This window comes from Spermophilus citellus, assembly GCF_964194105.1.
Source record: "Spermophilus citellus genome assembly, chromosome: 15".
Taxonomy (NCBI): domain Eukaryota; kingdom Metazoa; phylum Chordata; class Mammalia; order Rodentia; family Sciuridae; genus Spermophilus; species Spermophilus citellus.
The window spans coordinates 45,028,459-45,157,129 of record NC_138195.1 but is presented as its reverse complement, the minus strand read 5'-3'; the positions used below and the strand labels follow the sequence as shown (position 1 = coordinate 45,157,129).

At 56.1% G+C, this 128,671-nt stretch overlaps 1 protein-coding gene across 3 annotated transcripts; it reads right to left on the bottom strand.

The window, feature by feature from the left end:
• Positions 1 to 7,514: 7,514 nt before the first annotated feature.
• UNC5B (unc-5 netrin receptor B) lies at positions 7,515 to 80,424 on the bottom strand. Of its 3 annotated transcripts, XM_081267116.1 has the most exons (17): positions 79,915 to 80,424; positions 23,617 to 23,841; positions 20,784 to 20,927; positions 20,320 to 20,423; positions 19,045 to 19,225; positions 18,203 to 18,370; positions 17,463 to 17,627; positions 17,257 to 17,289; positions 15,042 to 15,236; positions 14,404 to 14,796; positions 13,752 to 13,839; positions 12,653 to 12,821; positions 12,334 to 12,567; positions 11,233 to 11,382; positions 10,620 to 10,784; positions 9,706 to 9,887; positions 7,515 to 8,289 (listed from the first exon to the last, which is right to left on the bottom strand). In XM_081267116.1, the coding sequence occupies exons 1-17, from the start codon at positions 79,991 to 79,993 to the stop codon at positions 8,124 to 8,126; spliced, it is 2,841 nt and encodes a 946-aa protein (XP_081123242.1). In that variant the 5' UTR covers positions 79,994 to 80,424; the 3' UTR covers positions 7,515 to 8,123. The 3 variants fall into 3 exon arrangements, with proteins under 3 accessions (XP_081123242.1, XP_081123243.1, XP_081123244.1); XM_081267117.1 differs by lacking the exons at positions 20,320 to 20,423; positions 79,915 to 80,424 and having other exon boundaries at positions 23,617 to 23,823; XM_081267118.1 differs by lacking the exons at positions 20,320 to 20,423; positions 20,784 to 20,927; positions 79,915 to 80,424 and having other exon boundaries at positions 23,617 to 23,823.
• Positions 80,425 to 128,671: the final 48,247 nt, after the last annotated feature.

Here is a 128,671-nt window from a genome sequence, read left to right as displayed (position 1 = left end):
CTTCTGCTGTACCCTGTGGGTCAAGGAGTCACAAAGGTCCTCCTGAGTTCCAAGGAAAGGAACAGACTTCCCCTCTTGATGAAAAAGTGTCAAGATCAGTGGGAAGAAGAGCATATCAGATAGGTGATATTGTTGCAATTGTATTGGAAAATGTAACCTGCCCTGATGGGCACGTGACCTATTTTATTCCTTATTCTGCTGATGTCATATATTTATACATTTCCCCCCCTAGTGTTTATTTTTCTAATTGCAGTTTAGTTACACTAGCATTACTTTGGATAGTGTTACTTTGATGTATCTTTTTTAGACCCTTTTAATTTTATCAGATGTCCTTGTATGTAAGCTGTGTTTCTTATAAGTGGCACTTTTTTTTTAAAGTCCATTCTGACTTCTTTACGTTGTACTTGGAGTCTTTTGTCCATTTACATTTAATATAATTATTGGTAGACAGATAAACATTGGAGTTTAACTCCAGTGGTTTTTTTTTTATTATTATTATTAGCCCAAATGGTCTAGGCTCCTTTTTCTCCTCTTCCTCCTCCTCCTCCTCCTCCTCCTCCTCCTCCTCCTCCTCCTCCTCCTTCTTCCATTGGGGCTTGAGTAATTGAAAAAATTATTCATTTTTCACATTTTTGTGTTTAATATTCAGTGGAGATTATGTTCATCCATACATGATCTCAAGTTCAATATCAATGAACAAGTTTCCCACTTTCCCAGGTAATGGGAGTGCCTTAGAACACTTTAATTCCACTTACTGCACCCCAACTTTTGTGTTGCTATCTCAAATAATTATTCGGCATTATTTAATACTCACGGGCACTGCGTTTTCCCTTTCCACAGCCCCCATTAATTTCTGTGTACTGGAAGATGCCTTCCCCTCCTCATTTCTTTCTGCACTTACTTCCTCTGGGAATCCTTTGTCTGAGGACTCCTGTGGGTATTTCTTTAATGTCAGCCTTTTAGAAACAAATGATTTCAGCTTATTGGTCTGGAAATGCCCCATGCAGGAAAAGGTCCCGGTGGAGGTGCAGGTGGAGTTGGAGGTGGAGGTGGAGGGGGAGGGGGAGGTGGACATGAAGATGGAGGTGGAGGTGGAGGTAGAGGTGGAGGTGGAGGTGCGGGTGGGGGTGGAGTTGGAGGTGGAGGTGTGGGTGGGGGTGGAGGTTGAGGTGGAGGTGTGGGTGGATTTGGAGGTGAGGAGGAGGTGAGGTGGGAGTGAAGGTGGAGGTGGATGTGGAGGTAAAGGTGGAGATGGAGGTGGTTGTGGAGGCTCAGGTGGAGGTGGAGTTGCAGATGGAGGTGGAGGTGGAGGTGGAAATGAAAGTGCAGGCGAAGGTAAGTTGAAAGTGCAGGCAAAGGTAAGTTGGAAGTGGAGGTGGAGGTGGAGGTACAGGTGGGGGTTCAGGTGGAGGTGGAGGTGAAGGTGGAGGTGGAGGTAGAGGTGCAAGTGAAGGTAGAGGTGAAGGTGGAGGTGGAGGTGGACATGAAGGTGGAGGTGGAGTTGGAGGTGCAGTGGAGGTGGAGGTGGAGGTGAAGGTACAGGCGAAGTTAAGCTGAGAGTGAAGGCGAAGGTGAGGTTGAAGTGGAGGTGGAGGTGGAGGTGCAGGTCGGGGTGCAGGTAGAGGTGGAGGTGGAGGTGGAGGTGCAGGTGGAGGTGGAGGTGGAGGTGCAGGTGGAGGTGGAGGTGGAGGTGCAGGTGGAGGTGGAGGTACAGGTGGAGGTGGAGGTGGAGGTTGAGGTGCGGGTGCAGGTGGAGGTGGAGGTACAGGTCAAGGTGGAGGTGGAGTTGTGGGTGGAAGTGGAGGTGGAGGTGGAGTTGGAGGTACAGGTGAAGGTAATGTGGAAGTGGAGGTGGAGGTACAGGTTGAGGTGCAGATGTAGGTGTAGGTGGAGTTGCAGGTGTAGGTGCAGGTGTAGGTGTAGGTGCAGGTGTAGGTGTAAGTGCAGGTGTAGGTACAGGTGTAGGTGTAGGTGGAGTTGGAGGTGTAAGTGTAGGTGTAGGTGCAGGTGTAGGTGGAGGTGCAGGTGGAGTTGCAGGTGTAGGTGTAGGTGGAGGTGGTGGTGTAGGTGTAGGTGTAGGTGTAGGTGTAGGTGGAGGTGCAGCTGGAGGTGAAGGCAGTGCTCTCTGAGGCACAGTGGACAGGGCTGAGAAGAGAGGTGCAGGGCCCCTTGTCTTGAAACCAATGTCTTATGTGCCTAGCTGCAGGGCACTGCTCTTCCTATGTGGACCTAATGGAAGACCTTGCCATTGTCCCCACTGGTTACAATGGTGAGAATTTTGAATACTGCCCACTTTACCCCATGGGTCATTTTTATTTTTTTTATTTTTTTATTTTTTATTTTTTAAAGAGAGAGTGAGAGAGGGGGGGGGAGAGAGAGAGAGAGAGAGAGAGAGAGAGAGAGAGAGAGAGAGAGAGAGAATTTTTTTTTTTTAATATTTATTTTTTAGTTTTCGGCGGACACAACATCTTTGTTTGTATGTGGTGCTGAGGATCGAACCCCGGCCGCACGCATGCCAGGTGAGCGCGCTACCGCTTGAGCCACATCCCCAGCCCTATGGGTCATTTTTAAATGCTGAACCCGTGGCGGAGTCATCGTGGTGATAATCCTCAGTGGTGGGAACTGTCATGGCAATGGGACATCATAATCAGGGACGTGACCAGTATCCTCTCTCGTCCTCCAACAGCGACCTTCTTATACTCTGCCATCGTCTTGGTGTCCTGAAGTCCTACGGAACACCCACACACCCCAAGTGCTGTGCCTGCCTGTGACAGAGTTTCCAGGAATCACCGACCTTGCCTTGGGGAGGCCTCTTCGGTTAAGGAAACAGGTGGAGCATGTTCCGTCCCCAGTGACTGGGCTGGGCCACTCCATAGGGCTGCTGGGATGGCACCGACTCTGGTGCACCTGTTGACACCGTCCCCCAATCCTGGTTAGTGTTGCCAAGTTCTCTCTCTCTCTCTCTCTCTCACTCACACACACACACACACACACAGTCTCAGCACCCTGGCAGACAGCAGCCTTCACATAGAGTCTGTCACAAAAGGACATCAGCATCTTCTCTTAGTAAGAAATTTCATAAAAGCAAGTGGCTGAGTCTCACGGGATGGCCCACACCACCTTGACATTGGGGTCGGCCACAGAAACCAGGCCTCAGAACTTTGTCCATAGACCCAGGATCAATCATAGTCAGTCAGGAGGCTGAGGCAGGAGGCTGGCCTCAGCAACTTAGTGAGATCCTCTCTCAAAATAAACAGGCCTGGGATGCAGCTCAGTGGTAAGGCACCCTGGGATCAGTGCCTAGTACTGGGCGGGGACAGGTGGCTGTGACCTTTGCCTCCGTGTCTCCACACATTGTACAACCGAGAATCCACGTCTCAGAGAAGCCATCCAATGTGTAAGACCTGGCGCTTTCCAGAAAGCCGGGCCCAGTCGGGGCCTCGCTGAGCCTCCACAGCCCCTTGCCCACCTGCCTGCCCACCTCCAGGTGTGGCTCCGGAGTCCTGGGACCTAGGAGGGGCTGATGGATTTTGGAACGACTCCTTGACAAGGAAGCATGGACCTCCACCCCACCCCCTCCCCAGCTTAGACCTTGGAAAGCCAGCACCTGGGGTCCCCCTTTTCCAGCTCTCCGTCCATGCAGGGCAGGGATACGGGAGACGCAGTGTCCTGCCAGGAATGGGGACTCCTGATTCCTGGGCCAGTTCTAGGAAGGCTGGGCTTTCCCCGTGCAGGGACTGGACAGGAGCTTCCCACCACAGCGGGAGGGGGCTCGGCTTGCTGCTGGGTGGGGGCTCGGCTTGCTGCTGGGTGGGGGGCAGCGCGAGGCTGGGCACCGACAGCCCTGGGCCCGGGGCCTGCCTGACAGGGGTCTCAGAGTGGGGGAGTTCCAAGATGGACGGTGGACTCTCAGCAACCACAATGAGACCGACCTTCCTTCCTCTTTCTTTCTTTCTCTCCTTCTTTTTAATGGACGACTGACCTATGTCCCCAACTCTTTCTACTTTTTACTCTGAACAGGGTCTCACTAAGTTGCTCAGCTGGCCTTGAAGTTGCCACCCTCCTGCCTCAGCCTCCTGAGTTACGGGGATTACAGGTGTGTGTCACTGTGCCCAGCAGGTACAGTGTCTGAGCCCCCCTGGGCGAGGGGTGTCCCCCCCTCCTTCTCCCTTGTGCGTGTTCTCTCTCTCTCTCTCTCTCTCTCTCACACACACACACACACACACTGTCCAGGGCTCTGCCTCCCTACAAGGCCATTTGCTTCCTCAGACAGCAGGTCCCCCTGTCCTGTGTCCTGGTAACGTCCCGTCTGAGACCCGCCCACAGGCACATGCTCCCTGCACAGAGGGATGGCTGGGTGACCCTGGCACAGGCTCCAGGAGGTCAGGGCTGGCAGGGACTGTGGGCACCACGCACTCCTGGGCACGAGCAGGTTGAGTTCCAGGGACACGGGTGGTCACAGGAGAGCAGCTTCTTCAGGGGACTTTGGCCCTCCACATGCTGATGGGCATGGGGACTCTCCATGAAGGGACCAGAGGGGCACTCACCCCAGACTTTAGGAGACCACAGGCTCTCCTCAGAGACACAGTGCATGCTGGGAAACGTGGGTCCAGCTCCAACTCACACCAGGAAACCTGAGGACCATGTTGCAAAGGGGACCAGATTAAATGGCCTGTCACGGCTAGAAAAGGGGACTCCCTCATCCCCAGTCACCTCCGTCTCGGGGAGACTTGACAGCACTGTACTGATTTTATTAGAACCAGACTCTGCTGCTGTCTGCTGGAAACCGTCAATGCACAGCTCTCTGCTGCCTGTGGGTGGTGCCTCGCCCGCTCGGTGGGCTGCTGTTGTCCAGTGCGTAACCAGCCCAACCATGCATGGCAGCCCGGGGACCAAAGTCACAGGAGCCCAGTCTGCCCTTCAGCCCTGTCTCCCTGCATACTCTTCTCCTGGCCCAGGTGAGGGCTCTGGACTGACCCCTCCGCCTCAGCCCCCGGAGGTGTCTCCTGCACGGGGAGGCAGGGATGCTGGGGCCTCTCTCAACCCATGACCCAGCCAGCCCCTGGCAGACTCAAACGAGCCTTGAACAGATCCATGATCCTGCAGGCGGGCAGCACGACAGCACAGGGCCCAGGTGCAGAGCCATGGGACTCATTGAGGGTCGCAGGGAAGTCTTTTTCCCTCTCTGCGTCAGTTCTCTGTTCTGCACAGTGGGTGTGATCACGTGCAGGGCTCAGAGCTGAAGACCCACAGTGCCACCCCTGGCCTCACAGGATTTTGAGAGGAACAGGACAGTCCTTCCCGATCGCTGATGACAGATGTCAGGAAGACAGCACACGACGACTTGGACTTTTTTATTAGACTAGGAAATATAATTTATTTCATAAAAATCAATTTTGTTACAATAGGAATGCTAAACGCTATGTACAGGTTAGAGTTTACAGAAGAAACACAGGTGGGATCGGGGGCCAGCCCTGGGTCCTGTGCCCCTCTGGACATAGAATGGTGCCCATGGCCCAGGCAGGGGGTCCAGCCCTTTGTCCCCAGGACAGCGGCCCCCTTCCCAGGCTCCCGGTCACCTGTCCTCAGAGGCCTGCTAAGGGACCCGGCTCAGTGGCCTGGGAGCTGGGGAAGGGGACTGGGGGGCCTGGCTGGTCCAGGAGATGAGGCGGCCCCTGGCCCGGGTGCCACAGCCCGGGGCAGGGAAGGCAGAGGCACGTAGGAGATGCACTGACACCCTGTGGACTGGGGGGACAGAGAAGGGTCCCCACCTCCAGGTGTGCAAACCTGGGGCGGAGAGGAGGCCACGCCCCCCACGCAGGTGGGGACAGGCGCAGCTTCCCAGAGGGGCATCCTCTGTGCCCCGGGAGAAACGCAGGCGCACACACACCAAAGGGACGAGAGACGGGACACCACTGTGCGGCCCTGAGAGGCCCCTGCACCCAGGCTGCTCCTCAGGAAGGAGTCGGAGCTGCCTCCGACCCCACCCCAAGGCGGCAGTGTGGGGACCACTGCTGGAAGGGCCCGGCGTTTGGTTCTGAGCTCCAGGCTCTGGTCCACAATTTCTGGAAGTCAGATTGGAACTGGCTGGCCCCCCCCCCCCCACCACCACCACCAAGATCCCCTGTCCTGGGAGGCGGAGGGGACATAGCAGGCAGATTGTGGCAACTTTATCCATGAGGGGTCGCTTCCAAAACCCAGAGAATGGTGTGGGCCCCAGACAGCTGCAGGGCCTTCTAGGCATAAAAAGGATGTTAGGCCCAGAGAAGGCAGTGATGTGCCTAAGGTCACACAGCGGATTCACGGCAGAGATGAAACTCAATTCCTGCTCTTGAGCTGCAGGTGGGTGTTTTGGAGCCTGTGAGGGGGCAGCACCAGCAGAGCCCACCATGGATTGTGATCTCCAGACAGAAAGAGGCCCTCACCTGTGCTGGTAAACAGTGGCGTGGGGCGGGGGCAACCCACAGGAGCGGGTTGGTACAACAGGCTCACTGCAGCCCTAAGGCAGTGCCACAGAGCCACCTGGGCCAGAGCCCAGAACCCGGCCCAGGGAAGGAATCCCCTCTACAGCCTCCAGCAGGCCTCCCCTGCCTGTGGCCAACCCTCCTCCAGTGGTGGGTGGAAGAATCCCCAGGAGCCCCTAGGTCCACTGCAGGGAGGCCAGGCTGGGGACATGCTGGGACCGCAGCCCTAACATCTGCTCCCCTCTCAGGAGACCAAAGTGGTAAAGGCTGAGGTGCTAAGACTGGCCCCTGCCTTGCCTCGGGGACCCAGGGGGAGCAGCAGCCTTGGATGAACCCCCTGTCCACTGTGAGGTCCTGGTCCTTGCCCTGTGGTCAGGCCAAAAGGGGCCGGGAACTTGTTTCTCCTTAGAGGCCCTTGGAACATTCCAGAACAGGCTGGGGGGGCAGCTCCTCCATCCTGGGAGCCCCACCCACTTCCACACAGCAGTGATGGGGGGTTGAAGGAGGCGCCTGCTGGGATCAGAGGTGGGGCTTGGACCCCCTCCACACTCCTGGGGGACATGCGGTCTCCCCACCCAGGCTGACAGCAACACCTGCCCCAATGCCACCCCAGAGCCACGTGGGGTGACAGGCCTCTGACAGCCCCTTCCGTGGCACGGGAGCAGAGGCTGGGCAAGGGCAGACCGTGGGTCCTGGATGTCAGGAGTCCCCTGGTCTGAGGCTGCTGGCTGGGTGGGGCTGCAGTGACCCAGGCCCCTCCCCAGGAGGGAGGGGTCCTGGAGCGTGTGTCCTCGGCTCAGTTCCGGGGGCCACTCCAGGCCACACGCCTCCCAGGAGCCACCAGACCAGGAAGACAGAAGGGCCTTCGCCCGGCCACAGCTGCCCCGCCCCCGACCTGCTCCTCCTGGGGTCTGCGGGCTGTGGGAGGGCCCTGTCCTGGTCCCTGGGGGCAACTCGGGCCAAGAGCCTGCCTGACCCACTCCCTTCACCGCTGGGGAACTGAGGCCTTTAGTCCAAAAAGATCCCTCAGCAGCAGAGAACCTTAGTCTCAGAGTCCGCTCAGTCTCTCCCTGACACACGTACACGTACACACGCGCGCGCGCGCGCACACACACACACACACACACTAGGCCAGAACACACCCACTCTCACCTGTACTGGGGGGAAAAAAGTTTTCCATTTTTTTTTTGTTCATTTTCTTTCTTTCTTTTTTCTTAAAAAGGACCTATCCAAATATCTGGATAAAAAATGGTTTGCGTTTCCTAAGAAACTGGGCTTTCCCTTTCCTGGGGGGGCGTTTCTCCGGGGCTGGCCGGAGGCGCCTGCTTGCCCTCCTTCCCTTCTTGCCTGTGGACAGGGAGCGTCGGTGGGGACCCGGGGGGAGAGGGAGAGGGAGTGGGGCTGGAGGAGTCCGCAGCGGAGGGAGAGGGAGTGTGAGAACGGAACCGACCCGAGGGACCCGGGAACAGAACTGCCCAGGGCCTGCCCCAGCTCCCAGGGGGAGTGAGGCCAGGGAGGCAGCAGGCGAGGAGCACCGGCCCTCTGGGCAGCGCAGGGCGTGGCTTTTCTAAGGCTGGTTGTGGTCGGACGGGGGAGGAGGCTGCCCCGGCCTCCGTGCATGGCCACCACCTGTCTCTGATGGCCCGTGGTTCTGGGCACTCAGCAGTCCCCGTCAGTGGCCATGGCCACCAGCATCTCGCTCTTGCCCATCTCCTCCAAGGCACTCGCCAGGCTGTTGAGGTCCCCTTCGTCCTGCTGCAGAGCTTCCCAGAGGTCCAGGATCACGCCCGTGGGGCTCGCTTTGGTGGCAAAGTAATTCAGGTACCTGGAGTGGGAAGGAGAGGGGCATGTGGCACCGGGAGCGCTCAGTGCCTCCCAGGAGCCTGGGGTGGAGGAAGCACAGGAGGTGGGGAGACTGTGGGCTCCAGCGTCCCGTAGTCCTGGGTCTGAATCCCAGCAGGCTGAGTGGCCCTGGCAAGTCAGTGGCCCTCTCGGAGCCTCAGTCTCGTCTCTTAAATGGGAACCTGTCAGTCACTCCCGGCATTGCAGACAGGATCCACACTCACGCAAAGCAAGGGTCTAGCCTTCTCTCGTCCTGTCCACAGACACAGCGGGCTGGGGGCGGGGCGACGCGGCCAGTCTCTCCTCTGCCTCTGCCCGGTTCTCTTTTGGTACCAGATATTGAACCCAGGGGCTCTTTACCACGGAGCCGCATCCCCAGCCATTTTTATTTTGAGACAGGGCCTCACTAAGTTGCTGAGGCTGGCTTTGAACTTGCGATCCTCCTGCCTCTGCCTCCCAAGCTGAAGGGGCGACAGGCCTGCACCACCCACAGGGCTTCCTCCCCCTTATTCCCTGCCTGGTCTTGCCCCGTGGACTCCCGAGAGCAGGAACAGGGCCTGTGCCATCTGAGAGTCCTCACTCGTCATTTCCAGTAAGATTTTTTTTTTTTTTAAGAGAGAGAGAGAGAGAGAGAGAGAATTTTAATATTTTTTTTTTAGTTCTCGGCAGACACAGCATCTTTGTTGGTATGTGGTGCTGAGGATCGAACCCGGGTCGCACGCACGCCAGGCGAGCGCGCTACCGCTTGAGCCACATCCCCAGCCCCTCCAGTAAGATCTTGTCTACAGCACCTGCTCGGGGCAGGGTGGACATTGAATGAGTCACTTTTGTCATCATAGGCCTCTAGCATTGGAAGTTCTCACAAAGAGTTTTTTTTTTTTTTTAATTAAAATATTCGTTTTTAGTTGTAGGTGGATTATCCTCATTTATTCATTTATTTTTCTGTGGTGCTGAGGACCGAACCCAGGGCCTCCCTCGTGTGAGGCAAGCGCTCTGCCACGGAGCCCCAGCCTCACAATGAGTTTGACACCGAAGTGTGTTCTGTCACTAGGCAAGTGTTTTGGGGACATCTGCTCTGTCCCTGGCACTGAGGTGCTGGTGGTGACCCCACCTAGCTGGTGCCTGGGCTTGGTCTGATTCTCAGGTCGTCCCACAGATGGGCAGGTGGGGCGTGTTGCAGACCACGGTGGGAAGGCACAGCCTGGAGAGTGAGGTGGTCTGCAGCCTGCTTGGCTCGGAGGCTGGCGCTCGGAGCGCCACCCTCCACCCTGGAGCAGCATCCCCAGACTTAGCGCATCCAAACCGAGCTCCTGACCTGCCATCAATGGTGGAGACTGATGCCACCCCTGCCTACCAGACCGAGGACGAGGCCACCTGGGCTCTGGTCCCGGACACTCACCGGTCCATGGAGAGCTTCTGCGCCAGCAGCCGCCAGTCACTGCCCCGCGAGCTGGGGGCGTCGAGGCTGTGGCATATCTTTTGGCGGATGGACAGCGGGATCTTGAAGGCATAGGGTCCCAGCTGGGTGGTGACGGCGCTGCTGGGCGCAGAGCAGAGGGCGTCCAAGGAGCCAGCAGGAGTCTGGAGGGGAGGAAAGAGGGCCGCGGTGCTGGGCATCTGCTGCTCTGGGCTCTCTGCCCTGGCCAGCTGCTCAGGCCAGGGCCTCTTCCCCCAGGAGCAGACTCCTTCCCAAGCCCAAGGACGTGTGGCTGCTCCCCAGCCCTCAGGGGTGTGTCACCATAGACTTCTATTGTCATCGCAGGTATCTGCTCCTGGCTAAGGCTGACGCGTGGTCAGGAAGCCTGAAGAGCCCACCACAGTGCAGCCCACGCAGACCAGTTTCTATAATGAGGAAAATACAGCCCAGAGGGGGCAGAGCCCAGGGTCCCATGCTAGTGGGAGGCAGAGCTGGCGCAGGGCTCTTTCTACTGCACTGAGGAGGAGGAGCAGCATCGTCACCCTGGGTGGCTGGGCTTTTAAACCTCAGTCTGGATGTACAGTGGCTGAGCATGGTGGCTCTGTCCCTGTGCTGACCTGGGTCCCATTGCTGTCGTGACTGTGGGATACCTGCCCTCCCTAAAACCTGCTTCCTCATCTTCCAGACGTGGACCATCAACTGTCTCCCTGGGGTTGTGCCGATTTAGTGAGGTGACGTGTCACCTGGTCACATGTACCTTGCACAGGAATGGCACACAGTGATGGTTGTTAACCAGTGCTGCTATGACTCGGGAGGTGAAGGCAAGGTCTTTGTGGGAGACGCATTTCTGCCCATGGGAGGGGACCCCGGGTCCGTGTGCGGCAGCCCCGCCTCACCTCGGCCAGCGTGGTGTGCAGCTGGACTATCTGGCCCTCCCCTTCCACCTGCCGCACGCAGATCTTGCAGGTGAGCTCGGTGGTGGCCAGGCTGTGCCGCTCCAGGGTGAACGTGCAGTGCAGGGCCTTCTGGCTGCCACTCCAGATGTGACAGAAGGGGATCTCCTGCGGGAGGCAGGGGTCAGGGCCCAGCCAGTGCTCTGGGGCCTGGAGGCCAGGAGGGCGGGGCCCTCGGGTGCATTCAGGTCTCCCCCCAGAAGGGGAGAAGAGCTGTGAAGCACCCCTGAGCTGGCTGGCTGAGGGGGTGCATGGGTGCCTGAGCCGGGACACCTCAGGGAGCCGATGGGGTCCCCCGCTGCAGGGTGTGGCAGGGGCAGCCAGGACAGTTGGCCAGGCACGCCCACTCAGGTGGCGAGGCCTCTTTGAGGACGATGGGTGTGGGCTCTGTGTGACATGGGAGAGTGGCAGGCTGTCACGGGCCCAGAGGCTGGGGTGTTCCTGAGGATGGCACGAAGACAGGCCGGGCAAGACAGAGGGCGTGAGGGCCGTGAGGGGCGAGGCTGGGACGGGGGCAGGAGCAGCCGGGTGCCCCCAGGCCCCCCAGCCGCCTCACCTGGTACTTGGCCAGCAGCTTGCTCCTCCAGTGGGCATGGGGGACGTCGTGCAGGGAGAGGCGCAGGTTGTGGTAACTGTCCTTGAACAGCAGGGGCTTGGGCTCCTCCACCAGGTAGCCCCCCAGCGTCCGCTCCAGCTCTAGCACCTCCTGCGGCCAGGGCGGGGGCAGGGACTGCATCAGGCTTGGCCTTGGGCCCCTTCCACTAGCGGCTGAGGGGTGGGGCGCAGGGACCCACCTGAGCACGTGCGGGACCCGGGGGACCCGTGAGCGAGTGCTTTGGGTGAATGGACATGTGGGTAGATGGATGGATGAACAGGACAGCAGATGGACAAACGGAAAACCAGACAGTGGGAGAGGGGAATGGATGAGTGGACCTATAGATGACTGGGGGGAGAGATTAACGGTGTGGACAGACGGATGGAGAACTGCACGGACAGACAGGAAGAGAAAGAAGGCTATGGAAGTGGGTGTGGAAATGGGTGGGACGTGAATAAAGGGATATTTGGAAGGAAACATAAGCGGATGGAAGGGAGATGGCGGGGGACAGTGGGCTGTCACTGAGTAGGCACATGAACAGAACTCAACATGGATGGCGGATGGACAGACAAGAAGAGGGGTATAAGAAGCAAGCCCATCAGTAGACCTTTCGTCTTGATCTCCACACTGTTCTCTGGCCAGAGTGGACCAGCCAGTGCCCAGCACCAAGAGACCCAGGCCTAAGAGCATTCCCCAGCAGCCTCCAGCCCTTCCCGAGCCGCCTGGGCTCCAGACAGGTGATCCCAGCAGGAGACCCTGTCCCCCCGGCCCTTCACCTATGGTGCCTCAGCCCACAACACGGGACGGACCACAGCCCAGGGAGGGAGGGGCAGGGGGCTGGCATTCTGCTCAGGCTGGATGCCACACGAGTGGCAGCAGCCCTGCTCTGTCTGGATGCCCTTCCCCACTGTCTTGGGCTCAGGTGTGAGGTCACCCTCCCCATCTGCCCTCCCGCAGACCAGCAGGAGCCCCGAGAGCCTCTGCCTGTCTCCCGCTTGGGGCTGCGGCAGGAAGGGAGCCGGCAGCTGGCAAGGTGCCAGGCCGGCTGAGGCCTGGCCGTACCTTCAGGGCCACGGGCGTGTCCTCGAGGCAGTAGACCCTGAGGCTGTACTCCAGGGAGGTGCACAGGGCCGGGGCAAAGACGGCCAGCTGCAGCCGCTTGCAGGCCGCGCGGGAGTAGGACTCGCCGGTGAAGGCATAGGTGCCCAGCTGGTCCAGCAGGATGTGGCAGGACCTGGCCTCCAGCTGGCAGTAGCAGGGGGTGTTCAGGGTCTCCTCGTCCAGGGTCACCACCTCCTGCAGGGCACAGAGGATTGACGTGCACAGGCCCTGGGCATCCTGGCGGGCCTCCCCGGCAGGTCGGGTAGCCTGCGCTCCTCACCTCCCAGTGGCCCTGGTGGGCCTGGGTCTTGAGCTGGAAGATCCAGTCGCCAGCAGTGACCTCGGCACAGTGGGGCACCGTGAGGATGACCGGGCGGCACAGCAGGAGACCCGTTGGCCCGCAGGTCACCGCGGGGCTCAGTACTGTCTGGGTCCCTTCTGACAGCGGGCTGGGGTCAAGCAGAGGGCAGAAAGGAGGCTGTGAGAGGAGGCTGAGGACTTGCAAGGGCACAGGCTGCTCTGGGCCAAGGGCAAGGCTCTGCCACCGAGCTCCGGACCCCGAGGTTTTGGGGACGGAGGAGGCAGAGGAATTGGTGCACACCTTGAAGCTGTTTCCAGAGTTTTGTGGTCACATCAGAGCACTCTCCACCAAGCCTTAGCACACGGCTTCAAAGGTTCTGCAATTTGGGGAACTTTTTTTTTTTTTGGTACCAGGGATTGAACCCAGGAGCGCTTAATCACTGAGCCACATCCCAGCCCTTTTTTAATTTTATGTAGAGACAGGGTCTCGCTGAGTTCCTTAGGGCCTCATTGATATAAGTTGCTGAGGCTGGCTTTGAACTCATAATCCTCCTGTCTCAGCCTCCCAAGTGGCTAGGATTATAGGTCTGGACCACCGCATTTGGCGGGAACGTTCTTAACAGATATGGCTAAATCACCCTCCAGAGGGCTGGTACCAGTCTGTACTCCCACCATCATGCCATGCAGGGCTAAGTGCCTGGGCTCTGGGAGGATGAAGATATTATTGTTTGGAAAAAAAAAATCCTTGTGAATTCCTTAAGCAAAGATAATTCCCAATACCTCACAGATATTCATTAATTTCCACTACGAATTAGGTAGAATGTTTTCTCATAAACTACAGGTCACTGTGTGTGGTGGTGGGGAGGAGAGAGAGATCCCTGGTTCATATCCTTTGCTCATTTTCATCTTGAGATATTCAATTTTTCTTATTAGTTTATAAAGGCTTTTTACATAGTGAAGATATTAGCCCTTTGTCCTATTTGTAACCTGTCAACCACTCTCCACTTCTATGATTTATGGGCAGGTGGTGGGGAGGGAGGCAGGGTGGAGCAGCCGGGGTAGGGTGGTTCTCTACTCACAGGGTGCTCTCCGCCTTGTTGATAAGCAGGTACATCTCGTAGAACTTGCCCTGGGGAATGGCTCCATTGGGCACCAGCAGGCTGACCCCTGGGGGGAGAGGGAGGTCAGCAGGGAGGGGGTGAGGGGGGAGGGAGTCAGGAGAACAGGGCTGGGAGGTGGCTAGCACAGGGCAGAGAGGGAAAGACATCCGAGTGCCAAGCAGTCACCAGCCAGCGTCTGGGGTCTGGGGCCTGGATGCAAGGAGAGGCCCAGTCATGGCCACTGCGGGCCTGTCCACTACACAGGGCTGCTGACACTGCCTGGGGCCTGAAGGTGTCGGCCCCTCACACCTAGCTCAGGGCAAAGGCGGGACGGTGCTGATGACCAGTTTTGCACTGAGGTGGGCGCCCTTTCTCCACTGGAACCCCGGACAGTACTCTGCAGGGCTGCTGAACTGTCCCCGACTAACAAAGAGGGTGAGGCTCTGCGAGTGGCTGACCCAAGGTGCCCCTGGCCTGGAAGGAGCAGAGGAGGACTGAACCCTGGGTCTTCCCCTCTTGCCCTTGAACCCCACTGTCCCCATCTGAGAAATGGGGGGAGGGAAGCCCTGTCCTCTGCTGGCTGGGTGGTGAGCTGTGCAGGGACCGGCCGAGAGGCAGGGGACAGGCCCACCTGTGCCTGGGATGCTGAGCCTCCCGCCCAGGCAACCGAAGGTGCTGCTGACGCTGCTGCCCGGGTCCCGGGGCAGGCCCAGGGGCTGCTGGGAGCCCAGGCTGGCGCTGTGCAGGTGCAGGAAGTGTGCGTCCCGGGAGAAGTCGCCAGGGTAGGTGCCCGGCGGGTAGGTGACCCCCAGCAGGTCGGCCCCATCTGGCCGGCTGGGCACGGAGCTAGTGGTGCTAGAGCTGTAGACCTTGATCTTGAGGCTGGGCAGGGGGTCGAGCAGGGGCGAGTTGGTCATGGGGATCTTGTCGGCCGCGTCCTGCAGGGCGTACACTGGCCCGCGGTAGGCACTGGTGCTGGCTGTCAGGTCGGGGGGCACCGAGGGGTGCAGGAGCTGAGGGTTGCCTGTCGGAGGCGGGTGATGGTCAGTCAGGCATGCCCCGCTGGCCGGGTCCTGCCCTGTCCGGGCTAGGTGCCCTCCTGTCCCACCTAAGGTCCAGCTGCAAAGGCTCGACAGCCACCCACTTCGGGAAGCTCTAGGCAAGCTCCGGAGAAACCCTGGGAGGGAGGAGGCAGCCCGGGCTCTGGTCACCCCTGGGCACCCCCAGGTCCCCTGCCTTGATGCCACCCCGGCATGCCCAGGTCCTTACTGGGCCTTGCTGTCTTGAAGTTGACTGGGTGAAAGCCCCCAGTGAGGGCAGCGGACGAGTCCGTGATGTCCGTGTCGAAGTCGCGACAGTTGCGGCGGTACACCACGGCGCCCACGGCCATGAGGACCGCCACCACCACCAAGATGGCCACCACGAGGCCCGCGTACAGGGCCACATCTCCCGAGGCCTCCAGGACTGCGGACACAGGAGGGCTACATGAGGGGCAGGCCCGCTGGTCCTGTGCTGAGGTCAACTGAGGTCTGCCGTGGCAGGCTGGGGACCTCGGGCCAGCCTGGGAGCCTCCGAGTCAGTCAGTCTCTCTCTCTCAAAGTATTTTTATACGTTTTTAGTTGTTGATGGACCTTTATTTTATTTACTGACACGCGGTGCTGAGGATGGGACCCAGGGCCTCCCACGTGCCAGGCAAGTGCTCTGCCACCGAGCCCCAGCCCAGCCCCCAGCCAGTCTCTACACTAGTAAAATGGTCTCCAGACCCCGGCCAGCCTCCACCCACCAGTGAACTCACTGCTTACTGCTGGGGAGACGGGGACTGTGACTCGGGGACGCTGGCCACATGATCTGTCCTATCAGAGCTGAGGCTTAAACCACAGTCTCGCTCTGAGCCTGCTGCACTCGCCATAGGGCCAAGGTCCTGATCCTCGAGATCTTCACAAGTGCCCTTCCAAAGGCTTTGCTGGGGGCGGGGTGGGGGTGGGGGCGCTGTGACATGAGCCATGGAGTGGGGGTGGTGGAAGACGGATGGGATGGAGGTGACCCATGTGACACGGGGAGGCTGCAGCTGGGAACACTCTCCAAGGCCAGGCAGGAAGGCGTCAAGACACAGGAGGCGAGGTCAACAGAACCTTCCATGATGATGACAATGTTCTATGTCTGCAGTGTCCGCACGCAGCCACAGGACACGTGGCCTCTGAGCAACAGAACGGGGCTGAAGCCAAAGCCCCACCAGTTCACTAAAACTGACTGGGAGCTGGGCGCAGTGGCGGACACCTGGAATCCCAGCAGCTCAGAGGCCGAGGCAGGAGCCTGGCCAGTTCAAAGCCGGCCCCAGTAAAAGTGAGGCCCTAAGCGGCTCAGCGAGACCCTGTCTCTAAATAAAACACAAAAGAGGGCTGGGGAGGGGGCTCAGTGGTCCAGGGCCCCCGAGTTCAATCCCCGGTACTCCCCTGATTTGCGTTTAATTTATTTAAATTTATTTAAATATAAGCTTCAATAGCCACATGTGACCAGTGGCTATCACACTGGCCAGCTCAGGCAAAGCCAAGGTGGCAGCCGTTGACATGGCTGCCCTTCCGCTGGCCCTTCTGGGAGCTCCAGGAAGCACCCTGTGCTGTGGGCCTCAGTTGTAAGGCCACTTCCCTCTCCCAGACTCCCCCAGCCCCGGGGGTCAGCCCAAGCCTTATGTCGCAGTAGGCCATGGCCTTCCGCCTGGACGTCTGCTCTCTTCCGACAGCTGCCTGGCCCCTGCCCCCCCCCCGTGGACCACAGGTCCCTCGAAGGCCTGGGCTCCTACTTCCCGAGGCTCCTGCACTGCTCCCCAGCGTGGTGTGGCTCTGAACCTGATGTCCTTGCCCACACTGGGGCCACTTGCCTCGTGATTTAAACTCTGTAATCAGCCACCAGTCTGGTCCCCTAGGGGGCTGGCCAAGGGCCTCACTGCTGGTCTCATGATTCCAGAATTACGTGGACGCTGTACTTTAGTTACCACGGCCGGCCTGCCGGATGCTTTACTGCTCTGGACTGTGCAGGTCCGTGGCCATGGGGACCCGTGGGGCGGGGGCACAGGGCTCTCGGGACACAGGGCAGTGGGCATCTGGGGTGACTTGGGAGGTGTGGCCCAGCTGCCGGGTTGCAGTACAGGGCACTGGGATGGACAGGTGGGGTCCTGCCCGCTGGCCCTGCCCCACGGCTGGAGGCCAAGGGCACAGGGCTAAGAGCACTAGCTTTGGCCACATATTCTGGGCTCAAGCTCTGGTTCTGCTGTTTCCAGGGGGTCCCCGGGTAGGTCCCGCCTTCCCTCCGAGACTCAGTTTCCTGCCGGGCACGGGGGAGCCAGGGGTCTCTGGGGGCCTCCCCGTCAGCCCAGGGCCCGCCTGCCTGCCCACGATGGAGGGCAGACATGCAGCGTCCAAAGCAGGAGGAGCCCCAGCCAGGGAGGACCGCGGGGCGAAAGAGGACAGCCGTGAGATGGACTTACGGTGGCTTTTGGGGTCGCTTAGAGTCCTCTTATCTGTTGAGGGAAATAAAGGGAGAGCCAGTGACACAGATGATAAGAAAGGGTGCAGAGAGGGCGACAGACACGGCGCAGGTGAGGGTCGGCTGTGGGGGCAGAGCCTGAGGCTGTGGTGGCGGCTGGCACCGGGGCGGGCTGGGCGTCCTCCCTGGTCCAGGCCCGGGACTCACTCTGCATGCACAGCCCGTCTGTGCAGTTCTTGGAGTCCAGCAGGGTCCCGCTGCAGTCGCGGCCTCCGTTCTGGGGCGGGGGTGCCATGCACTCGCGGCTGCGCCAGTGGGCACACTCGGTGCTGCAGGCCGACCACTTGCTCCACTCCGTCCAGGCCCCGTCCACTGCAGGAGCAGGTGCAGGCGCGGTCACCCCGCAGCACACACACAGCAGCGCTCACGCACACACCTCCGCGGCGGGACAGGGAGACAAGCCACAGAGAAACCCACACCACGGCCACGCAGCCTCAGGCCAGCAAGCGGCCACGGGCACCAGGTGGACAGAGAACACAGAAGTGCTCAGACACAACCCGATGCACAACTGCAAACCCAGAGGACAAACCCCGCCGCCACCGGGACACACAGCCACAGGGAGAAAACAGCCAGACACGCAGGGGCAGGCAGACGGGGACGCAGGAGACAGAGGGTTAGACTGCTAGCAGGACAGGGCCCCGTGGACCGAGTGCATCGACACTTGTATATGGCAGCTCTGGAACCCTGGCCAGGGGCAGGGAAGAGGCCCAGGCTGCAGCCCAGAGCCTCAGCGAGAGGTCCGAGAGGGGATTACTGGGCCAGCCTGGGCGGCCCCCTTCCCTGTGGACACTGGGGAGAATGTGGCCCTGACTCTGGCATGTCATGCAGGTAGGGGGGGATGGGGCGGGCTGGTGTGGGCAGGGTGCCACCTGGCCAGCGGCCCTGACCTGGGCACACGGTGGTGCAGGCGGTTTTCTGGAAGGCCTGGCCCTCGCAGAAGGCACCTCCGTTGAGTGGGGCGGGGTTGGTGCAGGTCCGGGTGCGCTTCTGCCAGCCTCGGCCACAGCGGTTGGAGCAGGGCGACCACTCTGCCCAGCTGGACCAGCCGCCATTCACTGTAGGGACAGCAGTCGTCACCCAGGTGGCCTGGCTGTGGGTCACTGTGGCCCCCAAGCCCACGTCCACTCCCAGTGAGGTCTCTCTGCTGAGACCTCCATGGGGAGGCCCTTCCCACCGGCCAGGCTGGGCCGTGACACGGGCACCAGGAGGACCTGGGGGGTCACTGTCTGCTCCCTGACCCCTCATGCCGTGAGAAACAAAGGTCCAGAGAGGCCAGCACTTACTCAGGTCACCCACTCACAGCGGGCGACCTGGGACTCTTTCTAGAGCATTCTAGAACCACATTAGCTGTGGCTCTTTCCCTTGCACTTCTGAGGCCAAGGGGTCAGCAGAGAGCTGCACACAGTCCCAGCAGCAGTCCCCAGTCTGCCAGGACAACAGGCGGGACGTGGGGGTCCTCACTGGGGCCCCTGACCTGGCTGCCTGGCAGAGGTCTTCTTCAGGTGGCCAGGGGCTCTGGACCAGGGTCCAGTTCCAACTTGGAACCCAGGAAGGTCTGGCTTGGCCACTAATTTTGCTGTGTGACCTCAGGCAATTCACTTCCCCTCTCAGGGCTGCCCCCTCCCCGCCTGTTCAGGGGTCCCGCTGGCCTTGGGTTGGGGCAGGGTGGTGGGACATAGAGCCCCAGGCCCTCTCCCCCCTTGGCCGTTCGCTCCCCGCAGAGCCCCACCGTAGACGATGACGGTGGCCGTGGTGCTCCGGCGCTTGGCCACGATGTTCTTGGCCACACAGGTGTAGTTGGCCGTGTCTGACAGGCGGGCCTGGCGGATGATGAGGTTGTGGTCGATGGTGATCAGGAAGTTGGTGTCCTGGGTGGGGTCGATGACATCCTCATTCCTGAGCCATTCCACCTGTGGGGTAGGAATGGGGGTGGGGAGGACTCAGGGCCTGCCCCCTACGGGGAGGGGGGTGTGTGTGTGGACCCACCTAGAGGGACAGGAGGGGTCTGGCCACAAACAGAGCTGCAGTCCTATCTGTGTCCATCCCACAGTGCTGACCCAGGGAGGCACCTCCACAGGGCCGGGCACCAAGCTGGGAGCCCTGTCCTCCAGCGTGGCGGCCTGGGAGGAGACCCACCCCCAGGGCCTCGGTTTTACCGTCTTCAGGAGGGGCACGGCAGCACCCCCTAGGGCCGGGGCGAGGACTACACGCCCGGCAGCGGGGGGTACCTGGCCTTGTTACCTCCTCCACCAGCTCTGGCTGGAGTGGCGCCTGGCGGATGGTTGGGACCGCGCCTCCTGGGATCCTGTCCCAGCTCTGCCACTCACTTGCTCCTGCTCGCTGGTGGCCACTTCACCCTTCCAGCGCTGCTTCCCAGCTGCCCAAGGGGTGACTGCATGCCCACATGTGGGACCTGGCCCTCGTGGGAGCCTGATGAGTGGCAGCTATACCACAGGTGCTGGTCTCCCGCCACCCGGAGGAGGGTGTGGGCTGAGGGGAGGCTCCGTGATGGGCGCAGGCTTCTGGGGGGAGCAGGGGCCGACTGCAAGCTGGAGGTCTGTCCCCCCACCCCGCCCCTGGGCCCGTGCCCAGCTGTAACTCCTGGGCCCCCCGTGCAGGATCTGAGTGAGGACGGGGAGAGTGTCTGGAGCATGAGGGCGGTGGCGAGAAGGGACCCAAGGGGGCACTGCCCTGGACCCAAAGGCCATGTGGTGAGGGCAAAGGTCACCAGCCTTGGGGCTGGTGCACATGGGGACACACTGAGACCTCTCGGTATCCATGAGTCAGGGCCTTGGCTCTGGGTGGGCAGGCCTACTGGAGATGGGGCCCAAGTGCCCAAGGAGCCCTGGTGTCCCCACCCATGGAGGGCCTGCTGGGGTATGGCCTGTGCCACCTTCTGCAGGGGTGATGGCTCCCCTCTCGGTTCGGAGCCTCTCCCCACCTGTGACATGCGTGAGACCTGTCTGCTCTCAGCCTTACCTGGCATGGCCACGTCCCCACTCACCTCGGCCACAGGCACCCCCTCTGGGGGGCGGCACTGCAGGAGAACCTCGTGGTCCAGGGGCACTTCCTTGCCCAGAGGCTCCTGGTCGAAGTTCTTGCGCAGGTCTGGAGGGCAGAGGGCACAGTCAGGTGGGGGCAGAAGGGCACCTGAAGTACCCACCATGGCCACCAGAGGGCAGTGCAGCCAAGGGAACGGCTGACGTGTGCTAGGGGAACTGGGTTCCCTCCCTGAACTGGGGGTCCGCAGCCGAGGCGGCCCAGGGCGGCCCAGGGTGGGGAAGAAAGCTGGCAGTTTCCCTCTGTAAGATGAGGAGGGCCACCGGGAATGCCCAGTTCTGGGCTAGGAACCCTGTGAGCTGCAGGCGGGTTCCCAGTGTCCACAGAGGGCATCTCCAGCCATAGAAGTGGGCTCCTCCTCTGGCGTCCAGGGGAAGGGAGAGGCCCTGGAGGGGCCGGGGAGCTTACAGGCGATGCGCACGTAGGCCCGGCGACTCTTGGTGGTGCCCGCGGAGCTCCAGGCCACACACTGGCACCAGTAATCCTCCAGCCCAAAGAGCTCCTCCACCTGCTGCCGCGACACCTCGATCTGCACCTCGCGCACCCGCAGGCCTGGGGGGGAGAGCGGGTCAGGGGCAGGCCACACTGCCACAGCCACCAGCTGGTCACTGCTCCAGCTGCGACTGCCCGCCTGGCCTGGATCCCACATGGACCCAACAGTCCTGGAGAGCTCCGCACTCATCCCGGGACTCATCTCCAGACTCTTCAGCGGAAGGACCCAGACCCTCCATGTGGCCTCCAGGCCCTGCAGGTTCTACTCCCTCTGCAAATCTCTTCCCCAAAGCTCGTGGGAGGACCAAGACCACCTCCTCCAGGAAGCCTCCCTGTCTGCCTCCTGTTTCAGAATTCCTAAGGCTGCACCCCCTTACCAGAATGTATCCTATCCAATCCTCACATGGATTGTTAAGTCCCTGAGGACACGACTGTATACATTGCTGTACATGGCATGGTGGTTAGATGGCTGGCCAGGTTTGAATCCAGGCCCCATCTCACTCCCCAGCTGTGTGACCTTCACTATGTTACTTAGTCTCTCTGAGCCTTGATTTCCCACCATAGTAAAACACAAAGGATAAACTCTAAATGACTCATGGCAATTAGCTTGTCAGAACCCAGCCCAGCTGGGCACAAATTGACTCTGGCAAGTTGTTTGGATCTTATTTAGCCCTTCCTTTCACATCAGAGAAACCGAGGCCCAGAGAGGGTAAGCGGCAGGCCCAAAGTCCCCCAGCAAGCTGCCAGTGGAGTGGGGGTCAGCTGTCTGGTATCTTGCCCAGGTTGAGATCTGTCCCCTAACATGCTACTTCTCTGGACCCATCCCAATAAAGTCATCGCTGTCACTCTCCCATATTGTCACAGGTGGGCTCCCAAATAGCAAGGAGAGCCCCAGTCCCAATGGCAAAGGAGGTGACAGTGGTGTGTCAGAGAGGGTGGCCTGCAGTGCCGGCTGCCGGCTCTGAGATCAGAGCTGCGGGGCCCACAGAGCAGGCCGCGCCCCTCTTCCGCCAGCTGGGAATCAGGTGCAGGCCAGGGTGGCGCAGTGGAGAGGTATCCGCCGCACCCTGTAAGCCTGGCACCCCGTCCATGTCTCCCAAGCATGGTAGCTGAGTGGCAGGCCACATGTGGCCGGGATACCCAGGGGGACCACCTGCCTGAGTTGGCAGGAGCTGGGGAGTCCCCTCCTGCTGGCCTGGCCCACAGCTCTGTGCTCCCAGGGCCCCAGGAGCACGGCAGGGCTGGGGTGCAGAGCAGGAGCCGTGGCCAACCCGGCCTCACTGCTACCGACAGTGGCCTGTGAGCCGCATCCACAAGTGCAGCCCATGGGGACAGTGTGCCCCAATTTCTGTGTGCCTGGTGGCAGGGAGTAGGGGCCATGCCGTGACCGTTACCGACAGCCACGGGCCGTTATGACTCCTGCAAGTCATCCGAGAGGGGCCAGCAGCCAGGAGGCCTCCAGGCTTTGCCTGGACCCCCTGGCTGACCTCTAATCAGGCCAGAGGACAGAGGAGACTGGCATTCAGATGCCTACCATCTCTTGTGCTGGATGTGGTCCACTGTCACCGGGGCTCAGAGAGGTCGGTGACTTCCCCACAGCCACACAGCTACAGAGTGAGAATATCTGGGGGGTGTGAATGTGTGTGTGTGTGTGTGTGTTTGCACGCATGCCTTTAAAGTGTTTTGATATGGGGTAGGAATGGTAGCTTCAATCTATTTTTTATAAAACTGAATCGTGGTAAAACGCACATAACCCACAATGTACTGTCGGAACCCTTTTCGACATCCAGTTGGGCAGCCTTAGTACATTCTGGGGTTTGGTTTTTAGTCTAGGTGAACCCCAAATCCAGGTTTTTCATGCAAAATAGAAATCAAAGGAGGGAGGAAAAAGGAGGGAACAGGGAGAAACAGAGAGGAGGAGAGAGGAAAAGAAAAGAGAGACACAAGGCAGGCTGGACAGACACACGAACACACATACACACACACACACACGCCAAGGGAGGGCCAGGCAGTGGGGAGGAGCTGGGAGCTCAAGGAACCTGCAGACACCGCAGTCCACTAGGGCCGGGGACACCCTTGGCCTGGGGCTGCTGCAGGGGACAGCAGTGAGTGTCCCCGCGGGGTGCCAAGCCTGTCACCCAGGCTTGCTGCGCTGTGGACGGGGCCGCTGGCCCCGGGTGTCCTCGGGAGGCGAGGAGCAGGCTTTGCCACCTGTCCCTCCTTCCTTCCTGGGATTTTGGGGCACCCAGCACCACCTGCACGACATCTGCTTCTCATCGAAGCGTCGCGCCTCGCAACACTCAGGAAGTCTGGGACTTGGGAGACGCTCAAAACTGGCGACGTCCATGCAAATCCCCAGCCCTGCTGGCCCCGAGCACAGAATAGGGGTCTGTCACTCATGTGCAGGGAAAACGGTCCCTTCCATCACAGGAAGGGCCTGGAAAGTTAAGAGGGCCCTGGATTCTCATGGGTGTCCCGGGGCCCAGGGTTGTGGACCGGGCTCCCCTCTCTAGGTGGGGGCAGAATCCCAGTCCCCCCAGAGCTGACCCCTGACCTGAGAAAGAAGGTGGAAAGAAAACGCAGGTGGGAAGGGATGTGGCAAGTCACCCCAGGCCAGGCAGGGACGCGTGGCCTGTCTTCGGGGAGATTCCCATCCAGGGTGACGCCCAGATGGGAATCTGAGGACGGAGGGACGCGGCTGAGTCAGTGCGCGTGGAGCCCTGGCCAGAGCCTGGGCCGTGGGACCCACCGGTGGCCTCGTCCAGCCCCTCCTGCGTGGCGTGGTCCTTCTGGCCGACCCACTCGCCATTGCACTTGAAGTAGACCTGCGTGGCGGGGCGGGCGCGGCAGCGCAGCTCCACAGGCTTGCTCTTCACCAGGTAGGCGTCCTGCGGCTCCTGCAGGAAGTGGGGCAGCGGCTCGGCCGGCGCCGACGGGAAGGAGTCGGGCAGCACCTGGCTGCCGGGGTCAGGGCCTGCGGAGTGGGAGGCAGACGGCCGTGAGCCCAGGGCTGGGGCCTGGGTCCCTCTGACACCCTGGGGACTCTGGGGAGGCAGAGGACCCGCTGGGTGACCTAGCGAGCTCTTCACGCCTCGGGCCTCCGCCTCCCCATCGTCCTGCTCTTCAGAGGCCGAGCCTCTGGCAGTCCCAGGCTCCAGCTGGGAAAGCCAGGCAGCCCAGGGAGGCCGGAGTAGGGAGGCTGGTCCAGGGAGGCCGGCAAGGGCAGTCCCCAAGACTCCCCAGCGGCCCCTGCCCTGGCCTGCCGGGTCTCACTTCCATTCCCCATGGTGAAGGCACAACATGGGGGCTGGAAACCCCTGGAGCCACAGCTGCCCTCTGCAGCCCCAGCCAGCCCGATGACGAGGTGGGGACAGCCAGGGCCTGCAGGGGCGTGGCACGCTGGCGGGGGCACTAGGCCTGGCTCCCTGGTGCTCAGCCCCCACAGGCCTCCTCCTCTAGGGAGCCCCAGAGGCAAGGCCCCGTTCCCGTGGGACTCCACCTGGAGCCCTGCGGCTGGCCCCTCCCAAGGCGGCTCCACGCCCACCCACGTGGATGAGGAAACTCCAGAACAGGCAAGGCTGTGCCCAGGGCAGGGCTGCCCAAAGAGGCCAAGTGGGAACGCCTGGGTCCCTGGAAAGAACAGCGCCTCGGGAGGGGACAAACAGGAAGGGAGTGGCCAGGCCGCGGGAGGAGGAGACCAGGCCCGGCCTGCGGTTGGCTTGCCAGGCACTCAGGAAACTGGCTTTCCAGGGCCAAGTGCCAGACCATCAGGAGGCTGGGACATGCCGTGGGGGGCTTGTCCTCTGGCTAACTGCTCCAGAGGACCCAACAAAGGACGCCGTGGGGTGGACATATCTGCCCGGCCCTCCACCAGCCTGCCTCAGCCAGCACTGGGGTGGGAGGCCAAGAATGGACCCTGACCTGTCCACTCCAGGGGGCCGTGGTGGCCTTTGGGAGTCTCCCTGTAGGCAGGGCCTAGGGGACACCTGGTTTTCCAAGAGCAAAATGAATAAAGCAAGTCTGGAGACCCCGATGTGACTGGGCTGCTGTCACTGGCTCCAGGCCCCGGGGGTGTGTGTGAGAAAGATGGACAGACGGACCCAGGGACCTGAGGGAGGGAAGGAAGCCAGCCAAGAGCCGTGTTCCGGGTGACCCAGGGCAAGTGCCTGAGTCTGCCCTGTCACCTCACCTCTGAAGAGGGCCAGGAGGCAGGGGGGCACTCAACCTCTCTGGGCTCTGGAGACCCCATGACTGCCTCAGAGAGGGGCTTGACACAGGAGGCACCTGCTGCTACATCTGGACCACAAGGGCTCTCCAGGCAGCAGGCGCCGTTTTCTGCCCTTTCAACAGTTAAATCATCTCGTTTCTGAACAACCCTGTAAAGTGTCCTCTGTTCGTCCCTATTTTATAAATTGAGGCTCAGAGAGATGAAGCAACTTGCCCAAGGTTGCACAGCTAGCAAAAGGCAAGGTTTGAATCCAAGAAACAGACTTCTGTGTTTGGGTGTCACCCAGAACTCCTTGCCTTGTGACTGAGGTAGCTCTGTGACACTGTGGGTGTTCCTGCCCTTGGGGGTCCGAGGAGCACCCTGACACTGGCCGGGACTTGCAGCTGGTGGCCTCTCTCATCAACAGCAGGGCTGGGACCATCATTTTCATTCAAAACTGGACAAACTGAAGACCACCCAAACAGGACCTTGCCCTAGGCCCCCTGGTTGGGGGGCAGCTAACCTGGAAATGGCACTGAGGATTCCTGAGCCCAGGCCTGGCTTCCCGCACCTGCTCCCCTCTACAGGCTCTCGGAAGGCGTGTCAGCAGGCCTGGGGTGGCTGGGTGGCCGGCGCTGGCCGCGCTCTTCCCGCTTCTAAGCACGCTGCCCGGCCCCCAGCTGCCTGCTCTCTGCGGCACTGCAGGCCGTGTTTACGACGGTTTTATAACCCTAATGCCGCTCATTTGTAAAGCGGGCGCAGATGCGATGGAGGAAGCAAACATTAGACATCCATTAGCGCAGGGCCGCGCCCGCAGCCCCGCCCCGCCCTGCCCGGCGCTGGCGCAGACATTCATCTCTGGCTTGGGCAGGGACACAGCCCGAACCCTGCCTGGTGGCACGGGATGGCTCGGTATGGAGCTGGCTCCCCCTTGCCCACATCCCCACGGTCCAGGGGACAAAGAGGCAGGTGCAGACAGGAGGCCAGGGAAAAGAACCAAAGGACACCCAAGATTCCTCGCCAGGGGAGCCTGCGGGGACGCGCTAGCTGGCACACAGTAGGTACGCAGCCGGTGGAAATCAAGCGCCCTGTGGCTGAGGGAGGCTTGGCCAGTGGTCCAGGTGGAGGTGACCTAAGCCAGGCCACGTGGTGCCAGGGCGGGGGGAGAGTAAAGGTGCCCAGGGGCCCGTGGGCCCTATTTTGCTGGGCACCATTCAGAGGACACTTCCTGTCCCCTCGGCGCATCCCACGACGGCCCTACATGGAGGTGCTCGGAAGTTTTTGTCTTTAGTATCTCAATAATTTTTTACGGCATTTCCAGGTACCAGAGAAAGTCCCCAAAGCTGGAAACTGAAGTCTCTATATCCTAAACGCTAAGTAGCCTTTTGGAAAATGCTTAAATTGAGACAGAAACAGAATATTTTCGCCCCATTCCTGAGTAGTCACAATGACATGCCGACGGGGTGTGGGCGCCCATTGGGCACAGTGCCACCTCCCAACCACAGAAGCAGAGTGGACACCGCCACGACTTGGGTACTCCAAAGGGCCCAAAGCTCAGCTTTGCAAAATACGGTGCCAAATCCAGGAGAGCAGTGACATAATGCTGAAGCTGGGAGCCACCTTCCGAGGTCGTTGCTGCAGTGTCCAACAGTGTCCCTTGGAGTGTGGAAATACCCTGTGGCACCCTGGGTGCCGTGGCATACAGCTTGGGAATCAGAATCCTGCGGGTACGGCACTGTGATCATCCCGTCTTACAGACGGGGAAACTGAGACCAAAGTGTCTAAGTCATCGGTTGGGGGCTATGACACTGGCAAGAACAGAGCTGGGGGCAGATTCAGGGAACCTGTCTTCTAAACTCCACTGGGTGGAAATTGGCACTTGTGTGCGCAACAGCCTACGTGCTGCGTGCCTACGTACCCGTGTGCCTACGTGCTGCATGCCCACGTGCTGCATGCTCACGTGCCCGTGTGCAGGGGCTTCAGATACTCTACCTCCTCCCAGTCCTCAACGTGGGGATTTTGTGCCCATTTTACAGAGGAAGGCACAGGCATCGAGCGACTTCAAGGGTCCCCCGGCCAGTGGGACCAGTTCCTAATAACACAGCTCACTTGGGCCTACGTTGCAAACACCCCTTGCCGTTAAAGCCACCTGCGGGCTCGGAGCCACATGTGCTTGTTCCCACCTCCTGGCTTGGGCACACCTCTGCGCATCTTTACTAAGGGCGCCCCCGGGAGCCGGCCCAGCCCCTGCCAGGAGGGACATTTCCCACATACAGTGTGCGGCTGTGTGTGTCTCCACGAGTGTCCTAATAGCAGTCCCAGACACAGTGACAGACGGTGAAACACAGGCAACCCAGCCCTGAAGGACGGAGCCCCAGCCTGCATCTCAGGGGACTGACACTGCCACGTGGCCTTTCCCTCTAAGGCCACCACCTTAAAACGAGGAGGCGGGCCAAGTCACTGCCTCAAGGCCCCCTCTGGCTCTAACGCTCCCAGCTCTTCAGACCCCACGTGGGGTCTCTGTTCCCATGGGAAAGCGTCCTCCTTCACAAAGCACGTGTGCCCAAGGTTGGGCGTCTTTCCTGCCATCGCCACTACTGCGTGGCTCACCAACCCAGCAGGCTGGCTGGCCCGGAGGCGGCTGTGGGTGGCCCTGGAAGGCATTTGCAGCAGACCCTCCAGCCACGCCCCACCGCCTCCCAAGCCTCAGATCAACAGGAGCACCAGGGCCTCTGGGTGCTGCCTCCACTGGGGCCGTTTGAACCTGCCCTCCTACTCGCCTGTACACCTGCCTGTGTCCACAGAGGTGACTTAAAGGGCCAGCTCGTCCAACATCTCGTGCCAAGCCCCCATCCAACTTTAACTGGCACACCCCCGGGGCTGGGCACGCGCTGCCGCCCTTCTCAGCCAGGTCTCCTCCGGTCAGACTCACCAGTTGGAAAAGTCTTCCTCCCTATGGCTGCCACCAGCCACTGCAACCTCTAACCTTCGAGGTCACACTGACCTGCACATCCTCTTGCCTGGGACAGTGCCCAGCGTCTGGGGGAGTAGCTGGCCCTCCTGACCTGCCCATCTTGTTCTGAACATATAAGACAGTTTTGCACGCCCACTCTATCCTGGCTGCATCATGGCCAAGGTCCCTGACTGGGGAGGGGAGGTGCCAGGATGCATCTGGCTGTCACCTTCTGCTTCTGGCAAGAGCATTTGGAATGGGGAGTTCAAAGGCTCCTCAACGATTTTGGTGGCTGCTCTTGGAGCGCAGGGACATACCACAGCCTTCTTGGTATCCCCATGAAGTCCAGGTCAGGGTACCTGTCTGGAGGGACGGTGGAGCTGGCAATCATGAAGGACAGGGCTTCTTCCCAGGGGCTGGCCTGAGCCGTGCTCACAAGCCCCTTGGAGCAGAGGTGGCAGAATCCAAACTCCTAGAGCACGCAGGCCGAGGACACATGCAAAGGGGACTCTGGGAGGAGGAGGCAGCCCCCAAGGTTCTTTTAAAAAAAATTTTTAGGTGTAGATGGACACAACACCATGCCTCTATCTTTATGTGGTGCTGAGAATCGAACCAGGGTCCCGCCCGTGCTAGGCGAGCGCTCTCCTGCTGAGCCACAATCCCAGCCCCAGCCCCAGGTTCTTGAATGGGAGACTGTCACAGTCCCTAGTGAGAACCAGAGGGGCCTCCTTCCATGACTGAGACTTGACCCCCGGGGCCCAGGCTGGGTGGGTGTGCAGCAGAACAGGCTGCCTGAAGCATCACCAGACCTGGCTCAGGTCCCAGCTCAGCCCGGGGAGGTCTCCGGAAGGTATTTCCCCTCTCAAGGCCTCAGTTTCCCCACCTATAGAAAAGGGGAGAGCAGTTCCTGGCCTGTGTAGTTCAAGGTGCTGTTGTGAAGGTCATCTGAAAAACATGTCAACCTGCAGCAGTGTGTGCACCAGAGAGGGGCAGCAGGCAGCCACTGGTCGCTCACTGAGCTGTGTGAGGGGAACCCTCAGAGTCCACACTGCATGTCCCTTAGTCTGCTGTCACCTGAGCCCCCAGAACCCTGTATTCTACCTGCTCAGAGAGGGAAGGTGACTAACGTGACATCACACAGGAAATGAATGGTTCAGCGCCAGAACCCAGTTTCTGATTTGGAGTTGAGGTAGGAAGATCAGATCCAAAAGTAAGTACAGTCACAGTGGGACGGGGGACAAACGCTTGGGCTCTTTCCATTCCAGGTCCATCTCTGATCGGCCCTGATGTCTAGGGCAGAGGCCTCACTTCGAGGCAACAATTGTGGGACAGGGAGGGCCTTGGCTGGACACCCCCATGGCTGGCTTTTGTCCCTGGTCCCCCAGGCTCAGCACTGGGGGGAGCAACCTGGGGCTGAGCAGGACAGGGAGGGGAGAAGGGGGCCAGGCAGGGGGTGAGGAGAGAGAGACACCCCCGCTGGGCACATTTATCATGGGCAGTCACAGTCTTTCTGGAGCCCCTGGACACCAGCTAATGCTCGGCAGACCTAACCTCCCACTGCATGGAAAATCTCCTCCATTCACCACGAGGCCGTGTGCGCAGTGGGGGTGCGGGGAGCTGGGGGAGAGGAGCCCGCTTATTAATTATTATGTTTTAAAAACACACAACCCCACGCGGTCGGACCCCTCCCTGGACACAAAGCCCTTCCTCCATCTGGCCCTGGCTCCTGCGGCTGTGGGGTTCGGGCTGGGGCCCCCTCAGAGGCAGCTACAATGGCCGCTACTGATGACAAATGGGGGCTGGCGAGCCTGGGGGGCTGTGTTTTCCCTAACAAAGAAGCCCCTAGCACAGCTCTTTCCCACACCCTCCACAGACCTGTCCATGGCGAGGACGTCACTTCCTGTGCAGGCTGCAGGAAGTGGCCCAGCCAATGTGGGCAGCTGGGGCAGGGGCGTGCTTCCTGAAGGGGGGTCCAGACGCTCCTGGGAAGCCGCTCCCTCCCAGGACCAAGGGGCTAGTGAAGGCGTGGACAGGGGGGCTGGGACTGGACTAGGCCACCCACTCACACTGGTCTACCTGACTCACGGTGGCAGCTGGGGAGACTGACCTCACGTTCTCCTTCTGACTCTCAGCTGGGCCTGGCCCCTAGGGCCATTTTCAGGCCCAGGTCTGATGGGGTCCCCGCAGTTGGAGGCCTGGGCCCCGAGGAAAGGCTTTCTGTCCCCCTGTCCCCATCCCCTCCCAGGCGAGGAGCTCGGAGCCCTCTGGTCTGCCCCGCTCTGGATACTGACCACCCATCCCACACCTGGCACTAAGAACCTGGGGCGGCACACATCGCCCACACCACAGGCTGCTCCATTGTACAGAGGGGGAAACTGAGGCTCGGGGGAGTCAGAGGCATGCTCAGTCAAGGTCACAACCACCAAGAAAGCCAGCAGCTCTGGCCATGAAGCCATGATGGCCCCGAGGGACCAGCAGCTGCTCCCTGTCCTCCCAGGAGTTCCCAAGGGGAAGGGTCTCAGTTTCCTAATGACCCCCACCTGTCCTCCCATCCTCTGTGGGCCTGACCCTCCCAAGGCCTGGTGGCAGCCTGGCGCAGCCCCTCCCAGGGAGCAGCTGGAGGAGGGGGACACTGGTTAGGCTCACTGGGCCACAGGAGCCCGTCCATCCTCTGGCATGCCACTGTCTGGTGGAGCCTCTCCTAAACACTGCCCTGTAGAAAAACTGGGCACTAGACTCCCTGGGGAGGAGAGGGAGACTTCATTTTTAAAATCATTCCTTTGCCAGGTGGGTGCAGTGGCACACGCCTGTAATCTCAGCAGCTTGGGAGGCTGAGGCAGGAGGGTCGCGAGTTCAAAGCCAGCCTCAGCTAAGAGCGAGGTCCTAGGCAACTCAGTGAGACCCTGTCTCAAATAAAATACAAAATAGGGCTGGGGATGTGGCTCAGTGGCCGAGTGCCCCTGAGCTCAATCCCCAGTACTGCTCCCCTCAAAATCCTTCTTTAGCTTCTAATAAAAACACTTCCCCAGCCCCTTTCTAATCACAAAGAAAATAACCTGGTATTGTCATCAATTTAGAAAAGATAACCATGAAAATAAGTCACCCCACTCCCAGCGCAGTCGAATCAACACTGTGTTGATGCTGTGACTTCTTTTAGGTGCCCAGATATTATTTAAATGGGTTCCGACCGTGTACAGTTGTGTAGTCTACGATTTCTTTTCGGAGCTCTTCACTAAATCAATAGCTATCAACTAAGTTCAGCTGTTAAACCGAGAGCAAGGTGCACGGGGATCTCGAGGTCACATTCTGCCTGTCTCTCACATAGTGGCACACATGGGGGTGAAGGCCAGCTGGGCTGGCTGCTCCTGACCTGGCTCTGGGGCCACTGAGCCGCTGCGGCATGCAGAGCCGGCACAGGAACTGGCTGGGCAGTGACCTCACAGTGGCAGGTTTGGGTGCTGGGCAAAGATTCCCTTTCTCCTGGCAGAGTCAGACCCCCATGGAATGTCCTCTGACCCAGCAGCTGCCCAGGGCCGGGCTGAGCAGGACAGTGGTTCCACGCCCTCTCCACACCACCCTGGGAAGCCCAGGGTCAGCCTGCCCGTGAGCGCCCAGCATGAGCCCTGGGAAGGAGACCCTTCCTTGCAAATGGTGGTGACCTCCAGCATGTCGCCCGGTGGAGGAATGCTGCCCTCCTTGCCCGCTGCACCAGGCCCTGGGCTGCGGGGTCCTCAGACCCGAGTCCAGCGCCTTTGCTTCAGATGGGGGTCCTGAGGCCAGGGAGGGTTCACAACTGCTCCAAGGCAAACAGCCGGCCTGCGGCATCACAGGGACCTAAAGGGAGACAGAGGCGCCCCGACCCCAGCCTTCGCCAACCTGTGGAAAGTGGCGTGGGAGAGAGGGGGACCAGTGGGGCAAGACGGGCAGAGGCAGAAATGGAGTCACGGGAGAGGGGCCGAGAAAGAGACCCTGAGAGAGCCTGGCAGGGGCAGGGAGTGGGAGGGGTCTGCAGAGCTGGGGAGCAGCCTCTCTTCCCACTTTTCTGAACCCAAATCCATGGCTTCCTAATCGGGCCCCAGGGCGGAAAGAAGAGGGCAGACCTCTCTGGTCTCTCTCCACAAGGTGAGAACTGGGATGCATGGGCCCTAGGAGCACCTGAGACCAGAGGAGAGGAGTAACTTGCCTCAGGTCACACAGCAGGTTAGAGGCAAAGCTGGACTGGGTGGTGGCCACCCCGGAACCCAGTCTCTCTCTGATCCCATGGTGGGGAAGACCCTGGCCCTGGGTGTGGGTGATCGGCTAAGTCTTTGGCTGATGGGGATGAGGAGGTGGTAGCACTGGCCAAGGGGAAGGCCCCTGTGGCTGTGGAGATGCCTCAGGAGGGGTGGGGCTCACACTTCAGACATTTCCTGAGGGCCCTGCTCCACCAAGCCCACAGTGGGACCCAGAGCCACGTCCACACCAGTGCTCAGTCAGCCTCCGGCCCAGCCCCGCGGTCACGGGTGGTCCCTCTGCTTGCTGGCCACCACCCTCGCCAATTGGTGCAGCTCCGTCTCAGTGTCCTCCTGGGTGGCAGCCGGGCACCCTCCTCTGGCTTCCACAGCCACCACCTGGGATTCCTTGTTCAGGCCCCCTGCATCCCACACTCTGCCACCTGAAACGCACTGCTCTGTCATGACGAACTTGGGGACACCACTTCCCTCTGGGCCTCAAATTTTTGGGGGATAGGGTACCAGGGACTGAACCCAGGGGTGCTTAACCTCTGAGCCACACCCCAGCCCTTTTAAATATTTTATTTAGAGACAGGGTCTCGCTGAGTTGCTTAGTGCCTCGCTAAGTTGCTGAGGCTGGCCTCGAACCTGTGAACCTCCTGCCTCAGCCTCCTGAGCTGCTAGGATTGATTACAAGTATGAGCCACGGAGTCTGGCTGGGCCTCAGTCTCTTGGGGAAATGGGACCATTTCTACTTGCTTTGCCTCTCAGGGCTGTTGGGCACATCAAGGTCACAAGTATGGAGGTATTTCGCCAGCTGGGCAGCCCCGTGCCTGCACTGGTTTTCACGATCATTTCTTGTGGGGAGAACTCGTGGGCGTGCCCTGGGGGTGTGGGGTGCAGCCTGCCATCTTGACCAGCGGCTCCCCGCCCCCACCCTGCGCTCTTGGCTGGCCACCCCGGAGGACAGGAGCTGCAGAGGCTGATGCAAGCCAGGAGGAGGGAAGGAAACAGACTCGCGTGGGGGGACAGCCCCGGGGGACGGCCGCTGCCCTGCCCCCCCCCCCCCCCCCCCGGCTTGTTTGCACCTGCTGATGTAACCAGCAGGCCGGCTTGGCTCAGGGAGGCCGCTCCTCACCCCCAAGCCGGCAGCCAGAGGCAGGCAGGGCAGTGGGCGGTGTGCAGGAGGCAGAGGGGGCCCAGGCTGGCACTGCACGAGGTCATCCAAAGAGCAGGACCCTGGGGCCAGTGGGAACCACCCTCAGGGCTGTCCCTGGCTCTGAGCCTGGGACCTAACAGGCCTTCAGGTGTCGGTTCCTTCCATGGATTCTTGAGGGGAATAAGGAAACCTGAGGGGCAGGGGGAAAGAAAGGGTAAAAGCTGGATCCTCCAGAGGAAAACCCCAGCGAGGCCCTGGGTCAGCCGCCAGTTCCCTGGGCGCTGTGGGCCAGTGCCTGACTCCCGGGCCTTGGTTCACTTTCTATAGATCTTAGTGGCGCTCAACGACTAAGCATGTCCCCAGGCCCCTTTGTTTTCTATTTTGAGACAGAGTCTTGCTAAGTTGCTTAGGGCCTCACTAAGATGGCCTCCAACCTGTGATCCTCCTGCCTCAGCCTCCCGAGATTCTGGGATTACAGGCATGTGCCACCACACTGGCCCACTTATCTTTAGAATGGGCATGATGTCACTGTGCCCACCTCAGAGACATATGAGGCCAGAAGTGTAAAAGGGTGACATGACACTAAGGTATGTAGAGGGCTTGAGGGACTCAGGGACAGCTTGCGAGTCGGGTGGGTACTCCCTAGGAGCCTGGGACTCTCTGAGGCTGGACAGGGGAGGCCAGGCCCAGCAGCCATGCTCTCTGTCTGGCCGGGTTCCAGGTCTCCCCTTTGGGGAGGAAACCTTGGAAGAGGAGCACGTGGCTCTCCAGAGGCCTCCAAGGAGCCATGGAAAACAGGCAGGAGGCGGGGGTGCCGCTGCATGGTAGAGCACCTGCCTTAACTAGCTCGTGCACACACATGCCATACTCCCTTCCACACACACCACACACACACACACCCCCCCACCCCCCCACACATACCCCACACCCCCTCACATCCCCCCACACACACCCCCCCCACACACACACACCCCACACTCCCCCACACACACCCCCACACACACCACACACACACACACACACAACCCCCACACACACCACACACACACACACACACACAACCCCCCCACACCACACACACACACCCCCCCGACACACACCACACCCCCCCACACACACCACACACACACATAAAACAACAAAGGAAGACCGAGAAAGCGCAGGGTCTGTGGCGCCCACACCTCCCGCTTGCTGAGGTCGGCCTCCGGGGTGCCCCCTCTGGCTCTCTGGGCCCGGGGGGCTGGTTATCAGTCAAGCCTCTCCCTTGGCGTCCAAGCTCCCCAAGATAGCAAGCCTCTCCGACCACTACAGGCCCACTGGGAGGAGGTCCCTCAGCTGTCCCCAGCCCTCTTTGCCTGGGGGAAGAGTCCCTGTGCCCCCTGCCCGCCTTGCCCAGTTCTGCCGGGCTGCCCTGAGGGAACTTGGATTAATGGGGTTCTCAGGCCACGAAGATGCCCCCTTTCTTTAGCCGTCCACGGGGCTGGCAGGGGTCTGGCTGACCAACTGCAGCTGGTTGGCAGCGCTGGCCAGACCCAGGCTCTGTGCCAGGACTCCAACACAGGATCCAGTGGAATCTGCCCAACGACCCTGCGGGCGGACGCTCCTACCCTTGTCCCCAGTGTGGCGGGTGAGAGAATGGCGGCACGGGCCGGTCAAGACGGTGCCTAAAATCAGGGCGGGGAGGAAGGCTTGCAGCATTGAATCGGGGTCTCTCTGACCCATGTTCTTTAACCCCTCTGCAGTGGTACCCAACTGGGCGGTGGGCTCCCCGCCCCGGCTGGGACTCAGGGGTGCGCTGGGCCTGAGAATGTGCGTTCCCCATCCGCCCCCGGGGCTGCCGCCTGTCCACCGTGGAGCCACGGAAGCCTGGGTGCCCACCAGGGTGCTGAGCGCAGGCAGCTCCCCCTCGGCCCTGGAGACTTCTCCCAGGGACTGAAGGAATCACAGGTGGCTGGTGGAGCCGGTCAGGACCCAGGTGTGGTAACGCAGGGTGACAATGACAGCTATCGCCTGTGTCTCACCTGGGCCTCGGCTCATCTGCAAGCAGGGGACCGCACTGTGGTGTCTCTAGCGGGGACCGAGCGCGATCACACACGAGAAGGGTCAGGGCAGTGCCCGGGGTGTCAGAAGCCACGGCCACGCTGCGTGACACAATGACCAAGGTTTACATCTACCCCTGCGCATCATCTCACCCCAGACCCTGCGACAAGGGCATCAGCCACCGCCCACTGTTTACCTAAAGTCACCCAAAGTCACATGGTTACTAGGTGGCAGAGGAGAGAATTTCAGCGGGTTTCGACCCCAGTGGCAAGAACAGCCCTGGCAGAGGTGCCCCTGTTCTTATATTTCCTGCCACCTTTCCAGTGCACCCCACTCCCAGGTCACCCAGGGCATCATGTCACCCGTGAAGGGAGCACATCTGAAGTGGGGGAACCTGAGGCTGGCAGCCACCACCCTTGGTGGTCCTGGACGCCAGCTTCCCTCCCTGGCTGTGTTCCCTGGGCACCTTGCTGGGCATCCAGGAGGGGAACGAGCTGGCTCAGCTTTCCACCCCCAGGTCACCAGTCTCCTGAGAGCCCTGCCCCCGAGGCTCCTGGGATCCCAAGTTCAAAACAATAGCGGCTCCAGGTGGCCCTCATGAAAGGGTTTCCAGGTGGCTAATTTTAGCTGAGGGACAGATATTTTCCCAGCCAGCGGCACCTCACTGGACAAATGGCCTGGGGTTTCCTCCCTGATTGTTCTCAGCTGGGGGCTGGGGGCTGGCTCCAGCTCCGAACAATTCCCTTTGTGTCTGCTTCCGGGTGGCCCTTACTCACAGAAAGGAGACACCCTTAGGTTCTCAGTCCCCAGCTCGCGGCGCCCCCCCTGGCCTGGGTCCTCCTTGCTCCACAGTCAGGGACCTCCCCCCAAAGTGGCTCTGTTGGTTACAGGATTTGCAGTCTCCTCAAATCCTCAGGATTGGGGCAGAGAGGAAGGGAGGGCCCCTGGCCTCAAGGCGCCTCCCTGTGGACAGATGGGAAAGCTGTGGCCCAGAGACGATGTGCCTGGCCTCAGGCCACACAGCACTCTGGCAGAGCACTCTTGGACTGTGTGACATGCAGAAACTCCCACTGCTCCCACCCAACACAGGGACATCTGGGAGGACACCCGGGTCCTGACAGGCTCTGGCCCAGGCTGCGAGCCTCCCATAGACACACCTGGAGTCTCAGAAGACCTAACACCTGTGTGGGAACCGCACAGTCCAACAGGGCACGGGCAGGGTCCTGCCGCCCCTGCTGTGCTGAGCCCAGCAGGCCCCAGGGGGGTAACTAGAGTGACGGGGGGGGGGGGGGGGCACTCAAGGCAGGGGTAGTGGCCCTCTGCCACCCAGGGTACGTGCCTTCAGGTGTTTTCACCCGGGCTTTCTGCCTGGACTCCATCACTGAGTGCCTAATGTTGAGCCCCCAGGGCCAGCTGTGCACACAGTAGATGCTTAATGAATGCTTCTTGAGGGATGAGTGTCCCTCCTGAGTTCCTCTGTGTCCTCTTCTCCCTGAGCAGTGGCCTCAAATCTTCCCTTGCCATGGAAGCCCGAGAAATGAGGCCCTTGAGGAAGACCCCGAGGCCCAGGGTGGCCCCCACCCCCAGCTCTGCCCCTGCTCCCCCCCAGCTCAGGGGCCCTCCCTGCCTCCACAGGCCTCCTCTGTAGCCTCCCTGAGCCGAGACCCAGCACGCTATAATTAGAGTCCTCCTTCCAGGCCCTGGTAATGAGGGGGTGTTGGGTGCCAGCCGTAATTACAGCCTGGTTAAAACGAACAGGAGCCGCCTCCCGCCAAATTACAGAGTCTGCAGCCGGACTCCCTCCTGCCCGGACTCCCTCCTGCCCGCTCCCTTTTTATGGGGCTGGTTAAAGGAGGGACGGGAGTCCATGGGGAACCAGCTCGGGGCGGGGCTGCGGTCTTGGGAGAGTCGGGAGCTGGCAGTTTGGGCCTGTGCTGCTTTGAAGCCACCTTCCCACCTCTGCCGGCCCCACCCTGTCAAAATTCCCACGCCAGAGGCCACCCAGCTGACTCCCGCCCGGCCTTGCCGCGGGAGCCCCCAGCGAGGGGCTGTGTCTGTTCCCGGCCCAGGTCACAGACTTTACAGTGGATGGGCACAGCCACCCACAAGACAGGCCCCCACCCCGTCTCACCAGCCAGGGTCAGTGCTGCAGTAGCTCGCCCTGAAGCGCACGGTGGGCGAGGGACACGTCAGTGCTCCCGCCAGGCCCCGTGGGGGAAGATTCTGGAGCGTGGGCACCCTGCATGCTGTGCCCCACTGCAGTGCCCGGGCGTCCCAGTCATCCTGAGAGGGATGCAGTTGGCAGGCTGTGGCCCGAGAGGCCCAGCGGGGTCACCCTTCCCTTTTAGGGATAGAGCTCGGGCTGGGTGCAGCTCAGTGGGGGCCCTTGCCTAGCTAGAGGCCCTGGGCTCCTCCAGCTCTCCAATGCCACCTCAGGATCTACGGAGGCCGCGCTGCTGCCCGGGGGGCCTTTTCCACCCCAAGCTGGGCCTTGGCTCAGAGCTCGGGGTGCCAGGGCGTGAAGGGCTACGCAGAGCACTGAGGCCAGGCTCCTGCCCGGCACCCCCAGGCTGGGGCGGCACGGCTGAGCCATGGTGGGGACTGGACAGGGCGGCAGACTCCCGGCAGAGGACTCTACAGGGCCGCGTGGGTCCACGTGATGGAGAAGGGATTCTCCCATCCCTGGCCTGGCTGGTCCCTGTCCCCCAGGGAATGGCGACCTCTCCCCATGGCCGCCAGCGCCTGGCAGCCCTCCCTGCCTCTTGGCCGGCTTTCCTCCCAGCTGGAAGGCCGGCTCCTGCCACCCACTGCCCGCTCGCCACGACCGGCCCCGGGGTGACTCAGTCTCCCAGTTGCGCCTGCTCCTCCTCCCCCTCCCCTCCTCTGCGCTCTCCGGGCCTCAATAGCGCCTTTGATCCCAGCTCCCAAGGCCCCTGTACAAGGGCAGCCTGTCGCCTCAGCAAGGTGCCAGGGACAGGGTGGGCACGGCCCCCCTCACCAGGATGGCCCAGGTGCTACACCCAGAGGTGGCCCCGTTTGGAAGGCCCGAGACTCTGGGGAGGCACCTGGCTCACCTGGCTCTTCTGACCAGGACCTGAGGGCATCTGCAGAGGACACCTTAATTAGGGAAGAGGGCAGACAGCCAACGGGCTGGACACACCCAGGGAGGCCCCCTGCAGCAGCCCTGCTCGCCCACCTGTGCTGAGTCACAGAGGGGAATGGGCACCGTGTGGCCACCCTGCAGACCCCAGCGCTCTCCACCAGAAGGAGCAATGGCCAGAGGCCTGCCTGGCTCCCCCAGCTCCGGCTCAGACTGCTCGGTCCCAGGAGATGTCCCCAGCAGGCCACCTTCCCACTCCCACGTGAGGAGGGCACAGCTAAAGCTGCCCTGGGCTGTCTGCCCCAGAAGAACGTCAGGAGGGTGCTGGGGCCTGGCTGGGAGTTGGCCGCGGCACTGTGCTCCACCCTCCTCCCTGTGTGTCCCCAGGCAGGTCACAGGGCTCCGTGCCCTAACTTCCTCCTCTACAAAATGAGGTGATCCAGTGTCTCCCAGGCTTGTTGTTAAGGTAAACAGAATCACAGGGTGAAGGTAGTCCGTACAGGGTCTGCCCAGGCACTCGGGAAGCTCATGCTCAACTTGGTTCAGGTTCAAGTTCTCTATAGACTTCTGTTTGTTTGTTTGTTTGATACCAGGGACTAAACTCAGGGGCACCACTGAGCCACATCCCCAGCCCTATTTGTATTTTATTTAGAGACAGGGTCTCACTGAGTTGCTTAGGGCCTCTCTAAGTTGCTGAGGCTGGCTGTGAACTCATGATCCTCCTGTCTCAGCCTCCCGATCCACAGGATTACAGGTGTGTGCCACCGGGCTGGCTCTCCATAGACTTCTAATGCTGTGTGATCCTGGGCCAGCCACTTTACCTCTCTGAGCCCCACTTTCTTAATTTTTGGATATACACTTCTTATGGATACAAAAGTGCTTATATAAAGGGCTTTACGAACTATAAAGGGCTGTCATTACTCCTTTTCTAATGAACACTCACCTCCCTTCACCCTGCCTAGGAGGGAAGGCTGGGCCATCTCTACTCTGGCTCACTCTAGGGGATTCTGGTGACACCTGGCTCATGTGGCCACACATGGGCTGCCCACCCTAAGCTCAGCTCCTCCTGGACAGGGAGGTGACATCCTTGGGCAAGAGGAAGAAGTGGGGCTTGGGTGCTGGCTTGGAGGAGCACCTTCAGCTACTAGGAGGATGATCCACTGGGCGGGGCCCCACCCCTTGAGAAAGGGCGATGTTTCGGGCGGGGGTGGGGACACCTCAGTGGCCCGGGGGCAGGCAGGCCTGGGCAGGAGCTGCCTGGGCACAGCCATCCTTGCTTCTTTGCCCTCCTCTGAAGAACACCAGAGGCATTCCTTGGGAGGCCCAAAGCTGTGTGTCTCTGGACAGGGCCCCTGACCCCTGGGCCTCCTCCACACTGTCCCATGTGTGACTTGTCCTGCTGCCCTGGGCTGCTCTGAGCAGAGGGTCCAGGACTGGCCCAGGGCAGTGGGCCCCGCTCACGGCTCAGAGCAGGCCAGGCCACCTGGAAGAGCTGCAGGCTGGGTGAGGAGGGCGGGGTGGTCTCAAAACCCCCCAAAACCAGGACCCTCAAAACAAGAATGGGGAGCGGGCGCTGCGGTGTACCCCTGAAACCCCCACGAATCAGAGGCCGAGGCTGAAGGATCACAAGTTGGAGGCCAGCCTCGGTGGTTAAGTGCCCCTGGGTTCAATCCCTGGTACAAAACACATACCATACACACACACTCCAAGAACGAGTGGCAGCACCAGGCCTTCCCCAGGCTCCCTGACCTGCAAGCTGTCTCCTGCCACCCTGGCTGGCCAGCATGTGGTCACCGGCAAGCATGAAGCCACATAGGTTCCTCCAGCCCAGGCCGACAGGAGGGAACCCGGCCTCTGCCCTGTGCAGGACTGAGGACACCCATATCGCCCGGAGACTGAGGGCCGGCTCTCTGTGGAAAGGCCCGACAGGCTCAGGACAGAACCTCCACATCGACAGGTGGCTTTGCCCCTCTGGGCCTCAGTTTTGTTTCCTTTGGGTACCAGGGATTGAACCGGGGTGCTGAACCACTGACCCGCACCTCCAGCCTTTCTTTTGTGTATTTCATTTGGAGACAGGGTCTCATGGAGTTGCTTAGCACCTCACGGTTGCTGAGACTGACTCTAAACAAGAGCCTTCTATCTCAGCCTCCCGAGCTGCTGTGCCCGGCTGGGCCTCAGTTTCTTGTGAAATGCAGCTAAAGGGGGAGGGGGAGGGAAGAGTGCGGGCTGCGGAGTCTTACTTCAGCAGCTGCACAAAGAAAACTCTCACAAATGGTTCTCGGTGATGGCATGCTTTCCTTGGGAGTGCTGTCCAAGTCTCTGGCCTCAGTTTCCTCATCTGTGAAGTGGGTATGAGAATATCGCCTACTCCATGAGAACACTGGCCTGGCTCCCAGCCTTGGCAGGCGCTGAGTGTTTGTTGGAGTCACTGAGACCAGGTGACCTGGAGGAGTCTCCTGCACACCTGGCCACAGCCTGCCCAGTTCCAGGGAGGGACCTAGCCTCCTCTCTGCCCTGCAACAGGCTCCTTGTTGTCGGGCCCCAGATGGCTGCAGGGCCCCAGTCAGGGGCAGTACCTTCCACACCCACATGGCACCCCGAGCAGCACCTGGCATGAGGAGGAGGAGCAGGCACTCTTGCTTCTTCCCATTCCACCGTGGGGACTGTCACCGAGAGACTCACTCCTTAGGTGACTGGTCGGGAGGCCTGCAGGAGACAGGGCCGAGAGGTGACAGGGGCCTTAGAATCGTAACTGAAGCCAACGTCTCCTCGCGGAGGCTCAGAGCTCTCTGCCCAGGCTTCCCAGTGCTCTCCGGGCCCCCTGCCCCGGGAGGTGGCACAGGGTCCACTTAACAGAGGAGAAAACCGAAAACCGAAGCTCAGGACAGGTGGGTAGGGCCGGCTCGCGCCCTCGCTGCCCGGGGCTGGCAAGGCGCCTGGTGGAGGACAGCGGAGAGAGCAGGCTGAGTCCCAGGGAGTGGTGGCCCTTTGCCTGCCCGCTCCTCTGCGCTGGGAGGGGCACCCAACAGCAGGTGCTGGACCCCTCCCAGGTCCTCCTGCCAGGCCGCCCAAAGCCTCCTCCTCAGAAGACACCTGAGTCCCTGCCTCCTGCTTGGCCACCGCCCTCCTCTTTGACCTCCTAAGGCCTCCCTCTCTGCCCCACTGCTCTCCATGTTGCCTGGAATGTTCTTGTGACACCCCAGGGAAGTGAGGACCTGGGCTCTTGTCTCAGCTCAGTCATCAACATGCCGTGTGACCTTGGACAAGTCCCTGGCCCTCTCTGGGACCTTAGTTTTCCATCTGTCACTGAAGGGTTGCACGAGAAGCTTGGATGTTCCATGAATATCAAAACCCCCTCACCAGGCACGGCTGGGCTGCCTGGCTCACCTCTTGGCCAGGGCCGTGGGCTCCTGGCTCACCTCTTGGCTCCCCACTGGGTCCCTGAAGAAGCTGGTCCAGGCACCGGGCTGCCAGGCCCTGCCACCCTCTGGACTCCTGAGTAACCCCCTGGGCTCCGTCTGTTCTCTGGGAGCCTTCTGTGCCTGTCTCTGGCCTCTGCCCAGGTTCCCTCCCTCCCCAGCCCACCCTCGCCTGGGGCTGGTGATCCTCCCGTCTCTGGGCCAGAACTGCAGTTTCCATCGGTCAGTAAGTACAGCAGGCCGGGGGCGCACGGGGGACAAGTGGCCATAAATCACGCACCCTGCCCCCAGCGGCTGCCAACAGCCCAGCGCGCCCAGAGTGCTGCTGGCTCAGCAGGGCCTCCCTTCCTGAGGAGCCAGCGGGCCGAGTGCTGGGTGGGGGGCAGTGGCTGGGAGGTGTGACAGAGGCAGCCACCCACCTGGCCACCTCTGGGCATGACACGGTGACCACAGCATCCTGGCTCCCTCACAGCGTCCCCTGGCTGTCCAGAGGAAGAAGCAGGGGCCATGGCAAGTTACTGAGGCTCAGCCTCAGTTTCCTTATCTGGGAAATGGGTGGCTGCCCCAAGTGCAGAGGGCTCACGGGAGATAACCTGGGACTCTGTGGTCACCAACAAGGCCCAGTGCAGAGCCGGCCAGAGAGGCCCAGGATGCCACGGCTAGCCTTGTCCCAGGGGACTGGGCAGAGAGGGACCACCAATGTTTAAAGCCACATCTTTCACCCCTTACTTCCCGCCTGCCTAGCTAGACAGAAACAGTGCTTCTGTTTTGGGGTGGGAGGACCCCGGCAGAGCTGTGGGAGTCAGACCCACCCCGGGGAAGGGCGAGGATGCCAAACTGGTTAGCGGCTGGCGGGGCGCAGGCGCCTTGGGCTTCCTCCGTGAGAAAAGTTTGGTTAAAAAAATTAAATGAGATCACAGGGGTGATATTAAAAGAGCAAATTGCTCTAAAGGGCTTCCGCTCATTCCAGATCCGGCTGCAGATGGATGGCGCTAATTACCAACGAGGAGTGGCCCGCCCTGCCCGGGCAGCGGTCCCCAGGGTGGGGGGGACTCTGGCAGGGAGAACCCTGAGTTCCTTTGGTCTCCAATCCACATTCCTCCCCAGAACCTGGGCCGTGGGGAGGCGGGGAGGCCTGTGCTCTGCAGAAACCCTTCCTTCCGACCCGCTCCCAGGCGGGCTCATCTGCTGGGACCCCTGAGAATGGCAGCTTGGGGTGACTCCTGCTCCAAATCCACAAAGCAACAGTACGAAGGTGGGCTTTTGTCTTTATCTCCTGACGTTGGTGTCCACTTCTAGGACGTTCCTCCTGGGAACGCCACTGTGCCCTGAGCAGGAGATGTCCACTGCAGTGTTATTTACCAGAGAGAAACACCCGAGCCCGGGCCACAGGCCAGGTAAAGGACACCCACAGGTGGGTCACCCTCAGTCAACGTGCCAATTAGGAAGTCACTAGTTACCCAGGAGAGGCTCCTGGGATAAAGGTGACTGAGGAGGTTACACCGTAAATGGAACCTGGACATGCCTGGGAGGAAATATCGCCCTGTGCGTGCAGCGGCGGGGTCTGGTGGGATTGTGGGGGAGTCTTTTCCAGATGCTTGTTTTCCGGGTTTGGGGAACTACTGCAACATTATCTGGAACACAGAAGCCAACCAACTGACCACTCTCGGACCAGAAGTGAGGCGCAGAGAGCCAGGGCTGGTGCTGTCTCGAACAGCCCCGGGGACTCTGGCAAGTGACCCTCAGGCTGCGGCAGTGAGGTCCAGCCCCAGACAGAGCTGGTGGGGGTGGCGAGCTCCTGCACCTGTTGCCACAGGAAGGCCTCCCTGGGGAGGCTCATTGTTCTCCGCCAGGAGGAAGGTGGGGGCAGGGCCAGCGGCTGGCTCCAAAGCCAGGAAATAGATCTTCCCCCCAACCCAGCATCTCCATTCAAGCCAGCTTATTGATGGGGACCCGGGGGGCCTGGGGACGGGGAGCAGCCTTTCCAGGCCTCGTGAGAAAATCTCCCTGCTCTGGGCTCATGGCGTCTGGTGGACCCTGGGGACCCATCGCGGAGGTTTCCTCTGGCTGTTTCCTGGTATTGTCAGCCCCTTGCCCTCCATAGCAGCAGGACACCAGGCGCCCAAGGTCCCAGAGCCACCTTCTTTCTAGTCCTCCCTGGTCACCACAGACCACAGGGGCCCAGGCCTTGGTGTGGGGAGTGGGTCCAACAGCCATAGGCCATGTGGGATGTGACAGGCTGTGGGCAGGGGACATCAGTCCACCAGGGAGCCCGGCCCCCTGGGCTCTGTGCTAGGAGTGGGAAGCCACCCGATCTGCATAGAACGCACATGAATTTGCATAGCCACCTGCTGCAGCGGAAGAGCCCTGGAAGAGCCCTGAACCGGAGTCAGACCCTGGAGTCAGTCCCCAAAACTAACTTGACAGGATCTCGAACACCCCTGTCCCCTCTGGGCATCAGCTCCATCTGGGGAACGGGAGACCGCTGGTCTGCCAGTCTGGGCGTGATGGGGCATGGGTGGAGCTCATGTGATATGGTGGCAGGAAGAACACCCCTGACGGTGGCTGGGAGGGGTCCCCAGGAAATCCAAGTGACACCCACTTAGGGTAGATGGTCCCTGAACACTCCCTGGGAGACATGCAGGAGCCGGCCTCTCCAGCCTCCGGGCTTCCTGCCCCACTACCGTGGTGCCCACCTCCAGCCCCAGGCTGAGGGGCGGCCGGGGAGGGCGATGCGCAGGCTCCTTCCCACCTCTCTCCCCCAGCAGCCCTGGGGAGGCAGAAGCCCAGGAAATGCTCTCAGCCGGGTGCCAGGGGGTGTGGCAGGGCCCCGGGGGGCAGAGGGGACTCAGGACACTCACATAAACATGCCACAGCGCCACCACTGCCCCCAGTCCCTCAGTGTGCCCTCCGCCACCCTGGTCCTCCCTGCAAGTCTGCCCACTGGCTCGGGCATGTCCAGGGCAACAGCCAGGGAGGAGAACCTCATCCCCAGGGCCTCTGCTCTTGCTGCCCCTTGCGTCAGGATCCCCTGGGCTTGGTGTCAGAGCTCCAGGTACTGCCAACCCCAGCAGGGCCTCGCAGGGGGTGGCCAGCAGGGCCGGGACAACCCAAGGGGCAAGGGGGCGGTAGAGCCACTTTAGTGACACTCCATCCTAGGGAGCGGGGCCTCTAGGGGTCCTGAGGCTGAAGTCCGGTGAGCGACCCAAGGGGGAGGGTAGAGGCCCAGGTGGCGGCCTATATGGGCTGAGGGTGGGCGGGGTGGGCAGGAGTCGGCTCTGAGCTCACAGGAGGGGTGGGAGTGCCTTAGGCCCCAGGTCCTGGGGCCTGGTCACATCTTCTCCCCTCTTGTCCCTTGGGTTCTCCTCCTGGGCCCCCAGCGGCTGCCCATGGAGAACAGTCTGCTGGGCTGTGAGCTGGGCCTGGCCTGCTCTCAGACTCCGGGGGTCACTTCCTTCCCCCTCTGCAATGCCCTTCCTGGCTGCCAATGCCTCCCCTCTCCCTGCAGCTCAGGTCCTCTCTAACACGGGAAGTCCCAGGAGGGTCCAGCCTGGCGAGTCACCTCCCCGAGCCTGTCTCCCTCACTCCAAAGGAGAAGCGCACCCACCTCAGAGGGCTCTTCTGGGGTTCCATTAGCCCATGGATCCATCCACCAACCCAGCACAGATCCCCGCCCATGATCAGAACAGAGGACGACCAGCAGCTGTCCCTGTCAGCAGTGCCCAAGTCTCAGGGGAGAGTGCTCCCGAGCCAGGAGCGCTCTCAAGCCTCTATGGCAGCAGTGGGCACAGGTGGACGCTGGCTGGCCTGATGGGTGGCAGATCAAGCCCTGCCCACCCAGGTACAGAGCCATAAAGTGAGCCAGCTCTGTGGCCTGCTGTTCTGTCGCGGTTTCTGCTGCCCCAGACCCAAAGTGGTCCCGTTTGACAGATGAAAAACTTAGGCCCAGGGAGGGAAACAGATCAGCCTGAAGTCACACAGCGTGTGAGCAACTCTGAAGGGGCTCGACCTGGAAATATGAAACTCAAGATTTGGACACCACTGAAGACTGTGTTCACACACACACCTTTTCTTTTTTGAAGCACAGACATTTGAGGAAATGTTGTAATATAAAGAATACCAAGAATACCTACTTTAATACCGGGATATTTTTTGCTGGGGGTGTGGAGGAAGGTACTACACAGCACCATTTAACCAAATGTGCACTCTGATACACTTCGAAGACACAAAGTCCTAGGAAAGTATGGTCCTTTTGAGAGGAAATCAAACGAGTGGCTTGACATATACATCAGAACAACAACAAAAAATAAAAGAAAAATAAATATCACGCTCAATTCTTCCCTGCTGGGTGCGGGGCAGCACCATGCGAGGCCCTCGAGGGTGGGAGTTGTTTCTTGGTTCTTTCTTTTACCTGCTCAAGGTTGACTGCGTGGCCAGGTTCAGACGGGACGGAGCCCAGGGTCTGTGCAGAGACCGGGCACAGACTGCAGTTTTAATCACGGTGTCTGCGGGCGCGTGGGGAAGGGCCGGGAGACGGCTTTTAAAAGCAAACTTATTAAAGTGGAGGCCACCTTCCCAACACGATTCTCATTTCTCACCGTGGGGCAAATGGAAAATCGCCCTGTACCATGGAGGGTCAGCTGTGCTCTGTGACCTGCAAGTCTGAGTCCAGGGCAGCTGACAGGAGAAAATCCAATTTGCCTTTAAATGTCATTTCAGAGAGTTTCAAGCACACCAACTACTTATGGTATGAAAGGGGAAAGGGTACAAATCTAAAAGCTACACAAAGACTTAGGGAAGCCAGATGCCGTGGCGCACACAAGTAATCCCAACGGCTTGGGAGGCTGAGGAAGGAGGATCACAAGTTCAGCCAGCCTCAGCAACTTAGCAAGACCCTAAGCAACTCAGTGAGACCCTGTCTCTAAATAAAATATAAAAAGGGCTGGGGATTTGGCTCAGTGGTTAAGCACCCCTGGGTTCAAAAAAAAAAAAAAGACTTAGGAAAACTACAGTCATAGGGATGAGTCTCAGACAGACACATCAACAGTGCACTTGTACAGGTTTTCTTGGGATATCCCTGGGTCCCACAGGACAACTGAGAAGGACAAGGCTCATCACATGTGTGGGCATATGCCTTCTGGTGAGTGTGTGTCTCACTTATTTTGCTCTCTGTGGTTTCAGTCACCACATTTGACTGAAAAACTATTAAATGGAAAATTCTAAAAATAAACACTTTGTAACTTTTAAATCACACACTGTTCTGAGCAGCATGATGAAATTTCACACCCTCCCCACTGGGGTGTGAATCATTCCTTTGTCCAGTGTATCCATGCTCTATATGCTACCCGCCCTTTTGTCACTCAAGGCCACCTTCCCAATACTCATTTCCCATCATGGGGCAAATGGAAAATTGCCCTGTAAGATGGAGGGTCAGCTGCGCTCTGTGACCTGCAAGTCTGAAGTCCAGGGCAGCTGTCACCTGTGTCCTTCTCCAATATCAGATTGGCTGCCATGGCGTCTATCACAGGGCTTGTGTTGAGTAACTTGTATTTTAGTGAATCGTGCGTGGCCCTGAAGCGCAGGAACAGTGATGCTGAGGATATGGAGATGACAAGGAGCCGTAAAGTGCTTCCTTGAGGTGAAAAGGTGGAAGTTTTCAACTTAGCAAGGAAAGACAAAGAATCATTCGCTGAAGTTGCTAAGATCTATAAGAAGTCACTGCTGTTAATCTCTTAGGTGCCAAGTTTATGAATTACACTTTGCCACAGGTGTGTGTGTGTGTGTGTGTGTGTGTGTGTGTGTGTGTAACTGATGTTGACCTTTGCAAATGAGTCCAGATGAGGCCCTGGAATTTTCAACACAAAACAGCCACCCCTGGGCTTTCTGAACATCCCCTGAGATGGCTGCTGCTGCCCTCGGTTTGGAGGTGCAGGTCTGGGAGGCTGGGTTAGAGAAAGTCAGGGTCAGGCTGGGCCCTGAGGAGGCTCCGGACACCCCTGCCAGGCCAGATGGATGAGGAGGAGGAGGCTGAGGGAGAAGGGCACGGGTGGGAATTCCCAGGCCGGGTGAGCAGCCAAGCAGGGAACATCCTATTTGGGTCCAGCAGAATGGCCGGGGGCTTGGGGGTGCTCAGAGGAAGACCAGAGAACCAGGGGACAAATGTCCAGCCCATGGCTCCTGGGAGCAAGGCCATGGTAGGATGCCGTCAGCAGCCAGGTGGCTCAGGCCCAACAGGGCCCCACTCAGGAGCTGTGGGGTGCCTGCTGCTGCAGCCGTCCCCCCACAGGACAGAGAGATGCCACCTGTGGCCACACGCTGAGCACCTGGCTTCTGAGCATGGACACCTGCTTCCCACCCTATTCGGGCAGCAGAACCAGAGCCTGAGCCCAGCAGGAGCAGAGGGGACTCCTGGCACGGGAATACAGAGGCCAGTGCCCTAGGAGGGGCCTCTCCGGAAGATTCCATCAGCCCTTCCCCACAACCCAACGCCTGCAGGCTTGACCCTCTGTGTAACGGACCACCCCTCAGCCGCATGCCTGTGCTGCCCCCGGACACCTGCCCCCTTCCCTCCTTGTTCTCTTGGGCTGTCGGGGAGATGAGGAGGGGGCTGGGGACATGCCCGGGACTCTCCTGGAGTCAGGGATGACAGCTGGGAAGCCACATCCTCAGGGACGGCTCCAGACTCAAAGGGCCTCGCCTGGAGGGCCAGGGTGCCATCTCAGTTGAATAAGCTCAGAAACACGCATAGGGACATCACTCTGCCACCATTGTTCCCACCCCCTGGGAAGGTCTCAGCCCTTGCAAGCTGGCGTGGGGCAGTCGGGCCAAGATTCGGGGGGCAGCCAGGAGCTGGCAATCCCAAATGGGCTCCCCTTGACAGCTGGGCCAGGTCAGGGCAGGAGCTCAGGCTGTGCCGGGTGCTGGTGCCAAGGCCTGGTGGGCAGGGCGCCCGAGATGCAGGGGGAATGGCAGGTGGTGCCAGCCCGTGGCACGTGAGCAGGATGGACATGTGAGCGGGGCCATGTTCTCATGCTGGGTTCAAGCCCAGGGTCAGTGCAAGGAGGGACTAAACCCTTGGACACAGAATGGCCTGTCTGGATGTCATTCAGAACCAATGTCCTCTTTGCCAGGAGCATGGTGTGCTCCATGGGCCTTGGGGACGAGTGGGAATGGAAGGACAGGACTGGCCAGGTGCGTGCTTTGCCTCTTTCTGTGCGTGTGAGAAGCTGTACCCACAGCCTTGTGGGTGCGGGTCAGTGTCCACGGAAAGCACAGACGTCCTCCTGTGTGACGGTGACGTGTACAAGGTAGTTCTGGGTAAGGGTGTGAGCGCAAGAAGGACTTTAAACAAACAAACCCAAAAAGACCTCAGGCTGAGAAAGAATGAGACTCTCAGGAGCATCGAGGGCGGCGGATACAGCGGGTCTTCTGGGGACGGCCACACTAACCGTGTCCATTCTGCTGAATACATAAATGACTAATGTAAATTAAAGGATAATTGAAGCCCTTTAGGCCCAAATATTTAAATTATTTAAAGGAATAGGAGAGAGAGGGAGGGAGGGCTGAGTGTGACACCCAGAGAAAGTGCCAGCTCAGGGGCAGGCGAGGAAGGCCCCGCCCCCGCCCCTGAAAGGCCTCCTGCCACCTCCCTCCTCTCTGGGCTCTGTCTGCATGCCTCCCTCCTGGCTGGGCCCTAGGAGGGCTTTCCTGCTGGGTAAGCACTGCTGAGCCGGGGTGGGGCACCCAGGGTGGGGCGTCTCAGTTGCCTTTCTGCTCCCTGAGGTGGGGCCCAGGAAGACCCCAGGAGCTGAGGGCTGGCACCAGGGGGGCTGGGTGGCTCCAGGAGACACGCACCCCCTTCCCTGAGATACCTGGACCTGGCAAGGCAGTGCTAGAGATAAGGGGGGGGGGTGTCGCTAAGCCCACCCCCACCACGCAGGGAGGAAGTGAGGCCACCAGGAGGGGAATCAGCCACTAGCCAAGGGCACATGGGAGGTCCCCAGCCTTTCTTCCTTCCCCTGAGGTCCTCAGATGGGTCCCCCAGGTCACTAGGAAGCCTTACTGGCCTGGTCCCCCCTCCAGGGCAAGCCTGGGGAGGGAGCGGGGCTCTCCCCTGGCCTCCGCCAACCTGCGGGCAGCCCGCAGCCTGGTTCTCGGGGTTCTGCAGCAAGAACTGGCCATGCAAAGGGCCCGGTGGGGGGGGGGTGTGGTCGCTGCTCATGCTCCCTGACCAGGGCCCGGGGACAGAAGGTAAGAAGGCCCAGACTCGGGCCCCTGAAACAGCCAGATTTGGCTGGGCTGGGCGGGAGGTCAGTGCGCACAGGGTCAGGTCTGGGAGCTCTGAGGCTGCGGCCTCAGGAGGACAGCAATATGGCAATGCTGGGAGCCTCCATCAGGGCAGCCCTCAATGGGCGGAAGGAAGAGCCAGGCCTGCTGGCCACCTCTCCTCTCCCACGTGTCTGCGGAGGGGCGCCCTGGGGGCCGGCCAGGTGGACAGCCACCTTCTCCGCGGCCCACTCTGCACATGCAGCTCTGGCCCGAGACGCCTTCCCTGGTGTTCTGGAACATTCACTCTGCCATGGCTGTGACCTTCTGTCCTCAGATAATGGCGGTGCCTTAGGAGCAGGGATGGACCTTTGCTATCCTTACTGTCTCCAGAAACCAGCGACGAGCTTCCTGAACAACCCTGCGGGGCCTGGACATGCCCCTGGTGGACAATCGTGGCCATCAACTTTGCCCTGGAATCTGGGCAAAGAGGCTTGGGGACGAATGCTCTGAGAGCAGGGGCAGGACCAGACGGGTCCCAGACAGCCTGCAGGGTGAGTCCCGGTCACACAGGGAAGAGGCAGGGGAGCTCAGGGCCAGCCTTAATCATAGGATGGACACTCATGGCCTTTTCTCCCTCAGAGGAAGAGGGTGGGGTCCACGGAGGTGGCCATGGGAGGCTCTGGACAAACAGTGTCAGGAGGAGTCCCTCGCCCTCATCCTCCACCTCTCAAGTTTGACACACTCTGTCCATCCAGCTGTCCACCTGTCCTTCCCTCCTCTCCTCCTTCCTGCCTCTGCCAGCCCGCCACTCACCTGGTCACCCATGCCCTGGTTATGATGGACAGGAGCTGACCATGCACCTGGAGAACATGCCACTTGGCCACCTCCTGTAGCTCAAGGGGCTCAGGCAGCCTCGGGAGGGCTCCCCTGCCATCCTGAGCCCCCCTGCTGTGGTCTCACCTGCCCTGGGGCTAGGAAGGCCACCCAGGCAGCCCTCGAGAAGGAACCCACGGATCCTCTCCCCTCTGCCTTGATGGGACCTCTCCACGTCCTCCCCCTCCCCTAGGCTACAGTATGACCCCGCTGCCCACCACCTTGTCCAAGGATGACCTGCCAACTCCACCCTTCTTGGAGGCAGCCCTCTGAATGGAGCCCTCTGAATGGAGGCTGCTTCAAGTCCCCACGGTCAGAGCCTTATCTCAGGGGCCCGTCCCACTCAGCTCACGTCAGCCTTGGAGCTGGAGTAGGCAGCAGCCTCGGGATCCTGACAGCCGGAAGCTGCAGCCTGGGGCTGGGGCAGCGCTGCCCTCAGCACCCCACCACTTCCAGGTGCAGCTGGCTCCCAACTGAGCCCCATTTCTGACTCCTTCAACACCAGACCCAGCTTCCCACAGCCAGCGTCCCAGACAGGGCACACATCATGGAGGATAAAAAGAAATCTTTTCAAAAGTGGTCCCCAGGGTGGGGGATGGGGGTCCCAGGGAAGGGATCCCGGGACAATAGTGAATGGAGCTGGGATTATTTCCTGAACTCTGACTCCTCGTGGGAACGGGGTTATGAAAAGCTTTTCTCAAAATGGTTATTATTGAGGGGGCTGTCCAAAATAAACACACGCACGCACACACGGCGCCGGCAGGAAGTGGGAGACATCTGGGAGACATCTGGCTGCGGAGCCGGGAAGCAGGTCGGGGAGGGCAGAGGGAGCTGGGGACGTCTGCATGCTGTGGTCACCCACAGTCACCCACAGCCACGCCAGCACACCCCCGCCCACCAGCCCCGCTGGAGACACGCATGGGAACCCTCGGGAATCCGCAGGACGCGCACTCTGGGAAGCAGACATCCTGGCTCTCAGCACCCTCCCTCCTCCCTCTTTGGGCTGCTGTGATCCTTCTGACTCGCCTCTGGGAATACACAGGCCAAGTGCTTCCCCACCACCTGTACCTGGTCACCTTGATGAGCCGCCGGGGAAGCGCAGGGAGGCCCAGCAGGGCTGGGGCAGACCTAGGCAAGTCTCCAGGCAACCCCAGGCCTCAGTTTCCCCCTCTGCCTGGCTCCCAGGGGAGGGAACACTAGAGAACGTCCACCCAGCTGACATCTGCCAGCCTCCACCATGCTGGCCTGTGGGGCTAGATGCCAGCTGGCGGTTTGGGGGTCATGACCAAATGCTAGCACCCAGGTTTCAGGTGTTATGACACCTGAGTGGTCCTGGGGTAGGGAGCCACCCTCTCCCAGCAGGGGCTCCTCCATGCTGCAGGTATGGGCCTGTCACCATCCTATGGAGACCAGAGCTCAGAGGCTCTTGCTGATTGGGGGTCCTTTACTGTTTCCGTGTGACAATGTGATGTGCAGAGGGTTCGTCCAAAGACACCTGGATGGCAGAGACCTTGTTTTGTGCAATTACAAGTCCCCAAAGATTATGTAGCCCAGTACCGGACCTGACAGAATAAGTGATGGGTCGATCGGGCCATGTGGGTTTGTAAGAGAACAGATTCCGCAGACAGATTCTTTGGTGTAGATCCTGGTGCTGCGACCCACTAGCTGTGTGAGCTTAGGCAAGTTGCTTCACCTCTCTGGGCCTCGGTGTCCCCAATTATAAAATGAGAAGAACAATGCTGAGTTCCAAGGGTTAATTAAGTAGCATGACATGTCAACCCCCTCACACAAGTGTCTGCTGCTTGGTTAGCATTTAATAAATAGAATAAGCTGCAGATTTTAAAAGTAGTCCCCATCCTGTGGCCTTAGGTGGTCACCACTGCTGTGTCACTTCCCTCCACACTGCACCAGGCAGCATGGGACAGGCAGACCGGGCTTTCAGGCCAGGAGTCCAGGTGGGGTGGCCTGGGAGGAGGGGGCGTAGTCCTGGCTAAGGGCTGTTCTGTCCCAGGCACTTGCTGGCTGGCATCTCCCCAGAGGCTCTGAGAGCTGTGCTGTCCAGCCCAGGGCCACCAGCCTCGCGTGGCAGCTGGAGCCTTAATTAAAATTAAAAAAACCTCTGTCCCTTCAATGCACTAACCACATTCCCAGGGTGTAGCGTGGCAGTGGCTACCATGGGGACAGCGTGGGTGGAGGACACACCCACTCCCCAGGAAGTCCCCTGGACTCTGCTTCTCCTGAGTGTGGTTTGATGGCCTCAGTGCACAGGGGAGGACACGGAGCCCAAAAGCCCACTCTTTCTGCTCAGCCCGTAAGTGGCCCCAGCAGGTTGGGAGAGCTGGGTCCTCATTAGGTGCACCCCGACCCACCTGCTGGAAGGTGGGGACACACCTGGTGCTCTGCTGCTGACATGGTGGAGCCCATGTGGCCCACTGGTCCTCGTCCAGGCTCGTTGAGGTGCCTCCCTTACTGTGTGCAAGATTCTGGGGCTGCTGACCCTGAGCTCAGATGTAGGGACCCTGGGGACAGAATTGGCATGAGGGAGCCATGCCAGGCCTTGTAGGGAACAAGAGCCACACGACACCACATTCCAGCTGCAGAGGTCCCCCGGGGGCTTGTGTCCACAGGCTGCATCTGTGTCTCTCAGAGGGCGGGAGGGGACAGCAGCCCAGGCGCTCTCCCTCCACCCCCGCAGGGAGCAGAGCCCTGACCCCGTGGCACAGAACACAGGTGCTGCCCGCGTGGCTGCTCCGTCTGCCCCCTCCCTCGGTGGCTTCCCTCTTTGGGCTGAACTACCTCCGGGGACCTCCAAGTGTCGCATCACGGATCTTACTACTTCCTGCTCATGTTGTTTTGCACCCTCAGTCTCAGTGTCCTCATCTACACAAAGCGACTCGTCCCACCTGGTGGCAAGACGGGCTGTGCCCCTGTGTGTGTGGGAGGCCTGGCTCTTGATCCATGGGCACAGAGAGGGGGACAGAGGATCTCACAACTGACCTACGGGCGCCTGCTCTCCCCGACGCCTCCGCGCTGCGGGGTGGGCCCAGGAGGAAGGGCCTGGGCCTTGACAGAGCGGCGGGACAGGGTGGGCCTCTCCGCGGGTCTCCAGCACCAGGATGTGAACCCAGCCAGCCAGAGTCTCCCTCCTGGCCTGGGGACTCCAGGCAGCCATGTGGCCTCTCCAGGCCAGGAGGGCATCCAAGGCCACTGCAGGATGACAGGCAGCAGTCTGGGCCATTATTATCCCTGTTGCTAGAAGTCACAATTCCTGTATACCTGGCCTTCCCCGGCCCTGTGGGCCAGCGACACTGCTGTGACACTGTGTCCTGGGGCAGCCCTGAGAGACCCTGGGCCTCATCTTGGGCCTGGGAACGGGAGGCCCCTTCTGCTCGGCCGGCCTGTGATGTAGAGATAGAGACCTCCTGGGGACGGCCGGCCTAGGCCTGCTGTCTTGGTGCCAGGGACCACAGTCAGGAGAGCCCATCCTCCAGGGACAAAGTGAGATAAGGCCACTAAACACGTTTGTCCCTCGGGCCCTCTCCGGCTAGGATCCTGAGGGGCTGCGGGCTACCCGGGCAGTGCTCAGCAGGGGAGGAAAGTGAGGGAAGCGGAAGACCCAGCTCCTGCCCGCTGCTCACTGAGGCCTCCAGCTCATTCCTGAGCAGACCTGTACCACCTTGGACACCCGGCCGTCATCAGGTTCCAAGGTGCAAGGTGGTTCTGTGACCCAGAGCTGAGCTAGGGCGCCCTGGGGGAGGACCTCAGCCTCCTTTGCAACAGGCCAGCTTGTGTAGACCACTGGGGGGCGCCATGGCGACGGCTCCTCTAGGGACCCCTTTGGCCTGGGTGAACCACCGAGCTTCCCTGGGCTGTGTGGGTGACGTCCCTCCAGCTGAGCTGCATCACAGCAAAAGGGGCTCAAGAGAGAGGAGACTTATGAGGACATGAAACTCCAGCCGAGGCCTATTTCTCAGGGACTCAGATTCTCCATCTGTAAAATGGGGACGAATCTTCCTACTTTAGGAGCTTTTGAAGATTAGTGGCCCCACACAGTAGCATGCTGGGAACCAGTTCCTGGCACACAGGTAGGCCAAAACCATGATGATGGACCTGGACACAGCAAGGCCAGAACCAAAGAAATCACAGCTTCTTGGATTCCAGGCTGGTAAACTCAGAGAGGCTTGGAGGCCTTGAGGCCTTGAGGCAGGAACCCACGGAAGCCATCTTGGTGGTTGGGGACTGGTACCGGGAGCCCCCTCTTTCTTCTGAACTTCTTCTGACTTCTCGGCCACAGGCACTTCAGGTGGGACAAGGGGATGGCCAGAAACACCAGACACCTCTGCTGCCTCTCCCCCGCCCTCCCCTCTCTTAAACATGAGCGGGAGTAGCCGAGTGGGGGGGGAGACAGGCGTCTGCTGGGCCCGAGGAGGAAATCATCGTTGCTGGCCTCTGCTTAGCCGTGACCCTAACAGGAAGTGATTACGTGGGCCCTTGGGAGGCTGGAGTCTGGGGGAGCAGAGAGCAGGACGAGAGGCCTGGCTGTCCACGCCCGCAGCTGGCCCTGTGCCCCGGTGTGAGCCCACAGAGGCCATGAGCGCAGGGCCCCGTAGCACCGAGAGCCGGCCCTCCTTTCCTCCAGGGTTCCCAGGATCCCCCTGACTGAGAACTCAAGAGGTGACGTCCAAATGGAACCGAGTGACCTTGGTGCCTGCTGGCCCGGGGCCAAGGAACAGAAGCCAGAAGATACAGAACTGCGTGCCACACGGATGGCTGTCCAAGTCATCCAAATACGCAGGGCCATGGCAGGAGGCGAGGGTGGCTGGGAGACGTGTGGCTAGCGATCTCTGGGGCTCCTGGGTGCAGGCAGGGCTTCTGGGGGGGGGGGGGGCTCAGCAGGGGCAACGCCTACCATGCCACCCTCTCCCCGCCTGCAGCCCCTCCGGCTCTCACCAACAGCAGAGCTCCGGCAGCTGGAGGAGTGCCCCCAGGATGGGCAGCTCCCCAAGGGCAGGCCTGGGAAGGTTGGCTCTGGGTGAGCACCAGCCCGGGGAGACGGCGCTCACATGGAGACACCCGGTGGAACTCTGAAAGCTGCCCTGCCAGATCACCCAGGACCCTGGGCATCGCCACCACATAGGACCCACTGTCTGCCTCCAGGGGACACCTCGCTCAGGCACTGGGGGGACGGCTGGGCCCTGCCATGCTCAGCACCAACTGCAACAGCAGCATCAAGAGGAACAGGGCCTCTCACTGCCCCTGAGACCTCTCATGAAGTCCCTGGGGTTGGGGGAGTGCTGAGGAACACACCAGTGAGCCCCCAACTGTCAGGACCACACCCTGCCGCCCAGCCATCCTGCCAAGCCCATCCCTCTTTCATTCCCATGCCTGTGTCCAGCCCTTTAACCTGCAGGAACTGCGGGGGACATCTGAGTGGGTGCTAGGAGCAGAGAGGGAGCAGGTGGGGTGTGGGCTGGTCAGCCCTGGGGAGTGACCCACACTCAGTTCTGTGTCTCAGGCTGACAGGGCCAGCCCCACTGGGAGGTGTGGGGGACCCTGCCAGGCCTGAGGTGCTCCCCAGGACAGTCTACCCCTGCGACCCTCCGTCTCCCACCCAGGGACCCCCTCCCAGGCGGGCAGGCAGGAAGCAGGCTCTCCCCCTGGGCTGCGCCTGTGGGGAGCAGCCCCACCACTGTTTACTCAGTGTCTGAAGGGCCCAGATTTCTGCCTGAGGGAGTCCCAGGCAGGGGCTGTTTGTGGTAAAGTTAATGATGCGACTCTGGTCCCCTCTGTGGGAGCTCAGAGGAGGCCCGTCCCCAATTACCTGCCTGCAGGGGCCTCTCCCGCTGTCTGTCCTCACCTCTCCCAGCTCAGGTTTCCCACTCCCCAGACCCATGCAGCTGGCCAGATGAGGGAAGTGGACAAATGGACGGGGGCGGCAGGGTACTGTTTTCTCTTGTCTTAAGATAAACACTGAATAGTCCCCTAAGAGAGAAGGAAGGACCGTGTGAAGTCCAGGTAAAGACACTCGGAAGCCCAATAAAGCTGCACCCTCCTGACCCAAGAGGCCACAGGCTGAGGACGGTGCACTTCCCCGCAGGCTACTGTGCACTGGGCACGGAGGATTCGCACAGTGACAGCTGACACAATAACAGGCACTCAGGACGGGCCAGGCTTTGTGCCGAGGGCCTTCTGGGTATGCGCTCAGCCCACACCACCTGAAGCCGCCTGCCCCTCTACCCATTCCACAGACAGGAGGCCTGAGTCCGAGAGGTGAGATAAGGTAAGTGATCAGAGATTCAGATCCAGACCACGGACCCCAGAGACCCTAAGCCTTGAGTGATGCTGAGCTCGGAAGAAAAGCATTTGAACTTTGTGATGGCGTTAGGGGGCAGACTGCTATTAATTCCATTTTGTGGTTGAAGATGAGGCTCAGTCGGGCTAAATAACTTGTCCCCGGTCGCACGGTTAAGATCTCAAACAGTGGGCTTTCAAACCAGTCTGTTACCGAGCTGTCCACATAAACATGAGTCTTGGTGGCTAAGAAGAAGGTGCCCAGGTGGCCTCTGCTCACCAGGTGGCCTCTGCTCACCAGGTGGCCTCTGCTCATCAGGCTCCTCGGTCTCACACCCAAAAGGATCAAGCCCAGGCTCCGAGGTCTCTGCTGCTCCACACCCCCTGGGGCCTCCTGGCCTTCGTCACTCTTGACAGGCCCCTCTGCCCCCCACCCCCACCTTCCCTTCAAATATGCAGAGACCCCAGCCCCGGCCACACCCTCTCCCTCCTCTGGGCCTCCTCCTGGAGCTGGGAAGATCTGAGCAGTCTCCACCTGTGCCCGCCTCCCCTCAGCTAAGTAGAACTCTGTGAGCTTCTTGGGGACAGTTTTGGGTCCCTTTGGGGCTTGGCAAAGAAGGGAACTGTGACTCGTGGGGCTCCTGTGCTCAGGAGCAGGCCCCTGTGACCGCTGGAGGCACCCACAGAGCTTCAGGGCCCAGCCCGGGTCTCCAACCGCCTCCAGAGGAGCAGCAGGGACTTCCTCTGCAGGAGCCACCAGGAACAGCAGCAGTGGACGCCGGGCTGCACGTGGGAGCTTGAGCAGGGAGGCCCTGTACTGAGGAGGCAGCCACTGTTGGTCTAAGGCCCAGCTCCGAGGGGCACTTTACGGTCTCTAAGTGGGCGCTCCGCTGACAGCCTCTCGGCCGGCACCTCCCAGCCCCGGCTGCTTATTTACGAGCTGAAAGGCTCTGAGGGGGAGGCTCAGGAATCCAGCCCACACCACCTGATCCTCAGCGCTGGCTCCGGGGCCAGGAAGCCATAAAAAATGATCTTGCCATCCGTCCCTTCCCCCAAATGGGGGGTGGCAGCAGAGGCTGGGGGCAGGGAAGGCACAGGGTCTGTTTCAAAGCCTGCAAAAGTGAGCAGCCATGAAGGAGACCGCTGACCCAAGGCCTCCTCGAACCACCGGCCCAGGTCCTGCACCAGGCTTTGCCCAGCCCTGGGCTCCCAGCCTAAGCTGCCATTGTCAGCTGTACTCATATTTATGGGGCATCTACTTCAAGCCAGCTCCAACATCTCATTCACAGCATTCACGGGTGGCATCTGTGGACTCAGGTCTCCACTGTTCTCTGCTGTCCCCACCAGGCCTCCTCAGTTTACAGGTGATGTGTGTGTGAAGCCCAGAGAGGGAAAGGAACCTGCCTGAAGTCACACAGCATGGTAGTGGCAGAGCATGGGCCTGAACCTAGCACTCCTGACCCCAGTGCTCAGGGCCCATGATGCAGACTCCAGGAGAGAGAAGGGCAGGCTATTGCAAGATGGAGATGGGATGCTCCCTTCCGATGGGAACTGGTCTATACCCTGCCTGAACATGGTGGGGCACTCTGCAGGGCTGGAACTCTGGGATGGTGCCTGGTCCCAGGCCCAGCTGGTGGGGAGCTGCCCCTTCTTTCCATAGCAGCCCTAGCCATCCTTTAAGTCCAGTCCCAGAGCCGCAGGCTGGACTCCAGGAGCCCTCTAGCACCCCCCTAAGTGACCTCAGCACCCATCTGGCTTGGGAAGGGCCATCGTCGTACAGGATGTGGCCGTCTGGCTGACTGCAGCCTCCACCACATCCCCTCTGGGCACCATCCAGGCCCAGTGCTAAGGAGCGCTGACCACGGAGTGACCCCGCCCTCTGTCCCCATCCCAGCCCACTCTGGCAGGGCCTCCAGTGCACATGCCCCTTCCTTCCCCCTGCACAGGGTCAGTTCCACCCAGAGAACCAGCGCTCAGCCTCGGCTGAGCTGGGGCTCCAATTCCAGTGGCACTTGCAATGGTGCAGATGGGGGTAGGGGGTGGGCGGCTGCAGGCCTCGGGGAGGCCTGGGCCCCCTCCCTGGTGGCTCCCTGGTGAGGGGCTGTCTGCAGATAATCAGGGAACAGATTCGGAAAGAGGGAGGGAGAAAAAGCACTCCGGCGCCAGACGGGATCCTTATCTTCAGGGGCAGAATGTCAGGGTGGTGGTGGCGGGAGGGCAGGGAGTCCAGCAAGAGGCCCAGACTCCTGTTTCTGCAGCCAGGGAAGGCAGAGGGGACCCTCGGGGCCCTGGGGGAGCTGGGGGTGGGGGCAGAATGTATGTGGGGGTGTTCTGGGCCAGAGAGCAGGAATCTGGCCCCTGGGAAGGGGCCCTGGATGTCAGATCCTGCCCTCTCTGGCCCATCTCTACACACAAGGGTCTCGCCACGTGTTTGGACTGGCCCTGGAAACTCCACAAATGAACACCCTGGAAGGGACCCAAGGTCCCCAGGTCCCCCAAGTCACCAACAAAGCAGCAGGGCTGGACGCAACCATCCCAAAGAGCTAGCCCTGCCTGCGCCAGGAGACCTGGCCATGTTCTCTGAGGAGCTGCACCTCTGCACTCTTACCCAGAGGGACAGGGACCAAAGTCCACCTGGGAGTATCCGCAGATACCATCAAGAAAAGTGAAGGGAGGGCTGTGCTGCCTGGGGCCTCGGCCTCGGGCTCCTGCCCCAGGGGCCTCCCAAGGAAGGGCTGAGGAGATTCACTCGGGGCTGGGCCCAGACATTTCCCATGAAACCCCACAGGAAGCAGGCTCTCGGAGGGGCACTGTGTCCCCAGGGTGGCCCCAAAGCCACAGAACCAGGCAGCACTGATTCCTTAGCCTGGACTTCCCTGGGTCTGGGCTGATCCCAGGGAAGGCTTCACCTCCGTATGGGTCCCCAACCAAAGCTGGGCATGGTCAGGTGGGGGCCAAGGGCACAGGCTCCAGACCTGCGTTCAGATCCAGCCTCTACCAGCTTCTGGCCGTGTGACCCAGGACAAGTGTGCTGGACGCCCCAGCCTGGCTCAGCCTGCTCGCCTATGACACAGAGGAGATGTCCTTTGGGTCTCATGTAAACCTGAACCCTAACAAGAGCCAGGAAGCAACACATGCGCTCAGCTCAGTCAAGGAAACGGCGAAGTGTGCCCACATGTTCTGGGGCCACCTGAGGCGGACTCTGGTCCTCTTTGTTCATCTCCCAGAGGGGAAAATGCCAGGAAGGGTCCTGACAGAAGGGAAGACCCAGGCTGGTTGGGCTGGGGACTCAAAGCAGCTCCCCCTGCCCCACCACCCGCCCAGGAGGGCCTGGCTGGCCTGTCCCCCAGCTGTCATGGGCAGGGGCTGGTCCTCATTAGCTGCTGTGGCAGCCGAGGGGACATGGAGATTGTGCAGGCTTCAGCTATGAACCAAAGCCAGGCCAGGCCAGGTGGGTCGTCCCCCGAAGGGGACCGCAGTGCTGGACTGGGGGGCTGGGGAGGAAAGGGGAGGCTAGGAGGTGGGGGTGGGGTGGACAGCTTGGTGGGGGAGGGGCAGGGGTGAGAGCTGGCTGGAGCCTCTAGCATTTTCCGGGCTATTATTCTGGGCAACTTTTTATTTATTCAGAGGTTGGGGATGCGGCTTAGCATCTGTCAGCTCAATATTTATTACAGACGCATCAGCCCTGGACTGCGGACCCCGTGATGGGGGCTGCCACAGGGCCCCTTCCCCCATCGTCTCCTCAGAGTCAGGACACACTGGAAACTCTGCAAGGAAAGAAGAAGGGCCTTTGCTTCCTGTCGGAGAGCCGGAAGCTCACTCTTGGTTTACCTTTGGGAAAACCAAGGTCTAAGGCAGGGATTGCCTTGCTCAAGGTCACGGGGCACACTGATCCTGGGTCCCTGAACTCTCTGCTTTCAGGCCATCAGAACAAACGCAGTGAAGTGAAAACACCCCAGGTCACAGCCAGAGGTGTGACAGTGACCTGCCCACCAGTCCCCAACCAGGTGTAGACAGAGCTGGCAGGAAGCCTGGTGTAAGGTCACAGCTTTGCCTATGAGGTCCTCGAACCCCCACTGCACGGCAAGGTGACGCCCACCTCACAGCCTGCAGGGACGGCAGGGAGGCCTGGGAAACTGTAGAGCGCTGTGCCGCTGGGATTTGTCACTCCTTTACATGCTGCACGGGCTGGACTGGGAAGAAGAGGCGGGGCGGGGACTGATGTCTGCCCACTGTCACCAAATCCCTTCTTACCACGGTTTCCAAGGCTAGGCAGGAGGTGGCTGGCTCATTAATCAGCAGCAAGAGCCCCCTGTTAATGACTGAAGCCATATAAATGACCCAGAGCAACGCAGGGGGTGCCAACTGGCGGAACTCACGGTGACATCATACACCCATCCGGCTCCAAGCCTTCCAGCAGCCTGAGGTCAGCTCGCAGAGCCCTGCACCTCCCCCGCCAGCCACACGCAGAGCCAAGAGGAGCCTGGCACTGCCAGGGCTGGGGCCGGGCCACCAGCTCCTCCTTCCTCGTGCACCGCCCCCCACGGTGGCTTCTCCTGCAGCCCCCTGACTGCGTCTCAGCCCCGCATCCACCAGGAACAGGGCCGCGGCTTCTCATGTAACACGACGCTGTGGTGTGAACTTCTGGTAAATGAAGATCTTATTTAAAACTGTGTGCTGTCAGGGGAGGAGAAGGGAGAGCTTCCAGCGGCTCTGCCGTCTGGCCAGCAAGAGGAGGTGCTGGGGGTGTTGTGCCCAGGGCCACCAGCTGTTCCTGGGGTGTCATCAGGAAGGGACCACAGGGCCCTGGACCGTGCTCTGCATCACCTACGAGGCTCAAACAGGGTCTCCCCTTCTGGAGAGTCCAACAAGGAGGTCACCTCATTGGGGAACTTAGCCACGTGGAACAAAGTGGCTTGAGTTTGTAGGACTTCCCAAGAATGGCAGGACTTGGTTTAGAGAGCCCTGGGGGGATCAGCGGAGGCTGAGGTCCTCTACCTTAGCTGCCCAACAGGCCCTCAGAGGGAGCTCTGAAAGACCCCAATGCCCAGCCAGGCCTTACAACCAGTTTCCATGCAGCTAGGGCTGGGAGTCGCTCACCTGGAATCAACTTTGTCAAATCCACAGGCCACACAGGGCCTGGACCTGCAAACCAGAGCCACCCGCCAGAAGGCCAGGCATCCTGTGAATTTTGAACAACTGCTAGGAGTTCCCATGCACCATGCTGGTTATTCATTCACTGGGCACCTGCTCATGGAGGGCCCACCCTGCACTGGACACACCATTCTGGGGATCAAGGGGACATCACTGAGTGACATAGCCCGGCCCTCCTGGAGGGGGAGCCAGACCAGAAGCCCACAAACACATAATTCCAGTTGGGAGTAGGTGCAGGGGGAGGGGAGGCAGGAGATCAGGGCAGAAGGCTCTGAGGAGGGGACATTTGAGTCAAGACTGAACGATAAGAAGGAGCCGGCCATGCCCAGGTCAGCGGGGCAGCACTCCGTGCCGGGCCAGGCTCACAGATGTGGGGAGTGATTCTCCTCTCCATGAGTGTGGAACCCACACTCTCGCCAACCCCACACCCCACGTTTGCCGCATGCCTGGCTGGACGGGAAGTGCTCGGGAGAGACTGGCGGGCATGAGGGTGGCACCCGCTGCCCCTCAGGAAGTTCCTCATATTGCTGGGCCAGGAACCAAGATCACGGGTTCAACCCCCTCATTTAACAGGTGGGGAAACTGAGGCTCAGAGGGGACGATGCCGTCCACTGTGGAGCTTGCTTGCTGCTGTTGAGTCCCCTGTTGCTGGCTGCTCTCTGTCAACAACCCGCTTGTTCCAGCCCAGGTACAGCCTGCAGCACACCGGGGAGCCGAGCAGGCCCCTATTGGAGGGCACAGAGGCCTTTCCTCTCACACATCAAAGGCCAGACAGAATGGGGCCAGATAAGGTGATGGAATCTGGGATTTGGTGGGCTCTGGAATTTCCCTTATGGGGAAGGCGGGTCCCAGCTGTCCACCCGCTGGGATCATCCAAGGGAGAAAATGACACAGAGTGGGTGGTCCACATCCCCAAGTCAGACCTGATATGCACTCATGGACAGCGTGGCAGCAGGAAAGCAGGAAGGTGACTAGCCATTGGAATGTCCCTGCTCAGGAGAGGCAAGCTGGGTCACATGGGGTGACGTGGTGGATAGACCACTGAAACTGCTGGCTAACCTGGCCACCGGCCTGCTCTGGCTCCGCCCCGACTTCCACCTTTGTGGTGGAGCCAGGTCCAGCCTGCCTGGCCTCTGCTGTATGGAAACGCGGGGACAGCCACTTCCCTCCCTGGGCCACACATTCCTCCTCTGTCTGACCAATCAGAGCTAAAGGCCCCAGGCTCCTCTCTGATCCCCGGCTGTGCTCCTAGTCAGTAACACTCAGGTGGACAGGTGTCTTCCAGCGATGATCCTGAGGAGTCTACAAGGCTTTTCTTCATCTTTCTTTCTTTCTTTTTTTTCTTGGTACCAGGGATTGAACCCAGGGTCACTCAACAACGGAGCCACATCCCCAGCCCCCTTTTTTTGTATTTTTATCTAGAGGCAGGGTCTCACTGAGTTGCTTAAGGCCTCACTAAGTTGCTGAGGCTGGCTTTGAACTGCAATCCTCCTGCCTCAGCCTCCTGGGCCACAGGAATGACAGCCGGGTACCATTTTCTTAACCTTTCTCAACCACCAGCAGCCCAAGTCGTAGGTGGTAACTCGGGCAGGTTGGCTCTCTCCCCTCTGCCTCAGTTTCTCCATCTGTAAAAGGGAGGGAACACTTGTCTTGGCGATGTTGTGGGGTTGGTGAGCAGCTCAAGCCAATGTAAAGGTGCTCTTGTACCATGGGGTCCTGCTGTGAGGACCGGGCACACCTGACATGTGACGGGTGGAGGGCAATGCTCATGCTGGCTCTTACCCAGGCCAATGGGGCACTGGGCCCTCCCGCGCCCCCTGGCAGAGTCAGCCAGGCTGCAGTTCCCAGAAAGCTCTGAGGGCCGTACCTCCTGCCCCATAAGCACTGGAATTCCCTGGAGGAGCCCTGGACAGCAGGGAGTTCTGGGAGTGAGATGGATCTGCCCAGGCCCCACCCTTTCCAGCAGAGATGGGCCTCTGGGGGACGGGGGCACTCGGGTCCAGGGGGCCATGACTGGAGGGCGGGGGATGGCCTCCTCTCCCTAAGAGGCCAGACCCTCCGCTGGCCCTGCCCCCTCCCTCTGCAAGCTCCACAGGATCCAGGGGCGGGGTGCAGGAGGACACTGTGGGGGTGTAATAAACGACTTAGTGACTGGTGGGCAGAGCTCTCGGGCTCCCCGACCTTCTCGGGATTGTGCCCTCGGCCGGCCTGGGCCCCTGCAGCTCTGGAGGCGTGAGGTCTGGCTCAGCCCCTTCCCCCACAGCCCCGCTGACCGCCCCTGGGCTGCTGACCTTGCTCTCCATGCCCAAGAACACACTCTCACAGTGACAACAAAGAGGCTGGCTGATGGCGGCTGGGACCCACCAGGAGGAAAGCGCCGGTTCCTGCTCTGCCGGAGGCCCACAGCTCCTTCCTGAGCCCATGACCATCCCCCTTCCCCCAGGAGAGCACTTGGCGAGGCAGTGCAAAGTTATTCTACTCACTCAGCACCCAGGCACTCCACCAGTGACCACTGAGTCCCCAGCACTTCCGGGGACATCAAGGGAGGTATGTGGAGGAGGCGAGGGGACCCTGTATCAGAGAGCAGACGGGACGGGGGGCTCGTGGAAGCAGCACTGAATCTGGAGTCCAAGGCTCCTGGGCGAGGCTCTGGCACTAACGGCCAGGAGATCGGGGGTCACCCGGCTTCCCGCAGCCCCACCAGGTCTTCTCCTAAGACCCCCATCCTCCCGGAGACACTGCGAGGACTCGACACAGCAGCAGTGTGGGCGAAACGGCCACGTCACAGAGCAGGCCTGGTGGGTGTCCCTCCTGTGCCCACACTCAAGCAGGCGGCCTTCCACACACCTGGTGTGCAGGTAGGAGGCACTGAACAGACCCTCCCAGGTCAAGGTGACAGCAGTGAGCAAGCCTCTTCAGCATCTTCTGTGGCTGCGTGTGTGTGTGTGTGTGTGTGTGTGTGTGTGTGTGTGTGTGTGTAAGAGAACAAGGGACTGGAGAAGCAGAACCTGAGATTTCCTGAAGGCCCCCAAGCTACCTGCAGACCCTTCAGGTAAATAACAAGTGAAACCTCACGACACAGCCAACCTCCCCTTTGCACACACGGGCTAAGTGTGACCTCGGTCCCACCCTCGCTCATGAAGCGAGTGGTGGGACCCACTGTCCCCATTTCACAGAAGAGGAAGTCAAGTCCAGGTGCTCAGGGATGTGCTCAGGGCCACAGGGAGGCAGAAGCCATCGTCCATGTGGGGAGGGTCCTTGTGGGCAGCAGGGGGAACCTGCCCCCCTGGGCTCACTGCTTGGCTCTGTGAGCAGAGTTGGGGGACACCTGAGGAGGAAGCAGGGTGGGGTCCCCAGGCCACGGACAGGGCGGGGATGCAGCTGAGGGTGCAGAGCCGGCCCACATTGATAAGGGCCTGGGTTTGATTCCCAGCACACACACACACACACACACACACACACACACACGGTATTGCCAAATTTCCTATCTAAAGGGTTCCTCTCCACCCACGGCGTCTGGAAGTGCCCGTTCCCCGTCCCCCACAGTGGAAGTTCCACTGGGTTTTCCAAGCTGAGCAGACGGGCATCTCAGAGTCACTCTGATTTTCTTTCTCCAGGCGTGAGCGAGCTGGTTGCAGCTGCTGTCGCACATTACTCTGTGTCTTCTTCCCACCTGTCAGGTTCTGACTCTTTGTCCCTTAACCCTTGAGAGTACTTCACATCTCACTGCAGTCAAAATGGCCATTATCAATAACATAAGCAACAACACACATTGGCGAGGATGTGGGGAAAGGTATGCTCACACACTGCTGGTGGGACTGCAAATTGGTGCAGCCAATATGCAAAGATATGGAGACACCTCAGAAAACTTGGAATAGAACCACTATTTGACATGATTATCCCACTCCTCGGTTTATACCCGAAGGACCTAAAATCAGCACACTCCAGGGACGCAACCACATCAATGTTTAGAGCAGCTCAACTCACAGTAGTTAAGCTATGGAACCAACTTAGGTTCCCTTCAACAGATGAATGGATAAAGAAAATGTGGTACATATACACAATGGAGTATTACTCAGCCATAAAGAATGACTTTATGACATTTGCCAGTAAATGGATGAAACTGGAGACTATCATGCTAAGTGATAGGCCTAATGTCTCTCTGATATACAGAAACTAACAAAGGCCTAATGTCTCTCTGATATACAGAAACTAACACACAATTTGTGGGGAAGATTCACTGGATCGGACAGGGTGGGCTGGGGGGTCAGGAGGAGGGAAGAGAATGCGAAAGAGTGTAGAATGAGTCAGACATAACCTTCCCATGTTCATGCATGAACACACGACCAGGGAAACTCCACACATGCCCAACCAGAGGAATGGGAAGTTATGCTCCCTGCATGAATGATGTCAAAATACATTCTACTGTCACGGATACTAAAAAGAACAAATAAAAAATTAGGAAACAGAGGACTTTATATACTAGGGATGGGAGCCTTTTGTCCACAGCACACATTACAGATACTTTCTATCAGTTTATGAAATGCGTAATCTTTTGGCTTTTTTTTTTTTTTGGTGGTGAACTGAACCTGGGTGGGACTGAACCCAGAGTCTGATGCAAGCTAAGGTCACGCTCCACCCTGAGCCACACCCCAGTCTAGTCTTTTCACTTTATTTAAGGTGTTTTGTAAATTATTTACCAAAAAAATCTAAATTATACAAAAAAAAAAGATTCCTCTTGTGTTGCCTTGGACTTGGGAGTCATTATTAGAAAGCCTTTAGTACCCAAAGTTGAAGAAGAGCTCACCCGTGTTTTCTTTGGGCAGTTGTATCCCCATTCAGTCACAGTGCCCCTAATCCCCGTGGAGCTCCTGTCTCAAGTTTCACTTTTTGCTGAATGGTCACCATTGCCCAGCACACTCATTAAGAAATCTGCCTTCAGGGACTGGGGATGTGGCTCAAGCGGTAGTGCGCTCGCCTGGCGTGCGTGCGGCCCAGGTTCGATCCTCAGCACCACATACCAACAAAGATGTTGTGTCCGCCGAGAACTAAAAAAATAATAATAATAAATATTTAAAAAATTCTCTCTCTCTCTCTCTCTCTCTCTCTCTCCTCTCTCTCTCTCCTCTCTCTCTCTCTCTTTAAAAAAAAAAAAAAAAAAAAGAAATCTGCCTTCAGCCCAGGATCTGAGTAACTGCCTTTTTCATATACTACGTTTCCACACGTGTTTGAGTCTGATTCTGAACTTTTTATTGTCTTTTTTCCATTTGCCAATTCTTGTATCATGTCACATGGTTGAAATATCAGGGGTTTTGTAAAATGTTTTACTATCCGGTAGGAATAATTTTCTTTTCTTTAGCTTTTTATTATGCTTCTAATTTATTTCTCCTGCTCAATTGCATTGGCTACAGCATCTAGCACCGTGTAGAACACTAGGAGAGGTGCTGGGAATCTGTCCATTATGGTCTTGATGGAAATGCCTATAGTGTTTGCCCCTCAAAGAAGACACTGACCTGAGGCCTAGGGTGTGTGTGTGTGTGTGTGTGGTGTATTTTTTGGTACCGAGAATTGAACCCAGGGTTAATTCTGAAGCACCCTTGAATGCCTGGAATAAGTCAGACATGGTGGAATGTACCGTTTAAAAGAGAAAGACAGAATGGGACTGAATCCCAGTGACCACAGCACCTTTTCCCTGTCCTCTAGGCAAGTGTGAGTCCATCCTAAGGTGGTCTGTGCAGCAGGCTTCCTGATTCCCACTTCTCAGATGAGGAAACCGAGACCTGCCATAGGAAGCAGCCTGGTCAACAACTCAGAGCTGGCAAATGAAGGAGTAGTCAGGATGCGACCCTGGGTCTTGGTGACCCCAAAGGCCCTGATGATACGCAGGTAGCACGACTGTCTGTTATTTGGAGTCATTTGAATGCACCTTCTCTGATCAGCTGTGGGAGGGCTATGTCTCTTAGGAATTAGGGGGTGGAGAAGGGGCTCCCTACTTTGCAGAAGCCAGAGTGCTCCTCAAGCCAACCCAGGCTCAGCAGAGAAACGGGGTGAGGGGCTGACGGGGTGCTGCTGGCTGGGCATGCTGTGGGCAGTCTTCGTGCCAAGGGAGCCGGCACCTCCCCTGGGCGCACCTGCACCCGCCAGCCTCAGCCCCGCTCTGCTGGGCCTCTCTCTGCACAGCGGGAGAGCCACTGGAGAATGACGCTGGTCCAGGGCCAGTGGGCTGGGAAGGAAGCGAGCTCTCCTGCCTGCTGGTCCTCCGGCCCCGTTTTCTAAGAACGGGCGACCGGCCGAGGCTTACGTAACCTGGAGTGGGCACAGCAGATGGCGCCTGCTTCCAGCCCAGCGCTGACACTAACCTCCCCTGACGTGGCGCCCGGCCTCCTCTGCTCCGCAGTCCTGGGCACGCGGCAGGGCTCAGGGCACGGAGAGGGACGGCAAGTGGCCCAAATTCTTGTGATCGGCCCTGGCAGGCCAGGAGCCCACCCTCCAGGAGGCAAGTTCCAGCCAGGGAAAGGGACACTGGGCCCCTCCTCACCGTCCGCAGCCGCCAGGTCCTGCAGGATGCACCGCACAGTCCCCGGGCCTCCGGCCCCTGCTGGGCCAGCCTCCTGCCTCCTCCGGCACCACCCTGGCCTTTCCTTTCCCAGCCCGCCTGCCACTCAGCCTCTTTGGTTCCTTTTGCTGTAAGTAAACAGAGGCTCAAAGAGGGCAGGTGACTGGCCTGTCACAGACACAGCTGCCTCCAGCCTCCTGGTCCAGGCACTCTCCAAACCCCTACGGAGGCAGGCCCTCCCCTTGCTGATAACCCTGGGGAGGTCACCAGGTCACCTCATGGGCCACAGTGAACTCTGATGACTGGAAAGGGTCCCAGAACTCCCCGCGATGACCCTGGGCCACCTGGGGCTAATACGTTCCATGTCGAGCGGGGAGCACTAGATAGAAAGAAGAAAGAGGGGTGACAGCGATTTGTGGGTCGATTCTCTTCCAGGCAGGAAGGGAAGGAACCGGACCTGCCCTGACCCTCTCACCCGACCTCCCCAACAGGGCACCTCGTTACAGGGCCCCACGTTATCCCCCCAGGCTTGGAGAGGTACAATGTGGGAAGCAGCCAGGGCAGGGTTTTAGGATTTCAGGGTAACCCTGTTCATTTGGATTGAAGAAGCACAGAGAGAGAAAGGGACTGGCCCAGGGACACACAGCAGATTAGCCATGTGGCTGGGATTTGAATCCAGTTTCCCAATTCTTAGCTCAGGGCTTTCTTTTGCTATTCCTTGATGTGTGTGTGTGTGTGTGTGAGAGAGAGAGAGAGAGAGAGAGAGAGAGAGAGAGAGAGAGAGAGAGAGAGAAGCGGGGGTGGGGGAGACAGAAGCTGGATAGACCAACTGGAAAATATGGGGCCAGATCAAGCTTGCAGTAGGGGTCACTGTGCCCAGCAGGCCTGGCTGTCCTGGCTGCCAGGCAGGGACACCAGATCACCCTGCAGCAGGGGCTCCTGGCAGAGGCCAGTGGGTGCCCAGCTGTGAAGGTGGCACCTGGGCCAGGCTTGGCACCCGGGGACGTGGAGTCTCCAGGGTGCTCCCTGCACACTGGACATGGGGCCATGGAGAGCCTGGAGTGGCCAGACCCGCGGCAAGGACCGCTCAGTTCTGCCAAGAAGCTGGTGGCAGTTGCCAGGGACGGCTGGGGCCTGGAGTCAGCCCCTGGCCCTAACACCCGCTCTCAGCCCACACCTGCGGCAGGCCAGAGCCAGTGACCGTGCAAGGGGCGCTCTCTGGAGTCACCTGGAGTGGTCAGCGGGCTTGGGCGTGTGAACAGGCAGAAACATTCTGATGGGGGCAGCCACAGAGAGCTGCCCCACAGGGGCCAGACCTGCTGTCTGCACAGGAAAGGGCCTAGGGCACCTGACAAGGAGCGGTGGCTCCTTGGGTTTTAGGGATTTAGGGGGTAAAGTCTTTCCTACCTAGGGGCTTGACCACAGGAGCTTCCTGGTGACAGGAAGTGCTCGAGAAAGTCGGCAGGGGGAGGGGGCGGGAGGCAGGAGTGGGGGGGAGGGGGAATGAGACTCCAGGTCCCCTGGCTGTCCCTGCACAGCGGCAGGTCCCTGCCTGGCAGCACACTGGCTCCAGGGTGTGCAAGGCTGCGCTGGCTGCTCACTCTGCACCTCCTGAGCACCTGCTGTGTACCCAGCGGGGTGCTGGAGCCACAGGTGAGTGAATCAGACAGACACTCCCTAGTGGCTCTGGGCCCCAGCTCTTGACAATGACGGATCCCCCAGCCCATCTCTGTCACTGCTCACTCTGCCCTGCTGGGTCACAGAATGACCGAAGGTGGGGTGGGGGAGGGGCCGGAGCAACTTTCCTGGAATTTCTGACTCAACTTCTTGGAAGCCCTGCATCTCGCTGGGTGCCCGGGCAGCGGGTGGCAGGCGCCTCTGATCACATTACAGGCTGCTTCCCTCCGCGGCTCCTGAGCCGGTAATGCCTCCCGACGCCGCCTGGGGCCTCTGGGGGCTACAGGCTCCTGGGGATGGGAGCAGAGGACGTCCCTCCCAGCCCTGGAGACTCGGGCCAGGGCCTGCTCAGTGGGCACCCAGGAGCAGAAGACAGCCCCTCCCCTCCTGCACTCACCCCCCCTGCCCCCACTCTCTGGCCTACGTGGAAGCTGCCACCAGGCCACCAGGGCCTGTCCTCTTGCTCTCCGGCCCAGTCCTGGCCGGGGCAGCCAGGGTGGGGTGGTGAGGCAGAGGGGGTGGCTTCACAGGTTGGCTCCGGTCACATGGCTTCATTCCAGAAAGGCCAGCCAGTGGCCTGTCCCTCCATCTGTCCCCTGGAGGGACGCTGAGGTCCCAGGAAGATTCAGTCCTTCACTGCAAAGCCCTGGGCTCTCTCCACTGCAGTGAGAAGAGACCCCTGGGCCAAAAGTCTGGCTTTGCCAGATGATGAGACCCGAGCCAGCTGCTGGAGTGTGGGGGTGCCAGACGCCCCTCCCTGTACCTTCAGGTACCCCCACCAGCAAGGTCTTCCCTCTCCATTTGCCTCTGCTCATCCCCCAAGGGCTGGTCAAATGCCATCGTTCCCTCCTCCAGGAAGCCCTCCCTGACCACCCAGCCTGTGAAAGCCTCCTTTCAACACCAGAGGCATTTTCTGTTGTGCCACCCCACAACTGGCACCGATGATGGTGGTGACAATGATGATGAAGACAGTGAACATTCCTGAGCACTTTAGAACGAGCAATGCACTTTATCATCCCTGCAACAATCAGATGAGATTGGTGCTATACTACTTCATTTCACAGATGATGAAATGAGGCTCAGGGAAGGTAAGCAACTTGTTCTAGGACACACAGCCAGATGGCAATACAGTCAGGATTTGATCCCAAGTAGTCTGGGTGCACAGCCTGCCCTCCAAGTGCAACACCAGAGCCCTTGGGGAATGCACATCTTGGGTTACTTATGATGGGGCCCTCCATCCCACACCCCTTGCACCTAGTATCACAGGACTGGCACATGGTTAATACCGGCACAATTTTTCATACAAGCCCTTCAATTCTTAAAGGGCCAGAGCAAAGTTGTCCATCTCTGACCCCAAAGTACAGCACTTTCTCAGAATGAATGAAGGAGCACACGTTTTAGGGGCTGGAGTTCCAGTATCTGATGCGGACAAGAGTCCTCAGCCCCTTTCCCGCAATCAGCCCTCCCTTGTCCCTGAGAAATGAAAGTGAGTCTGGGTGGTCCCTTCTATCACACCCTCCACCTGAGCCCCAGGAGAGGTGGGGGCTGGGGGCAACTGCCTCTGGAGGGGGCGTGTCCTTCTCTGCCTCCTGGGCCCCACCTGGATCTGGGGCTCTTGGTCTCTGAGGCAGGAGATGCTTAGAGAGCAAGAAAAGGGACGGAGGTCTCTGAGGGAGATTTATGGCTTCAGAGAGAGAGAGAGAGAGAGAGAGAGAGAGAGACACACACACACACACACCCAGGGCCGCGTAATGCACACAAGGGCATTCTAGTCAATATACTGACTTTCCGGAGGGGCTCTGGGCCTCAGCAACCTCTGTGTCTTGCTGGCAGCTGGGGCCTCTTCCAATAGAACCAGACAGAAAAACACACAACTGTCAAGGATCCGCCTTCTACCTCTCCCCAACTCCAAACTCACAGATGGGGGGGGGGGGGAACCAGCCAACCAGAACCCAGAGAGGGAAAGGTACTGGCCCAGGGTCACACAGCACAGTGAGAGCAGGAACGATCTTTCCTCCTTGGCCATGGGCTGCTGGGCCCCACCACTCTCCCTTCAAGGGCTTCCATGCTAACAGTACCAGGGGTTGCTATATGCTGTGCCATGCTGAGGGCTTTATGGTACATCAACTCATGTACCTGGGGGCAATCCTATGGCGATAACATTGGCACCCTCATTTTATAGATGAGTAAACTGAGGCACACAGCGTTAGGTGAGCCACCCGAGGCCACCAGGTGATTGCATGCCAATGTTGGGAGGCTCCATTGACCACAAAATCCCAGTTGGCCTGTGCTGGCAGCTAAGGCCTTGGGGCACAGCCTCGGTGAGGAGGGGCTCAGGACTAACAAGGGGTGATGACCAACGTGCCTCCCCTCTTACTGGCCACAGAGGCCCCCTTGCCTTCTTGCCCTCTCTGTGTTTGGGAAGGCAGGGCAGAGGCAGAGACGCCTTCCAGGCCTCACCCCAACACCATCCCGACTCATGCCTACAAAGTATCTGCTGGGTCCCCTCCACTTAAGGCCACTGAGAGACTGAAGAATAAGAAGCTCTGTCCCAGGTCCCAGCCCATGGGGCCAGCGGGAGCCGAGGGGGCACATCCCGTCAGCGCAATCCAGAATGCCAGGAGTGGAAATGGGGCCACACAGTAGTTCCCCAAGGAGTGCCACCCCAAGGTGGCAGCCAGAGTGGAGGCTGACAGGGCCACATTTCCTGAAAGTGGGACAGGTAGGGATGGCCTCCCAGCTCTGTGCCCCCGGCCAGCCAGCCCCATCCCACCCTCTCCAGGAAATGTTCTTAGAAAGACCAGAAAAGGAACAGACACAGTATCACCTGCCTGTAATCCCAGTGGCTTGGGAGGCTGAGACAGGAGGATTGCAAATTCAAAGCCAGCCTCAGCAATAGCGAGACCCTAAGCAACTCAGCGAGACCCTGTCTCTAAATAAAATACAAAATAGGGCTGGGAATGTGGCTCAGTAGTCAGGTGCCCCTGAGTTCAATCCCTGGTACCTCCACCCTCAAAAAAGGTCCAGAAAAGGGGAGAGTGGCCTGAGGCATGTCACCACCCCCAGGAAGCCCTGAGGCTTAGATGGTTTTACTCTTCCTACAGGAATTGTCTGTTGCCCTCAGGTGAGGCCTGAGACTCTCTGAATGTCATTTAGCATTTCTGGAGTGGACATCAGCATCCCCCATGGATGGCCATCTCCTTGAGGACCAGAGCCAGAGCCGTTGTGGCTTTGACCAGGGTTCCTGTCCTCAGCTTCCTAAGTGAGCCTCCCCTTCCCAGGTAGGGTTCTCACAGGGACAAAGTGAGTCCCTGTGACAGAGTTTTGTAGACTCCAGAGCAATGCGTCTGTTGGTGGGGCTGCTGCTGAGTGACACAACTCAAGTCAGCAGCAGTCCTCGGTGGGGACAGAACTAGGAAAGCCAGGGAACCCTTCTGTGACCCAGGAAGGACAGGGGGGCCCAGCACGGCCTGCCTAAGATGCTGCTCGCCCTCAGAGAGCCCACCCCCTCAAGGTCCACCATCTCCCTTTCTAGAAAATTCTATAGGAGATCTCACCCACCCTTCTCTCCTTCCCAAGGGAGGTGAGCCTCCAAATCTCAGCCTCTCCCACTTATCTGACAGGCCAGCAGGGAGCCGATTGCAGGGACCCCAGTCCTCTTGGGGCAGGAGCCCAACTCCTGAGTGGACTATGGCCCACCAACCTTCCTCATCCATTTACAGCACCAGAACCATGCTCAGGTAGACCTCAGGGGGGGTGGGCGGTCCTGCCCTTCCAACAGCAGAACCCAGGACAAACCCTGCTCCCAGCTGGAGGGCAAATGGCCTGGGTCCCATCCTGAAGAGGAATCCCCAGCAGGACGCAGTGGATGGAGCTTCCCATGCCTGGCGGTGACTCACTGTCCCCACTTTACATACACCTATTTATACACAAACACAGCACAGACTCCCCCACACACCCAAACACACACACACCCTCCTGTACAGAAGACACAGACCTCAACACACCCGCCTCCTGCACCTCACTTCCACACACACCAACACCCCAGAGCAACAGGTCCTGCCCACCCCTCCTCCTTCCTCCTAATTCATTCTCTCTCTCTCTCACCGCCCCCCTCTCTCTGGTACACACCCTCACACCCCCAGCCGCCTTCCCAGAGAAAGGAGCGCAGCGCGGGAAGTTGCAGGAGCAGGGCGCAGCCCAGTGGAGGTGAGAAAGGGGGGCCGCGTTCGCTCCCCGCTAGGCGGTGGCGCTAGAGCTCCCAGGGCTCCAGCGGACCCGATTTAGCTCGGCTGGGGAGGGAAGTGGCAAGAGGGAAGAGGGGGACAAGAAGGGGCGGGAGAGGGGCGCGTGAGAGGGGCGCGCACGCTGACACCTGGTGACAGCGCGCGGGTGCAACGGCGCTGGATCCAGCCCCAGAGCTGCGGAGCTGCTGATCAGGCGGCTTTGTGGAGAGGGGACCACGGGGCTGGGAGCTTTGGGAGCCGAGGGAGAGAAACAAAAGGGGTGGAGGCGGGGGAGGCGGCTGATTTACAGCGCACTCCGGCCAATGTTTTCACTGCCATTAGCATCGCCCAAGACCGCGAGCAGAGCAAGGGGTGCCGCGGGGACCTGTGGCTCAGCGCGCTCCGCCTGGGCCTGTCTGCCCGCGGGGGCGCAGCGGCTGGGGCGGCTCTGGCCTGTCAACCAACTCCCAGCAAAGAGCCGCAGCTGGATCCGGGATGCCAGGCTTCTCCCCAAAAGCCCTAGGAGGGGGTCCCCATCAGGCCCCAAGGGGCAGGAGCGGGTGCCCCACACCCGACTCAGGAGTCCAAGGAGCAGTGCTGAGAGCCCGCCAGCCCTTCCTCACCCGGAAAGGGCTTTCCTTGTATTATTCTAATTACAGTATTTTAAATTTCCTTTAAAAAAGGAAGAAACAAAAGCACAGAACGCATTGGTTTCGTTTCATTTCGGCTTCCCAGCTTTAATGACTCCATTTGCGGAGGCTGTTTAGGAAACTGGGGAGGAGGGGGAGGAGGCCAGCAGAAGTGCCAGCTCAGGCCTGAGCCTCTGGCTTTCTCCGCCCTTCTCCCTGGGGGCCATCTGCCTAGGCAGCAATTTCTCTGGGCTCAGGGCCACCAACCCCAAGTCCCTGCCTAGGACCTGTCCCTTGGCCCTTTCCTATAGGCCTCAGCAGGCTTCAAGTTATCTCTTTTCCACCCCAACCCAGGTCTGAGGTTCAAAAGATGGCACTGGAGCCTGCAAACCCTGCGGAGACCTGTCCATTGGAAATCGCTAACCATGTTCTCCAAGCAGTTGGGATGGAGGGGATCAGCTTATCCCATGCCCATCCCCCAAGTGCTAGGCAGCCTACACCCATGAACAGAAACCCTGGTGGCTCAGGGTGCGGGCCTGATAGATAGGAATGGGTGACTATCTCATTGCAGGAAAAAGTCCAGGACAAAGTGGGCTGGGGAAGGTTGGGCTCCCAAAATGTCAAGACAAAAAAAATCAACACACATTCTGTCCCCAACTTCGCAAAGGGACACAGAGCTCTTAAATGTGAAGGCTCAGCCCTGCAGTCCCCGGGAGCTTAGCTTACCTTCCCCAGGTCAGGCTGGGCGCTAAGATCAGTGCTGGGGACTCCTGTGGTGCTACACAGGGGCACTTGCCCAGTCCTGAGGCCTTGTTCCTGACCTTTGGCCTCGCCTGGTTCCATCCCTTGTGGTTCCAACTCTCCAAATGCCCCTCTTTCCCCAATCCCGATGCCAGTCCCCGTCTAACTCAGCTGCCAAAGCAATGTCCCCTGCTGTAGGTGGTGCCTCAATTTTAGCATCTCAACCCCAGACCAACAGTGAGGGGTCTCCAGCCCCAAGGTGAGGTGGGAAGAAGGAAGGAGGCAGACGCACTAGATTGAGGTTTGTGGGCCTGAGTGCAAATCCTGACTCTGTCCCTGAGTCCCAGTATGACCTTGGGCCTGTCCCAAAGCTACCACAGTTAAATTAGTGGATTGGAAACAGGAGGATTTTTGATCCTGCAGAATTCCCAGTTGGTTTGGGGGAGGGGACAGAGCCTGAGGATAGTGATTACAGCAGAAATTCCTCCCCTCTCCCCTGCAGTGGTACTTTCACTTTAATGAGAAAACCCATTAAGACACTTGATTTTCCATTTGTTTAAGTGAGATGGGTGCTTGCTACAGTGTAGAGGGAGATAAGGACAGGCTGCCACAGCGCAGGCGCACACACACCGCGTGTGCACATACACCGCACACACACTGCGCGTGCACACACTGGCACACAAAGCTAGACACTAGGAAAACTCTGATTAACTGCACCTTCAAAAGAAGTATTATCAAGAAACTCCGACTCTTTCCCAACCATCCCAGCCAGAGGCCCAGGAAAAGTTCATTAAAAGCTCGGGAAAGGTCGGAAGTGGTGGTACACACCTGTGATTCTAGTGGTGCAGGAGGATTGTGAGTTCAAAGCCGGCCTCAGCAACTTAGCAGGGCCTTTCTCGGAGAGGCCCTGTCATAATTAAAATACAAAAAAAGGGCTGGGGAGGTGCCCCAGGTTTCAATCCCTGGTGCTTCTCCCCCCCCCCCCCCCACTCCACTCCTGCGCCAAAAAAAAAAAGCTCTGAAGGGGTGGAGGAGAGGAGATTCTTAAAGCCAACTAGAGCATTGAGTGGCCTCCCGGGGCCAGCCACTTGCTGACATCTTCTTCTAAGGTTCTGGGGGGGTCCTATGGTTCCTGTTTTGATTTCTCTACCATCAAACTTTGTGGCTGGAAGAAATTCTCCATGCTGAAAAGGAAGCTCATTCTTGGGATGGGGTTGGGGAGAGGAGAGAGGCGCCTGCCACTTCAAGGGAGCCTGGGTGCCCTCAGGAAAGAGCCCTCTGTAGGCCCAGCTTCCCCTGCCTTAGTTGGATAGGAGGCTGAAGGCAGCAGGGTAGATGGGGATGGAGGGGGGTCCTGTGTGGCTTGAATCAGCCTGGCTACTGGACAGGGGCCCTACATACAAGGCCTGCAATCTGTGTAGAGTGAAGGCAAAATTTGGGCAAAACCAACACTTGGGACTTGGTTTTCCCCATCAGTGAAATGGGACTCATGAGAGATCCATCACAAAACCCAAGCAACACTCTGAGAGAAAGATGTTCGGTGCCCTTGGCATTGGGGAGAAAGGCTGTGTAGGAGGAAGGGCCATGTTCTACTCCTGAGGCAGGTTTCTAAGGGCGGCACATTCTGGGCAAAGGGAAGGCTGCAGGCCGAGCCCACCAGTTGGCCCCTCTCCAGGCTGGTGGGCAGGCAGCCCCTGCAGCGCTAAGTAATGAGCACGATTCCAACACGGCTTCTCCTCACTAGTGAGAAATCAAAGCCAGGTATTAGAGGCCATTTCTGTCTGGGCACGGTTTGTGCCCAAATCCATCAAAGCCCCGGGCCTGGGGTTTCTTCTGGGGAAAGAGGGGCTAGATGCTTTGTTAAGCAGAAAAAGCAGGCCACCTCCAGCCTTCCTGGCCCAGCCCACCCACCCGGAGAACACCAGGTCCGCCAGTCTTGGCTCTCTCCTGGCGGAGCCCTCACCCTCTGTAGCCTTGGTATTTATTCCTGATCCCACTGCCCTGCTGGTATACAAACAGCAACCCTGCCCATGTGCCACTTGAAGTCTTCAACTTACCCTTCAATCACCTCCCCAAACACCCTTAAACCAGAAACCAACACCCCAAGCCAGCACTCCCACATCTAACTGCACCCTTTAAAGCATGGTTGCTCATTCAGCCGCCTCCCTCCCCCCTTCCCCATCATTACCTTCTAACTTCAAAACACTGCTTTAAATACCAGAGTCTGCCCAAATCATAATTAACTTGGATCAAATGGTTGTGTGTTGTAACTTTTCAGCACACAGCTTGGGGAAAAAAAAAAAAAGGTGGGGGATGTGCTAAAACCAAACCCTCACTCCTGGCCGTGGGAATTATTAATTCCAGAGTGAGGGATCTTTAGCTATTGGGGAGCAGAGGAGGAGAGCGGATGTCAACATCACAGCGGAAAGGTGGGGGGGGGGAGGGAGCTGCGTCATCGCGTCCACTTTCTGCTCCAGTTTTCCTGCCTGATTCTCAGCTTCTACTGGGAGAGGAATCGGTCGGTGCAGATTGTCCCCTCCTTTCCCTCCCCTTTCCCAGAGTGGGCGCCTCGGATTAGAGCCAGTCCACCTGCTTGGCTTAGGGTACCAGAGAGGATGGCTTCAGTGCGTCCATCGCCTCCCTGCCTAACCTGGAAGAGTCAGTTCACTTGACCACGCCAGTCCCGCTACAGGGCGGGCGGGCGAGACGCGTACACATCAGTGCAGGTCGGGGGTTTTATATCAGGAACCCACCAACCCCCTTAAGGCATTTTCCTGGATCTGGAGCAGGTGCTGTACCGAGAGGCAAGCGCACCTGGTCTGTTCCCTGGGCAGCAAGAATGTCAGTGACCCATTTAAATGGAAACTCAGCAGGATCTCTACGTACTCCCGCCCTCCTTCAAAACACACACCAACACCCGAGGCGGGGGGACTTCCAAACCTGCGAGCCCACCATCCCCGGAAAGCTGTGTGCAGGATTCAGGCCCTCCCCCTTCAATAGCCAAAGCCCTTCGCTCTGGCCTCCCCGGCTGGCGGAGCGCATCCTGCGCTTCCCGTACTGGGCAGGACTCTCGCTGCCTCCCTCTGGTCTACAGATTCCAGGCATAGGAGCCTGGGCGAGCTGGGACCTGGACTAGGAAGTTGCAGGCGAACGGCAGACGGCGCACACCTGGCCCGCGTAGCGACAGTTCTTTTTCGGCGCCCTCGCCGCACGCTGGAAGGCAGGAGTCCCTTGGAGGTGGTTCCTCGCGGAGGCTCTGACCCCGAATCACGCTACCGTTCAAGGGGAAAGGAGCGATCCCTCCCAGGCGGGAACAGGAAGCTTCCGACTTACTCTAACCCACCCCTGGCCAGGGCCCCCAGTGAGGTGGCTGCGCCATCTACCACTTGAGTGGGGCAGAAAAACCAGCGTTCTAACTTGGGCACCCCTGCCGCTTTCCCGGTGCACCCAGACTCTACCAAAAACCACCTCAACTTTGGGGATGAGCGCAGTGAGACTCCAGGGTCCTTTCGTCCCCAGCCCCGAAGCCGGATCACTCCCTACCTGCTTGGCTCAGCCTCGGGTCCCAGCAGAGTAGCAGCGCCAGCAGCAAAGCGCCCGGCGTTCCGCTGCGGGCCCACATGATCCCGCGGCCCGGCTCGGGTGCCTCTCCCCCAGGGCTTTCTCCCTGGCCCCAGCCTCGCCGCCGCCGTCTCCGCCGCCGCCGCCTCCTCCTCGCCGTCCTCCCCGGCGCCGGGCCGAGCCAGCCCGTGCCCTCGGTGGGAGCAGCGGCAGCCACGCTGCGCGGAGGGCCGCCCGGCGCTCGGAGCTCGATGGGTGCCGGGCGCCCACTCCGGAGCCAGGCTCCGGCGCGCCCCTCTTTGCGCTCCTGCGGCTCCGCGGGCTCCGGCGCCCCGGCAGAGAAGTTGCGCGACCCGAGGGGAGTGCGCTCAGTGGCGCTCACAGCGGCCGGCGCCGCGCCGTCCGAGTCCCGGAGCGCGCCTCTCCGAGCCCAGCCACTCCTAGCGGCCCCGGCGCCCTCACCGGCCCCCGCCGCCTGCCACAATGCCCAGAGCCGCTGAGAGTCTTAGAGTCCGCCAGCTGGGGCGGGGACCATGCGGGGACGGGGCGGGGCCTGGAGGGCAGGGGCGGGGCCGGCGGGGCGCCCTCGAGGGGGAGCCCGACGGCCCTCCGCGTGGCCGAGCAGAGCTGGGGGTCCTTCAAGGGAGGTCCTCGAGAAACGCTGGACCCAGCGCATTGGAAAACCTGGCTGCTGGAAGAGGTCTGGAATCGGAGTCCACCCAATTTTCGTTTCCAAAATCTGAGCTAATGTACCTTCACGCCTTCCTTTAGTTTGGCTATATGTCAGCCTTCGCTTCCGATGATTAAACTCTGGACTCTCCCTTTTTGCATGGTCTATGCCTTCCACACCACGTGGAGGTCTTTACAGAAGAGGCTTCCTCAGACCTCAAACACCAAGTCCCAGCTAAGCTGGGGCTTAGAACTGTGAATGTGGGCATGTATTAGGATCATCCTGGTGGGTCTTACTTTTCTATATGATCTTTGGCAGACCTGTTTGCCAGACCACTGGGAACCCCTGCGGCATCTGATCCTAAAATGGAAGTGTGTGTGGGGGGGGGGGGCGAGCGCTGTTTGCTGCTCAGGGCAAACTTGAACTCTCCCTTACCTGTGTGACTGTGAGTTACTTAACCATTCTGACGCTCCCTTCATCATGATCATCTGTAAAACGGAGAATAATGTAAACTATTTCACAAGAGAATGTAAAATTGAATAAGGAGAGACAGACAGACAGATAACAGAAACTGCTATACGAATGTCACAATCTCTTTCTAAGATCGTCCCCTCCCAGCCAGTCTGATTCTTGGGGGGGGGAAGTCATGACCTCCCAAGAGTGAGGTGGGAGGCCAGGTGAGGTTTGGCACATGGGTGGTGCCTTAGGATTGAAACCCAGAGACACAGGAGTGGATCAACACCACCAGCAGAGAGGTTCAGTGTGCCAGGCCCAGGACTAAGCACTTTATATGTATCATCTCAGTTAATTTTCACAACTCCCTGAAGCCAGAACCATTTATAGCTCCATTTTACAGATGGGGGAACTGAGGCCCAAAGATGTAAAGTCATTTATTCGTCAGCTGCAAATGGTGAAGCGAAGGCACCACGGGAGATGGGGCTGGGAAAAAACCCTCTGAGCTTCTCCTCCTGGACACCCTCCCGGGGCTGGATCAGTTCTGAGAAGGGGCTGGCAGCCAGCAAGCCGGTCCACGCTGCCTAGTCCTGAAAGAGATTTCCCTTGTCCCAGAGCTGGGTCTGGAATCCCTCCTCAGGTACAGGTGTGGCCTGCTTCAGGAAAGTGTGGAGGAGTCAGGGAGGTCCAGCCAGGCCCAGGAGGGTGGGCTGCTGTAGGAGCCAAGTGACCCAGGAGGGATTGGAAGAGGAAGGGCTTGGGGCCAGGCCTGCCGACTGGAAGGAGATCAGGCAGAGAAGCAACCAGGACCTGTCCTAGCCATGTCCCCAGAGGGAAGATGAGAGCAGATTTGCCCCGACACCTCCTCCCCTCCCCCACAGTCTAGGTTCTGGAGCATGGGGGGGTGGGCACCATGCATGATTTCAGTCTACCTCTCCAGTGCTCTGGCTGGGCACCCAGGATCAGGAAGGTGGATATGGGTGGAGTGGGACTCTCTGGGGAAGGACTTTGGTCAACTGAGAGAAGCCTCTGTAGGCCAAGGTAGGCGAGTTATTTTTAGCTTGGCCTGGAACAGCCCAGGCAAGAGCCGTGGATGAGAGCCCAGAGCGCCACCGCCCCACCACACCCAGCCCGCTCCAGCCAGCCACACGCTGCAGGCACACAGCAGACACACGACCCTAGACACAGTCCCAGGCACACTCCCAGACACACCTCCACGAGCAAACATACTACAGAGACATGCAGGTGCACAGTGAGCTCCCTCCCAGGCAGGGCGCATGAACAAATAGGCATCCGACCACAGAAACACCCACGGCCAAGGACATGTGAGTCAAAAAAGCAAACACACAGGCACACACATCTGAGGACACCAACAGCACATGACTCTAAAGACACATAGGTATTTAGAAATAAACAGGCGTGACCCAAGACCCACACCGGTTCATCATCCACCGGACACAGGTGCATGGTCAAGGACACTGTGCCGGAGAGCCCAGCAGGGACCTCAACACAGCCATGGCGTTCAGGGACTATAGGCGCCACCTCCGTCCCAATCAAGGCCAGTGGGATATTGGAAACTTTTCTAAAAAGTTGCAGTCCTTGGAACTTTGTTGTTCAGGCTGTGACTTCCACACCAGCCCAAGTATCAGGTTTCTGGCTTTGTGTAATTCCTGCCTGGGAAGAAGGGGGAGGGGCAGCAAGCAAAGGCAGAGCAGTCGTTTTCCTGTCTCCTGCCAGACCCTGTCCCACTTTCCTCTCTCCACTCTGGATATATGCTTACAGAGAGTCCTGGGCTCGCCTCTCCCTCTAGGACTCCAGCATGGAGCAGGGAATGTCCCCATTATGCTCCAGTGCCTCTCCAGTCTCAGGGACCTCCCTTCTCCAGCCACCTGCCGCCCAGCCACACTGCAGGTGGGGCTCCGCCCCAGCCCAGGCCGGAAGAGCACCACAGGGAGTCAGACTGCCCAGAGTCACACCTCCACCTCCCAGGACTGGGGAATGCAAAGCCCCCTCTGCTGGGGTGACAACTTCAGAGTAGCTGTGTTAGGACTTATTCCCCAACCTGTGCCCTGCTCACTGCAAAGAGCCACTGCTGTGACTTAAGCAAGAGAATGGCACAGGAGCTGCTGGAGGGTGAGGGCTCTGACTTTCCTGTTTACTGTGTTGTATTCACTTCCAATCCGCGGCACATAGTAGGGATGTGGTTGATATTGGTTGAGTGGATACATGAATTATTGGCCTCCTTGAGGCTGGAGGCCAGCAGCCTCTGTGTGATACCAATGCTTTGAAGTCGGTTCCAGAGCCAGTTCTGACCCTTTGCGGAGCCTGCAGACCCTTCCAGGGGTTACTTTCATTTCTTCCCAAATCAGAAAAGAATACAGGAAACAGAGAGATCTGGAATCTGGAGTCAAACCCACAAGAGTGGCCCCAGCTCCAGTTGCAGGGAGAGCAGGGGTCAGTTAGGGAACCACTCCAAGAATCTGTTTCCTTCATCGTAAGATGCAAATAATAAATGCCTCATAGGATTAAAGGAATATGCATAAATCCTCTAATCTAGCTGAATAAATGCTACTTATGTTATAATAATTATTTTTTGAAAGCAACTGTAGGGGCTCCCTGCAGGAGCGGCTGGAGCTCGGGATTGGCGCCTCCCCCGCAGGCCGTTTCCGGCAAGTGCCACTAGGCGGCGCGCTGCCGCTTACGCCTCCCCAAGGCCGCCGCAGTCTTTCTCCTAAAGCTGTGGGTCTGGGGAGAACTGTCCCCAGCCAAACCCTGCCTGAGGACCGCCTGTGACAGGGTTTCCGCCCCGGGTAGTCAGGGAAAGAGGATTATCAGACTACATGGTTTGCAGGATCTTGAGTGGGAAGGTTTAGAAATGAGCCTCTGTTGACCTGCCCGGTGAAGAAGGGACCCCAGATGCCTAGACCCCGCAGACGGCAGGTGCAGTAGGGTTGAAGTCCTTGGTGACAATGTTATCACAGCTAATGATGAGCATCGTCTGCATGCAAGGTTCTGTCTTACATCCTCCACACGACGGTGCGTGTGATGGGAACCGTCTTGCCCCCATTCACCAGATGAAGGAAAGGAGGCAGGGACAGGTGACCCGCCCAAGGTCACTCACTGCTATTAGACGTCGCAGTGGAGACTCATATCCAGAAGGAATGGATCACAAGCTGGTCTCATTTTTTTTTAATTGAGATAAAACTTACATAACACAACATGTACCATATTAACCATTTTAAAGTGCACAATCCAGGGGTTTTTAATATACTCATGAGTTTTACAGTCATGCTCACTGTCGAATTCGAAAAGATTTTCATCACCCCAAAAAGAAACCCCACGAGGTTAAGCAGTCACTCCTCCTCGGCTCCTGACAACCACTAATCTACTTTCTGTCTCTATGGATTTGCCTCCTCTGGATATTTCATATAAATCAAGTTATACAATATGTGGCCTGGGTCATTACACGTGGACTCAGCCTCTGCTAAATCTTTGACAATATTCCTTCTCCAGTCTGTCTTCCCCTATCTTCTCTCTGCCCCTCACGGGAAGGCCTTCTCCTGGGTACTTAGCAGTTAGTCACCAAAGCCTTGCGGTCAGGCAGATTGGGGTTCAAATCCTGTCTCTATTTTGGGCAATTTATTCATTGTCTCTCAATTTTTTTTTTAACTGGTGTTAATTTACAAAAGGTAACTGTTTATGTGAGAACACTTTTGGATTGACAGAAAGACTACAAATATTGTACAGAAAGTTCCTACGGGCCCCTGTGCAGTCAATAACCTTTACTGTAGGGTGCTCACGGTGATTGGGGGACCAGTACACATACATCATCACCAGCTCAAGTTAATTCAGACTTTCTTAGTTGTGGTCCAGTGACCTTCTGTCCCGGGATCCTAATCCTGGGCCCCACATGGCTTCTATGGTTGTGACTCCTCTGGCTCCTTGGGGCTGTGGCAGTTGAGTCTGCCCTTGTTTCTGATGACCTTGACAGTTTTGAGGGTTATCAGTCAGGTACTTTGTACAATGTCCCGTCAACTGGGATTCGTTTATCTTGACATTCTTCATAATTTTGAACAAGGGACCTTGATTTTCTTGTCCCTCTTGGCCCTGAAAGTTCGTGTAGTGAATCCCGGTTTGGGGTATGGGGCAGGGAAAAGGCAGGATGAGCCTGGGCTGGGACATGTGGCGGGCTGAGCCAGCAATGCTCCGTGCTTCCTGGGGGGTTCACTGCTCTGGAGAGGGGGTGCTTGGAACTAGACCTGGGGTGAGAAGGAGACTGTAAACATGGAGGAGGCCCAAGGAGGAGTTTCAGCATCCGGGAACAGGGTGAGCAAAGGCCCAGGGGCAGGAATGGGGTGGTCAGGAGGCAGCCAGGTCCTGGTCCTTTGACTCAAATAGAGTAACTAGATGCCACAGGAAGAGGAGGCCGAGAAGACAGGAGGGGACTCCCTCTGGCCCGGGTCAGCCCTGCCATGCCGGAGATGAGCCTGGATTCAGGAGAAAGCAGGGAGTCCCAGGTGCTGACTGAGCTGGAGGGAGGCCTCCCCCCACCCCCGAGTGCCAGAGAAGCATCTTTTGAGACAGGTGTCAGAGCAGAAGGAGGGGGACAATTATTGAAGTGGCCACCGAGTGCTCCTGGGACAATGGGCCCCTGGCTGGAGGCTTCAGAGGGCGGGCCTGGGGGCTCTGCAGAGGGAGGTCACCATCTTCAAAGATGCACTTGGTCGATTACAGGGAACCAGGCAGGGAGCCGAGAGCTCTGCCTGAGCTAGCCCCGTGCTGACCCATGGTGGGGGCGATGACCCCCATTTGAAAGCTGGGAACACTGCTGCTTAGGGAGAGACAGAGGCCAGATTCAGACCCAGGCAGGGGTTTCAAAGTCCGCACATCTAATAAACCCAACCAACGCAGCACGTGGCTCCCTAAATGCCCTCTGTTTGGTACTTCTCATCTTTTCTCTTTGATCCCCTCAATTGTTCTTGGAGGTAGGTGTTAATCGTGGGCACATTAAAGTAGAAACCAGGATTGCACATGGGAAAGGGACTTGGCTCAGATCCCATGGTGAGTGCGGATTCTGAGCTTGAGATGGGGTCCCCTGGCCAGGCCACATCTGCAGCCTTTCCCAGGTCTTGCCCAAGTCACCGATGGCAAGTTACCCATGTAGAGGAGAGGTTTAAGGATATCAGGTTAAACCTTTTAACCCTTCTCATGCTCTACTGTTTTAAACATTCCAGCTTAAGTGCATTCGGGTGAACACCAAGTTCCTTTATCTACTAAAAACATCTAGAACTGGGCATGGTGGCACATGCCTGTAATCCCAGCAACTCTGGAGGCTAAGCAGGAGGATGGAAAGTTGGAGGCCAGCCTCAACAATTTAGTGAGATGCTTAGCAACTGAACAAGACTCTGTCTCAAAATAAAAAAATAAAAAGGGCTGGGGATGAGGTTCAGTGGTCAAGTGCCTCTGCATTCAATCCCTAATACCATATATATATGTACATATGTACATATACACACATACACAGATAGCACTACATACTTCATATTTGTCTTAAAACTGTAATAGTACAGCTCTTGACACATAAAAACACCTTTTACCATTTCAGATATGACCAATATCTGTGTTGCTTATGTGATGTTTCCAATATTGTTCCTGTAATAATGCACTTTGAATCAAATGGAACTCAATATTCATGCTATCCAGAGAGAATAAGGTAAAGTGTGATGAGATTTATATTTAAGTAAACATTACTTACAAAATGCTATCTTGAGAATTATAAGTCTATAAAGCTTTCATTGAGGCAGAAGGAGGGTCACTTGAGTTATAGAAGTTCTTTCAACTAAAAATAAGAGAAGTCATTGATATTTTGGGATTGAACCCAGGGGCGCTCAACCACTGAGCCACATCTCCAGCCCATTTTTTTTATATTTTATTTAGAGACAGGGGTCTCGCTGAGTGACTTAGGGCCTTGCTAGGTTTCTGAGGCTGGCCTTGAACTGCAGTCCTCCTGCCTCAGCCTCCTGAGCTGCTGGGATCCCAGGCGTGCGCCACCGTGCCCTGCTGGTGGAAAGTGTTCTTCAGGAGCTTCACACGATTCTGAAAGGGAGGAGAAAAACAGGTCCTCGGCCATGAACTGCCTTCTTGGATGCGAGGGCTATTTTTTTTTTTCATTATTACTATTGATAAAACATAGAGAACGAAACATACATCTTGGAAGAAGAGCAGAGGAAAGAAACTCTAGGGCAAAGTATAGCAGGCGTGCATGTGGGTTTGTGTGTGTGTGTGTGTGTGTGTGTGTGTGCGCGTGTGCTGTGTGCCAGTCCCTCGGGGGAGTCAGCCAGAGACTTCCCTTTCTGTCTCCTGACCCCTTGATGAAGGGCCACGGTGGAAGCGCTCGTGCTGTCCAGCCTTGTCCGGCTTTCCGTGGTCAGCTCGTCCGGTTAGGAATATTCAGATTTCTCTTAGCTTTCTGCTGTCGGCCTGGTTCTTGAAGGTGGCCCTGTCCAGCTCCTCATCTGTGCCTGCTGCTCTGATTTCTCCTGTCGTTCCGGCACCTCTAAGCAGGAGCTGTCAGCAGGAGCCTCCGGCCAAAGATTCTCAATGGGACTGCGTTTTCAAGATTTTTACCTTTTCTTGCTCTTAGCGTGGTAAGTTGTGTGATCTGGTATTTTTCAGTGAGTAGAAACATCTGCTCCAAATTTAAGAGATCTATAAAAAAAAATTCAGTGGCCCCTGCCCAGAGCAGTATCCCCCAAGGACGCATGCGGGACGGAGGACCAGCCTGATGCAGGGGGGAGGGGCGGGCCTGAAGGTCAAGGTCAAGGAAAGGAAGGTGCTAGACCAGGGCTTCCTCTTCTTAAAACTTTTAGATTGAGGTGTGATTCACATACAGTGGATGGCGCAGATCTTAGGGCACAATTTTATGAAATTTTTTTTTTAATTTTATGAAATTTGACAGGTGAGAACGCCTAGTCACCGTGACCCTCATCAAGATACGAACCTCGGCATCCTTTCAGGAAGTCCCCTCCTGTTGCTTCCCAGGTGACCCTCACCCCGCCGAGACAGCTGTCCTCCTGATTTCTAACACGACAGGTGGGTTTCTCGGGTTCCCGAAGGTCACATAAACAGAATGATATGATCTGTCTTCTCTGGGCTCCTCCTCTCTCTCGGTGACATGACAGATCCATCCAGGTTGTTTTCAGGAAGAAAAGTTCATTTTTCATTATTTCTCAGTTTTGTTAGTTGTTCGAATCACCACAACCTGCCTACCCGTGCTTCTCTAGACATTTGGGTTGTCTCCCATGTTAGCCTAGCGTGATCAAAGCTGCTACGAATGTTCTTTTTGGTACCAGGGATTGAGCTCAGGGTACTTAACCGCTGAGCCACATCCCCAGCCCATTTTTGGATTTTATTGATAGACAGGGTCTCACTGAGCTGTTTAGGGTCTCAGTAAATTGCTGAGGATGGCTTTGAACTTGTGATCTCCTGCCTCTGCCTCCAGAGCTATACGAATATTCTTACGCAAATATTTTTGTGTGGACATGTTTTCATTTTTCTGCAGTGAATACCTAGGAGTACATTGCTGGGTCATCAAGTAAAGCATATATTTAGCTTTATATAAAATTGCCCAAACTGGTTCCCAGTACCAGGTGTTGTGACACACGCCTGTCATCCCAGCAGCTCTGGAGGCCGAGGCAGGAGGATCGAGAGTCCAAAGCCAGCCTCAGCAAAAGTGAGGTGCTAAGTAACTCAGGGAGACCCTGTACCAAAAAAGCAGAATTCAAACAAACAAAACCTTATTTTCCAAAGTCACTGTACTACTTTACACTCCCACCATCAATGTATGAGAGCCCAGTTGTCCCCCATTCTTGCCAACATTTGATATTGTCGGCCTTTTTCCATATTAGCCTGTGGGTGGGAAGTGCTCTCTTGCTTTAGTTTTATTTGGCGTTTCCCTGATGCCTAGTGAAGCTGAGCATATTTTCATGGGTTTATTACCCATTTCATAATCTTATTTTGTGGTAGGGTAGCAGGGATTGAACTCAGGGGCACTTGACCACTGAGCCTCATCCACAGCCCTGTTTTGTATTTTATTTAGAGACAGGGTCTCGCTGAGTTGCTTAGTGCCTTGCTTTTGCTGAGGCTGGCTTTGAACTTGTGATCCTCCTGCCTCAGCCTCCCAAGCCACTGGGACTATAGGTGTGTGTGCCACTGAGCCCCACTGATAATCTTATTTTTAAATGAAAGCTCTGTTCAAACATATTGCCCAATTTTTATTGAGTTGTCTTTTGATTATTGACTTTTAGGAGTGCCTTAAATATGCGAATGATATACACATACTGCTTTGTCAGCAGTAGGTACCATGAATATTTCCTCCTGTAGTCTGCTTTCCATCTGGTTAATGGTGTCCTTCTTTCTTTCTTTACATTTTTTTTTTTCTTTTTGGGTACCAAAGACTGAACCCAGGGGTGCTCTGCCCCAGAGCCACATCTCCAACCCTTTTTAGTTTTTTATTTAGAGACAGGATGTTTCTAAGTTGCTTAGGGCCTCACTAAGTTGCCTGGGCTGGCCTCGAACTTTCGATCCTCCTGCCTCAGCCTCCCTAGTTCCTGGGATCACAGATGAGTGCCACTGTGTCCAGCTTAGCAGTGTCTTCCAAAGAATCAAAGTTTTTACAAAGATCAGCTCTTTAAGTTTTTCTTTTGTGATTGGTATATTTTGTGTCCTAAAGATAGCCTCCTGCTTCTCCTTTCATCAGTTTTATAGTAATCAGCCTTGTGCTGAGGTTTATTATCCACCGGGAATTATTTGTTTTGTGTTCAGCCAGGGGAGGGACTTTTCTCCATCTGATTATCCGGCTGTTCCAGCACCATCTCTTTGAAAAGACTTTCCTCTCCCTGTTGAATTGCTTTGGCTGCTTTTATCGAAATCAATGGTCTGTGTAAGTGTGGGTCTATTTCTGGGCTCTATTCTGTTGGTTAATTTGTCTGTCCTGACCCCAACACTACACCACCTTTATTACTACAGGTTTATAGTTCATCTTTAAGCCTCTAACCCTGCCTTTTGCTTTCAATATTATTTTGCCACTTCTAAATCATTAACATTCCCATTACCTTTAGAACCAGCTTGTTAATTTTTATAAAAGCACCTTTGGAATTTTGATAGGATGGCACTGAATATATACACATCTACTTGGAAGAATGAACCTCTTGATATTGAATTTTCCAAAGTGCAAACAGGCATCTCTCTCCGTGGTCTTAATTTTCCTTGGCATTGCTTTGTAGAGATCATGCCCATTTTTAATTACACTGGTATATGTATAAATTGATTTTATGACATCAAAATGTCTTTAATGACTAGTTAGAAACAAATTATAAATACAAAATTAAATTAAAAATAATGTTTTTATAATTCGCATCTTTTAATTGTTAGTCTAAAAAGACAATGGGTTTTATACACTGACCTTGTCCACTGTAGTTTACTAAAGTCACTAATACTAGTTGTTCTATCCTCTGTTCCTCTAGATTCTAGACAAACACAAACATATCACCTATAAATAAAGGCATTTTTAACTCATTCCCTCCCAAGGCTATGAATTGCATTTACTTCTCTTGCCTTATTGTACCATCTGAAATCTCCAGTTCAACACTGAGCACAAGTGTGAGAATGGACATTATTCACATGTTCCGGATCTCAGGTGGAAGGTGGTCGGTCCAGTTTCACCACTTTGGCTCTGTATGTGTTAGCTCTGGGACCTTCAAAGCTGTTAGCATATTGAGGAGATTTCTTTTTATTCTATTCCCACTTCACTGAGTTATTTTTAAATATGAATGAGACCCAGGTGAGTGGCGCATGCCTGTAATCCCAGTGGCAAGGGAGGCTGAGGCAGGAGGATCACAAGTTCGAGGTCAGCTTTGGGAATTTAGTGAGGCCCTAAGCAACTTAGCGAGACCCTGTCTCAAAACAAAAAAATAAAAAAAAGGACTGGGGATGTGCCTCACTGGTTAAATGTCCCTGGGTTCAACCCCCAAACAACCAGCCTTCATTCCTGGATAAATCACATTTAGACATGATCAGTTTTCCTTTTATATGTTTCTGGATTCAATTTGCTAATATATTGCTGAAGAGGCTTGCAGCAATGTGCGTGAGGTATGTTGATCTGTGATAGTTATTGTTTTTTGCAAGGTTTTAGTTTAGGGTCATAAAATGACCAGTGGAGGGCTTTCTCCTTTGCTGGTTTTCAAAGGAGTTTACGTAAGATTGGAATCGCTTCGTCCTCATGTACCTGATAGACTCCACCAGTGAAGTCACTCGGGACTGGTGTTTCATTGTGGAAGGTTTTCAGTACAAATTTGATTTTTAAATAGATTTTGAGCTATTGCTATTTTCCTCTTCATCTTGGACCAGTTTTGCTAGGTTGTACTTGGATGGAATCGATCACCTCATCTAAACATTACACACTTAAGTGCTCAGCTTTGCCACGTCTGGAACCTGAAAGGTGACATTCCTCTTTTCCTTCTGATAGTGACAATTGGAGCTTCCTCTTGTTCTCTCCCCTCCCCCTTTGTTAAGTTTGGTTAAGGGCTTATGGATTGTATCAAATTTTCCAAATAACTAGATTTTGTTTTTTTGTACTGGGGATTGAGCTCAGGGGCACTTGACCTCTGAGCCACATCCCCAGCCTTATTTTCTATTTTATTTAGAGACAGGGTCTCCCTGAGTTGCTCAGCACCTCACTTTTGCTGAGGCTGGCTTTGAACTTGAGATCCTCCTGCCTCAGCCTCCCAAGCTGCTGAGATTACAGGCGTGTGCCACCATGTCCAGCTCTAAATTGGTCTTTGATGGATTTTTCTTTAATCTGTTTTCTGTATTTTTGCTCTCCACTTTTTGTTATTTCCTTCTACTTCCTGTGGGATCAATTTGGTCTTCTTTCTCTTCTGTCTTAACATAGATGGTTGGACAGTTGATATTAAGTCTTCATTTTAGAAGAACCTCACTTATATCCTCTAAATTTTTATATTTTGTTTTTTATTTCACTTAATTTATTCAAATAACCTACAAAAGGGGGAAAAAAGAAGAAAGCCAGGAAACAAACAAAAAACAGAAAGAACACATGAAATGAACAATAAGATGGGAGACTTCAGACGTACCGATTATTACCGGGTGTGTGTGTGTGTGTGTGTGTGTGTGTGTGTGTGCGCGCGCGCGCGCTATGGATCAAACCTAGGGCTTGGTTCAAGCACTCCACCACTCTTCCCCTGAGCAACACTCCCAGCCCCCTCGTTACTTTAAATGTAAATAATCTGCATATACCAATTAAGAGACAGGTTGGCAGGTAGATTTAAAAACATGTTTTGTGACTACGTGCCGTATACAAGAAACTCAGGTCAAAGATAGCAATAGAAATAGCCAAAAGTAAAAGGAAAACAAGGGGAGATATACACAGCATAAACAATTTTTAAAAAGCAGGAGTGGCTCCATCAGTATCAGGTAAAGTCGACTTCAGAGCAAAAAAATGACCTGGGACAAAAAGGGACATAAAATATTGATATTAAGAAATAATGCCCCAAGAAGACTCAGAGAGTCTAACTGCATATCTACAAAAGAGCAGAACTTCAAAATACACAAAGAAAACTGATAAAACTGGAAGGAGACAGAGGAACAGACAAATCTGCAATCAGAGTTGGAAACTCAAACGTCCCTCTCTCAGCAGCTGGTAAGACGCAGGCAGAGATCCACAAGGACTAAAGGAACCAGGAACGGAACACCACCATTGGCAACAGGATCTGATATTTATAGACTGCTCCATCAACATCAGTACAGCCACCATTCTTTCTAGTGTGCACACAGAAAATGTGCAAAAATGAACCACATCCTAGATGATAAAACAAAACCAACAATGAAAAGAATTGAAATCAGAGAGTCTGTTCTCTGATCACAATGGAATCCAACTGGAAATCAATACCATAAAAATAACAGGAAAACCTCCTAACACACAGGAATTAGATGTCTTAATAATCCATAGAGACTACTGGAAGTCCCCAAAGAAAACATTTTTTAAATACTTTTCGATTTGAATGATAATGAAAATACAATAAACCACAATTTGTGAGATGCAGCTAAAGTTGTGTTGAGAGGGAAATCTATAGCACTGAGGACTCACGTTGGAAATATCTTAAATCATTTCACTAGGTTTGGCCCAGGAATTATTTAGGAGTATGTTATTTAACTTCTCAACATGTGGTATTTTGCAGATATATATTTTTTTGTTATTGATATCTAATTTACCTAAGTGTGGTCACAGAATAAACTTCATGATTTCAGTCTTTTAAAATTTATTAATTTGTTTTCTGTATGAACATATATGTTCTACCTTAATGTGTGCACATCTAAGTAATGGATTTTGAAATCAAGTGTAATATTTTATAAATGTCAGCTAGGTTGTTAGTTGAAAATAACACATTGATTATTCAAACCTTTAACATCCTTATAAAATTTTAAATCTTTTTCTATCAAATATTGTAAGAATCGTGTTAAAATATCCAAATATAATATTCTTCCTTTATCCTGTGAATATTTATTTCTTGCATTTAAAGCTCAATTAAGTATATAGACATTCAGGGATGTCTGGTCTTCGTTTTTGCAGGGGCAGGGAGAGGGTACCAGGGATTGAACTCAGGGGCACTGGACCACTGAGCCACATCCCCAGACCTATTTTGTATTTATTTAGAGACAGGGTCTCAATGAGTTTTTAGCAGCTTGCCATTGCTGAGGCTGGCTTTGAACTCGCGACCCTCCTGCCTCAGCTTCCCAAGCCGCTGGGATTATAGGCATATACCACCACACCCAGCTGTGTGTCCCCGCCCCCCTGCTCAGCATACTTATTTTGAGATTCAATCATATTGTTGGGCTGTTCAGTAGTTTATTTTCATGTATTTATTTTTGCTAAGTAGTAATCTATCATATGGACCGATCACAATTCCCTTACCCAGTTACCTGTTGATGGACATCTGGGCAGTTGCAGTTTGGAACTATCAATATTTCTCTTGGGTAAATTATCTAAGAATGGAATGCCAGGATTTATGGTAGGTGCTTGTTTTTTTAAAAATTTGAGATACTAACAAGCTTTTTGCTAAAGTTTGCATTTGTTTTATTGTGTCCCCCTGAAAGTTCATGATCACAGGCTTGGTCTCCAGGGTGGAGGTGTTGGGAGGGGCTGTGGGCCTAGTGAAAGGCCTTGCTGGGGGTGCTGCCTTCAGAAGGGTTTAAAGTAGCTCTCTGAAATCCCCTGGGTAGTCTCCCAGAGGGTTGTTATAAAAGGAGCACCACCTCCCACCCCCGCTGCCTCCTGTCTGGAGATGTAATCCCTTGCTCCTACCCTTGCCCCACCATTCCCCAAGGAGCTTTCACCAGAGCCTGTACTATGCTATCTGGACTTTCAACCTCTAAAACTGTGAGCTAAATATGCCTCCTTTTCTTCATAACTAGTTTGTGTCTATTCTAAGCCTTGGCATTTCCATATAAATTTTAAGACAGCTTATGGATTGCAATGAAAGAGTCTGTTGGGGGCTTTATGATTGCATTGTTTCTACATATCAATTTGGAGAGAACTGATATCTTAATGGTATTAGGTCTTTAACTTCTGTCAACATTTTATAAGTCTTACGTGTCCAGCGTTGCACATCTTTTATCAGATTTATCCCTAAGAACCTCATATTGTGATGCTATCGTACATTGCTCTTTAAAAAAACTTAATTTACAATTGGTGGTTGTCAGCATATAGAAATACAATCGACTTTTTAAATGTATTGATCTCCTATCCTGCAACCTTGCTAAACTTACTTATTAATTCTTCTACCTTTTTTTTTGTAGATTCATCAGATTTATGTGTTTTTTACACAGACCATCATGTTGTTTATGAATGAAGACAGTTTTATTCATTTCTCACCCACTTGGTAGCCTCTTATTTCTTTCACTTGCCTAACTTTGCTGGCTGCACCTGAATGTTGACTGAAGGGGTCAAAGTAACACCTTTGTCTCATTCCTGGTCTTCATTTAGCCCTTCACCACAAAATATGTTAGCTGTCATTTTTTGTAGTGCCGTTTATCAGATTGAAGAGGGTCTCTTCTATTCCTTATTTGCTGAGAATTTTTAACAGAAATGGAGGTTGCCATCCTACTGCCTCAGCCTCCCTAGTAGCTGGGATTACAAGCATGTGTTGCTGCAACCATCTTAATAGTCTTTGTTCTGAAACCTACTTTATCTGGTGTTGAAATAGTCACTCCACAAACCTAGAGACAGAACATAGATTAGTTATTGCACAGAGCTTCAGGGTGGTGGTGGTGGTGGTGGTGTGTGTGGTTAAGGGGCACTGGAATAACTACCAATGGATATGGGATTTCTTCCCCTCACCCTGCCCTTGGAACTGGGGATTGAATCCAGTGGGGCTCTAACACTGAGCCACATCCCCAACCCTTTTTATTTTTAATTTTGAGACACTAAATTGCTTAGGGCCTCACTAAGTTGCTGAGACTGGCCTTGAACTTGTGATCCTCCTGCCTCAGCCTCTCAAGTCATTGGGAATACAGGTATATGTCACCTTGCTGGATGCATATGGGATTTCTTTGTGGTTTGCTTGTGGTGATGGTTGCAAATACTAGAAATGCTTGAATTACATATACTTTAAGTGACTTGTCTGCTGTCACTATCTCAATAATATATGTGTATAATGTGTGTATATGGTTATATACCATATACATATGTTTGTGCGTAGTCACTAAAGCTTTCTTTTGGTTAGCATTTGCTGTTTCAGATAATTTTTCACTTCTATTATTTCCTCTTTTCATTTTAGAATTACTATTTAAAGCTTTCTTTTGGTTAGCATTTGCTGTTTCAGATAATTTTTCACTTCTATTATTTCCTCTTTTCATTGTAGAATTACTATTTATTTCTCCTTTGAAATATTCCATTCCTAAACCCTCTATGCCCACTTGTCCTATAAAATATTTGTAATAGTTATTTTAGACATTTTACAATAGTTATTAGAATGTACAAAAAACAACAAAGTCATCCATGGGTCTGCTTCTAGGGACTATGTTTTCTCTTAACGGCGGGTCATATTTCCGTGGTATGTTGTAAACGTTTAACCATCAGTTCTCTGAAGAAAAACAAGAACAGAGGACGAAGAGGTGATGGCAATAGCAGCAGCAGCCCTGATGGGTAGCACTTGTCAATTTTCCTCGTGTAATTACTCCCTCCACAGCAGAGTTTAAGCCACCAACATAATGCAGCTTCTCAGCAGAGCTAGGAGCAGATGGGCACAGTGGCCTTGGTAAACCGAGATGGTTGCAGCGTGCCTTTGCATATTTTCCTATTTCTTCATCTATATCAAAATATTTATCTATTTTCTAAATACCATCTATATTTTTTTTAAAGTAGGGACTAAAATATAATTTGGCTTTTGTTTGCTCATTTCATTCACACAGAGGAGGAGGACTGTCCTCTGTCTGAAGTGCAGGGCGAGGGGCAGATCAAGTGGATTCTTCCCAGATGGTGTCGATTGCTGCTGGGCTTCGACTTTAGATTGAGTCCACCTCTGATCAACTCTGTCCCCAGCTCCGTGGGCAGCTTTGGGTCCTGTTGTGTGAGCGGGGAAAGGGCCGGGCTGCCATTTCAGGTGGCCTTCTGGTTTACCATTGGATTCAACCAGCAGGCCCTTGAATTGGAATGCTGGGGCAGTGCCTGACACCTGCTCTTCCCTCGCCCAAGAGCAATGGAGCCTAGGGACAGACCAGAGGCTGGGGGAGCCGAGGGCTGGGACTGGATGGCTCTCAGGCCCGACGTCTGGCCAATGGCTGCAGATGAACAGAGAGCACACCAACTGGCTGGGTCTGGTCTCCCTTAGAACCTCTTCTCCACTCCTCAGCCAGGGACCCTTTAAAGTGCCACCCAGATTTGCCCCTCTGTGAGGGCCTTGCTTGTTTACCTTGTGTCCCCCCTGGGCAGCTCCTAGGAACCAGGGCAGTGGTTATGCATGGATGGGGCTGGGGGGGCAGCCTAGGGCATGAGACTGGGGGTGGGGTGTGGGTGGGGCAGGGATGGGGGAGGGGGAAAGGGGAGGGCTTGGACAGGGACAGGGGAGGGGCGGGGCAGGGACAGTGAAATGGTGGGGCTGGGGTAGAGCGGGTGGAGCAGGGTGGGGCCAGGGTAGGGTCAGGTGTGAGCTGTGGAGCAAGCTCAGTGGCCTGGGCAGGTGGTACCTGAGGACAGGTTGAGGTTAAGTTCATGAAGAGGGCTTTGGCTCTCAGTCCCATGTCCTTGATCGTCATCCCAGCCCACCTGTCCCGGAAGCTGGCTTGTTTTCCCCAAGGTCTTACCTGAGGTGCCGTCTCTGCCCTTACAGATGTGAACCTGCGTTTAACCAGATCAGAGCGTATCCTGAAGTACGGGGAGCCAAAGGCATGCAGGGCTAAGGGTGGCATTTTAGACACGGTGAAACATTACAGGAGAAATATTTGGAGACACCTTGTGCCTAAGCAGAACCTCAAAGTCTTCCTGATACGCAGTGACCCGCTCCCAAGGGGGACAGCCACCTGAAGGGATGTGGCTGCTCCTAGGTGTCTGTTGTGGGAAGGACAGGACTCTGCCCTGCTCATGCTGATGGTGACTCTCCCCTGCTCTCTGCTGTAGGCTTGTGCCCATTTTTTAAAACTCACCCATCCCAACCTCCTCATTTGGCCAAAACAGACCCGAAGCCCAGAGAGGGCTGTGACTTGCCTGAAGTCACACAGCTACAATCCCCCGGACTCCTGGTCATTGCTGCACCCCAGTGTTTTCCAACTGTGTTCCAGGGAGCCCCAGGTTCCCCAGCAGTGTCCCAGAAGCTGCTGCAGAGGGAGGCCGGTGCAGGAGGAGGCCAGGCTCCATCTGCCTCCTTCCGACAACAGATCTCTGTGGAAGGGTCTGTGTGAAGAAAGGATTCTACAACTAAAAGAAAAAGGGTTTGGAAACCACAATGAACCTGGGCACCAGTGGCTGGAGACTTGGGAAAGGTGGAGGAGGCAGGAGGACGGGCCCTCAGAGTCTGTACTGACATCATCCGCACCATCCCTGGGACAGCTTGGTCCAGGGAGGGACGAGTGAGTTGATGACCTCCTGGGGAAGACGGTAGGGGAAGCGCATGCTCAGCACCTGGTCCAGGAGGGGGAGGAGGGGGAGGGGGGGGAGGGGGAGGGGGAGGGAGGGAGGAGAGATGCTTCATACAAAGCACTTTCCTAGATGTTTGTTGATTGAATACATTAACAAGACGGCCCATTCCTGTAGAGACAGGCGGTGCTCAGAGACAGACGTCTGAAGAAAAACAGGAAGCAGGATGCTGGCAGCCTCTGCTTCACATCTGGATTTGCAAATCCAGCTCTCCACCAAATAGCCATCCCCTTACTTGGTCTGTGGTGTCACCACTAGTGCTGAGCTCTCCTACCTTCAAAGGGTGGCGCAAGTGACAATATTAGCTTGCATCCACTCCATAAAGATCTGGCAGGGAGTGGGATATAAGAGGGAAGTTCCAGGTGTCTTCCTACTTGGGAAACAGGTACAGAGAAACAAATTCATTTTCCCAAGGTCACACAGCCATTTCAGGTTAGTGATACAGTCTCTAGAAACTGCCTTTTTCAAGATCTGGCCCTCTAGATTCTCTATGACAAGGACCAAGTCGAAGGTGACTTCAGGGACTGGGTAACAACCTCTTTCTTGAAAAGCACCCAGAGAAATTAGTGACAGAGAGAACCAGACAGGCCGGGCAAGCTGATCGGGTCCTCCCTCGGCCTTGGGAGAACATAGCCCCAGATCCTCTGCCTCGGGCACCCCTGTGTGGCACTAGAGTTCCCCGCAGACCTGGGAGCCCGAGGTGGGTTCTGCACACTGGCGGCCAGAGCCCAGACATTTCCAGGCAGGAACGGGGTCATGTTTCAGTGGCAGTGGTGTTCCTCTGCAGCATCAGAGGAAAGGTCTGACACGTGTCACGTGTAAAGAACTATCCCAGCTCTGTGCTCCCCTGGGAGCCCCTGCCAGCATCCAGCCACGAGAAGTTAGCTGAGACTGGTCGATGACACCTGCCTGGCCTGTCTGCACCGAGACTGGGAGGTGCGAGAGGAGGCAGGGAGAGCGGGAAGTTGGCTTTTCACACCTGGCTGAACTTAGCACTTCTCTGGACATGGGGCCTGTTGACACCTGGAGGGGAGCAGAACCTAGAGACAGCGCCCCGACTCACACACCTCATTCCCCAACTCACACACCCCATTCCTGGACTTGGGGCATCTTGAGTAGAACACACCACATCCTTTGCCTCAAAGCGCATCTGCTCTCAAACTTGGGGTGAACACAGGGTGGTCTGGCAGCCCAAAGAGGGCCCTCCCTACTCTTGGGGAGCCAGAGGAAACCTTCCCAGGGCCACATTGGTCTGAATCGCATAATGAGTAATGTATATTTTAATGCTAAATTTAATCCTGCATCCAAGACCTGAACCACTGTCCAATAGAAGCGGAGTACAAGCCGCTCATGGACTTTTTTTTTTTGGTCACATACAGGAACTATTTCTTCCTTCAAGTATTTGTTGTTACCTTTAGTTAAAAAAGAAAGTGCCAGGCATGGTGGCGCACGCCTGTAATCCCAGCAGCTCAGGAGACTGAGGCAGGAGGATCCCGAGTTCAAAGCCAGCCTCAGCAATGGTGAGGCGCTAAGCAATTCAGTGAGACCCCGTCTCTAAATACAATAGAAAGTAGGGCTGGGGATGTGGCTCAGTGCTTGAGGGCCCCTGAGTTCAATCCCTGGTACCCCCAAACAAACTATAACAACAAAAAAGCCCGTGTGCGGCTTGTACTCTATTTCTGTCGGATAGTGGTGCCCGCATTGGACGCAGGACTGAATTTAGCTTTCGGCTGGTTGGCGGCTCTGGCCATTGCTGGATGCTCAGTGGCTGACTGGACTCACAGCGCAGACCTCCAGGGTGGTCTTAAATTTTGCCTCAGCCTTAAACACACACCTCTCCTTCCCTCTGGCCTCTGCAGAGCTCCCTGTCCAGGGCCTTCCCTCCCTTCACAAGGCTCCTCCTAAAGATGCGCCGGTCCCTCCTGGCTGCATGCCTAGGCCCTGTCCCCAGACCCCGTCTCCTCTGAGAAGGCTCCTGGTAAGGGAGCATGCGTGGAAGGGGCTCCCCATCATTCCAGAGCCCCAGGCTTCGTCCCTGCAGGAAGGGTTGAGCCAGATGGGCCCCCACCCTGACAGTCTCTGACTCTGGCCTCTGTCATTTCCTGTCCCTCCAGCCTGGGAGGACTGCTCTGTCACCACATGGAAAGTTGGCAGCAGAGGGACCCACCCTTCCCTTTCCCCTGAGCTCTGCCCATGTCCCCTTGTCCCTTGCAGGGAGGTAGACACGGCCACTTTGTTCTTAGAAGTCCTCACCGAGCCCTTCTCTGGAGCTGACCAGGCTTGTCAGAGTGTGTATGGGGGGATGGGCCAGCACAGCCTTGCTCCCCCTCTTCACAGAGCTGAACCCCTTGGGAGGAGAGCAGCCAGGTGTCGCAGGAGGGCAAGCCAAGAGCACGAGGACTCTCCAGGAGCAGGAAGGGCACTTGTCCCACGAGAGTCCGCCTCCACTCTAACTCTGGGCCTCCTGAGCTCTCCGAGCCTCAGTCTTCCCATCTGCCCAACGGGTATTCTCATTCTTGGAAGATGGTGACCTTTGAGAGGACAGGAGAGCAAGCTGGCAAATCCAGCCACACCTGGGCAGTCCCTGTACCACCTGGAGCACCACTCAGCCACCCCCTGGGGGCCTTTTGCTCCTGATGCCAGCCTCAGTGCACGGGATTTGAGCACTGTGCATCACAGGGACCCCACATCTCCACCAGGGCCTCCCCTGCCTACTGCCCGTCAACAGAGGGACCATCTCTTTCTGTCCCCCAGTCTCTTCTCCGTGGGAGGCTGTTCACCCCATTCGGTCCTGAGAGCTGACGATGTCCTGGGAGCTTGGCGGCCAAGTGAACTGGCCTCCCCAGCTCTTTCCAGGAAACACCCTCACTCCCACCCCCCCCCCCTCACCCTACAGTCCCTGTCCCCAGAAGACAGCTCCCAGCCCTGTCAGGGTGGGGAGATGGGCGCCCAGCATGAGGCGGGGGGGCGTGTCAGGGCTGGAGAAGTTGATAAAAGGAAGAGGCCATCTTCTTAGCAGGGGGCCAGAGGCCCCTCTTCACCAGGGATCCTGGGGGGCACTGTTTTAGTCAGATTTCTGGCCACTGTGACCAAAAGACCTGACAAGAACAATTTCGGAGGAGGAAGAGTTTATTTGGGACTCACAGTTTCAGAGGTCTCAGTCCACAGACGATGGACTCCATTCCTCTGGGCCCGAGGTGAGGCAGGACATCACAGTGGCAGAGTCTACCACCCCATTAATCCCTGTGGGTGGATCAATGCACTGATGAGGTGAAGCCTCTCCTAACCCATCGTTTCTCCTCTAGGCTTACATTCCTCCCACATGGGCTTTTGGGGCCACCTCTTATATAAACCACAGCAGGCACAGAGTGGGAACATGATAGAAGGATCCAGAGAGGGAGGCTGCACTTAGGAGATACCTGGTACTCACTGATCACGTCTTCTAGAGCTGAGGCCAGGCCTGTGAAGCAGCCCTGGGCCACCCTAAGGCCAGGGGTGTGCCTGATGCTGCTTGGAAGGAGACCCTTCCAAGGCAGGGGTGCCTGGGCCCTCACACCAGCCCTAGGCTCGCCCTGTGTCTGGAGGCAGGAACGTTTCCACCGTGCTTAGTTCGTTTTACAGTTTTTTAAATAATAGGTAGAAAAAAGGGCGACCTATAACCTCATCACTTCTTTAGTTTTCAATTTATATTTATTTATTTATTTTTTGGTATGAGGGATTGAACCCAGGGGTACTTTGTCACTTAGCCACATCCCCAGCCTTTTTTATTTTTTATTTAGAGACAGGATCATACTAAGTTGCTCAGGGTCTTGCTAAAGTTTGCTGAGGCTGGCTTTGAACTCGTGATCCTCCTGCCTCAGCCTCCCGAGCCACTGTGACTACAGGCGTGTGCCACTGCGCCTGGCTGCTTCTTTAATTTTTTAGGTGATGGAAAGCAAGATGTGGTAATGAGTTGACAGTTTGGGGTACGTTTCTCCATCATGACCTATGATTGGACAGGTAATTTGTATCAATATGGCTAACATATCTAATTTTAAAAAATGAGTATATGCTTTATTTGGGGGTGGAACTTGCCTTTCCACTTAATATTACAATGTTGGTGGTCTTCCAGGTCAACACATAAGCATCTTCAGCACTTTTTTTTCTTTGTTTTGTACTGGGGTGCTCAAGTACTGAGCCACATCCCCAGCCCTTTACGTTGAAAGAGGACCTCGCCAAGTTGCTTAGGGGCTCACTAAGTTGCTGAAGCTGGCCTTGAACTTGTGATCCTGCCTCAGCCTCCGAGTCCCCTGGGATCATGGGTGCACCACGGTGCCCAGCAGATCCTTGCCATTCTGCTCCACAGGAGCCCCTCCTGGTTCGTCCCAGAGGGACACCCTCATTCCCTCAGCCAGTCACCTTTCACACCTCCATGAATGATTCTTTTTTTTTTTTTTTAAATATTTCAAGTTGTTGATGGACCTTTATTTTTTACTTATCTTTATGTGGTGCTGAGGATCGAACCCAGTGCCTCACACGTGCTAGGCGAGTGCTCTTCCGCTGAGCCCCAGCCCAGCCCATGAGAGGTTCTTAAATGTGGGTTCTGTGTACGAGTGAACAGAAACCAGGCCTCAAGGCCACCTAGGCCAGTCAGATTCATGAGATGGGAAATGCCATGTCTTGGTGGCACTTGGTGTCCCTGCCACCAGCCTCGTGAATGTGGTAAGGATCTGGGTGAGACTCTGGAGGGCATAGTGCCTCCTCCCAACTGCTGGGAAGGTGGCCTGCATAGTGTCAGATGGGTGGCAGACCCCAGGTTCCCCCAGGACCCTCTCCTCCCATGGTGCTGGCTCCCTGCCGTCCGCCTTATGCTGCCCCCATGTTCCCAGGTGAGCCAGGAGTGGGGGAAGCACGAGACACTCTGTCACCTGGGGGCCTGTGGGGGAGAGCAAAAGCAGCACCCCTGCAGGGGGACCAGGGAACACCCATCCATCCAGAGGGCTGGCACCGAGAGGGCCTTCTGGGGGCCACGAGGAATGTTAACTTACCAGGGTCCCTTCCAGGGTACTGGCCTGGCCCTGGCCCAGCTGCCGGCCCAGCTGCTGAGAGCAGATAGAGGTGAGGTGTGGAGGGGTGGCTTGGCACTGACCCCAGTCCCTGAGGAGCCCAAGAGGAGCGACAATCCTGGCCGAGGCCAGAGGGAGCCGCACATCAAGGGCCATGATCACAGCTGTGGACTTGGACAAGGCACAGAGGAGGCCGCACGGTGCGGACATCCCCCACCTGCCCGCAGGGAGTGAGGACCCAGCCCCCTCCCTTCTGCTTCGAGGATGGGGCTGGGCTGCCAAGGGAGTGGGGGTGGGAAAGGTTCGAGGCACCCGGGGACTGAGAAAGGAGGGAGATGCTATTAAAAATATAATTTGTTATGTGTGTTTTTTTCTGATTACAAAAGCAATTCATATTCATTGTAGAAAATTTGGAAAATAGAGATAAGCGCAAATAGCAAATAAAACCCCCTCCTAATCTCCCCGTTCAGGGACAGCCACTCATGTCCAATGTAAAGGCTAAGAACACAAGCCCAGGGCCAGACTCCTCGGGCTGAAGTCCCAGCTCTGCCACAACTGGCTGTGTGACCTTGGACAAGTGCCTTAACCCCTCTGTACTTCAGAGTATACCTACAGTGTGTCCTGCCTGGCCTGGCTGTGAGGGTGAACAGGAAAGGCCTGAATTCTGACTCAAAGTGCCCAGGGACCCTTAGCCCCAGGTGTGACACAGATCCTGGCCACCCCCCCCAAACATAACCTGGCTCCAGGGGGACTCTTGGTTCCATTCTGCACCCCTAAGTGTCTGCCCACCAGCGTCCCCCCATCTTGGGAAACTATACCCCCGGCCCTTGGCGGGCCAGGCACTGGGCTCACCCCTTGGGCTTCCACGGGATCTTGCAGAAGAGAAGCGGGGAGACGGGGTTGGGGATGAGCCTGTGGGGAGGGGCATGGCAGCCAGGACCAGGAATTGCAAGGGGAGGGGAGCAACCCGGTTTGCTGCCTCCTTTGGGGTGCTCCTCTCACCCTCCCCAGGCTCCAGCCGGCTCCCGTGCTCTGTCAATAATTGATGGCCCGCGGGCACAGGACTATCAATAATGCAGGGCAGGGATGCTCAGCGGCTTTCCATTCCACACCACCCGTTACTCCCGCATACTGGGCGGGGCCCAGGCCTCCCCTCACCCTCCTTCCCCCTCCACCCAACAGGACCTCCCAGCTCAGGAGTGGGGCTGGTGAAGGATCAATCCACCAAAGTTCATTGAAATCCATTTGTAAAACTTTTTTTCAGAAATCTCAGTGGGGCCCAGGCTGGGGAGAGGCTCAGGCAGGAGGCCAGCTCTGCCTCCCGCAGAGCTGCCTGGCCACACCCAGGGCCGGGCCTCAGGTCCCCCAGGCAGGCCGGTCTGTTTCCCTGCCTCTGGATTCCACTACCACTCAAGTCAGGCAGGGAGCACCCCCAGAGCCTGACCCAGCAGGCAGCTGCCGGGTACTGAGTTTTAATCCCGCCACCTGCCGGGAGTGTCCTCACCGGCAATGACACTGTAGTATCTGCTGACATCCTCTCCACCTCGCTCCCAGATGGCCTGGGAAGCAGACGTGGCCTCGGGAGCTGGGAGAACATTTTGCAAATCCACAACAGGACAAAGTATGGGGTGGTCACTCTTGCCAGGCAGGCAGTACCTGAGGCCAGGCATTTGGGAGACAGGATAGAAAGGCTTGGGGACACAGAGACGGGCCCGTCTCCTCAGAGCTTCCTGTAGAGGACAGGCAGGTGACAGACGGTGAATGAAGCAGGCTGAACGTGAGGCTACAGGGAACGGTGGGGACAACTGGAGGTGGACTTCCCATCCAAAATAGCTGGTGACCACTGGACAGCGGCAGATAGCACCATGTGGAGACCTGAGCCTGGGTCCCCACAGTGCCTTACCTGCCCAGAAGATCAAGGAATGGGGACGTTTCTGCAAAAACTCCTGATTTTTAAATATGGGTTAGCAATTTAAAATACTGAAAGCAGAAGGGGGGTACTGGCCACATCTGGAGCCAGCCATTATTGGGCCTACACACTGGTTGCTTTTCCATGATTTTCCAGGAAAAGAGCAGTTCTAGAATAGCACAGGGGCTGAGGGAGCTTTGGCTGGGAGCCGGGGGCCTGGATCTGGGCCCGGCCTGCTGGGTCTCCACTGCGTGCTCCCTCCTGTGAGTCTCCCAATCTTCCATGCGAAATAGGGGTGCTGGACTAGGTGGCTGTGAGGCTCCTTCTGCTCCACAGTGTGGGAATGTTCCCAAGTCTGGGGACTTGACCCTCACAGGTGTCATGGGCCTCAGGGGAGGAGAGGCTTAGCGTGGGCCCAGCCCAGTGGGGGTCACACACCCAGGGTTTCTCGTTGGAAGCATAACCCAGGTGAGAGCACCTAGGTCCACAGTCCTTTTGGCCTTTGGTAATTGGGTCCTCTGGTAGGGTCTCAATCAAGCTCTCCACACACTGTTTGTGGCAAATCAATGCCATTAACGCTAACATCAGTGGTAGGATTTCCACCTGTCAAACATTATTCCACGGTTATTTGACGACTCAAAACAACCCCAGGAGGTAGCATTATCCCTCTTTAAGACAAAATTAAAATAAGCAAAACAAAACAAAACCATGAAGGCTCAGAGAGGTTAAGCTACTCTCCTCTGGTTACACAGCCAGTGCACATGGGAGCCACGATTCAAACCTAACTCTGTGGAATCACTCTCCATCCCTCGCCACGCTGTGATCCCAAGTGGGTTTTAGAAGGACCCGACACGCCGCTTTCACGCAGGCTGGGGTGGGACCTGCCTAGGACTGCAGGGCAGGGAGAGCCAAGTGCCAAACTGGGATGAAGCCACAAGGAACCTGGGGTGGGGGTTCTCAGGTCACCCGTCCTGAGCTCTCACCACACCCACAGTCCAGGGGGCTGTGGGGCCAGAGAGGAGCTTAGATCCGATGGTGGCAAAGCCCAGGACTGCTGCCGACAAGCTTATGGGGATCCTGGTCCTGCAGCTCGGTGGCTCCCAGGAAGGGCTGCGCAGAGTCCCCAGGTGCCCCTCTTCAGCAGGGGTGACCTGCAAATGCAGCCATGGTACCTGTGGAAGGCCTGGCTCAGGGAAGCCCCCGGGGAGCGGGCAGCTCAAGCTGTTTCTCCTCCCCACTGCCCTGGTGTCTGGGTGGTGGGCAGGGGCATTGCAAGAGGCCACCACAGCACTGGGTGCTACGAGATGTTCTGCCTGACGAAGCGGTTTACAAAGCAAAGTTTGAGAAGGAAAAGCAAACAAGTCCCTTTGAGGCTCCGCTTCCCATTCTCCCTGGGGCAGCGTTGAGGATCTGGATAGGGGAGAACGGGAGGGGGACTTGTCCTCAACCAGAAACTGGAACCGGGCAGGTCAGACAGGACCAGTAGCCAGGCTGCCCTGGGCAGAGCCACCTGGGCAAGGGTCCCACAGACCAAGGATGGGGGAGTCCAGAGTCTCAGGGCTGGGGGGCTCGGGGGTCAAGAGAATCACCTGGAAGGATCCTTGTTATTTTTCTCGTCGTGCCACTTTACACCACCAATCTCATCAGAGCAACCTGTTAAAGACCAAGCCAGGGTCCAGTCCTAGCCTAAGTATGGGGAGCAGATGAACTAGCTCTAATGAGGCCCAGAGAGGACCTCACGTGCACAGATCACACAGCAAACCTGGACCCTGAATTCAGAAGAGGAAACTCCTGGCAACCATCCGGCATCGCCCCGCCCCTTGATCCTTAGCTCCCTCCCCTTAAAGCCACGTGCGCAGCCACTTTGCAGATAAGCCACACCTGGGAGGGGCACGGGAGAGACAGGCCTTTCTCCACACCTGTGGCCTGGCCCCTCCTGCAATATTAATCTCCCTCGTATCAATGTTTCATCCGTTTCTATCCCGCATCGTCCTGCTCCTGTCTTCTCACACTTGAACTTGGGAGCATGAGAAATAGATGTGCTTGCTCCGCGGCCCTTGTGCTTTGCCCAGGTTTGGGACCTAACAGGAATCTATTTTGTTCATAGGCTCTTCTAATCACCCACCTCCTGGCTCAGTCAAGGATGCTAAGTGCACCTTGCTTCCTGGCACAGCATGCTTCTCTATTCCTGTTTTACTGTCGGGCCTCAGAGATGCTTGCCTACTGGCCCAAGGTCACACAGGGAAAGCTCATTCATTATGAAGGAGCAGAAACCACCTTAGATGGTTGTTACTCCTTTAACCTTTTAGCTTAGGGGGTCTCTCCTTTTGTCTTTCCACAGTATCACCCTAAAGCAGCATCCTTTATCAGAACATCCTCCAAGGCCCAAGCCCTGTTCTTTTTTTTTTTTCTTTTTGATACCAGGGATTGAACCCAGGGGCGCTTAACCTCTGAGCCACATCCTCAGCCCTTTTTTATATTTTATATAAAAATATAAAACAGGGTCTTGCTGAGTTGCTTAGGGCCTTGCTAAATTGCTGAGGCTGACTTTGAACCCCTGATCCTCCTGCTTCAGCCTCCCAAGGCACTGGGCTACAGGCGTGCACCATCAGGCCGCGCTAAGGCCCCCCCCCTTTTTTTTGACACATGATGAAAATAATACAATCTAGGAGAGAAGTGGAAGGAGATAGGAGAGGCAGCTGTGGCTTGTTCGACATGCCCCTCCTCAGAGACCACGAAGAGAAGCCCAATGCCTCGGTTTTGTAAGAAAGGTCCGTGGCCACACGTGCACCCCCTTCCCACCCTTCTCCAACAGTCATACAGGGGTCCAGAGTCCCTGCTGGAGCTGCCCTGCCCTCACAGGCTCTTTGGAAATCTTTGCTGAGCCAAATCAGCTATTCTGCACAGAGAGCCACTTGAGGCGTGGGTCTCGCCTTAGCAATTCTGCTCAACTGGTCTCAGGTGGACCCTGGGGAGACCACTGCCCGACCAGGGCTGGGCCAGCCTCCCCCCCCACCAGCCCTCTGGTTCGGGCTGGAAGGAACAGCAGAGGGCAACGCAGAGGTGCCCTGGTTCTCCAACCCCCCCCCCCCGCCCGTGCCCTGTGTGGGGCTCTGCATCTCTGTCTCCCAGGCTCCCCAGTAGGGATGGGGGCTGCAGCACTGCCCTCCACCCCCTAGCACAGTGCCGGGTCCTCCATTTTTGTCGTCTAGACTCAAGGCAAATGTGGTTCAGTCTCAGCACTGAGGCAAGACTAGATCCAAGGAGGACTAGGGACTCACTGGAATCCCTGGGAAGCTGGCCACAGAGCTGGGCCTCATCCCGGCTCCTTGAATTTCTAGAATGTGCTGGACGTGCCCACACCTGCCCCTCCTTTCCCCCACCATGGGAACCCAGGTCCAGGGAGCACCTAGCACTGCCTCCCATTCCCTGAGGTTTGCTGAAGTCCCAGGGACCCCAAAGCCCTTCCAAACCATGCCACACATCCTCTGTAGAATCTCCAAAAGCTGACCTCACAGGAGCAGAGAGAGAAGAGTGGCATCAGAGGCTGGGGGCGGGGGGCGCTGGCCAGGGGAAGAGGCTGGTGAGTGGGTACGAAGTTAAAGTTGGGGACCAAGTTCTGCTCTTCTATTGCACGGTAGGGTGGCTGTTACCAGTGTTATTTCTAATTAGCTAGAAGAGAGGATAGCACATGTTCTCACCAAAGAAATGACAAATGCGTGAGGTGCTGTAGACTATGAAGTGTCGGTCAGCACAATCCCCACCCGTCAAGTAGTTTGTGTTAGCTTTTTTGTCACTGTAACCAAAATACCTGATGGGAACAACTTAGAGGAAGAAAAATGTATTTTTGGGCTCAGGGTTTGGGAAGGTCTCAGTCCATGATGCGCCAGCTCCACAGCTTTGGGTCCCAGGTGAGGTGGAACGTCATGGCAGAGGGCAGGTAGCCAGAAAGGAGAGAGAGGGAGAGAGAGGGAGAGAGAGCGTGAGAGCAGGGACACGCCTCCAGGGATCCACTTCCTCCAGCCACCCCTCTCCCTGCCTATAGTGACCACCTTGTAGCCAATCAAATGATCAAGCCAGCAAATAGATGGATCCAATGATTAGGTGACAGCTCTTACTTCACCTCTTGCATCGACACAAGAGCTTCTGGGGACGCCTTATATCCAAACCATATACCCTCTAATGCAATCCTAAGGACCCCCCATACTAAAGCTGTTCCCCCATGTAGCTGCACCACCCCTTCACTGATGGGATGGACGCATGGGCCCTTTATGTTCTAGAGACCCCAGAACAGTGGTTCTGAACGTGTGGGCCCAGGCTAGCAATATCGGTGCCACCTGGGAACATGTTCAAAGCTTCTATTCTCCAGCTCAGACCTAGTGGCCTCTGGAGCCTGGCAGTAGTTCTTTCCCTTTTCTTTTGGTTAGTGGCACTGGGGTCACACGCAGAGGCATTCTGTCACCAAGCCACACCCCAGCACAGCATCCCTGTATTTTGCTTTTTTTTTTTTTTTTTTTTTGAGACAGGGCCTCGCTAAGTTGCTGAGGCTGCCCTTGATCTTGAGATCCTTCTGAGTTGCTGGGATTCCTGGTGTGTGCCATCATACCTAGCGATAATAACCCTTCACGAGCCTTCCAGGTGCTTCTTGTTTTCTCCCCGTGCTGGGGGTGGAACCCGAGCCCTCGTGCATTCGAGGCAAACGCTCTGCCGACCACTTTACAGCTGAGTCCAATGCAGGCCACGGGGTGGAGAGCAGCTGATCTAGAGGAAGGCGCAGGAGCAGGTCTCTATAAAAACCTCCCTGCGGGCCTCACCTACTGCCTACGCAGGCCTCTGGAGGGAGGGGTCGTATCTCCACCCACCCACATCCCAGGCTGACGAAGGTCTCCCGAGAGCGCCGCTGAAGCGGTCTTCCTCCGAGGAGCTAACCGGCACCAGGGCCTTGGTCTGCGGTGAGCTCTGTCCCCTGCGAGGAGAGCTGATGGGGTGGGAAGCAGCCCCGCCTGGCTGGGTCCGTCCAGAACTCCTGTCCTCTGAGATGAGCCACAGCCCAGAGGATGCACGTGTGCCAACTGCAAGCTGGGTGAGAACTGTCCACTGTGCCTGCTGCCACAGCTGCTTTCCCAGATGACGGACTGGCTCTGGTAGGAGGAAGAGGACGCTTGTTTTGGGGACTGGCCGTGCCCTTTGGCTTCTGGCGGAGGTCATGGTACTCTCGTGGGGGGTGGTGCCTGGAGGCCAGGGCTGAACTGGGCCCAGGCCCTGAGCAGGGTAGGGGTCCTGGGAGCCTCCCTGGGGCAGTGGGGTCCTGCACCATGCGTGAGGGCAGGGAGGGGCTGGGCAGCCATCTGGGGAGAGGGTTGGGACTGGAGGCTTCTAAGGTGTAACTCTGCAAGCTTAGCGCCATAAGTGGTGGAGGAGTGGGGGAGAGCATGCTGGAGGGAGGCCTGGGTGCAGGGAAGGCTGCTGGGGGAGGGGCTGTGAGCGCTTCCTCTGTTCGGCCCCAACCCCAGTTGCCTGGCGCAGGATTCCTATGGCGCCTGGGCCTGTCTGGGCTGCTGGATGAGACTTGGATGGTGAGGAAAAGGGCAGTGCTGGCCTTGGCCACTAAAGCAATGCTCGTAGGCCTTAACCCCCAACTCCTGGTAGGGTCCACCACTACCCTGGACGTCAAGGCAATGTCAGACGGGACCCCAAGTGACATGGCAGGGCTTGGCTGTCGGAGCTAAGGATCGTCTTGGAAAAGCCTCCCCACGGCAGTCTGGCTGCCTCGAGCTGGCTGCCTAGTGCTATGAAGTTCAGGCCGCAGTCTCCATCCCACCTGCACCCCTGGGTCGGCTGTGCAGACCCGGCTCTGGTGTTGGAGGCTGGTGGGGCTTGCTGGCTTGGGAAGGAATGATGACCAACAGCACAGGGGGCACAGGCAGTGGTAACGTGGTGTTCCTAGAACCCAGCTAGGGCTGGGGGTGTTGGCTATTGCCTAGAAACCATCTTTGGGGGAGAGCAAAGCCCAGGCCTTGAAGACCGTTCCCGAGGGCAAGCCTGGGGATCACAACTGGGAAATGGGCTAACCTTCACCCTTCACAGGACTCCTTGAGGTAGGGCCCCCCCCTTGGCTTCAAGCTCCCTCCAGCAGGGTAAGTCTCTGTGGAGAGAACACTATCCAGATACGAGGGAGAGAAGGTGCAAGTGGCCTGAGGTCACTGAGCAGGGCAGGTGTGGGTAATAGGAAGAACACAAGCTACAGGTAGGAAACGCGAATTCTCCCTCCTCGTGGAAGCCGAGGGGGTTAATGACTCCAGGCAGTGGAGAGGGGCCAGGCTGTGATGAAGAGCTGAGGTCGGGCAGGGAGGCCTGGCTACAGCGGGGCCTAGGGGAAGGGAACTGGTGTGCTGAGCTCATGCTGGGGGCTGTGAGGCTGATTGAACATTAGCCAAAATCTATGACGGCGTCTCCCCCTAGCCTGACCCAGCTTGAGTGGACCCCTCTGGCTCTCTGGGATCCTGTGGGCCAGGCTGCTCTGACCAATCCCAACAGGTCGTCTTGACCCAAGAGACTGAGATGGGCTTTAACCAGCGAAGGCCTCCAAGTTCTCTGGATCTTGCAAAGGACTCTGGACCTTCCCTGATAGTTGGACCCCTGCTCTCTCCGCAGCTGCTCCAGGGAGTCGAGATACTCCTGCCCTGGCCTTAGGACAGGGCCCTCTGAGCGCCCAGTGGCTGTGACGAATCCTGCCTTTATTTCCTCTGGAGGAAGTATGCCTCCCTGTGGGCACCTGAGAGCAGCCTCTCTGGCTCTAAACTCTGGAAGGTTGTCTTCTCCCAAGAGCCTTGTCTCCCACCCCACACCAGGGCCGCGAGGTCCCGTTAGCCCCGTGTCTTCCAACTTCGGCCTCCTTCACAGTGAAATGTAGCATGAGGAACTCGCGGGGCTTCCGTCCTCCACGTGTCTCTGGCTGTCTCCCCATCCCTCTGACTTCTCCTGGGGATTGCCTCCAGTCGGCCAGCTTGTTCGTCAGCTCAACTCTGTCCCCAGGCTGCTGCACCCTGTGCTTGAACTACTTTCGTGGCCGACTTGGTAACATTGTCTATGCAGCCCTCGGTCCATCTCCTTGGACCATCAGAATCTGATCTGGCTAACGACCCTGGAGTAACAGCTTCTGAGGTCTCTGGCTGGAGCTGGGTTTCCCTGGGGGTGTAGGTTACTGTCTACACATGCCTTGAGGGAGGACAGCCTTTAGTAGTCCTTGAAGGGGTTCCATCCCCAGGTGAGGGGTGGGGAGGAGCTCTAGGGTGGAAGAGCTCGTCACAGCTCTCTACCCCCCAAACGACCTCTTGGGGCAGAGCCTCTATCTACCAGGTGGAGGGGCCCAGGAAGCCAACCTCGGACTGTTACCGCCAGCCCTGGGGTGGGGGGCGGTGGGGTGGGAGGCTTCCTTGCCAAGTAGCGAAGTAACTTCTCATCAGTTGTTTGCAAGTCAAGATGGCGCCTGGCACTTTGCCAGGAGGTGTGGTTCGTGAAGCAACGCCAGCGAGCCATTAAAGATGGTGAGGATTCCTTATTGGCTGATTGCTGTATCTAGATGTTAATTGAGTTAAGCTGTGTGTAATTAGTTAACTATATATACCTCTGCTGTCCGGCAGAGAAGCGGCTCCTGCTACCTTGGGTGCCTACTACTTTGAGTTCACTCGCAATAAAGTAGTTCCTGCTTCAACCTTCAAGTTGCTTGTCACCTCTGGGTTATTTTGCCCAGCCAGACTGTGGCATGTCACCTCTGGGTTATTTTGCCCAGCCAGACTGCGGCATAAAACTTAACCCTCTTGACGTCAAACTTTTTATCTTTGGGGGATTTATACTCCTTCCCAATTCACTTTTTGTTTTAGTAAGTACACTTCAACAGTCTGAGCTCTTTCAACTATGCCTTGTCCCTGTGGATTATACGGGACTCCTGTTATGAGTAATGCCAAATGATGAGCAAAATTGCCTGAAGTATAGCCAGGGCCATTATCTGTTTTAACTGTTGTGGAATGCCCACAGTGGCAAAATCTTGTAAACAATGAGATAATCTTTAGTCTTCGGTATGAAGGGAGCCCATCAAATATCTGGAAGAAGTATGAACTGTAACATGCAAATATTTTAACATTCCAAATTCTGGCAAAGTGCCAGGTGCCATCTTTGATTTGCATCCCCAACAGCCCGTCTCCTCCCCCTTGGCTCGGGCTTTCTATCTGGGTCTAACTGCCTGAAGATACCTGGTGAAGTCTAACTCCCTGCAGGTATGGCGAGGGGCCTGGCTGCATACTTGGGGAAGCAGGCTCTGGATCGCCTGGGTCCCTGACGTCTTCAGTGCTGTACCAAGTTGCCCTGTTGACACCTCTGGGGTAGAGCCACCCTTGTATCAGGTTAAAATGGCCCCCAAGCCAGGGGCTTCTTCCTTGTCTCCCCACCCCAAGTGCCATCTCTCTCTGGGCTGCTCCTGCTAGGAGCCGGCAAGTGATCAGCATGTTTTTAGCTACAGCTAGTCCTAATCTCCAGGAGTCTGATAGAGAACAGGCTGATGCGGCAGTGGTGGCTGTCAAGTCGTGGATTCTACTTGACTAGAGAACACCATCATTGGTAGTAAACGGGAGCTAATGGAGCATCCAGCGAACTGGACCAGCAGGCCCACGGAGACCTTCCCAGGTCTGTCCAGCACAGCCCATGCTGTCTTTGCCATGTTTGTTCCCCTGCCTCGGCAGCAAGGCTGTCCTCAACCTGGATGTCTCTTATTCCGTTCTCTAGTGAACTTTCTATCTTTTTTGCAAGAGTGGAGGAGGTGTGAGGATGTCCAGACCAGCTTCTGGGATCTCTTGAATGTAAAAGACTGGTCAAGGGCTGTTGAGGGCCCTGGGCAGTCTCGGGGACAGGGTCTTGGGTCAAAAGCAACCTGCAAGGGCTGGGGACGTGGCTCAAGTGGTAGCGCGCTCATCTGGCATGCTTGCGGCCCGGGTTCGATCCTCGGCACCACATACCAACAAAGATGTTGTGTCCGCCAAATACTAACAAATTAAAATTCTCCCTCTCTCACTGCTTTCTTTTTTTTAAAAAAGCAACCTGCAAGATCCAGAGTACTCAAAGGCCCTTGCTCCTGGAAACCTGCCCCAGTCTACTGGGTCAGAAATCTGTTGGTCTGTCACAGTATCTTCTATGCCTGGAAGTGCAAGGAGTTGTCTTGACAGATGCAGCCAGTTAGCCTTAGTCGGGCTATACCTGAGCAATGTGGTCTGTTAGCTGATGACTGTAAGCCAGGCTGCTTCTGAATCTTGAGTCCCCTGACATTTCCTGTGTCCTTCATTCCCACCCCGACCCAAAAGTCTCAGGAATGACCTGGATCTGCTGCTGGGCTTGGACTTGCTCATACTGTAGCCAGAACATCCACTAGTCTCTCAGCTTTCATCTGAAAGGCTTCAATTCGCCTTAACTTCTGAAGGCATGCTTATTGGGTATGGAGCTCTGGGTTGATTCCTTCCCCTGTGCACCGGCATCGAGGGTGTCCTCTGGCCTGTACTTTGAGACCGAGCTGTGAGCCTTGCTACTCTGGGCTCTTCCTGATCACTTCTGGGATTCTTAACTCCATTAGTCCTCAATTGGATCTCGGCTTGAGGTTTGCTTGACTCCTTGGTATCACGTATCATTTGGAAAACTCTTGATCATTGTTTCTAAGCTTTCCTCCTGCTTGGAGTTGAAGTTATTCAGGATCCTGGAAACATCTGTCAAAAGGAAGTTGCACAAAGTGGTTTCTGACCCTGGGTCTTGTTGATCCTGTCGCTGAGGATATTTGGCTGTCCACTGAGTCCAATTCGGTGAAGGCTGATACTGGGGACAGCTGGGAAGTTCAGCCTTGAGCTTGGAGAGCTGCGTTGGAGTCGGGATGGGACTGTTGTCCGCTTGGTCAGGGAGGGGAAAGTGTCTAGGCCCAGGCTCCCACATCTTTGGAGACTGAGATGGGCACTTCACGTGCCTGTTCAGCTGCTGTGTTAAGAATTCCCAGCTGGGCTGGGGACACAGCTCGGTGGGTGGAGTGCTTGCCTTGCATGCACAAGGCCCTGGGTTCAATCCCCAGCACCACCCCAAAATTCCTGGGCAAGGGAGAACAGAAGCCCCCTCTCACCTGAGGGGAGGTGAAAGGGTATAGGCCAGATCAGCTTGACACCATGGATCCTCACTCCTGAGAACCCTTAGAGAGGGGGCCACATTCTAGCAGCTGTGCCTAAGACTAGAAGGGAGACCCTAGATCAATCCAAAGTAGACTCTTTCTTTCAGAAAAGATGAAGTGTCTGGACCACCCCATCCCCTAATGTAGGGCTGTCTATACCAGGAACGGGAGATGGCCCAACCCAGTGCTTTCTGGGATCAGGTGATTGGATCAAAAGTCCTATCACTGATGGGCTGTTCTGCTTTGAATACTTGGATGGCAGGGAGGAAAGTAGACTCAAAAAAATTCAAAAAGTTCCCTCTTCCCCCAGCACCAGATTTCCTGGTTGAAATCTGACTTCAGTACCAAGACTTTAATTCTTGATCATTCTATCTTTACGATTTCCAGCTCGGTCACATCTAGAAGGCTTCCTTCCTGATGGGAAGGTCAGACTCTGGAAGAGGGTAAGGGGAGTGGACTTGGGAAGAACCCCAGGCTGAAGTCCCACCAGGCTCTCGGTGGTGGTCTTGGTGAACCTCAATAGCCTGATTCCCCAAGTGGGGAGTAGTGGGAAGTGTCTCCTGGGCCAGCTTGGGCAGGCAGGGCTGGAGGTCATCTGGCAGGAGGACACCAGGCTTCCTTGGGCAAGCTGAGTCGCCTCTTGAAGGCAGCTGAGCCTTTTCCACCCTCCCTTGCAGAGAGGGCTCGTTGGGTGACACGGTGTAGGCCTGGGCATGTTGAATATGCCTCTAGAAAGATGGATGGAAGGGCTCTAGGTTCTCTAAATGGTTCTGCCATCAGGAACTTGGGACACCAGGACATGATACAAACCTAGCATAACTGGGATTCTAGGAGATTCCTGTTCCACCTGTCAATTACATAAATGTTTTTTTAAGAGTGAGGGAGAGAATTTTTTTAAACGTTTATTTCTTTTAGTATTTGGCGGACACAACATCTTTGTAGGTGGTGCTGAGGATCGAACCCGGGCCGCACGCATGCCAGGCGAGCGCGCTACCGCTTGAGCCCCAGCCCCTACATAAATGTTTTGTCATCAATGGATGTCAGCTACAGGCGAGCTGACCTTGGCTGTGAGTGTAGTACTGCAACCTGCTGCACCTAATGAGGACAGTAGCCTGTCTGGGGCTCTAGAGCCTAGAATTTTCCGCTTCAAGGAAAGGAAGGCCGGCTGGCAGGACGGCACTGAGCCAGAAGTGGAGACTTGGCAAAGAAATAGTGCTGATTGCCAAATAGAGGAGGGTGGGGGTGTGGAAGTGGGATCTAGATCTTTCCCTTGCCCCTGCATAAGACTTGGAGCTCGGCATGCATGTGGTCCAGGCCCTGCGTCTCCATTTGGATGAACTCCCATCTGAACTGGGGGTGGAGGAGTGGGAGGAAGACTGAGCCTTCACTTGAAGTCTGGAGGCTGAATCTGCCTGTCGGACTCCGGTCAGCTTCTTTCCCTTCACATCATGGGCCCTGTTTCCGCGGTGGCTGTTCTACTGAGCTATCAAAACGCTCGTTTCCGACTGGGCTCTAGTGCTTCCTTTCAGTCCCTTCCTGGAGCTCACCTTTGCTTATTGTTGCTTTTCTATATTAGACTTTAACATAATACTTAAAATCCCCTGTACGATGAGATGACGGGTCCTGGTCTTGTGTGCTTTGTCTTTTTAGACTGGTGGGTATGCCTTAGCATGTCTCTAACTTCTGGTGAAAGATGGAGATCCCTTACTGGATGATGGGGACTGAGGGTATCGGGCTTTAGAACAAAGGCTTGTGTATCCAGGAATTGAGTTTAAAATGGTAGCTTTAAGGACCAGAGACCCTGGTTCTCTGGATTTCCCTAAGAAATCTTCAAATGACCGAAGCTCTGGGGCTCAGACGTAACCCACTGTTATGCTGGAATCAACCTTATGACCAGATCCTAAGTGTCTGAGCCTTGAGCATCTTGCCCTTCTGAGACGGGAAGGCTGAAGGGGTTGGAGCTGGCTGTCTCCTGCGGGTCGGAGGCTCTAGGAATGTTATGGAGCACTCTGTGGGCTCCCTAGAGGCAACTCGCAAACCTCTCCCTCAGAACTGCTCAAGGTAGTTCCACCCGTCAGTTCTGACGCTCCTGACCAGGTCGCCTCGCTCATGGTATCGGCTACAGCAGCTTCTGCAAGCGAGCTGACGCTGGCCAAGTCTATCTGGCTTTCTCAATTCTCGGGCAGCAGTTTGCCCAAGACCCCAGCTTTCTAATAGACCTCAACTTGTTCAGCGTCTCTTATTTGGTATCGGGGAGTGTGACTTCACGCTCCCCGCACTCGTCAGTCTACCCTTCAAAGTGACCACAAACTTCCTAGGACTTGAGACCTCATTCTTCCCACCAAGTCTCGAACAAAGTCTCACTGGCGAGACTTGCTGCAGAGCCCGAGTGTAGGTGCAGGTAGAGCTCCTTCCCTCTGCCTACCCCTCGGGATAAAATGGGGGTTCTACCTTGGCCGTGGCGTACTAAGAATTGTGGGGGCCATGATAGCTTTCAGCTTCTCGGGCTTCTAGGAGAGCCATGCTGAGAGGCCACAGTCGTGCGAAACCCCTGTCCTGCCAAGTGCCTAGGCGCTCTAGAGGACTGGTTATCTTGCCAGTGATCTGGAACTTGGAACCTTCCAGGTCAGCAAGGGGAAGAAGAGTTTCTCGGATGGCGTTAGTGGTTTTTGGCTTGACTCCAGTGGACCTGGCTCCTTACTGAGTCTCCATTTTCCGTGCACTGGGTGAGGCTCAGGAGGACATCAAGTCTGTAGCTCCATGTACTGAATGACTTGAACTTGAAGCCTCTGAATTGGTAAATAGGACTAGGCTAGCTCCCCCTGCCTGAGCTCCATTTGACTGCAGGATCTACTTTGACAGTCAGCCTTCCCCTTTTAATTTTTATTGGTTGTTCACAACATTACAAAGCTCTTGACATATTTCATACATTAGATTCAAGTGGGTTATGAACTCCCATTTTTACCCCAAATACAGATTGCAGAATCCAGCCCTCGCCTTTTGGAGGCTGTATGATGTGGGGTTTCCCTGGCCATGTACTCGCATAGGAACATAAGCATGTCCAACTTGTCCTGCCTCTCCTGCTCCATCCTCCCTCTTCCCTTCACTTGTCTAACCCAATGAACCTCTATTCCTCCCACCCTCACTGTCGGCATCTGCATATCTCAACATCCAGCCTCTGCCTTTTTTGGAATTCTTCCACTTAGCATGAATCTCCATCCTCTCCATTAGAGGACAAATCTTGCCCATGCCACATGTGGAATCGGTTTGGGATTTTTGAATCGAGGGTCTAAGAGGTATGGTTTAGACTCTTCTAAGCTCCTGTAGAAGCTTCAGGAACACATGGCCATCGTGCATCAAATACCAGATGGCCAATCTGACGGCATGTGGCACTAAAAAGTGAAGTCTCTGCAAAGCCTGGGCTCTGAGCCTAGAGGAAAAAACATCGAGTCAATGAAAGGGACTCCTGTGGCCCTAGAGGCCTGTGTTTTGGTCATGGTACACCAGCCGCAGGACTTGATGATTGCTATGTTCTAGACACCTTAGGCAGTTGGATTCTCATGTTACTAAAGTCCCCGTCTTGTTGGGGGAAGGTGGGCGGGGTTGAAAATCACTGTCACGAGTGGTAATCACCTGGACAAACGGCTCAGCTCTGCCATGCTCTGTGAGGCCTGGCTAGGTTTCAACCTCCGCCCATCGGTCACGTTGAGTTCCTTGGGAAGCAGACTTTGAAATTCACATGCAGCAGGCTTACTAGGTATCTTCGTGGACTAAGGCCTATAGAAGAAAGGGAGACGAAGGGAAGGGTGGAGCTGGGGTGCAGTCATCACTGTGGCCAGTCACCCCAACAGGGTGTTGTGCCACTGGACAGCCTGAGAGCTGTCCCAACTTAGGGCAGAAAAACTGGAGGTCCCCATCTCCACAGGTATGTGGACTTCCAAACTTGATAACCACTGAAAACAGTATCTTAAAAGATACTGCAAGTCACTTGACTTCCCACTTCTGAACTGCTGTACTTCATATATATCTTCAGGTACTTTTTCTTTTAACATCTAGGTATCATGCTGACAAATCTTACAGGTGTGGGGTCAGTTCTGACATGGCGTATAGGAAACCATAAATTAGTTGACCATGACCTTCACTGAGAAGGACTTAACCTCCATCAAACACTTCTAACAGTATACTCGGGTTTACTATGGTAAACCTCAAACATGAGTATACTGGTTTGGCTTCTGAAACTAATTCTAATGGGAGCAAAAGCTACCCTGGTCTTTTTTTATTGGTTGACAACATTACAAAGTTCTTGACATATTTCATACATTAGATTGAAGTGGGTTATGAACTCCCAATTTTACCCCAAATGCAGATTGCAGAATCACGTCAGTTACACATCCACAACTTTACATAATGCCCTATTAGTAACTGTTGTATTCTACCTTTCCTATCCCCTACTATCCCCCTCCCCTCCCCTCCTATCTTCCTCTACCCCATCTACTGTAATTCATTTCTCTCCTTGTTTTTCCCATTCCCCTCACAATCTCTTATATGTAACTTTGTATAGCAATGAGGGTCTCCCTTCATTTCCATGCAACTTCACTTTTCTCTCCCTTTCCCTCCCACCTCATGTCTCTGTTTAATGTTAATCTTTTCTTCCTGCTCTTCCTCCCTGCTCTGTTCATAGTTGCTCTCATTATATCAAAGAAGACATTTGGTATTTGTTTTCTAGGGATTGGCTGTGCTTCACTAAGCATAATCGGCTCTAGTGCCATCCATTTCCCTGCAAATTCCATGATTTTGTCATTTTTTAGTGCTGCATAATATTCCATGGCTACCCTGTTCTTGACTTGTCTGTGGCTCTCAACATTTCCCCCTTTTGTTTAATTTAAATATGCCAGGCACCATCTTTATGGACCCTAACATCTTGTAAACACATGTCTGGACATATTATCTGGGGGGCGGTAAACGGCTCTGCCCAGAGGGCTCTGGTTCTACAGTCCTCTCCACTAGGAGAAACGGGCATGTGTCTGGGCCATGAACTTAGGTGTGGAAGTGCACCCAAGGGAGAACGAGGGTGAGAAGATGGAAGGGCTCCGTGAACTATGGGATGACCTAGAGTCCTAAGTTAGTCGATGGAAAGGGCCACTTGAAGGCTGGGTGCTCTTTGAATGCCTCAGTAGGCTTCAAGAGGGATAGACCGACCCTGCCCGCAGCAGTTGAGAAATGCCTCTGCTCGCCTTCATCAGTATCAAGACTCTTGTCTCAAACATCCACAGGCTTATGTGACTTGGGCTATATCATAAGGACCTGAAGTCGAAGGTTAGTGTCCACTGCTCGTGCAGCCTGGAGACGCCTAGTAGTGTAGCCTAGGCTGCCAATGCAGGCTTTGAGGGATGGGCAGGGTGCACTGTGGGGGTCCGGGGCCCTTGTGGGCAGAGTGGGTGCCATGGCTTGGCTCCTGTTGGCTGGGCAGGCCTGGGCTTTGAAGTCTGTAGCTCTTCCACTCACTTTCCCTCTACTACTTCAACTTGATGGTACTTAAACCTGTACTATCTCTGAATCGTGAAGCTTGATGCAAGCAACTCCTGAGTGAAACTGGGAAATGTGAGTCAAACTGAACAGGGCTTCTGGGCAGCGGTGAGAGCTGCTTGGCTTCTGTTGGGTTTAGTGCTTGGCAGTGAGCAGTCCCTGGGCATGTAGTCTGTCTCGTGTGTCCTCGGGAGGATCAATGCCCATAGCAGCACGTGGCTGGAAGGTCCCCTGGAAAGCTAGGGGCGGCTGCACTGTGGGTTCCTGGAAGCTGGGAAGTCGCCTGAACAACATGGTCCCTCTAACCTAAAGTCATAAGCAGCTGAACTGAAAGACGAGACTGATGGAAGGTTTTAAGGTCTTGTATTCATTGTCTTGTTTATTTGAATAACTCGTCTTCCTGGCTGAGATTACTGCTGAGGGTTTCATCGTTCTAGATGTCGCATCTGGCTGTCATCTTAAAGTATTCGTGCTAAACATGCAGAACTGTCATCTACTAGTACACTGAAAACCACTGATTTCCTTTGCTGAATTGCATGCTAACTGCAGCTGCCAACTCCAAAGAGCTAATGGCCTAATTCCTAGGACTGCTGTTGTTCTACTGCTATCCCATGGCTGCTGGTTCGTTCTTGGATGCTGCAACCAAGCCCTAGGCTTCTCATATCCTTGCTCCAGATATTCATTAATATCAGACATGTCCAGAGTAACTTCTCTAATTTCAAACGGGTCACAGAAATGTGACAAGTCAAATAGCTACACATACTTCTTGCAATGCTGGGGATGGAACCCAGAGCCTAAAGGTGAACTACATCCTCAGCCTTGACACGTTATCTTTAGAGTACACACTTGAGGTTCAGGAACTTGGTACTTGGGATTGTAAGAGCTATCAATCCCAAGAACTAACCTACAAGGTGAGCAGGGCCTAGAATAACCCATGGTGGTGCAGAATGCATAGAGATCACCTCTGGGAATTCTCTTGTGCCTGAAGATCTAACAATGAGGTCTTTTTTGAACATAGAGCTGATTATTTTATTCCTTCATGAGCTAAACACCTTCAATATCCAGGTTGACTAGAAGGAAAGATTCAGTGTTTAATAGACTTCCTCAAGTCGCCAGTGCCATAGAGATAAAACACGGTTTCATGGAGAAACCTGGATCACTTGGCTTATTATACTCAATGGCTAAAGGTAGACAGTGCCTTTTAAGTTGTCTCGATAGCTTCACTACCATGTAAACTGTCAGTGCTCAAGTGAAGTGACTTGTAAGTAACCCACAGTAAAGTGTTTTGCAAGTTCTAAACGCGATTCTAGGGAATAAGGCCGCAGGATCTGCACGGGGATACCTCCTGCCTGCTGTTTACAGGCGGTAATGTCAGTTTACAATCTCTTAGAAATACTTATGGCCTCGAAGCTTGGAGAGCACTCCATAACAGTACATGAAGGCTGCTGAATCGGACAACCACGTTGTGGTTGGGGCATATCGCTCCTTCCAGACCGACTTAGCTACTGTCTTCATTACTCAACAAACTCGGAGTTGGACCATTTGGACTCTTGAAAATGTGACTCCAGGCCAGAAGGCTGACTAAAGTGGGTGAGGTCTTCACTAGAAGACAAACTTGACCTCCATGGCTAATGTGGAGCTAAAAGTCTTATGTCACCTACTCCCTTTAGAACACAGGCTGCCGAGTCTTGGGACGAGAAGCAAAACTGAGGCCATCATGGAGGGACTTCTAGAACTTCCACAAGACTTGACCAAAATGTAACTGAACATAATTTCATACAGGGCTACTAATGAGGACTTACAACTATTTTGTGACAACTTTTAACTGGTTCTCGTCAGAGCCGTCACTTGTTCAATCTATCGATGACTACATACAATCTTACATATTTAACTTGAGCCAGTATCTGTTCAGGCAGAATAGATACATACTGAACTTGTTAGTGGATCTCTATTATAAGATGCTATCTTGAATGGTCATTAGTTGAAGCATACGGCTGAACTCATGTCTTGGTCCCGAGTTCAAGGATGTGGCTGCCAGGAGGCAGGACAGGGATAAACGGGAAATAAGGCACATCTACCAGGGGAGGAATCCATAAGGGAGCAACATAGGCAGTTGGAAGATAACCATTTCCTAATCAGCAGGCTGGCAAGGACCGAAGACGGGCATTGGAAAGGATAGAATAAACGATTTTCATCCTTCTAGGCCATACAAATGGGGCAGTTGCTTAAATATTTAGCAACTTAAGATGGCAGAGTTGCTGTAAAACTAAGCATCCATGTCCCTGGCCACACGGATGAGGTATCTGAATAGTGCTCTTGACCCAAAGTGGGGCTAAGCCATAAACCCTAGGTCACAAACTATTGCTGTCAGGATTTGGAAGACTTGGACCTACTAGGACCTTTGGCTTTGGATATGTCCCCGAGTCCTGAATACTCGGGAAGTCTTCCAATTGACTTGGTTGGTCTAACTGGAGTTCAAAAGTAAATCTGACTCCACTTGACACCCGAGGCATAAAGGTGGGGGTGGGACGGGGTGAATCGTCCTGATGAATAGACGAGATGGGAATGCAGAAGGGAAGGTCAGGATGCAGCTGGTAGATCGCGCGCCTCACTGACCATGCTGCCTTCTACACACAAATTATTCCCGTATCCTATGTTTAAACTAGATATAATCAAGTTCTGACAATCGGGTGTCTGGGGCTGTGGCAAGCTAGGCTCTGGAGAGCATGTATTTACAGAGGTGCTCTAATACCTGGTACTTGTCAAGGTGGCTGTGGCTTCCAGTTCCCTGTGTCCTACCTCATGTTGGAGGTATTGGATCCCTGGTGGATGGGATCCATGGGGGGAGGGGTGCAGTTGGGCTTGCAAATTACCTCAAAACCTATTCAGGTGTCTGTAAACTTAGGACTCAACGTCCTGTTTCTGCCAGGTGCCTAGATTGCTTTTTCTCAAACCCGGACTCCTACCAAGAGTTTAAGGTCATGTTGGTAATGCATAGCCATTGAAAACAAGAGGGTATCATACTTTCTTAAAGGTCACTCTAGCAGAATAGATAAAGCACTGTGGGGGTGGAGTGGAGGTAAGTAAAGAAACCAGGTCATCTGAAGCGGTGACTTAATAATGGAGATGGAAAGCTGATGGGTTTAAAATTGGGAGAGAATGAAGAGCAAATAAGAAACCCAAGTATCCAACAAGGATAACTAAGACGAATGCACTCGGCTACACTGGCTAGGGACTGTTGCATGTAGGCTGGAGAGTCTGGGGAAAGACTGCCAATGCAGTCTGGCACAAGCTTTGTAGCCTCGGGGGCATCCAAGAATGGACATCCAGTCGGTGTCCAGACAACAGCCGGGAGCTCCCCCAAACCAGAAGGGGGGTCAGCAAGACTAGCTCAGTTTCCCATCTAGGGGTGGTAGTGGCAATAACTCCAGAAACTGCCCATGTGCTCAAAAGGGTACCCTGAGGAGCCCTAACCCTCGATAGCTGGGAGAAGTAGAGGCAAGGGGGTGCCCTGAGGAGTCGGGGTATTGGTGACGGAGTAGTCGGGGAGCACTTCTGACAGGTCAAATGTCCAAAGCTTAGGACAGGTGTTCTATGATCACCTTACTAACGATTAAAACACTTCCCGATTAACAGATCGATGCCACCCAAGGGTAACTTGGTGTCCCTAGAAACGGATAATAGTAAAAAACGAGACGCCCTGAAATGGGGTAGAGGGGACTGGCTTGAATGGCGTAGCAAGGGAGGAAAAGTGGCTTCTAGCATCAAGGCAAGAGTACCTATCTTGACAGACGAGGGCGACCCAGTCTTAAAAGCTGCCTGTGCCTTACGGGACCAGAGGTGCACAGTGTGCCTTTCTGCCATGAGCATGGTTAAGGCACAGATGACGAGCCAGCTCGTAAGCCTGCAACTAGAAGCTCCTGCCTTGAGCCCGAGAATGAAGGAGACGGGCAGTGTCCTCACCTTCCACTCCCAGGTGACCTGTTCACGAACGTCGGGGCTGGAAGGAAGGGATGCTGGAGCAGACTCCAATGCTGTCTGACCTCGGAGGTTCTCTGCTCCACATTCCTGGAGGTGTGCACAGGATCCAGGCTCAGCTGTTTCTCTAGCTCTTGGCTGACAGCAGGAGAGAAAAGTGGGATCTTATTGTTGGTGTACAGAGAAGGTCTGACTTGGGCCCAGCCGCTGTTGACCTTCCTCTTGACCCTTGGGTGGCATCGATCTGTTAATCGGGAAGTGTGTGATCTCTAGGACTTCAAAAGAAGCCTCAGGAAGGGACACTTGGAGGATGTCTAACTGGCTACCTCCTAGGAATATAAAAACGGACTGAAGGTGTCCTTGCTTCAGAAACAATACAAGTAGCTGTTTCTTTTCCTTAAACTTCTAAATATCAGTATATCCCAAAGATGGGGACAACACCCCCACACACCTAAACAAAACAGAGCTCATGGGAGTTGTGATTCTCGCCTCTCATGTGAGCTAGGATCAACGTAAGATCCACTTGCCTCAATGGTTGGAGTCTTGTGCTTAACCTGTGGGGTTCTCCATCTTTCCTTACAAACCTCTTGTGGGTCTATGTCCCCAAAAAAACACCTCAAATGGGGTTTTCTCATAGTTCTCTGGTAGAACCTTGTTCCTATTGCTTGTGGTTCTTGTAAACATGTATTTGGCCCTAGAAGATCAGACTCGAGTATCTCTTGGTGAGACCAGCTGTAGGTGGTTGCAGACACTCGAGATGAGTGTCGCATCTGGCTGTGGCCTGTTGAGGTGAACATGCTGCCAGGACCTGGCTCTGCAAACTCGGGAGGGACTGACGGCACGCCAGTACTCCAGCTTGTGCGAGAATCATAAAAACAGGATAAACGAGTTCTCTTAAACCTCAACCAGACGTGGTCTGGCCCTTAAACCTAAATGAAGAAGACTGGGACATCATCTTCAGAGGCTACCGGCTCACGTGGCAGACATCCTGGAGATGATTATCCTGTAGCTGTGATAAGACGCTACATTGCAGGTGTCTGAGTAAATCCAAAATGGTGCTCGTGTGGACCCCTGCAAGGTGGGTAGACTGGCGCTAGTTTACATGGGTCAAGGCTACCTAGGAGTACTGTTGGCCTTTGATAGAAAGAATGGGTAGGAGATGGGCATTTGCCAAGACTGCTGTCGGGCTTAAAGCAGGGCACCTTCTCAAAGATCTTGACAAAGGTTGAGAGAACACTAAGGCAAAGCAGGAAAAGGTTCTCTGGGGAACTGGAGACGTGTGGTCCTGACCCCTGAATTTCCTTCATTGTGGGCACTAGCTAGACTGTACCTAGCTTCTCGCATCTAGAGCAGCTCGTGTGCCAAGGTCAAGCCAGTAGAATGACCTAAAATGGCATACTTGCAAGTCCCATAAAGACTGGGGACCTAAAGGAGGGCAAGAAACGATGTGGAAGTCCGTCACTGAACGGGTCCTGGGAGGCCCAGCCAGGAATGAACTTGTGTTGATAAGTGAGAACTCGGCCTCTGGGCTTTAATCGTGACTGTTCTAGGTGACCCTTGGAAGGGGACTGCTAAACATGAGCAGCTCACTTTCCGTATGCTCTTCCAACTCCTCTTCACCAAGTTGGTCACTCAACTGTAAATGTTGATGACTAAAGTAGCTGCTTGTAAGGCCGCCAGCTGAGCGTCTTCAGCGGGAGAAGTTGATCCAGACCATGTCAGTAGGTCTGGTGCACCCTGGGGGATGGACTGGTCTTCTGTCTCAATTCTGGAACCAACTTTGTGAAACTCTAAAGAAGGCTGGTTTGTATATAAAGGATGGCGACTTGGGAATATTCCCGTCTCGTCTCCACCCCCCACCCCCTTAGAATCCAATAGAACAGGAAATGCCAAACTCCGTGCCAGCTGAGCAGCTCCTGAGGGCATTTTTAAGGAAGACACTGAAAGGAAGCTTCTGTGAATTCATGGGTAGCTACTGGACTTGCTGCTACTTCAAAGGAGCAGCTAAACAGGCTTGGGTGACTAGTCTTGATGGGATGAGGGGCTAACTGCAGTTTGAGACAGTTTTCTACTTAGTGCTTCCTGTATTCCAGCTCAAAAGGAAATGGTCTGAGCTGGAAAAAGGAATAATGGCATCCCAGGTAGAGTTTCAGATAGCTTCAAAACCTGCACGTTCGACACACAAGTCCTGTCCTTGCCCTATGCCTTCCAGCCACGGGGCATGGTTGGCGTCTACTTGGGCTTCCTGCCTCATTGTCAGAGGACAGAGCATGGAACATGATCAGAAATGATCTAATTCGGGGCCAGCCATTGTTGACCTTACTCTGACCTTGGAAGGATCACGCAATTCCTGATAGGGTAACGCGGGCATTTGGGGCTGAAGCAGGCATTCAAACTGCTAGCCCCTTTGGGAGAGCTCACTAGAGAACCTTCTAGGAAAGGAAACGTGGATTCTCCCTAATCCACTGCATCTAGGTCTTGGTAGGAATTCACGGCAAAATTCTTGCTGTGAATTTTGAGGCCATCAAAGTCTGGAGCCCAGGGAAAACACTCTGTTGACCACCTATGGTGGCAGACTGGGCAGAGGACCTTGGTGAAGAGAACTTGGAGGCCACTGGGTGCTGGAGTTTCTCGGTTAGTGCTTTACTCTGAACATGAGAAAGTTCCACGTCTGGTCTTGCAACTTAGACTGAGTTCTTACAAGCCAAGCCTACTCAAGGAGCAATGTCTGGTCAGCCACATGGGGCAATGGGAGACCACAGGCAGAGGGTGTCCCCTTTGCTGTGACTATCTGGCAGGAAGCCACCAGTAGATGCCTTACACACCCTCTAGACATGTTGACAAGACGGGACCTGTGAGACGTGCTTCTGAAACTATCTTAAACTCTAGGCATCCATTACTGGTCTCCTGGGAGACCCCCACCCTAGGGAGACCTGCACGCCCTGTTACCTGGCGTGCAGCCTTCCCCCTGGTACTGGGTGGAGGCAGAGCTAAGGCTGCCCCCAGCTGCTTGGATTTGCCACGTTTCCTGCCCATGAAAGTAATGGGGGCATTTCGGGCTGAAGCGGGCATTCAAACTGTTACCACCTTTGGGAGGTGCTCACTGCTTGAGAGACTTCCAGAAAAGTACTCCTGAATTCTCCCCAACCACATCTAGGTCTTGGTGGGAACACTTTGTTCACTAGGGAAGTCACATTGGTAAGATCTTTTGGACTTCTGCTTGACGTGGACGTCTGGCTTGAGCTGGTAGGACACCAAGGGCCTGTTTAGAGGTGAAGGAGGCATTGATGTCTCCCCATTTTCATCTCTGAACTGCATCTGCTCCTGGGCATGGCAGCTCTGGTCTCATAGGTATACTAACCTGCGTCTCAGCTGATAAGTGACGCCGATTGTCTTGCAACCTACTGTAACCTTCAGATTCCACCATTATAGGTTTTGGTCTTGGTGACAAAACTTCTGAATTTCCCCCTGAAGTCTTCTTCATGCACAGTGTGGTCTGGAAGAGAAATCCAGTTTATCAATGTATCAATGGTCTTGCCTGTATCTCTGGAGCTCATTAGAATCGTGCCACTGGTATAGAGCAATCGTGTCCACAGCTATTGACAACTCTGTAGGTAGCTTATAGCCAATTTACCACCAATGGACTCTTGGTTTCTAACGCGTTTCCTGCAAATGCTAGGCACTGCTCGAGCCTGCTCAAGCAGGTGTGAGCCTGGGTCCTGAGCCCACTTGCCCCCTGTTCCTGGGGTCCCCTGTT

Coding starts and splice junctions, on each gene's coding strand:
- UNC5B (XM_081267116.1), bottom strand. CDS start 79,993: ATGTGGGCCCGCAGCGGAACGCCGGGCGCTTTGCTGCTGGCGCTGCTA. Junction 17,290..17,462: donor AGACGGGCTGTGCATGCAGA/GTGAGTCCCGGG, acceptor TTCCCTCAACAG/ATAAGAGGACTCTAAGCGAC. Junction 9,888..10,619: donor TGCACACCACGCTGGCCGAG/GTGAGGCGGGGC, acceptor CCTCCCCTCCAG/ACTCCTGCTGGCTCCTTGGA.